This window comes from Dermacentor silvarum, chromosome 10 (genome assembly GCF_013339745.2).
Source record: "Dermacentor silvarum isolate Dsil-2018 chromosome 10, BIME_Dsil_1.4, whole genome shotgun sequence".
Taxonomy (NCBI): Eukaryota; Metazoa; Arthropoda; class Arachnida; order Ixodida; family Ixodidae; genus Dermacentor; species Dermacentor silvarum.
This window is the reverse complement of record NC_051163.1, coordinates 17347381-17491559: the sequence shown is the minus strand read 5'-3', so window position 1 is coordinate 17491559 and position 144179 is coordinate 17347381. Positions and strand designations below refer to the sequence as shown.

The following is a 144179-nucleotide window of genomic DNA, read 5'->3' as shown; positions in this document are numbered from 1 at the left end:
GCTCGGCGTACGCAGCAGATGCGTGGGCGCTCCTTAGGCGCTGTTTAGCCTGCCACTGCGGCGTACCGAGTCCCAGTTCGACCAGTTTGACCTTCGCTTAGCTTGAAGGTCAGATTTACGGATCCACGCGTTTTGTGGGTTGGTACCGGGAGTAGTAAACACCCTGCCGTAAAGATGTTGTTTGGCTATGTATTTTATTAAGGGGAAATCCGTATATGTCTCATCGATCAGTCGGCCTTCAAAGTCCTTGAGCGACGCGAAATCGTACACGATAATGACGACCCGGCATCGTGTCGTACCTATATGCAAACGCCCAAGCAACAATTTTGATGGCATGCGGGTCACTGTCGTCATCGTCTTCTATCAGTAAGCAAGCAATGCTCAGACAACAATTCTGATGGTTTGCGGGTCAAGCAAGCGATGCTCACGCAACAGTTTTGATGGTGCGCGGGTCACCGTCGTCATCGTGTTAAGATACAGTTAAGTCAGACACTCGGCCCCGAACCTTCAGTGGGGGTCGAAACCTCGACCTATTGTGGGAGTTAAGCCCACCACCTACGTTAAGGCGAAGGTAATATAGAATTCATTAAGGCACTCAAATTCACGACCTTTGGTGGGAGTCGCACCTTTGGTGTTAATTAGGGCGTGGTTAATTAAGGCACAGTTACTTAAGGTAGCGTCAGTTAAGGCACTCGAATCCGCCACCTTTGGTTGGAAAAAACAAGTAATAAGAAGTAACAACTCATTCGAATGAGAATGTCAAGTAATTAAATGAATGTCTCTTGAGCGCGCAGGCTTTCGCATTCACCCTCTTTGACATATGCTAAAGTGAATGTCAATCATGTATCTTCCATTCGCCCAGGACACGTCTCATCTAGTCTGGTGTGGTCGTGTAGCAATTGTTAATCTTAGGGACATTGAGAAGGACTTTCGGTATAGTATTCCGATAAAGCAAAAACAAAATGTATTCTGCAAACTGAGACATCATACCTTTTTGCAGTGTTTTGTTGTGATTCGTCGCATTCGCTGTGGGTTTTTGCACTGCTGTTTGTTAGGTAGTATGTTATATAACGGCGAATATCTCAGCAACCTTCGGTTTGCAGATTACATGCTCCTAATCAGCAACCATGGGGACGAAATACAACAAAAGGTTGAGCGCCTTAACCGATAAAGTGTAAGAGTGGGGTTGAAGATTAATATGCAGAAGACAATGTTTTTTAGCCTGGCAAGGGAACAAGAATTCAGGATCGCCAGTCAGCCTCTAGAGTCTGTAAAGGAGTATGTTTATCTCGGTGAATTGCTCACAGGGGACCCTGATCATGAGAAGGAAATTTACAGAAGAATAAAAATGGGTTGGAGTGCATACGGCAGGCACTGCCAAATACTGACTGGGAGCTTACCACTGTCGTTGAAAAGAAAAGTGTACAATCATTGCATTCTACCGGTGCTAACATGTGGGGCAGAAACTTAGAGATTAGCAAAGAAGCTCGAGAACAAGTTAAGTACCGCAGAAACAGCGATGGAACGAAAAATGTTAGGCTTTACGTTGGGAAACACGAGGAGAGTGGTGTGGATCGGTGATCAAACGGGTATAGCCGATATACTAATTGACATTGAGAAAAAAATGGAGCTGGGCAGGCCAAGTAGTGCGTAGGGTGGATAACCGGTGAACCATTAGAGTTATAGAATAGATACCAAGAGGAAGGAAGCGCAGTCGAGGACGGTAAAAAGCTAGGTGGGGAGATGAAGTTAGGAAATTTGCAGGCGGATGTTGGAATCAGCTAGCGCAAGACAGGGGTAATTGGAGATCGTAGGGAGAGGCCTTTGTCCTGCAGTGGACATAAATATAGGCTGTTGATGATTATGATGGTATATAACTGTTTGTTGGTTGATGAGGACGGACGGACGGATGGACGTACTTCGTTGAATGTTTATGTCGGTGGGTGATTAGGTGACTCTTTCTTTCTTTCTTGTTGTGTATGTTCAGAGATAGGTCTGTCTATCTATCTATCTATCTATCTATCTATCTATCTATCTATCTATCTATCTATCTATCTATCTATCTGTCTATCTATCTATCTATCTATCTATCTATCTATCTATCTATCTATCTATCTATCTATCTATCTATCTATCTATCTATCTATCTATCTATCTATCTATCTATCTATCTATTGATTGATTGATTTATTGATTGATTGATTGATCTATCTATTGATTGATCTATCTATCTATTTATCTATTGATTGATTGATTGATCTATCTATTGATTGATCTATCTATCTGTGAAAACTATGAAATGTCATTAGGCTGTCCGGGAAGCAACCGAGAGGCATCGGTTCCTCACCTAGTGGTGTGCCGGCGAGTCGTTATCGGCACGCAGACGCCCGCTATGACGGCCAAGTGTGGCCCGTCGCAGCGGCAGATGCCCCGCTTGCAGTGTCCGTGGCCCAGGCAAGGGGCGGAAGCGTTGCAGGGCCCGCCCTCGTGACCCGCTGGAGGAAACCGATGATGGACCGGTGGCCCTGCGGCTGCAAACATCAATGACGACCACATCGCTGCAGCGACAGTATACGGCAGTCATGAAGTCGCATTACAACACAATACAAACACTCGTGCCTTCAAAGGATGAACTTAGACAGGAGTGAGCATAACTCATTGAAAATATTACTAGGGGAAATTGAACGCTGGTGTGTAAACGCAGTTGCAAGCAAGGCGGTTCAAGTAAGCGTGAGAGCCATTGATATAGTACATGGACTTTGTGTAAACATGCTCATTTTGGCTTCAAATGGTTTCTCGGCTTCGCAGATTGATCGTTTTCACCGAAATGTTGCGTTATAACTGGAACAGTTCTCAATTATTATTCATTTGCGCAGAAACTCCTGGCATTTGCGCGTTTAAAATATATTATTGTTGAGAAATTAAAAAATAAATAACGTCGCAAGAACTTCTAATGCCATGAGCTGGAAGAATATCCACTTTAACGTATACTAACCATGGTTTCCATGGCTTAATTTGTGGTGTCTGAATGTTTAGATACTGTGGTTGGAGGTGGTGCTGTGTAGGGTGTCTCAATAGTACGGCGTCTCGTGCTGCTATAGAAGGACCCTTTTAACGCGATAGCGTTAAGGGCCCCGTGTCGCAGAAAATCCGTTGTCGGCATCGGCGTCCGTTGTCCGTTACAGAAACACCGTCCCGAACCAGGCAGGCCCTCCGCGTGGCGCATAGGCGTTACTGAACTAATTGAATTTCTCAAAGTAAAATGCGTCAGAAAATTCGTAAAGTGCGACTTACACACAACGTGCAGACATGATAGCGTCGGAAATTTGAATATACGAGAAAACATAATTGTGTTACGGCGGAAACACAAACAAGCGCCCCACTCGGCTTCTTGCAACACCATCCAGATGGCGCTCGCCTCCGCGCCACCGCGGCAGCGGCGGCGCCCGCCATGCGGGAAGAAAAATTAAGAACCAGAAAGCTCGCCTTCGTGCATAGCGTTCGCCGCCAGTGTTTGCAGGCAAACATTGTGGTTACGTAAGCTGCAGTTGCCGGGATGCGTGAGATGCATTCAGGGATCTTTAAATGCTATCGTGTTCCACTCTTAAAGGCGAAGCTTTGTTTTTTTTTTCCTCCGCTGCGTGGAGTGACGGTTGCGGAACGGTAACACGGCGCGCCTTTTGTGGAGATGCCAGACAAGTCTGTTTGAAGGGAAGTTTACCTGAAATCCGCTGTACATATACTTCAGAAAACATCATGAGAAAGTGACGAAAAAATACTATATCCACTAAATATAAAATTTTGCTGCTAAGCCCTGCAATATGTCAAGGCACTGCGAAACCTCGGTGCATGCCAAACATATTATTGTAAAAATACGAATCTTTATAAATTTTTCTGGGCCACAGCAAAGTTAAAAACAGCTCCTAATGGCTGCCAGTACAGTTATGCGTCGCTGCACTCGTGCTGGGACCGGAGAGGGTGCCTGTGAGCATGTATAATTAAACAACACGTACTATGTCACGTGACAGTGGTTCCTTTCCAGTCTTCATATTTCGCTGAAATATTTTGCATATGCATCACTACGTAACACTGCCTGATTGCGGCGAAGCTGACTTAAGGGAAATGGCCTAAGTGCAAAGCATATTTGAACTTTGCCCCACATGCACTTCTCGACGCATATCTCTATCTGAAGCGAACTGAGTTAGGCCTTAACTGCCTACGCACAAATGGCTTGGACTTAAATCTGACTTCGGCTACCTACCTGGCGCATAATGGCAATAACGATGAGGTTGTTCAGGAAGATGCGTTTTTTTTTTTCGCGGTGGTATTCGGGAAATTTTTCGGGAGATTTCTGGCCATATCAGTACAATAGGGAGCATTGGTCGGAATTCGGGAATGTCCCGGACAAATCGGGAGAGTTGGCAGGCACGCAAGGAAGAGCTACATGGTCGGAGCTTCTACACATGTGTTACGGCGCCAAGTAGTCCGGCATAGTTCGACGCTGCTTTCTGTTTAACTCTCGTGTTATAGCTTACTATTTGGGATATAACATTGAAGCAGAAATCAAATAAAAAAACATAAATTTACCATGTAGTTGTGCCTTATTTTAAATAAGTCGTGCCTTATGTTAAATATAGGTACTGCTGTAGATAAGGCATTCATTCTTTCTGTTCTCCAACCTCACTAAACGTGGTGATTGAGACTGCGGGACTATTTTCAGTAGGGCTGTAAGACGTGCGCTCCGTTTTCGTAGCTTTCCATTCATGTGCACAGGAAGTCGCGGTTAAAAAGTATGTCACTATTGGAACCATTTCCTTCGGCTTACCTTCAATTTCTACCGGCACCGGCGTACTGGGAGTTTTACTAGCCCGATGACCATCTGAAATAAAGAAAATAGTTGAAGTGGTGTCAACGGAAAGATTAGCGACATTGCTCGAAGGGGACCAAACGGGCAGATGACGGTGACTTCTCGATGTGCTAAATTTCGCCCAACAGCTATGAGATAAATCATGCTCGGTACATCGAGCTAAACAGTATTGCGTTAACGCAATGCTTAACGCAATACGCTAGTTAGTATAGTTCGATAAGAGGCCACATGCGAGCGGCAAGTGTTGATGACTTTTCTGCCATGGAATAGTTCAGGATACCGCGTTATGTAAGAAACACCGCTTCGTGCAAGCTTCGACTCAAGAGCTCTTATCTGAATACTTCAAGGAAGGGGTGAAATCGTTTTATGCAGCATCCAGTGCGCCAAATTTTACGAGGTGTTACATTTGAGAGAAAATGCTCGAATCTACATATCACACGGTTTTAACTTGGCCTACCAAATTTCTTTTAAGAATTGCTCAGGATAGTAAAATGTAGGATAAAAAAGAATTGAAGCATGCATTTTACTACTCAGTAACTCATAAACAGAAAAGTTACCAGAATTCTGTAAAATGCATCTACTGGGACATTGAAAACATTCGAATGTGATAAGTGTGTACACCTTTAAAATGTACGCATTTATGAATCGGGATTCTGCAAGACATTGGCTTTAGGGGCTTAACGGCAAAATTTGACGAATTCAGAAAGGGAACCCCTGAGGAATATCAGGTCGGCCACCATGCCTATCAGCGCTTTATTTATCAGTTTTCTTGCCTCCCTGATTTATTTAGCAGTTAAAAAGAAAAGAAAATTGCGTAAAATTGCTTTGTCTTAACAACGACACTAACAAAAATATTGTTGAGGTTTGATAGAAATTTGCCTCAGCCCAGTGAGTAAAATATTATTCGCTTGTCTGGAAATACTTACGAGCTGCTTGTGTTACGAAAACAGCTGAAACATAAAAGTCATGTAGAATTAGCACTGCCCTCTTGAAGAGTAGCTATAAAAAAAAAAAAAAAAAACTCTCGCCTGTGACATTTTCACTGTTTTCTCGAAGCATTACTTTACTCATCGTATTCATAAGAAATGTAGGATCTCCCGCTTAAGGGGACGCTAGCACAAACGCGTTAGAAACGTGCAGTACTCTCTAGTAAGGGGGAGCGGCCACAGCGTCTTACGCAGCCATTTACACATGCCGGAACGTGCACCGCGTTTGCCGACGCCATCACATGACTGCTGAGAGAGTATACCCCCCGTATTCATAAACGCTCCTCGACTTGAACTTGACTTGCCACCGCTTTGGGCAGCGCGTTCGAAACGCGTTGAAGGTAAGGCGGAGAGGCCACAGCGTCTTACACCAGCTTCTTACACGGGCCGTAACGCGCTAGCACAAACGCGTTAGAAACGCGCTAGAAACGCGGCCTTTCGTTAATGTTGGGTATTTATTGCCATCGTGGTGCGTGTGTCGTGTCCGCTTCGTGGCGTAGTGGGCTAACGCCGCGCGCTCGGAAGCGAGGGGTCCCTGGTTCGATTCCGCGCTACGGACACAACTTCGGAATTTTTTTTCTCATTTTTCTCAGACTGGTTACACACTACTAAACGTGTCTCGAGAGTGGTTTCGCAAACTTGTTAGTAACTCTAAATGCTAGAAGGCCCCCGCGCGTATACACCGTCTCATCAACTCACTGCAGTGCAGTGGAGGCTAATAAGGCTCGTGTTCAGCCAATTAGCTGCGAGAGCCAGCTGTGTGTTTGGAGAATTAAGGACGGCCCGCTCGTTGTGCACTTGTAATATTTCCGTCAAGCTTCTCATCCGCTATGCACCATGCGGAGGGCCTTCAGTGGAGAACGGAGTAAGCCTGGTCCCTGGTTCTGTTTTCTGATTTCTTCGACGGGTGGTTTCGAAAACACGCGGTGCCAAATATACAAAACGCTTTGCAGTTGTGGTACCAAAATTGCTGACTTCGTTGTCTAGTTCAACGTGTTCTCTTTATTCTGGGTACCTCTGCGGTACACGTTATGGCGTCTCCTCGCAAGGTACGAATCGCTGCAGAAGAAGCGAATCGTAGAGCTACGTGCGCGGCTACAACCAGGCTTGATCGGGCTCAGTAGACTGCTGTGCAGAGAGCATTACAAGCCGCAACTCGCCGTCGACGCCGGGCGGACAGTTCAGATCGTTCTCGTCAAAACGAGGCGAAGAGACTTTGCCGCGAAGACCCTGTTGTGTGTAGTGCCGAAATCGGAGCTACTCTTGAGCTGCTTCACCAGCTTACGTTGTGACTGTGCTGCGTGTGGCGTGCAGGCCTGTGACTTTTTTTCGGCATGAATTCTTACCTTCTTTCTGTGCTCATATCCTTGCTGATCAAATTTACTACAGACCACACATATACGCATACACACACACGCACACGCACACATGTATATATATATATATATATATATATATATATATAGTAAAGCAAAATAGATGCCACTATTTTCTGCATAACTTGTTATTTGGTTAGTTGGTTTATAATTGGTTAACCGATTGTAGCGCAAATGAAACAGACGCACGGAACATAAGAACGGTCACAACGGGTGTGACCAGACGTAAGTAGCTACAGGGATTGTCCGGTCTTGTGTTGCTTATGTCTGTTTCGTTTGTGCTACAACGCCTTCACCAAGAATTTTCTGCATCGTGCTGATTCGGCGCTCTGGCGAAGTGTTGGCCTTTTTAAATCCTTCTGAGCCTTTTCGCTTATACTCCTCAGCTTCGATGTACCTTTTATGCTGGATGTTAAGATAAATGTGGCTCTGACTCCGACTTTGGTAGACTGACGCTACAGCCATTGCTATCCAAGTTTGGCACGGAACTGTTGAGGCAGGATATAGAATGTGAGGCGCTGTCAGCTTGTTCACAAAACGACAAAGAAGCCGATAGTCGACGCACCGCCATGCTCCGGTCACTCAGCTAATAAGTGAAGTGGCGGCTGTCTTCCACTGTGAGAAAGAGCGTGGTGCGCACGCGGAGGAGCGTTCCCACTGAGCGGCTGCGAGCAAGTCGTTAGGATGCATTGGCTTGAGCAGAGCGCTCCGTAAACGCTCAGCTAAAATCTCAAGTGCCTTCAAAGCCGCACATGCGAAGTATCCGCTGCCGTCGGCAAAGGAGTCCGCTCAGCAACTCCCGCAAATCAAAACTTACTTCTACTACACAGTTTAGGCACTTCAGGGTACTCTTGGCAGTGAGCATACACATGTCAAGAAGCACAAAACAAAAACTAAAAGCTTTCGCATCAAACTGCGACTGAATGAACTTGCAATCAAATATTCAGGGGCCAGATTCGCAAAGCTTTTCTATCGTAAGTTCGCTTTGCCATTGGCTGGCAGCTTTCGCTAATGATATGTCTGGCATCCGGATTGGCTAAAACTCTTTCTTACGAAACATTCTAGCGTAAGAAGTTTTTGTGAATTCGGTCCCAGATCTCTAGCACGGGGCCGCCATTGTTGAAGGGAATGTCCAGGCAACTGACTGTCCTCTTGCGGGTGCTCCAGTTCCTGGTGCCTGCGAAAGTTCTGACTGTGCACTATGCAGGTTGACGTCACCTTCCGCATGTCGTCGTCCACGTATCTGGACGTATTCAGGCATGCCACATAGACCGATTCGATCGCGCTCTGCTAATGTGTGTTCCATTTAGCATTGGACCGACCTACACTTGCTAACTCATCAGTTGCAGCCTCAGGATATGCTTTGATGATTTACCATATTATTTACAATACTACGTGCATTGGGGATACTACGAGCATCTGTGTTCTCTACGGCGCGGTATTGATTTATTGATATATCTGATGGTACTGGAAATGTTGGCAATATCGTCACCGGTTTTCCCACAATTGGCGCTATAAAGTAAAGCTATTCCAAACTTTTCATTCCAAGTCAGCAATCAGCCCTCCACGATTGGTCAAAAAATTTCCGGGCCACCACCACTTCGCCTGTCTGTCACGCGATGTCACGACAGCCACGGTAGCTCCCCATCTAATATGACGTGTACACACTGATTATGCATGATTAGACCGAACGAAAGAAAAATAATTATTTCTGATTCGACGCCTTTTCACCATTAGCCCTCTGCTATGGGTCCAAAGCTATCGGGCTGCGCCTACTTCGCCTGTCCGTCATGCGACGTCACAAAACCACGAAAACTCACCACGTCAAAGTAACGCGTACGGGTTAAGGATGCATTAATATGCCGAACAAAGCTGATTTTTTTTTCTGAATAGCCGGAGACTGTCCCATACTGAAATAAATAGAAGATGGCTGCCCGCCGAATGCTCAAGCACTGTGTCTACTCGGAGCTGCCGGCGAGCATGGATTTAAATGCGTATTTTTTTTTTTTTTGGCAATATAACGTTCCCGAGCCTTTTCGGCACGTATACGACATCGCTCTGCCAAAGATTATTTGCTGAGGATCCCTTTTAGCGGCATTCTTAACCTTCCATTTCACGCCGCCGCGATTTTCAACCAACCACCGCAAGCTAAGTAAGAGAAAGCGGACCAATCGCAGGCGCCGGGACTACCCCCCTCATCCAGTTATTTATTTTCACTGCGCTGGCTCGGCCGCATCGAAACCCTCTCCACTTGAGCGTGCTCCTCGCCTCTCGTCAGCCAATTAGATAAGAAAAACCGCTTAATGTAGACAATGTTATTCCATTTGAAAGCAAACAGAAGTGACCTCCTATAAAGGAGGAGAGCGTTTGATTGGCCTTTTCAAGCAACGCTGTGGGTTACCGCCTGTTGCTTTCGTCGGTGGTTACGCAAGTTTGATGTCAGGAGATGGGAATATAACAGATTGGAATAGGTTCACGTTATAGGGCCCAATATTTCGTGGTCGAATGAATACTATACATAAATGACGTGAAGATGTGAGCAAATGTAACGATCGCCCACGCATACAAATAATTGTGAAGCCATGTAAGCTTGCACTCGGCGTCTGCCTGGCGCACAACATTTCGCTACACACAATTCGGGCTTTTACAGCCTTTTTAAAACGTTTATGTTTGTCTTTTTTATTTTTGTGTGATCAATCCTAACAGTCACAAGAGGCTTCAGAGAAGGTGACATGTACAAGCGCAATCATTAAGTGTAACATTTTACCATAAGTAAAATATCCCGTTATTAATCGTATGGTAGACAAATGTGAGACCTTATAACATGACAACGGATAGAAAAGAAGCAGATCACTGGTACAGCTTACGCCCAGATGAGAAAAGGTACACCATCAGGAAGACCAGCACCACGAGGACGAGTAAGCACGTGATCATCGGTAACCAGATGCCGTGCCTGTGCAAATTGTAAAGCAATGGCGAATTCAGAAACAATTATGGAGTTTACCTGCCAAAACACGATTTGATTATGAGGTACGCCGTAGTGGGGGACACCGGAAATTCCGACCACCTAAGTACTTTAACTTGCACCTAATGCACCACACACGGGCGTTGTGGCATTTCCTGCTATCGAAATGCGGCCGCCATGGCCAGTATTCGATCCCGCGACCTCGTGCTTGCAATGGCGAATTTGAACAGCAGCTTCGAAACAGTTCTGGCACAACATTTCTTGCTCTTTTCGGAGCATGCCTGTGTCAGTGACAGATACTGGGATTTCGCATTTGTTAAATTTACAGAGCCACCTTTCAAACTCGGAAAAAGTAAACGTAAGGGGACTGCGTGCAGGCAGTTTGACGTTTTCAGCTCGTATCGAGTGAGGTTTTCCGCATGATAAAAATTGCCACTGAAACGAGTACATCCCAACTTAGTTTAAAGCAACAGAACGCATGTGAAAATTTTGCGCTTGTTAAGTCGTATTATTTCCATGTTTTGATTTGTAATTGCCGAACCGCTTCCTACCGAAACATCATCCACGAAAGGACACCGAAATAACGGTTTATTTAAATAAATCAGGTCTCTTACAAGTTAAGTTCGAAAGCTATAGGTCACAAACGCATTTCATATATAGCATAACACAATAATAAACATTTTAACAAATAAACAAAGCACTTCTATTGTAATACGTATCTGGGTAGCACCACGTGTTGCAATTAGGAGAGAAAATAGGCCCTACTATCTTCTCATGCATGTTCGGTTGAGCTAGGGTCGAAAGGCCTAAGGTGAAGAAGGAACCACCCTTCAACAACTGCCTCGCATAACAAAATGAATGAAGGCAACTGCTTTACGCAGGAGTTACTACCTAATTCATTTATTTACTCCATTTTCAAGGCTCGTAAAGGCATCCTGTCGAACACTAGGCGGTTCAATATAAATTGCAGTGCAAATTTAGGAGAGGAAGAAAGAGCAGGACATGCATCACAGCATACGTGCTTACCCTGTGTTGCGCATGTCCAAGCAAAACTTTCTTTGTGCACTTTGTCAGACTTCGTTGAATCGTTCGACGCAGGACAGCACGTATATAACGATTTGGTTTGTACAGTATGTTGTACTGCACCTACAATTGTGCCGGTGAACGACGTTGCTCTCTATGAAATTACATTATTAACCAACAAAGAGTACCTAAATGTATTTAGTGCCCCAGAAAGAAATCTCTGTAGTTGAAGAAAAACTTCGTCCTGGTCCGGGAGATCGTAACTGCGACCAGCCTTTTTTCGGCGTGTTCGCTCTGGATCTGAGCAAACAGCCTCTTTTCTAGATCAAATGGTAGAGTCCGGCCATTTGCCCCAGAGCCCGAGAAAGGCATTGGTCCTCGTTTTGCTACCCAGAGCAGGGGTGCTATGCAGGATGCGCCGAGTTTCTCGTTCACCCGAGTTTTACCCGAGTTTGCTCGATGGCAGTCAGTGAACGGAGATAGCAAGGAACGTGCAATAACAGCAGGCAAAAAGAAATGTCGAGATAAAGCCGCGTATGACAACATGAGCGCACCCTGCGCGGCACAGTGCTGCCGGGCTTCAAGCACAGAGGACTGCGCAACAAAACGCGCCAGCGCCGCGTATTGTTGTCAACGTATTATCGCAATTTAGCAATACCGTCACTGTCCCGCTGTCTGTCTGCACACTTGCCGTGAGCCGCTTGCCACGCCTTTCTCGGGCGCGTCAAGGGCGTGCCTCCTTTTTCGGGCATTATCTTTCTATCCTCCGTCGAATGCGAACAGGGCACATGCGGTGCATTCTTGCACCTATACTTTCCCTCAATCGAATACTTTGAAATACAACAAATAAAATAACCAACATTTTACTTCTTAAAGTATCGGTTTTTTTTTGTTTTGAATGCTGTAAATTTGTGATGACAAACGGACATATAATGAATTATTAAATTTTGTACTTTTTTGCCGCGAGTGGCGACAGTGAGGCGAAAGCTTACAAGCGGATACATTCTAGAGGGTCACACGCACGAGGGAGTTCATGCGGTGAGCAGTCGCCAGGGGCGCTGCAGTGCTATGTTCAATAAAGTCAGTCATGACAACGATCTGCCCATTCCCTGTCTAATAGGGGAATGGCAACGCAGCGCTGCGGCATGGCTGTTCACCGCAGGTGCTTCACTGCGGCGGCTATTAAGGCCGCCGCTTTACCAACTGAAACGACACTTTAGCCATAGAGACAGGAGCAACGGCTGTCGCTGCAAAATGGCTGTGCGGTATTCTGGGTCCGTAGTGACGCAGCACAATGAAAATGCACCAGTTTATCTGCGTGCGCGAAGTCTCCGCGATGCATTGCGAACACGAGCGTGCTGCCCAGCGACACAGTTCGTCGCTTGTCACCGCTTGCCCATTGAAGGTGCCTCCGTGCGCATGTGCGCAGAATTTGAGTGTGTTGTTCACTCCAATGTGCTTGCCGATTGCCTCTGCTGCTGAGCTAACAGCGATCGCAGATGGATATCGTAACGACAGCGCAGCAATCGCATTTTGGTGGATGAGGGCTCTTGTGTGCAGTTAGGAAATTAGACTTCGAACGCAGGAAGGTGTTGCAATTGTTTAGTGTGCCGTGCTTGTGATGACAAAATGCCATTGCACTGGGTGTGTTTGCGCTGACCGCTGACCGTGTTTGCTGCACTATATCACTGACAGAGCAGCCATCTCAAATGACAGCTGCGATACGTAGTCGTTGGAAAACACTACGCACTGCTCAAGATCGTCGTCCACCACGGCGCATCGACGCCTTGCAAGCAGCTACAGTGACGTGCGGATAATTATTTGCTGTGCGCTACGTAGCCACAACGCAGGCAATGAACCGTGTTGTGGGGTCATCACAGCCCAAGAAGACATATGCATAAGGCAGCGAAAGTCGACGCTTTTTTTTATATAGTAGGTGCTGAGTACATCACCGATGACAGTGCGTTGAGCGTGTTTTATTTCGCCGGTCAAGATTGTTAATGCCTCTCAGTTCCGCACCACGTCGCTGTTGTCGAAAAATAAGTTGGGCGTGGCCCAACCGTGGTGGGCGCGCACAAGAGTTACATGCCTCGCTCGGGGCGTGACCTATGGTTTTGATTGACACGCGAACTCGGGCCAAACTCGTACATCGCGAAACCCCCCTCGAGTTAAACTCGGGAGCATGGCGGCGGCAGCAGCAGCCTGTGTCATCGCATCCAGCGGCGGCAAGCGTCAATATGACCATCTGGACCCGTTCAGCTACATGACCGACGTAGAGTTTCAGCGTCGTTTTTGCCTTTCCAAAACGTCAGTGCGCTGGCTGTGTGACGAGTTAGGCGAGCGCCCTTGTCTGCGGAGACTGCGTGGCGGGCATATTATGCTTTCCGAGCACAGACTGATGTGACTAGGCTGCGGAGGAAAAGTTCTTGCGATCGCTTCGGCTCTCTCCTGTTTCAAGCGCTGCTCGTCCACCGCGCCCTAGCCCCAGGCCAGGTCCGGCGTCGTCATCGGAGTACTGGGGCACCTATGAGCACCTGGGGTTCAACCCGGGCCAACCAACCTGCGTAGGCGAAGTGGTCACATTATATTGGAAGACTCAGAATGGAAGCCGGGCTGCCTTCCGATGCAACAGGTGCCGAAATCAGTTTTCGCAGTTACACGGTAAAGCTGCACTGCACGGTCAGAGAGGCGAAGGACGTTACTTCGCCAACACGGACCGCCTCGGCCATCCGAACGACCACCTCTCCAGGCGGCAAATGATTTGGCTCACGTACTGCGTGAGCAAAAGCGTAGACATATGGCTGTTGAAGGAGATGACCGGCGACTTGTTTCCTCTATAGGAGCACACCATCGCCGACAGGACGAACTACCCCCGTAAGGTCGCGAGGGACGAGCTGCTGGCGCGACCTCCATTTGGTACCCCGGGTAGATAGCGCAAATTGATGAGTGCCTTCTTCGCGGCGAGAAAAAGTATACAATCGAGGCCGCCTAATGACGGGCGACAACTTTCCGCCAGCCGCCAAAATTACGGTGGTGTTAAAGTTGGGGGCCCATGGGTCTTCGGCATGTTCTGCGCGACCAGAGGGGTGTTGCGACTTTCAAAGTCTACCGACGAAAGGCGGCGACGCTAGGCGCCATTATTGCAGCCAATGTTCAACCGGGGACCATTATTCATAGTGACGAATTGGCCGCATACAAATGTATCCCAAATTTAGTGGATGCTAACGGGGCTATGCCTCAATCCGCATTGGTAGACAGTCAACCAAAGCGTGCACTTTGTGGACCCCATCACGGGCGTTCACACGCAAAAAAAGAAAGTTATTGTCAAAAAGTGGAGCGCTCCCTCGTCAGCGATGGGTACAGGGTAACTGCACCGATGCTGGAGTCCCACCTGGGATGCATGTGGTGGCAGTCAACATCCACGTGCGCTGCAAATACCCTTTCGTGCGTTTGTTAGAAGCCACGGATCGCTCGGGCTAGCCACTACAAAGACTCTTTCCTGCGGTTGTTAGAAGCCATCGCTCGACGCTTGCCAGTATGGAGGTGTATCGCAAAGTAAAAGAAAATAAAGCGTAGTTTTCTGACCCTTGTATGTGTGCTTTCCGGCATTCCTGTGTGCTTACACGGTAAGCGCGCGGCAAACCACTTATGCGCTAGCCGACGCTCACTTCGTCTTGTAGCTGGATGCGCGCGCTACTCGCAGCTTTTCTTTAGCGCGAGCAACGAGCGATCTGTTAAAAGCCCAGTGTGAAAACCAGGCGCACACCAATCTCTGCTCGGAAATGGGAGCGCAAGCACGTAGCGAGCCGCACCAATCCAATCTAGAGCAAAGGAGCAACGAGCGATCTGTTGGAAACCCAGTGAGAAAAGCAAGCGCACACCAATCGGTGCTCGGAAATGCTAGAGCAAGCACGTATCGAGCCGTGCCAATCGAATCCAGAAAAAAAAGAGGGGGGCGAGCGTCCCCTCGTGGCATAACGCGAAACGTATTTAAATACAAATTAGTCTAATACACATTCCGTGTACATCGTGGAAACATTAAAATGCTTACAACCCACGTTAATGTGACTAATATTATTGTACTAAATGAATTTATTTTATAACTTGCTTGTGCCTGTATTGCACTCGGTGGAACGACAAACAAGTGAAAGAAGGCACGACCATGCACCGACCGTATGATCACGTGAGCCCCAGTTTGTCGACCGCCCATATGGCAACGCCCAAGGGATAATAGCCACCCAGAGTGAATCTAGATAAACCAATGAAATTGGAGGTGTGCCGATGGACAAACTTCGTCTTGTTACCATTTGTTCTTTGATCTTGGGGCGTCGCCAGAGCTCGTGAAGATCCCGAGTTTCGCCAAACTCGGGGCATCCTGCATAGCACCCCAGGACGGATTTTTCTTCAGCTGCAAAGAGCTTTTTCTGAGACATCCGTATGGGTTCATTTGGAATTCGCCGCGGTGGCTCAGTTAGTTAATGCGTTGCGCTGCTGAGCACGAAGTCGCGGGATCGAATCCTGGCCACGGCGGCTGCATTTCGATAGAGGCGAAATGCAAAAACGCCCATGTGCTTGCGTTGTAGTGCACGGTAAAGAACCCCACGTAGTCAAAATTAATCCGGAGCCCTCCACTACGGCGTGCCTCATAATGATAACTGGTTTTGGCAAGTAAAACCCCAGAAAAAAGTGTCGCAGTTTCGTCCGAAAGGCGAAGCATCGATTGCGATAGCAAATTAGTAGAGAGCTATTCGGAGTAGGGATAGCAGTGTTATCGGCTGCATAAACTTGGACACATTCGTTTACTAACTAAAATAACAAGCGTGAGCGCGCAAGCAAAGATGAATAAATCACACTCGATGACTGCAGACAACTACTGTCAAAACGCTGGCAGCAAGCGCAGCCGCCGCAGCGAGCGAAGGTTTGTGCGGTCTATCGCTTCAACGGAAACTGAGCGGCGAATGCACAGCGTATACAAAGGTCACAGCCGTGTGGAGATCGCTTTCAAGATACGGTGCGCGCGACAGCCCGCACCGGCGCAAAGTACAAGCGCAGTTGTTGGCCCAGTAGAAGCTGCCCCCCCTCTCTCCCGCGCTGCCTTCCCGCTTTCCTCCTTTTACGTGGGAGATTGAGTTGCAGTTCCCCTTGCGCCAGGTTGCAAGATACGCATTTGGTGCCACAGCACAGCGTTGCCCCCCCCCCTCCCATACCCCAACGGCCTTTCGCGCGACGGAAGTCGCGTTTGCTCTCCGCCGTGCGTCCGCTCTCCGTGACAGCGCGCGTCCCCCGCGCGCTTTCACTCGCACATACTGCGCGCGGCGCCGATTTTATCGCCCTTGGACTTTATACGGAACCTCACGGCGACGGCGACGCTGATGGCAAAAATCCGCTTGAAGTGTCCATAAATTGCTATCACAATAAAAAGAACAAGGTTTACTTTGCTGCTTCGTGTCACTCACACAGGCGGATGACAATTACTTTTCACCAATTTTCGTTGACGCATTTACTTGACCACTGCAGTAAGCGACCGCAATTTGTTCCCTACGAAACGTGACACGATAATCTTACTTCGAATCCTTGACCGAACTTTACTACCATATTGCTTTGCAATAACCACGTTTTGGAAGACAGAAATCTCTCTGAAAGATAAGCTGTGGCCGTGCATTCACTTCAGCAGTTCTTGAACACACACGAAAGCATTTTCTACTATGGACCCTGGGATGACAAGTCAATCTATACTCACGGGTGCAAACGTTCCGTTTCATCCGTGTCCTTCTCGCCTGCGTATGTCGTCGTGCCGGGGGCCCTGGCTTCCGAAGTTCGCCGGCTGTCCATATAAGTTGACCCCGCCTACGAAGCGGGCAATAGAACGTTTGAATATCGTTGTCCCGTGCAGTCACCCTGTACACATTTGTGTACGCTAATCGTTTTTGCCACTTCTATCCAGTGGCGACAAGGAAGATAACCGCGGACATTAGGCTTTGTGTAAATTGAACACTCCGGTCGCCTAATGTGCCTCAACTTCACTTCACAGTGCAGTGCAGTGTATCTGAATGCAGAGGTACAGGTCATTGACTATGCAAAAGTTAAAAAAAAAACAGACGTTTCGAATCCCGCACTGATTCCTTCATCACGCACTGAATGCACCGCTAAGGGGTCACAATGAGTCCTACCAGCGAACCCATGAGGGCTCAAGAACACCCCCGCTTTTACACGTCGAGTTCGTGAACGAAGTTAACTTCCCTATTCGCCGTGTAACCTAGCAACACGAATTTTCGTCGAAGCCTTAACCATAGTGTGTCTCTGCGTTTACTTTGATGAAGGCACTACGATATTAAGTTTCAAGAGATGTCCAATGTGCCACGTCCCGTCAGTAAAAAAGACAGCAATTTTTTGCTGTCTTGTGAAACTTACAGTCAATAATTAAATGACTTCTGCACAAGCGTTGAGATGGAGATTGAATACTTGCTATGAAGAAATGCAGCATTAGTGACTGCGCAATAAATGGATTTTAGTTACGCTTTAATTATGATGACTCGTAACAAAATACAGTCTCACCCTACCACTCATGTAAATTTGACGGGTCTATCGACAGCCTATCACAATTCATTAGTAAAGGGCCTAGGTTGAAAGGAACTCGGCAGCCACTACCGTATTCAGAAGTGAAATTACCCGGGGTTCCCTTAGCTCTCCATTCAGCAAGTCGTCTTCCTGCCATCTTACCGCGCGCTTCTTCTAGTGTACAGCTACGGCGCTGTAGTAACGGACGTCTGACAAATGACTACGAGCGCTCGCCAAGCATTGTATTCACAGAACTTCGCTCACGTAAAACAGTTTAATGATAAACCGGCGTTCCACCCATGATTGCGACCGGCTATCACCAACGATTAACAAGTACAAGACAGATTACTCAGGAAATGGCCACTCGTGGATGTGACGTATTACGCAGGATAACTTTTGGAAATGCGGGTCCCAGAAGTGTGCAGGTGGATGCGTTCTTGAGAACCTTAAGAGTACAAAACACAGACTCAAAACTAACGAAAAGAAGAACGGAAAGAAAACGACCTCCTGTGTATGTGTTCAGCAAGCCAGCCTTTTCATATTACGAATCTCTTTCGATTTTCTTATCTTTCTGCAGCTGTTGATCTTTCTTTCTTTCCGCATGGGTGTAGGACGCTTAGCCATGTTTCTGCATTAGGAACAAAAATACAGATTGTTATTTTACATTATATCTTTCGAAGACGAGTTGTCAAGAGTTCATCAATGTTCATTTATCAGTCGCAACCACCAAACCGCATCAAACACGAACGCTCTTTCTTTGTTTCTTTTTGCAGATAAATATAGAAGCAATGTGTATAAAGCAGTTTCCTGCTATTTCTGCGATTAAACGAATCGACTTGGTTCCTTCATAGTGATACGAAATATTTCATATTCATACGATGTATCTGATAACTTGAGACGCCTATTTAAAATGTTAAGGAGGCTTGGAATTCTGACGATGCACAATATCCCAGACATGAGATCACGAAAACGTCCTCGTTCCAGCATACATAAAGAACAAGCAAATAAAAGGGTCTGTAACGACGCAGACGTAAGCAACTCTACCTGTGTACATCATAATGGTTAGTCCGAATTAATGGATTTGTTATTTTTAGAAGATTCTGACTTTTATTGATTTGCCCCTTTTCCTGTGGCCTCAGGTGAGTCTCATGGCTGTAACTTTCTTGTTCGCAAGTGTAACACGCGGCTCTAATTACACTTTAATCCGAGTATGTGTGCCACCGTCTTGTGACCTTAATACCGGACCTTTCCTCAATGCAACCTATTAATAATGCATTTATGCGAATCAGAAAGCGGCACAAATGGTAGAAAGAAGCGTTAAATTGTCAACCAGTAACGTGACCTGCGGGAGGAAAAGTTTAATTACCTGAATAAAAAAAGACAAAAGCACTACAATCGATCTCTTCATGCTCCCAGCATGGAATCACCTGTCGGTCGTGGTGTGCGTATATCGTTTCACAAAGTACACACAAAGAAATCGAAGCTACAAAGTATTCGCTGCGTTGGATCTGTGGGTAATGTCGTCTGCTGTTAAGTACCAGGTCGCGGTTTGAAGTTCCGGTTGCGGCGGGTACATTCTGTAGGCAGCCGATGCCGAACACCCGTGTACCTATATTTAGGTAAGAGCTTAGAAAATACAGGGGGGCTCCTAATTAATATGGAAGCTACGATTTCGACGCAGCTTTGGAAAGTTAATCTGCGCAGTGGTAGTAAATAGGAGGTTACCGAAACAATGAACAGGACGCATAGCTATTACTGTACCTTTTGTATACGCGGTGTTTTTTTTTTTTTCGTTTTTTTTTTCAACGAAACCTACACTTCATTGCGTATATATAACGTTTTTTTTTTCTGTGCATTCCGCATTGTCCAACATCAACTCTTCTCTCTCAACCACGGACACAACTGATGTCCTATAATTTTTTTTGCATTGCACAGTGACATTTGTTGCTTTATACTTTCAGAACGAAACTAATATAGCTTCAACAGTGAACTTGCACCAGGCACGCCACATTTCAATGAAATTCCCGTTGCTGCAGCTCCTGGCTTCACAGGTGTAACGTCACAGAGTACAGCCTTTTACAAGCGCTTAACAAGCACTATATCCGCTGCAAGTGCTTGAAGCACTTTTGAAGGATTCCACAGAGAGTAAAGCGCTTGAACAGTGCTCTGCGACATGCATTTTAGTCCTCTCTCGGAAGCGCCGTGGTTCGAGATAGTTTCCTGTCTACGACAGGGGGGCGAGAGAGGTTCGTATCTGCTTTGTGAATACTGAGGCTCCTCTCGCGTGACGTGCGTTCATTGATAAGCTGTGACGAAGACGGGCAGAAAGGAGATGCGGGCTGTGCCCGATTCACTTGCAGTGCATGCTCTGAACTAACCGAAACGCGCTCTCTCGAAACGCTGATGCCGGCCGTACAGCTGGCGCAAACGCACTCCGCACCCCACCGTCACGTGACGATGGGTCACTCCAAAAACATGAAGCCCAATGATATCTTGTAAGCGGACCGCATGGCGTTAATGATCATTCGGCCACGCCACCCTCTCTACGCTGCCCAAGTCTTAGTTGCTGCTGTGACACATTAATGAAATGCTGGGTGTTTACGTGCGAAAACCACGTTCTGATTACGAGGCACGCCGTGATGGGGGGACGCCGGATTAATTTTTGAACACCTGCTGCCACTTAACGTGCATGAAATGTACGGTACATGAGCTTGTTTACATTCCATCCCCACCGAAATGTAGCCTCCGCGGACGGGATCGAACTCGCGACCTCATGCTCAGCCGTGCAACGCCATAACCACTGAGCTACCACGGTGGGTGGTTGCTACTTTAACCCGACAAATCCACCTTGCACAAGCGCGACACACGCGACAATGTGCACCATATAATATTGCCCGTCGTTTGGACCCAAGTTTGAGACCTAGTGGTCTATAGCTGGGAGGTTCTAAATGGTGCTCTCATAACCGGCCCACCGTGAGAGTCGATGCTCCACTGAGGGAACTCGCAGTGCTCCCGGACGTCGACCGGCCATACGAAGCTGCGGCGTCGCCTGATTCGGGGTTGGTTCCTTGGTTTTCTGCATCGGGCATCGGCGGCTCGTACGAAGCTGACACGGCAGCGGGCGCCGTGCTTGTTCCTCGTTCACGTGTGCTGTACATCAGCGGCATTGGCTGCTGCTGCCCCATAGCCGAGAACGTGTCCATCGTCGTTGAACGTTCGCTCAACGTCGTCGACGTGGAGCTCTCCATACTCGGAAATCTTCGAGCGGCCCCGGTTTCCTACGCGTTGTTTGGAAACGCTGCCCGCCCGACGACGGGCAATGATGACGATGACGGTGGTGATGATTTCAGAGGCCGTGGCTCATACCCACTGAGGGGGATCGACCAAGAATTGTGCGGCGTATGGCAAATGCATTATCGGTGGGTATATGAAAAAATGTGGTTGATCCCTCTTATATAGGAATCGGTATAGAACACGAAAGTGAAACGTGTCTTCACAGAAGTAGTGTAATGTTTATTGCACATTGATATATAATGTCTATTGGTGTTTTGTGGCTAAAGCGCCCTTAGACGTTGATGCACCCACGCTGACGCCTGGTGGCACGTCTCCTCCATCACGACTACCAACGTCGATGACCATGAGCAACCGTCGTGCATATGGAAGCTGCACTACGCTGCACACGCTAGCACAACGCGAAAGACGAAGCACGTAACTGACACACTAATACAACGCGCAAGACAAAGCACGTAACTGAATCGTCACCGAGTCAAATCAGCGCGTACAGCGCGTCGTAATTGCAGCCTCCGCGATCAACTTCAGAAACATTTTCAGAGCTAATTGCAAAGGCCACGCTCCGCTGTGCTGAGTACGGTGAACGCCACTACCAACGCCACCTAGGTGGCGTTGGTAGTGCTTCTTGATGCCAGCGTCCCTTCGAATGCTGGCATCGAGACGTCGTAGTGGTGAGACCACCGAAGCGTTCACTGTCGGTGCGCGTTAGTGTCATAATGCAGTACTTCTCTTTTCTGCTCGTAGGCGGCGGCACCGCCCCGAACAAGAGCGCGGGTACACGGAGGAGTGTTAGATATATAAGGCGCGTCTGTGTAGCTCTCTGCAAATGCGTTGTGGCGCAATGGGTTAAACGCTCGGCGATCTATCGTCGCGGACCGAGAGGTCGTGGGTTCGATTCCTAAATTTTGCATGTTTGTGGAACTTTTTCTTCTGGTTTCTTTCTTTGTATTATGTTCTATGACGTATTTCCGTGACGGAAATACGTCAGTGAAGTCTTGGTGGACCCCGGCATAAAACACTTTCGTGTTAATAATAAAAATACGTTAAGACCGGGAGAATAAAGAAAGTCGGGCAGAATACATCTCAGGATCACTGTCGACGTTAATTTGATTAGCATTGAAGCAATGTTAATAGACACACCGTATTGGCACCGCCGAAATGCGTTATGTATCAGTCGTGTACTGAAGCTGTACTCTCTCTCTCTCTCTCGTGCATCCTTCTTAGGGTGCCTCGAGAACAGTGGCTCGAAAGCCAGGCTTGGTAGGGCTCAACCACGAGTAGGGCTCAACCTCGTGCGCGCGAGGGACAAAGGGGGGCAGAAGCGCGCTCGTTCTGTCGCGCGCGAGGCACGGCGGGAGATTTGCGCGAGGCACGGGGCACGGGGGAGTTTGGGGAGATGGATATTTGATCCATGTGTACCTTCAGATGGAGCATATTTCTTTTCTTTTCATTTCGCAAGCCAGACTGCTTAAATACATATAGTTGTCCATGGGACATTATATTGTCTACTGCTTCTGTTTATGCTGCATTATGTTGCCTTCTTCCTCGGCTCCTGAAATATGCGCCAAAGTTGTTGCTCACCCATAGGCCGAAGCGCATATGTAATAATAAATTAATGTTCTAGACGTTGCCTGCACTAGTATGCTTGGGTCGCTAAAGGAGTGTAGTTTAACGAGCTTCAATTTCATCAAGACTACAGAAGCAGGCAGGAGATGACGTCCTCTTCATATCATCCAGAACGAACTTTACAGGTGGTTTTTCTAGGCACAATCGCCGAAGCATAGTTTTGGTACGTCTTGCAGGTTTTGAAACCACGTGATCAAAAGGAAATTCCAGCTGTGGATACACTTTAAAGGATTAAGAGTCTTACGCTGTCCGTAAACCATACCATTGCCGATGCACGAGATATTTCATGTTACTGTCCGCGAGATGCACAGTGAGTAGTGAGACGCACTGGTGCAAATGCGATAAGGCGATGTTCTGAATTCTTGCGCTGGTATTTTTGCAGTTATCTGTAACGACAGCAACCGCAAGTACACTGCGGGACGTTCAGTTCACCGTCTCGCCTTAAGTTTCTTCCTGCTACTTCTTAGCGAGGGATACGCTGCCTTGATTTGTCTATCCTTCTTAGGCGGGGTGCTCGTGCTCTTGTCCGACTATGCGTTTCTGCTCTACGATTTGTCATAATCTCTAAGAAAGGCTCTATGTTCGTTATCTCAAGTCCTTATGATTCTAGTGTTATTCGTGTGCAGATGGCGCAGACTCTGTATGAATTCTACCCCGCCTGCTTCAGCATCACCGCCACTACCACCACCATCTGTATGAATTCTCTGTGTAAAGATTGCGTAAAGAATATAGAAGAATGAGAACACATTATGAGTTTTTTCATAACGGTTGCTATCATTTTTCATCGCGTCGCCAAGCGCCTTCCCCTCCTCATCCGTCCATCGCAGTGTGCCTATTTCAATGGTTAGGAGAAACTAAGCACCAGATTAGTGGCCAATCATCCACTGTGGATATACGCTACGAACATGCAGGGCATCAACAACAACAATTTCGATGATCAAGCAGCGTCCTTCCCTCAGTGAAAGAAGAAGCGGAAGAACCACGAGGCTTGGTGAGCCGCGGACGAGAAAGGGACAAGCGACAGCATTATATGAATTAGAAGTCTCGTTAAAACGATCATCTATGAAAATTACGCGCGATGGATTCAGCGGCAAAGTGAGCGCCAGAGTGAGCGCACGCAAGGAGGGGTAAGCGTTGGTTTGTTTGCCGGGTCTCCGCTCACGTTTCGCTAAACAGTAGCAGCATGATCCCAAAAGAGAGCGTGAAGCAAGACCAAGGTGAACAGAATGAAAAGCAAGATGACGGATTCTCGTCCTCTGGTACAGAAGCTTGGAAGCCCGGGCAAAAGCCTCGCCCATCGGCGGGCGCACAAGTTGATCCTGCCACAGTTGCTACGCAGCCGAACACAGCAGTCGCAGCCAGCCAAGAGCCAGTCGGAAGCAGAGTCTCTGAAATGTCGATGGCGTCCGTGCCACTGGCGCTAGACGCATCCTCGTCGAGACAACGGCAATTCGAAGCCGTGATGCCATCCTCTGGTGGCTCAGAACCGCTTCCGGACGTCGTCAGTGATGCGTCTCAGACGCTGGACTCAGCGTACCCCTCGTACAGGTCCCTCACCCTCCAGTACTCGCCAAGCAGAAGGCAGCAGGCGCAGACCTCCATTCCGACGCTTGAGCTGGCTTCCGCCGACTCCTTTGTTGGTTCACCCAGCGCCGGGCAAGAAGCACCGGCACGACCACAGTCCCAGGAAACGCAGGTCCAGAGGTTTTGGTCTCTGTCCTCTGTCTTAAACTTCCTCTTTACCCCTGCGAATAAACTGGGCATGCAACTCGTCCGCAGTGCTGGTCAACCTGATGACAACCAGAGCTTTAAACATGAGGCTCGAGAGCCCACAATGTCTGCAACGACGGTTCCAGAGGCAGGCGGGAGGCTTCCTTCAAAGCAAGCGAACAATGAGGACGTGGTACACGTGGAATCGCGCACTTTGCTTGTTCCGTGGAGCCAGACGCCCCGAAGGCTCGATCAGATGCAAAGTATGTCCGAAGCCGCCGAAGGTTCGTTGCCACCATCAAGTCCCGTAAGTCCCTCCCCGCCCATGATGGGCTCTCAAGTACAGGACGCCTCTCCCGAGGCTTCCGAGTACGACGAAACGTTCGCCGCACCCCGCATCCCGTGGTTCACGCTCTTCGTCACGTGGCTTCAGGTGCGGGCGCACTGGAACTTCCTTCACAAGCACTACCCCGAACGGTGCGCCAGCGTCGACACCATCGTTGAAGAAGGCCACTGGGAACGGGCGTTGTTCGCCGCCTTCCATCATACGAACGCCGTACACCTCGTGTTCAACCTGATGTCGTTCTTCGCCAGTGGCCTCGTCCTCGAAGCAGCCCTGGGTACTGCGTACTTCGGCGCCGTCTTTGCGACGCTCGTATCTTTAGTGGGATTGGTGCACACCGCACTCATCCTGACCGTTTGCAAATACACGTCAGTGCTGCCGTTGCACGCAGCGTGCGCACACACGTTCGCAGGCGTTACTGTAGCCGCCGATATACTCACCCGGACGCACTTCGGGGGATCGACGATCCGCTACGGCAGCTACGAGTTCAAGTACCTGGAACGCTGGGCTCTGCTGGTTGAGATGTTGGTGTTGTATGGCATTTCGGTGGACAATCTACTACCTATGGCCAGTGGACTCTTGGTTGGCGGTTTCCTGGCTAAAACGAGGCTGGGAAGGTTTATTATAAGGTGAGATTGTGTTCTCCAAAAGCGCATATAGGTTAAGCGTTAATAGGTTCAAAGAATCTGAAGCGATATACAGAATTATGACGTTTTTCGTAGGCTCATTTTCACGGGTGAGTGCAAACGGTGGGTGTTCATCGCACTACAGGAATGGGTGTTTGCAACGTAATGTCACGAACGCCATTCTGGGGCATTACTTATAGCTTCCAGGGGCCTGTAGAGATAACTTATTCATTGTAAGAGGTGCACTTCACAGCATTTGTGTTCTTAAACAAGCATGGCGCAATGCCCTGGTAGCGATGCGCCATATAAAATAAACCTTAACGTCTAGTGTCATAGTGATCTGAAAAGAGACTAAAGTTTAGGCACTAGATACCGAACGTATTGCTTCAGCGCTTAATTGAGCTAGTGTTGTGACCAGTAGTAGGCATGTGTCAACTGCACATGCGCCCCAGAAAGTTTGCATAATCTATTTTTCTGCATGATACATTGCACGACACCGAAAAAGAAACTTCAGTTCCGTGCAAAAACAATAAATTTGAAATATGCTATGACATGTTGAACCGTTCCTAAATATTGCATCTGCACACAAATAGATACATTCACTCACCCAGTCACTGTACCTGCTGCCAATAGCCAAAGCACGTGATTTATCTATGATATTGTCAGATATGATTGTGAAATCGCACCTACAGTAGTGATTTCTATGCGCACCCACTGTAATTTACAAGTACAGCGGTAATATCGAATCAATCCCTCTATTCATACCACACATACATATATTTGCTTAATTGGGCACTAGTTCAGACATCTGCGGAAGTATTTCACAAACTAACTGTCATCTGTGGTCGCCTGCAGAGTCACTTTGTTTACGAGAGTTGCCTCCAAGAAATGACAAATCAAATACTAATGAGACATTTTCGACGACCCAGCTATATGAAGCCACATTTTGCACATCGACCCACGTTGAAGAGAAATCAAGAAGCACGGTTCAGGCTTAACGAGACTTGCGACTTCGACCGTTACTTTATCAATACGTACTGATGTCAGCATCCTTGTTCGCGTCGTGCACTGCCGCCTGCCTCATTGATCTTTTTGACTGCAGCACTAAGCGCGAATACAATAGACAAATACACGTGGAATAGATAAGAATGGCTGCTAGACCTTAGAATTGATCTTTGGCAACGACGTACATATAAATTGTTTCAAACGTAACTGTGGCTGCAACAGGCTTAGTTATTATAGTCCTGGCGAGGTATCTCGTTTCTTCGGCATGCCTGTCTGTATAACTTATTTGAAAACGCAGAGCTTAGTGTTCTTCGAGTTACCTGCGATAGCGATAAGATATCCGCAATGTATAAACTTCTAAGAACACTTGCCTTATACGAAACTTTGTGTCTCTGCAGCGTACGTCGTCCCCGGAGGTACGTTAACCTGCCTGTTCTCCAGTATGCACCCGTTACGTATCTCTTCTCTGGGTTCATCATTGCTGCCCACATGTATGGACCACCCTCCAACCACTCAGCCACGGCGCAGCCGACATTGACTTTCCAATATCCCATTTGGCAACTACCCATTCTCTCAGCATTGTACTTGCCGAACCTATTTCAACTGGTCTACGTCATCCTTTCCCTACTGACAGTAGGCGTGCAGCTGGAACGAGACCTTGGCCATTTAAGGTATGTGTTACCCGCCGTGGTGGCTTAGCGGCTGTGGCCTTGGACTGCTAAGATCGAGGTCACGTGATCAAATCCCAGCCATGTCGGCCGCATTTCTATGAAGGCGAAATGCAAAAACGCCCGTATACCATGCATTGGCTGTAGGTTAGAGAACGAACCCCAGATTTTTCAAAATTATTCCCGACTCCTCCACTGTACGGCGTGCCTCATATTTAAATCGTGGTTTTTGCGCGTGAAATCCGAGAATTAAAATAATTAAAGCATGTACAGGCAAATTATGCCACCAAATGTAATCATTTATTCTTTATCGACAGATATTTCTTGCTTTGCCTGAAGCCATTACAGGAGAGGGGTTACAAGCTCGAAAAAAGAAAAATAACTGCATCCTCATAGACACTGCACATTTGCTTACTTTACAGCAGATTCCACTAAGTGATACTTTTTACAGGAATGGCACACAGCTAGGTTGGTCCTGGCCTGAAATTCCCTGATATTGCACAGGGTATTAGAAGGCGGTGATACATAACTTGATGATTCTGAGTAACCGCCATTATCAATTACGGCTTACCTATAAATATTGGGTGTAGTTTTCTTATTTGCATTTTTTTCACTGCACAAGATTAGTTTCCAATCGAACTCTTTTACTTTCTTTGCTAATCCTCCCACACTTTGAGTATCGTAGCTCGGTGTTGGTGTCTTGCCGAATTGCTCCCTCGTCGGACAGCATTTTTTACTACCCTTTAAAGGTGTACTGGTTAATGGGCTTGTTTTCTTCGCAATTACTCAGTGATAAAAACAATTGATATTTAAGCATCTTCATTGCAACAAATATACGTAGTCAAAAGCCCAACGGCTTTAATGCAAGAAACAATTATACGCCTATTTTCTTAGGATTTGAAGTTTGGCGCCCCTGATCGGTCGGTCTTTCACCGAGTAAGTTTCACTTTACTGTTGCAATATCTCCAGGATCGGCCCGCTCTAGTCGGCGCGCCGACCCTGGATGCAGTCTCATACCGAAGGAGGCCGATCCCAGAGAGTGTACTGAGCGGTCACGTGGGTAACGTAGCGGGGGCCTGGCTGTCTTCTCTGGCAGGCAGGTAATCACTATGGTGAAAAATACTCTGCAGATTTTAATAGGTTGCGGATAATTTGATTAACCGCTTAACGAAAGGTTCGCTTCGAAGATTCCAACAAGCCGGTGGGATCTACACAATTTTTTGATAGTAGTAAAACGGTGGTATCTTGCATACCAACCCAAGACAAAAGTGGCGGCTCTGATGTTAATATTTTTAAATTTGTCCTTTAAGCATATCTGAGCCGGATCGCGAATGTTGCTTGCATGACAATATGACCGTTTGTTCTTCTATCCTTGATTTGACTTACCCTAAATGCGTAGCTCTTACACCTACACTCTCCCTCGCTTCACCGTTCACGGATGACTGTAGTAAAGAATAGACACCTTAACCATTATTATTTCAATGAGTTAATGTATCTTTCCCTCTGCTATACTCGGACAGTATGAGAAAACTCGATTATTTCAATTATTTTACAGTAAAATAAGTTTCGAAGCCACTGCCTGAGTCACAACACCTGCCTCTGGGACCTTTACGCGAACTTCTGTAGTACTCCTAAAGCTCTGAAGTCGTATGCACACGCACTCGATCATACGCGCACGCATGCGCGCACACACACACACACACACACACACACACACACACACACACACACACACACACACACACACACACACACACACACACACACACACACACACACACACACACACACACAACACACACACACACACACACACACACACACACACCCACACACACACACCACACACACACACACACACACACACACACACACACACACACACACACACACACCACACACACACACACACACACACACACACGCACGCACGCACGCACGCACGCACGCACGCACGCACGCACGCACGCACGCACGCACGCACGCACGCACGCACGCACGCACGCACGCACGCACGCACGCACATGCACATGCACATGCAAACACGCACGCGCACACACACACGCGCGCACGTTAAAGAACCCCAGGTGGTCAAAATTAATCCGCAGGCCTCCACTACGGCGTCCATCACAATCAGAACTGGTTTTGGCTCGTAAAACCCCAAAAAGAAGAAGAACACTCCCGAATACACGCCGCCACACACGCACGCACACACACACACACACACACCGATCATACGCTAAAGTTCTTCGTAAAAGCAAATGGGGATGTGATGTTGAACGTATCATTAGCGAAGGCAGGCTGCCGATGTCAAATATGAATTGCCAACGAAAATCCATATGAATTTGGCCCCTGAACCACAGCAGGGCTAGAGGTGCTGGTTCTCACAATGTCAATGTCCTGAATGTCCCAATGTCTAGTGCCGGCAATTTCATAGGTGGTTCCGGCACGCTACCTCATTACGGCTCTCGCAGCAGGCATATATATCGCAAAACAATTTGCCGAAGACGTGCTGCATGTTTTACTTCCAGAAATGTACCGTGCATTTCGCACGTTCACCTTAAAGGTCGAAATCAACTGCTTGTTCGACTTCGTTCAGCACCTGTAATTCACAAAAGAAAAGCAACTTGTTCGAACAATTCATTGAACGTCAGGTTTATCTGTGGTGGATTACGCAGCAACGGTGCAAAAATAAAATCATAAAAAGTATACGCTTAGCACGCATGACAAATCACTCAAGGATACGCATGACCATTTCAGGGGAGCATACTTACGCAGATATTCTGACAACGCGCATGGTTTACTCTTCGGTTACAATTCAGACGACGCATTTTCCGGGTACTTGCAAGACTGGCGTTAGGTAAAAGTACAGGTGATGTGCAAAACACAGCACGTTTAATTTTGGATATGGTGCAGTAGCTGCACATAATGGTTGTACCATCCCGTTTCTAAAGCACTCTTGCGATAAACTGGAAATAATTAGTGTACCCACGAGAGGCTTACAGCGCTAACTTTGCTGCAGCTTTCTGTTCCATGTCGCCGGGCTACTGTTGGCCGTGAACTTGACGCTCAATGGCTTGACCTGCGCGGCCTGGAAGCACGTCATCGTCCACCACACCGATCGACCGCAGCCGGCCGCGCATTCGGCGTCCTGCGGCTGTGGTCTTGTCGGTGTCCTGCTGGCCCTGAAGATCGTGCACAGTAACAGGAACAACGGCCGTCGCGACCGCTACCAGATGGCATCGTTTTCCATGCCTGTGCCCTTCTGGACTGGCATGTTTATAGAATTGGCGCACATGTGCTGGTACAGGCCCACCGGTTCTACCATCGGACACGTCATTGGCGTTCTTCTCGGCCTCGCAGTCGTCATCATCAAGAGCGAGCACTTCGCAAACTGCAGTCCAGGTGTCGGAAGTGCTTAGGCCGCCACTACATGCACCCCGAAAGAGCGCAGACGCAGTACCAGAGGCTCTAGGGAGCTATGCTTCAGGGATATGGCGTTCCCTGATTGGTTGTTGATTAGAAATTGCGTTTTGCTTAATACAATGAATGCACTCTGCGAATGACGAGTCGAACGCTTATGAATTCATAACGCAAGAGATGACAACAACGAAGCTTCCTGTCCAGTTGACTTCGTCATTATCCTCTAATATTTGTACCTTGATACAAGTTATGCGGTTGCTACTGTTTATTGAGTGCCGTGCTTAAGCCATGGTTTGACCGTAAACATGGTTACCTTATTTGAACTTCCGAGGCATTACCACCACTGTTCATTTTCGTTATCCAGAGAAAGAAGACTCAGTTTCGCCCTATAGGCGAAACATCAATTGCGATAGGAAATTAGTAGAGAGCTGTACGTAGTAAGGACAGTACTTTTATCGGATGTATAGACTTGGACACAATCGCTTATAATTGAATTAACAAGCATGGTGTCAGCGCGCACAAGCAAACATGAATAGATCACACTCGATGACCGCACACAACCAGTGTCAAAACGCGGGCGTGAGCAAGCGCACCAACAACAGCGAGCGAAGGTTCGCGCGGAAAATGCTCTCTCTGGAAGAAAAATATTTCCAGAGAGAACAAGGCAATAAAATCCGGCGAAATAAAACAAACATTTTATTAAATATGAAATGTCAGCAACTGCTGCTGAAAAATGCACCCTTGATGCAGCGATTTCTCGTGCGGATCCACAGACTAGAGCGTCCCACCCGGCCAACCGCACTGCCCTTAGTCATCCCTAATCTTTAGGAGATCCTGCATGAACAATGTCACATACTTTCAAGCGGTCTGCAATGGCCAACCAGCAGTCATAGTTGAGGGCGTCGATCTGCGTGCCCTCTCCCGGCCAACACTCGATGACGCGACTGACCACGTTGTTGATCAGGAAGTAGTTGCACCGAATGAAGCGCCGGGCCGACGTCACAGCCGCGATCACCTCCTCTCTGCTCATGCCCGACGTAGCCATCACACGTGGTACGAGCACCGCCTTTCTCTCGTACGCCTCGAACGCCTCCGCGAAGGGCTTCGTACGGTTCCGCTCCAGAACAAAGCGCACGGCCCGGTGAAGCCAGGTCACGTTCTTCTGCAAGGCGACCTCCATGTCTCGAGTCGCACAGTCGAATATGTACCTGGACCGAACCGAAAAGGACACGAGGGTCGGGTTCTGCACGAGACCCCGAGCCATCGCGGCCATGCAATCGGCGTCCACTTCGCCCGAGCACACCAGCTCCACGTCACACAGGAATCTGTTGGTGGCCAGCACGTACGCAAACTCGACGGCGGCCGACGGCTTCATGTCGTCGCAGCAGACGACGCACAGCTGTGCGACGGTGCGATTGACGTCCAGGCCCACCGAGGCCCTGACCGCAGACCCCTGGCTCTCGGAGTCGTGTATCCTGAGCTCGACGATCGACGTGTTCCTCCTCAGGGCCTCTCGAAGGCTGTCGACGTGTCCGGGCCGGGCACGCCAGAGACTCACCGACAGGCTTCGCACGAAACGGGAGCGCGACAGGGCCCGGCACAGCATCGCGAAGTACGCTTCGCTCAGACGCCCCGCGTTGAGCTGCAAGTCGCTGGGGCACAGCCAGCGCTGGCCCAGGACGGTGCACAGGTATTGGGCATCCGCGTTCATCCATGGCAGTTGCACGCGCGCGTAGAGGTCATTTTGGCCCAGTTGGTCGGAGAGCATCCACCTGATAAAAGAAAAAAAAATGTATACCATGCTGGTTCGTAGCGGGCAGCAATTATTTCTTGCGCACTATCGCGAGTGTGCCGAGGCATGTCATATCTCGAAATAAAAGGATGGGAATCCAACGCGTAACAACGTCTGTGCCTTCGAGGCCAGTGCAACCTCTAGAAGTGTCGAAGCAGGGCGTCGTAAGCGGCAGTGCAAAAAGATGTATGAGCGCCCATTTCAGAGACGCGATGTAAGCTGAAGCGTATCGTATAGCTTCCCTCAAAAGTTACTAGAAGAAACTGTGGCCCTACTGTCTATGGGAGCTACAAGTGTGTTGGTTCAGCGATTACGGCGATGATTGTTAGTACATTGATTTGCCCAAACTGCGACTTCTATGTTTCACATGGTATCGTGAACTTCTGAACTGGTCGTATTCAAGAAAATATTTTGTTACACGTGCAACAATTCGCCATATAATTATACACGTGTGCAGATAGCTATTGTGTTTACGCATTTAGAAAACAAAACTGATTGCTTGGAAGTTGAGAAAAGTGAAGCGCTTAGGTAACGCCACAACAACGTCTGTAGCCAACAAGCATGAAGATACCCGCTGTGGTGGCTTAGTGACAATGGCGTTTCGCTGCTACTAACGAGGTCGGCAGGTTGGATTCACAGCCGGCTCCGCCGCACTTTGATGGTGACGAAAGTGTGAAGACGCTCGTGCACCCCAGGTGGACAACATTAATCCGGAGTCCGCCACTACTGCATGCATCATAATCAGATCGTGGGTTTTATCAAGTAGAACCCGAGAGTTTAATTAGGCATGGAGATTAGACAAATCCATGTACTAGCCATAATTCCCGTGGATGTATCGCAGCACCAGTATTCCTTGCAGTAACTTTTGTAGGAAACTATAAAGTGCACAACCCGAGAGGGGTCTGTTAGTATTGCCTGGAGGCCATGCTTTATGAAGGATAACAAGGTCGCACGCGTACTATCTTTCATGGGCTAGGAAAACGAAGCGAATGACGGCAGTGAAGCGGAACTGTATCGGGCACACTTTAGTATACGCTTATAAGAAAGAACAAAGGACCGAAGTACTCATGCTACTAGTGCACAAAACTGTTATTGTTTAAGCCGGCTGTATGAATATGACTGCGTAGGAGACGAGTGTCATGAAACAATCGCACCTGCTGTACTCATTTACGTGAAGGCGACAATAACGCGTCGTACCCCGCTGGTCATTACAATAATGTAAGCTTATAATAACGTAGGTATTACACTAATGCAAAATGAAGGGGTTTTCTTCATCAGGAATTTGTATCTATAAACTGTAAACGGAGAAAATCATTTTCTTGGCATTCGCTGTACCGATTGGCCAGGTTTGTTGCACTTCAAGAAAACGTTAGAATCTATACCCACTACAGGTAGTACATTTTTTTTCAAACGTTTTTATAAAAATGATTTAAAATCATAATTTCATAAACTCAAGTAGCATATGTGTACAACGCCAATTGAACAATGAGAGACAATGTGACAATTACGTAAATTCCATTTATTGAGACGTGATAAGCGGGAAAATTTTATGTATTATGCACGGTTCTGAAGTATACCACCTATTTGTGCGTTGGACACTCGCAAAAGCCTTGCAAGCATTCTAACAATTTCACGTAAGCTCCATACGTGAATATCACATCTGTCCGTTTTAGAGGCTCAAGCATATACAGTGTACACAACTGTTATATTTGCGTTTAGCGTAGTTAGGGATTTCTCAACATTATGCTGCAACTTTTTTTACACCTACATAAACGCTGCAGACATATATATATATAAACGCAAAAAAAGGTTCAAACAAACAGCACCTCCACTGATTTAAAAAAATGTTTTTTGTTACACAATGAAACCCTAAAATTCTGTATATAAGCCCTATATATATACCGAATTGTAGGGTTTCATTCTTTAACAAACGTCAATTTTTTTTTCATATCAGTGGAGGTGCGGTTTGTTTGAACCTTTTTTTGCATTTTTACGTGCATTTCAGTACAGAAATCGAAGTTTGCACCGAGGTATACATTCTAAAAATGCGATACACTACGGTATAGAGACCGTCAACTGCCGTTTGAAGGCGTTCGTAAACGTGTTCGCGCATGTTTTCTAGAACACGCCTTATCTTTTAACGAAGGAGAGCAGACTGCAAACGTTTCGCTTTTTCTCTCTCACCCAAGAGCAATGCGCTAGCAGTTTGCGTGGATTGGCTAAGGGCCTCTTCAACCAAGTTAGGCTGCCCACTCCCTACAGCCACGTCGCCGTAGAACATCAGCACTGTCCACATGAACCAATGCGCTCGAAGTGATGCGATGTGATAGTGCCACCTTTATCGAAACGTGGCTTGTCTGATCCACAGGTGCGGAAGCGACACACACACACGTCAACTAGCGCGCAACGTTACCTTTCTCCTAGGTCTCTTAGTTGTGGATAGATGCGCTAGCCGAATACGCAATGGATATTGTACATATGCAATGACTCCTTGTCACGTCATTGTACATTGAACTTTCTCCATAACATTTCATTATGAAAACTAAGTTCCCGCAAAGTGTCCACCTTATCGGCGCTAACCCCCACTTGATTCCTTCGTGCCTATAGCTAGGCTTTAAGTTTTATTGCTAAAGCGGTGTGCTAATTAGATACAGCGGAGCGCAAGCATGTGAGTTGTGTCCCAGGGCGCTATACAAACACTGCAACGTGCGTAAAGACAAAATACTTTCGTTTTCCTCTCACCTCTGTTTCTCCGTGGCAGCCACGAAGTCGACTTGCAACAAGTTCAACGTCTTGTTCTTCTCAAGGGCTCTCAGGAGAGTTTGCATCTGCGGGAAGGTCATGACGACGTCGTACACCATCAGCTGCCTCAGCGTGGCGTTCACTTCGAGAGCGCCGGCTACCACTTCAATGGCCGCGGTGTCGAACTCGCAGGCCCTGAAAGTGAGCGAGTGCAGTCCCGCGAAGGAAGAGAGCACGCACCGGAGCAGCGATCTGACAGTCGGGCCGGTCACACACTCGCACTTGCTGATTTCCAGCTGTCTCAGCACCGTGCTCCCTTTCAGAGCCCGCAGGGTGCTCGTGAAGACGTGCGTGTAAGCGTGGTAGCAGAAATCCGACAGCGCGGACCCGCTCCTCTGTGCCCGGTCGGCGACGGTGGCCAAGAGCTCCTCGTTGTGCGGGTCTTCGGTGGGCTCGAATATGGTGTTCATCGCTTCCCTCAAGCACAATTTCTCGAGACACTCGGCTGACTGAAGCAGGTTGTTCAAGTACTTCAGCCCTTGCAAGTCCAGGTGGGTGTTGAACGTGAGCTCTTTCAGGTTCCGGCATCTGGAAATGGCGTCGGTGAGAATGTTGGAAGCGCCGCTCGGTATGAAGGTCCTGGTCACGGTGATCATTCTCACGGTGGCCGCGTTCGCCACCAGCAGTCCGCCCAGTCCTATGGACAGCGGGTCGCCCACGGTGGCTTCGTCCAAAATGAGGGCCTCGAGTTGCACCACGCGACCCAGCGAGTCCATGAGAGAGCTGGTTTCGAACGCGCCGACTCCTCCGATGATGACTTGGCGCACGTTCGGAGGAATTTCGTACAAGGAGGGGGGCACGGTCGATCGGTCTAGCTCCATCTCGCCTTGGCCGAACTTCACGGCGACGATGCACCGGTGTTTCCTCGGCAGCCAAGCCACGAAGTAAGCCGTGTTGTGGGGACTGTTCATATTCTTGGGCTTCTCGTTTCCCGGCCGCGTGCGTAGGCACAGGTACCCGGGTATATCCTCCACAATTTGAAGTCTCAGCGGAGCGAGGACGACGTTCCACTTGGCCAGTTCGTCGCACAGCCAGCAGATCCCCTCCGTGGCCGGGTACGCCGAGCACTCTCGCTCGAAGTCGAGCCTCCAGAGAGCCTCGTACCAAGACTGCTCGTCAGCCATCTTCAGCGAAGTCGTCCCAGGTTATCTCCGGTGTCCTGCGTTTTGTTGACCAGCCGTGCGTAAAATATGTAAGGGCAGGAACCATGAGGCAGAAATGCCGTAACCCGTCTCTGCACAGTTAGTACAAGTGGTTTAGCTTACCCGTAAACGCATTGACCTTTGCGGGATACCGGGTTACCTGAGAAGCAAACGTGACAGCCGGGTTGGTAGCGCTACCTTGTGACGCAGCAGAGTTAAACCAGGAAGGACACCGACCTATTATTCCTGTCATCAACTGTATTATATTTATAGCTGCTTCTGAAGGGTAAGCAGTGACGCAGTTCTGAAGGGTAAGCAGAGCATCATGTGGCCTTTCGATTTGTCTTCAACAAGCACGTCCACGTAGCAGAACGAACTTGCCTAACGCGTTGTGGTTGAAAAAATCGTCCCAAGGTGTCGCTGCCAGCGTTGTTGTTGTAAGGTCCTTAGATAACACGTTTCAAGGTAGCGTTCTTCTTTCATCTAGCCACCGTCCTTCTCCTAACCGCACTCTCCCGTCATTGCCCATGCGCGATTGACTTAGTGCGGTCACATGGCAAGGAGAAGCCTCCAAAGTTTGTTCGTTTTTTCCCTAAGCGTGGTTTACGCCAACGTATGCATCTTAGCCAATCAAAAAGCCATGTGCGTAATTTAAATAATGATGGTGAAGAGCTAACGGGCACTGATTATCTTTTTTTTTTTACAAAAATAAGAACGGATGGGTCGTTGTGGGAAACATATGAGTACATAAACTTTCGTAATGATAATAAAATACTCGAGCGATAGTTCTACTATTCCAGGTACAAGCCCAGAAAACGCCTGGTTCCGTAAGTCTGACCTTCTAGCTCAGCCAAGGTTAAACTGGGACTTTGCTTGCCACTACCGGCAGCTGCTGCGTACGCCGCGTGGGCGCGCATATCTCGAAAGCGATGTGCGATGTGGACAAAGTGCGCGGTCGCGCGGTCCTCATCTTCAAAGCGATCTGCGTTGTGTACAAAGTGCGCCGAGTGCTGGTAGCTTCATATGCGCTCTGCTTTCGACGCTTAGTTCGCGTTGAAGCGAGCCGCTGCATGAAGGTCAATTCGCTCGCTGCTGCAGCCGCGCTGAGCAGTGTCTGTGTGTTGTCTTGCGGTGCAATTGTAGATTCAGTAGTTGCCGACGGCTCCGAGCAGTGTCTGTGTCCTTTCAGAAAGCAAGCAAAACCATGCTATCGCTCGACAAATTTCGTTTAACCGCGTTCAACCAGGGCAGATTTTTTCTAGATCATGTGACAACGGATGAAATACTAACTGCTATGCTCAGTCTAAAAAATAGCAGATGCCAAGAAGTTGGCGACATTCAGATAAAGCCTGTAAAATATGTTGCACATATCATAGCGCCAACGATTGCACATACTTTCAACCTTTGTTTAGGTTCATCGGCATTTGCAGAAAAAATGCAGATTGCAAAAGTATCCGTTTTACTTAATGGAGATATAAATGATTTAGGCCATTATAGACCTGTGTCTGCACTCTGCTTTCTCCCAAGCATTCGAGAAAATTTTGTACTCAAGATTTATTAAATGTATAGATAAATGCAATTAGCTCACATCATGTCAATTCGGGTTCCGAAAAAAAAAACACAAATCTAGTGAACAGGTGCTTTTGGAACAAAAAGAATATATTCTGTCACAATTTGAAGACAGATCGAGTTATTGTGATTGGAATATTCGTCGACTTGTCAAAAGCGTTTGATCTTGTAAATCATTAGTTACTTCTAGAGGAGCTATGGTACTACGGAATCCGCGGACAAGCTGCAAAATGAATCCCAGTCCCAGTCTAATCATATGTGTGCTAATGAAAAAAAGACAAAAGCAGTAATTTTTCGGCCTAGAGGAGGAGGGGAGCGTGAAGGTGTAAACGGCGCTACCTCGAAACTTACTTAATGACTATGTCCATGCAGTCCGCGTCTGCGTAAACCGGTATTCCGACAAGGAGCTTTACGTGTCACAGGCATCGACGCCATAAATATGCTGAGCGGCCCGCGAACGTCGTCGGCTAGCGACCAAACTGATAAAGAAATCCTCGCTCAGTGTAAATCCATGGAGCTCCCAGCACCACCCAGACACCGTCCGACAAAAATCAGTCTATCACACGCACTACACGCCGAACTGAATTCGTCCTGCCCTAAATGTGTTTCTCAAGGAAATCGTCTGCACCGGTGAACGGCCAGGCACCCCGCTGCGCTAGTCGCGTTGCTATGAATCGACGCCACCCAACTTCGCCCAGCCTGGCCCAGCTTGGCGTTTGCGAGCAGGTGCCGCGTTCCGAGCCATTTCTTGCTATTTTTCGCTGGCTATCCACTTATCCTTAAGCACGAACACAGCGCAACATGAGCCATCGTTAGCAATTCTATATAACATCTTTTAGCGCAGCCTTTCAACGGAAGGACGATCGGGGTATCACGGAGCGAACTTATAAGAGGCGTAGCTGGTCCATCTTCAACTCACCCTGAGCGTGTCTTCCCGAGACGCCAGCAGACGCGCGATCGACGCGCAGTCAGCTTGGCTGCGAAGCTGTGGACGCCCTGTCGCGGCCCGCTAAATCGACTCGCCAGCGGAGCAAGGGCGCAGCATTTTTATCCACTATGGTTCAACCTCCCGCTACCAACATGACCATTCTTGGCACGCGCACTCGTGTTTTCGCCGGAGAGATGTGTGCAATTGTTAGAAAACGACGCCAGAACAGGGCGCATTTCGCATACCACATGCCCGCCTTTCATGTGGTGGTCGTCTACGATCGGAGACTCATCTCGTCGAGTCGTTTCGAACCAGCGGACATTATCAGCCCTACTTCTAAAACATTCACTCTAAACGGCTGCGTTGAACCGAGAACGCCAAACAACCGTCACTATCACATGGCCAATCAGGGTAGTTCGAGAGCCCTGACCCTTTGTGACCTATCGTGCACCACAGCAGCTAGCACCCGCAAAGGGCGGTTAAGAGGCATTGAAAGCGGTGCTTTAAAAAATAGTGTCTGATTTCTGTGGCATCGCCCGAAAGGAAGAACTTAGCCGTAATAATATACAAGAAGATGGGAACACCTTACCTTTGTCGTTGCTCCTAGCAGGCCTGTCCTCGGTGCTTGCCACTCGTGCGGCGAAGGTCTCGTGACCGTCGACGTGGCTACCTCTCGCGTGCAATTTTGCGTGCGCACATGTGATAATGATGATGATAGGGGTCCTCTTTAAAGGCGATCAGCCTGTGCATTCTGCAACAAGCAACGACTGATTGCTGGAAGAAGTTACCGGTTACGAACGCAAAAAAAAAAGTAACAAACAGCGTTCGTGTCGTCGTGCATGCGTGTTCGCGATTGTCAGGCTATTGTCATCTGTTCGAAACACACCGTCGCTTCCCAAGTATAGAATACTCACCAGAATTGCAGTGCTCATTTTTAATAAACCCGTGGTTTAGCAACAGGTCTGGGCACACTGAGAACGAGTTCATTGCTGGTGGGCCGCCGTACCTCCGAAGTGCAGTGGTCTGACCGAAACTGCCAGTATAGCCAAGTTACTACTGAATCCGCCGTATTTTCTCAGTGATTATGGTGTTGGGCTGCTGAGCACGAGGTCGCAAGCTCTAATCTCGGCCACGGCGGTCACATTTCGATGGGGGCGAAGTGCAGAAAACACCCGTGTACTTAGATTTAGGTGCACGTTAAAGATCCCCAGGTGGTCCAGATTAATCCGGAGTGCCCCCACTACGGCGTGTCTCATAATCAGATGGTGCTTTTGGCACGTAAAACCCCATACATTATTGTTATATTAGCCAAGTTACTTGTTCGGAAACAAAGTGGCTTCGTGACACATATTGCAGGCAAAAACGAGCAGACATTTTCCTTTGGTGTCCGCTGGCAGCATTATTTTCCATAGTATTTCTCGAAAGGTTTGTCTTATGTAATAATATTTCAATGCAGAAGGGTGGCCGGCTGGGCTGGTTGGTTATCATCATCATCAGCCTATATTTATGTCCACTACAGGACGAAGGCCTCTCCCTACGATCTCCATGATCCTCTCAGGGCTGCTTGGTAATGAAGCGCAAATAAAGACGCACACTGCGCTGGTCGTGTCTGACTTTTAGCGTGTGATCTTGTTCGCGCTTCGATACTGTTGAAGACAGCCGCGTCTCACAGACCACAGTGGTTTGATTGAATGAAACTTGGTTTATTAAGTGAAAAAGAAAAGGGAGGGTGCTCACAGAGAGCAACGCAGAGGCTCACGTTTGTCGCACAGGAACTCGCACATAGCGTCCGTCGAACACGCACACGGTATCTCGCGCTCACACTCGCACAGCCTCGTCCTCGCACGATCGAACGCGCGCTCGCACTGCCACAGAATCACACAACACAATTGACGCGTCTCGGCCGCAGATCGTGGTGTACGAGATAGGGGGCGCTAGCTAACAGCTTGTGAAATAGCTAACGTCTCGGCCGTCCTGAAATCTTAACGTCCTCGTTAAGGTAATTGCTGTCACACACACACGCACAAATAACACTAGCTGTCTTGTGGCATGCAGTCGCGTAGTCTAGCAGGTACTACTCTTTGCCTGCGTGGGCGTGTAACTGCAAAAGGCTCGTCGCAGTGATTCTGGTCAAGGTGGTGCTTGGATGATGATGATGACGATGATGATGATGATGATGTCCTCAGCACATGGCTCGTACCCACTTCGGGGGATTCGCCAAGAATTGAGCACCTGAACTTTTGGATTCATCTGACGCTTCGTCGTCGTCTAAATGAGACGTTTTACTTGTCGACGACCACGCCTTAAATTGCGAAATATGCGCCGTCGTTGCGTATCTCTTTCCAGAGTTCTTGTTGAGCTCTGCCACTCTGTACGTGTCGGCAGGCAACACTTCAGTTATTACCAAGGGGCCTCTGTACTTGGGTTGTGTTTTAGGTGGATTTCCCGTGTGTTGGGGCGCTGTCTTCGAAAATACCACTTCGCCCACATCATAAATCCTTGCAGGATAATGCCGGGTGTCGTATGCCTGTGTACTTCTTGCTTGTTGTTCTAGCAAGTGCTGTCATATACCGTTTCTCTGAGCTCACTCGGGTCCTTCCAAGCGCCTTCACTGTCCATTTCCTCCTCTTGCAGGGCTAACCCATAAAAGACGGGTTTGTAACCATGAAGCATTTCATAAGGGGTCTTTCCCGAGCTCTTACTCACAGCGTTGTTTAAGCTACATTCAACATACTTGAGGTTAGCATCCCAATCCCGGTGCTCTGGGTCTTTCATTGCTGTGGTGATGACGGGCAATACAGTACGATTCACTCCACAAATACAATGCACAAGTTTGAATAAAGCAGGATTATTATGCAACAAAATAAGCTATATGAGAATTTAAATAATTCTGAACTGGAGCGTAACACCTTACCATCTCTTTTAAAGCATTCTGATAAGCACAAAACACTTCGAGCACAGACGACTAAATCGGTCGCTTCTGGACCAACGTTCACTTCACAGCGTCGTATCGGTTGTCGTTCAGTTGGCACAGGCGCCTCTTTCTCGTCGGACTCGTCGTCCTCGTCGGACTCCTCTTTCTTTGCTACTTTCCTCCGCTTGGCAGGAGTGCTGGTCTTCTTTGCAGGCCGCTTTCGAGATGCCTTCCCCTTCTCTGCCTTGGGAGTTCGTCTTTCGTAGGGTGCCTACATCCTGACAGCCTACTTCTGGCCTTTTCTTTGGTTGCTGGCCTTCCGTGTCTACGTTTTAGCTAAGGACAGCCTTTATTACAGTTCCGTGTACAACTGGCAATGGTGGCTCCTTCGTGACTTCTTGCTTTATATGTGTCACACGACATGCAATGCTTCAAATAAAAGGAAAACGCAATTAGTTTATTAAAGATGATGCAGGTTTCTTGTGCACACTGACGAAAAACTAAATTAAAGAAATTTAATAGATCACGTGCCAACCTTCTCTGCCTTGGCGGTAAATAGCAGTCAAAAGTTTGGTGTTGTCACCACCCTAGAGCGGCGTTGCATGTAGGCTCCCGAGTCTTTCGTTTCTTGGTCTGGCGCTTGCCAGCGGAAGCCGATGTCATAGACTTTCTCTTGCTCGCCGCTCTATGGTCACGCGCTGAACCAAAAAACTCTTGCCTTTCACGCTCGATCCTCTCGAATTCCTGAATGTCGTGCAGGATGTCGTCGTCATCTTCATTACTTTTTCCGAGCAACATCGTGCTGAGTTGTTTCGAATGTAGTCCTGTGATTACCTGCTCACGAGTGTCCCAAAAATCCAAATTCGCCTCCCTGCACAACCGCACCTTGGCGTGCAAATAGGCCACCGAGCTTTCGTTGCGCTGTTGCACACGCTCGTGCATTTTGCGCCAGCGTTCCGCCGCACGCGTCTGGCTCACAAAGGTTCGGCGAAAACGCTCTTCAAGATCGCCCCAAGTTTTGATTTCGGATCTCCTCGAACGCAGCCAGTCTCTCGCCGGTCCGGTCAAACGGGACTTTGCGGTCTCAAGCACGAAAGACTCAGGCCAGCTGTGCGGCGTCGCAGATGTACGGAGATTTTCAATCCAATCCTTTGCTGAGGGTGCGCCCTCGCAACCGTTAAAGCTTGTTATGTTGTTGCTTAGGTCGGGCATCACTTGGAACGCAGTGATTCCACCGGGCGTTCCCGCGGACATGGGCTGTGGCGTCGCTGACGGAGTCAAGCGTTCCAGCAAAGTCCTTAAGACGCGGTCCTTTTCCACAAGGGCGTTCAATAGTTCGCGCACGGTAACACCATCACTTTGACTGGTACCCATGGAAGAAACTGCCTCACGCACAGTCTCACCAGTACAACGCCTCCTATTTAGGAGGCGTTGACCAGTAACACCACTCTCGTTGTCGCTGTCGGTTGGGGCGTCTCCACTCCAAACTTCCCTTACATTCATGGTGCCGCTCAGTTAGTTAGGCCTAGTAATCCCGCTTCTGAGGTGTTGAAGACAGCCGCGTCTCACAGGCCACAGTGGTTTGATTGAATGAAACTTGGTTTATTAAGTGAAAAAGAAATGGCAGGGTGCTCACAGAGAGCAACGCAGGGGCTCACGTTTGTCGCACAGGAACTCGCACATAGCGTCCGTCGAATACGCACACGGTATCTCGCGCTCATACTCGCACATACAGTGTACTAGAATAGGGGTACACTGTACTCGCACAGCTTCGTCCTCGCGCGATCGAACGCGCGCTCGCACTGCCACAGAATCACACAACACAATAGACGCGTCTCGGCCGCAGATCGTGGTGTACGAGGTAGGGGGTGCTAGCTAACAGCTTGTGAAATAACAAACAATAGCAAGAAAATTAACCTTAACTTTCGAGGAGGTATATTCACGCCAGTGGAGTATAACGATTCTGTTTTTGTCACATTGAGCATTACTTGACTGTTTTTAGAGCGCAGCTCTCCTGTGGCGAGCGATGATGATGATGATAAGTGGTTCTTGAGGGAAAGGGAAAGGTTGGCGCTATCCCTTTCCCTCAAGAACCACTTATCATCATCATCATCGCTCGCCACAGGAGAGCTGCGCTCTAAAAACAGTCAAGTAATACTCAATGTGACAAAAACAGAATCGTTATACTCCACTGGCGTGAATATACCTGTGGCGAGCGTCGTCTACGGTGTAACCGAGCGAACAAGCACAAGGGGAGGAAAAACGCGGGAAGGAGAACGAAGAGGAGGGTGCCGCGCAACGAGGAGATGGAAAGCGGAGGAGGGTATGGCGGATTGGTGAGGAGGAAAGCGAAGTGCCGGCGGCGGCCAGGCATGCGGCCAGCGCGGAAACAAAGCGCTGGCCTGGGCTTCGGAAGACTGCGCATGCGCGAATTCGCCTGCGGCGCCGCCGCCGCTAGAGAATGCGCTCAACGTGAGTACCGCGTTCCCGTGTTCACGCTTTCTTTCTGAAGAATGAGCGACACAACCGGTGGAAATGCTTCGTCTGCCGCTGCTGATAAACAGCAGCCCGTGCAGGAGCTCCACGCCGCCGCCGAGAACACCCTGTCGTTCAGAATCAAATTGCCATGATATATCGCGAATTCAAAGCACCTAAACAGCTGCGCTCGAAATTCGCGTTAAGGAGCATCGTAATCGTCGATGAATTTTGAACAGTGAAGCTGTTTAAGCCAGCCGTAATGTGTGGTTCGTGTTTTATATCAAGAAGCTGCCGCGCCGTAGCCATGGCAACCAGGGGGGCGAGATCATAACGGGACACTCGTCGAGCAGCGTCGGAAGTCTTTACCACCTTCTCGCCTCGCAACGTCTTTATATAAATACGCATTTGGTGGCGCAGCTAAACGTCGCCTCCCCTACCTCCCTCCCTCCCTCCCTCCCGTCCCCTTACGGCCTTTCGCGCGACGCAAGAAGTGGCGTTTGCTCTAAGCCGTGCGTTCGCTCTCCGTGAAAGCGCGCGTCCATCGCGCTTTCACTCGCACATACAGCATACGGCGCGCAGCGACGATTTCATCGCTGTTGGACTCTACACGGAACCTCACGGCGACGGCGACGGCAGAAATACGCTTAAAGTGTCCGTATAATTGCTATCCCAACAAAGAGAGAGAGAGAGAGGTTTATTTGAAGAAAGGCAGAGAGGTCGGCTTGAGCGTTAGTTTGCTCTGGCCTGCTACTCTACACTGGGGAAGGGGGGAGGGGATAAAAAGAGCGATGAATGATGATGATAAGATTAGGAGGTGCATATGTACATGTCCATCCCGTTGAGGTCATACTATAGCCGTGCATGGAGTCCGGTGGCTTGAAGGAAGGCTATAGTCGCTTCGATGACCACAGCTGCGCTGTTGGCGTCAGGCCAAGGACCTAAGACAATCTCGTCAGACATTGGTCTTTTAGTCACTCGCTGAATGCTTGCACTAGGCCGCGCAAAGCTCAAGAGCACGGTGTAAGATCAACCAGATAATGTAGCAACGGCGCGCGTCCGTCGGCTGGGTGACGGCAGCGGATACCTATCAGCGGGTAGACACAACTTCAGTTAAAACGAAGGCGAAAGCTTGCGAGGGCAAGGAAAGCTCGGATACCACAAGCAGCCAGAGAACAGCGTCTGCAAGCGGCGTCGCGTCGCCGTGTATGCTTCGTCAAGGTGATGCCAACGCCTCCTTCTCCCCCACGCTGTCCCCTCATCATGATGACCTACTTTCGCGCGTCATTCAATCATTTCAGATTTCCCGCCAAGCACCAGAAGCCGAGAAGTGGCCCGACCTAAAGAGTATGTGTATATATTACACCGAGCTCAAGACACAGCGAAGCTGGCCGATTGATTGCGTCTCTCGGTTGTAGCTAAGTTGAAATTGGCTATGTCGAGGTTTAAACTTGGTTGTAGCTAGGCCTACACTCGTGTACGTCATCTGTGCTAGTACCGGAAAGGCTGCGGTAGCACTGGAAAGCTGCGCGGCGGTAGCGCGATGGGGCGGGGGAGCGTGATGTCATACCAGCTGTGGCGGCGACGATAGCGCGGCGGTGGCGTGATGGCGCAACGCACCAGTTCAATACTACCGCAGCCTTTCCAGTACTAGCACAGATGACGTACACGAGTGTAGGCCTAGCTACAACCAAGTTTAAACCTCGACATAGGCAAGTGCACCCTAGCTACAACCAAGAGACGCAATGAATCGGTCAGCTTCGCTGTGTCTTGAGCTTTGCGCGGCCTTTCGCCTTTTATTTCTTAATAGTTATCTAGATACTCCGGCAGCTATAAGGCAGCAGCGACTTTAGAACCAAGCGCACTGGATTCGTGGGTATAAACGAATATTTATGTGCGCCTGAGCGCACTTGGGCTTCACGACAGTAACCAATTCTTCGGCAACAGACAACTGAAGTGTGAATCTGTAAACAAGGTTGCCGCGCACTTTTGTACACTTGTCACCTCAAGTTGCTTTCTTGCCCCTACAATGCTTTCGGGGCAATTATATCCGCAGGAGGGCTTCCACCATATATACATAGAAGCTGCGGATAAACGTGATTTAAATTGAAACGCCAGCAAAATTGAGGGCTTTCTGAAGGAAATGTTGCGATAACTTGGGTCATCGCAAGCGGTATTCGTATACTGGTACTCATTTAAATACATCTTTACTATCACCAACCACCTAAGCATCGGTAACAGTTACACAAAACTATGTATACCACGCACGATCGCCGACAGTGAACGATCGAGATAAAACGACAGCCTCGGAAGTGTATCTACAAATAGCTATGCGAGTCCTCTGCGTCGGCGTAGTGATGTGCAGTGGTTAGCGTGTTCTCACGCGATGTACCTGGGTTGGATTCCCAGTGTTTCCATGTTTGTGTAATGTAATATGCTGTGTGTTATCAATTTCCTATAATGAGGTTCTATGCTATACGTTATGAAACAGCGTGCAAAACCGATCCGGGCACTACCTGTCTATAAATAAATGTTTTTTTCATAAAAAATACCCATTCAACCGCGCAATTTTGGGCCGCATAATATTTGAGCCGGTTATTAAGCCGGACAGATTCGATCTAAAATACGTCATAAAAATTTGGGGTTATGCATGCCGTCTTCCAAGCGGCCTGATCTACTTTCCACGTCAGATGCGCTGTTTTAAGCCGGCATTGAAAAAGAGCGTAGTTTACATTAAGCGTGTAAGAAAGCGTAAATGCGTTTCCCCGTGATCAGACGATCTCCGCGTCAGGCTTTCAAGCGTTCTGTTCAGCAGCCATCTTGCTTGGACGGCAAAGTAGCCTACATCGTTTTTGACTTCGATGCTGTCTTCGCGAAACTGTCTCTTTTTCCGGCTTCGCCAGGATTCGATTGAGACTTAGGATGGCCGCTGTCCACTTAGCAGTATATTTAGCCATCTACATCGAGTATTAGAAGAAGGAAGTACTGGAAGAAGACGGAGCTGAACAAAATCGACACACTAATCAGAACAGGATTGAAAAAGGTCCTAAGCCTCCCTAGAAACACTAGCATGGAACGACTCCTCCAATTGGGGCTACACAACAGGGCAACAGAACTCTTTGAAGCACAGCGAAACGCCCAAATTAGTCGGCTCTCACTCACAAAGGCGGGCATCGAGATATTACTAGAAGCAGACATACAGCCCCTCTTCATGCCACCAGAGAAGTCGCAACTATGCACAAATGCCAAGAGGTCAATAACCGTTGATGCAATCCCAAGAAACATACACCCGACCCACAACGAAGGGCGGAGAAAAGCGAGAGTGAAGGCAATCCTTGGCAACATTAATCGTAACGAAACGCAAGTCCTCTTCGTTGACGCGGCCAGATATTGGAATCGAGGCGCATACGCGGTCTCTGTGGTGGACGCCCATGGATCGCTCGTCAACGCAACCACGGTGGTTACCAACTTCACTCACGAAGCAGAAGAAATGGCCATCGCGGTGGCCCTTCGGAGCTGCAAAGAAGCCTCCGTCATTTACTCGGACTCAAGAACAGCCATTAGAACCTTCTCGGCGGCCCTCGTCTCTAGGAAAGCAGCTACGGTGGTCAACAAAATCTTCCAAAAAACGGGAGGAGATAACCTCATGTCCCCACACATCACATGGTTCCCGGCCCACATGGGCAACATTTCCGGACCTCCTGACTGTAATCCGAACGAGCGGGCACACCAACTGGCGCGAGAACTCGCATTCCGCGTCTGCGGTCCGCCCCCTCGCTTCAACCCAGCCTGGAGGGATTTAGACAACAAAGACCCGCTTGTATCATACCACGAAATCACTTCAAATCATAGGTTAGCACGCAGAATGTTTCCTCCTCCTCACCAAAACCTTAAAAAAGCACAGGCCGTCACTTACAGACAGTTGCAGACTAGGACATGCATCACACCAACAACACTAAGCAGGATCAATCGTGACTTTCCTACTGCATGCCCACACTGCGGCCACGAATACAACAACTTCGAACGCATGCTCTGGCTGTGCCCTGCCAACGCGGGCACGGACTTTCCTGACCAGTCCTCCTGGGACTCAGCGCTCAGAAGTACAGAGCTCATCGCTCAGCTCAAGGCTGTCCAGAGGGCCCGGGCCGTTGCCGAAGGACTATGTCTACCGGCCCCGACCTGGGTGGAGCCACCGGATCGATTGGCGGGGCCTCCGGCCCCGCTTTAATTCTTTCTCCTCAGGACCTCAATAAAGTTCGTACTTACTCACTCGAGTATTAGAACATAGCCAGAGTTTCGCCTTTCGGCAATCATCCTCAGGAAAAGAGCAAAAAGCAAGAAAGCCAAGCCAGTAACGCTGAGTGGTAGCGATAGTCAACGGCATTCGCAAAAACTTACCAGGACTCGGGTGGGAGGGAAACGTATCGATGGCATGTAGCAATTAGTATATAGAAGTGACAGAGGGGGAACGTTCTTGTTCGGCTTCATTTACCATTTTGAAACATAAGGTGCTGTGTTGGATGAATAAATTGTTTCATCCGAACTGTCATGATTCTAAACTTCCAGAAAATTAGCTAATGGTGCTCCGCCTCACATATCAAGTAACAGAATGTTGCAAGATTTGCACTGTGACGTCACTTCGTGTAAATGGAGAATAGCGTGACTCTTCTTTTTGGGATCGTCATGAGACGACGAGGAAGAAGAAGAAACGGGCGCTTGGCTCCGTAGTGGTCAAAGAATCCACGTCTACGCAAAACGAACCGATCGACAAAAGATGTCATCAGAAAGCATTCTTGTCGACGATAGCACCTCGTTCCTGAACGAAGACGGCCACAATATCGTCTGCACGACCTGGAGAACCAATGCGGAACCGAGGTACGTTGGCATGTACAGCAGCGGCATTCTACGCACATGGCAATGATAGAATTAGCGCCCGCCGTGGTAGACCAGTGGCCATAACGTTGCACTGCTGAGCTCTGAGCTCCCAGCCGCGGCGTCCGCATTCCCATGGGGGTGGTATACGAAACGATCGTGGGATCTGCACTGGGTGCGCGTTTCACAACCACAGGTGATGAAAGTTATTTTGGAGCCTCTCCACTACGGCGTGCCTCATAATCAGATCATGGATTTGGTATGTAACACCCCAGATTATTTTAACAGTGAAGCTGTTCTTAGTCGACCCTTCGCCGTCTGTCCGGCGTCACGCAGGTCCCGTGACCAGGAGAGGAGGGGAGGCGTGCTGGGGGAGGAGGCGACCAATGAGAGGCCGCGCTGGGCGCAATGAGGAGAGGCGATAAGAGGTGTTTCTGTGCGGCGCGCCCAACGGGGATAACGCGGAACGCGTAGAGATGCCCGCATTCGCGCCGAACGCGTGCGGTGTCCGTGACTGCAACCGATGCCTCTGGCGACGACTCGGCAGGTTTCGACCAGATGACTGGACACTCGTTGAGTAGTGTCGGAAGTCGCTGCCTGCGCTGCGCGGCTGAGCGCGAGGTCACGGTATAGAATCCCGGCCGCGGTGGTCCTATTTCAATGGAGGCGAAATGCAAAAACGCCCGTTTGCTTGCGGTTGTAGTGCACGGTAAAGAACCGCAAGTGGTGAAAACTAATCCGGAGCCCTCCACTACGGCGTGCCTCATAATCAGAACTGGTTTTGGCACGTTAAAAATCCAGAAAGAAGATGAAGGAAATAGCTGCCTCTTCTCGCCTCGCAATGGTTCAATATAATACAACTACCTGTTGTAGATCTGTGTTTACTTATGTTGACGCAATTGCATCACGTGCAACACATGCACATGTAACACTCGTTACACTCGTGTAACTAACACAGCTTCGCTGTTATACCATCTTCACGGAGTGGAAGGGGCGATGATCGTTTTTTTTTGTTTTGTTTTGTTTTTTATAGCAGTAGCTGCATGCTCCTGCCCGACTAGAAGTCCGGCAGAAGTATGTTGGTAGTTTCCACGTGAGCGTAATATGTAGTTTTCTTGTCAGCGTTCTCAAAATTTAGGCTAGTCAGGCCACTGATAGGCTTGCCCAATAAGCCTCACATCACTCTTCTGCGATTCCTACGCAGCACGACGTAAACTAAGCAAAGGAGTTTTGCCAATACACTTTTCATCATCCTCATCAGCCTATATTTTATGTCCACTGCAGGATGAAGGCCTCTCCCTGCGATCTCCAATTACCCCTGTCTTGGGCTAGCGTATTCCAACTTGCGCCTGCAAATTTCCTAACTTCATCACCCCATCTGATTTTCTGCCGACCTCGACTGCGCTTCCCTTCTCTTGGTATCCATTCTGTAACCCTAATGGTCCACCGGTTATCAACCCTACGCATTACATGGCCTGCCCAGCTCCATTTCTTCGGCTTAATGTCAACTAGAATATCGGCTATCCCCGTTTGTTCTCTGATCCACACCGCTCTCTTCCTGTCCCTTAACGTTAGTCCTAAGATTTTTTGTTCCATCGCTCTTTGTGTGGTCCTTAACTTGTTCTAGAGCTTCCCTGTTAACCTCCAAGTTTCGGCCCCATATGTTTGCACAGGTAGAATGCAATGATTGTACACTTTTCTTTTAGACGACAGTGGTAAGCTCCCAGTAAGGATTTGGCAATGGCTGCCGTATGCACTCGAACCCAATTTTATTCTTCTGTGAATTTCTTTCTCTTGATCAGGGTCCCCTGTGAGTAATTGACCTAGGTAAACGTACTCGTTTAAAGACTCTAGAGGGGGACTGGCGATCCTGAATTCTTGTTCCCTTGCCAGGCTATTGAGCATTATCTTTGTCTTCATCATATTCATCTTCAACCCAATTCTTACACTTTCTCGATTAAGGTCCTCAATCATTTGCTGTAATTCGTCTTTATTGTTGCTGAGTAGGACAATGCCATCTGCAAACCGAAGGTTGCTGAGATATTCGGTGCGTGGTGGCGTGGAGCAGAGGTAGAATACGCGGCTTCAAATCTGAAAGTCGTAAGTTCGAATCCTACTCCATTCCACTACATTTTCAGGCATGGAATGGTGCCTGACTCCAGCAAGAAAAAAATATATTGCCGAGAGCTAGTCCTGCTATTCTAGTTCAGGTGAAACCAAACTATGAAGCCCACTAAGCTTCATCAAAGTCACTCCCTCACTAGAACAGGAATTGGCCTCCCTGGTGCAGTATTCGGCCACTACCTCCCTCATGACTGCGACAATTAACTTTCCATCAACAGATCTTTAAAGTGCACCAATCATACTGGCAATGCAGATTGCTATAAGAGAGACCTTTATCCTTGTGGTACATTAGACAGGCCAGTTCACCACCGTAGTTTAACAGAATAACTTGGGCTTGTTTACCTTTATGCGTGCACTGCACCGGTCAGTTAAGTTTAGCTTAATGTTTTCCGGTAAGTGTCACGGCTTTTCACAACAAATGAGGTAGACTGTTCGACTGTTTGAAGCGATGAAGTCACTACCGGCAGATAATTTCTGGCCTTATATTCGTCATCATCAGAGAAGCGAGTGCTGATGATTCAAGTGACACTTTACTTTCGGCATAACGCTGACTTATTACTGTTGTGACACTGTTGTGCGCTATGCGCTACGATGATGTCGGGCATTTCCGCAAAGCTAGATCTGCACCCGTGCATTTCACGTGACCGCCAACGCCACCCTGCCGAAATACACCCTCGACGATCCTAGAGCTGATGCTGTGAGTGAAAACTATATTTAATGATTATAAAAAAATATAAACGCTTAAGATAGAGAAAAAAATGAGACTGATAGTTAAAAACAAACTTTACTTGATGAATGCCACTCGGTGACAACAAAATCGAAATTGTATTCAGTACAATGCTCCAATAGAGGGAGGTATGTTGTTCGTTTTTGTTGGACGATTGTCGTCACAGTCACTCTAGGCTGTAGAGATGCTCTCATTGGCAGGCTTGCTACAGAAGTGTAGTAGACGGTGTGACATGGTTACCATATACTGTAGCAATGGCTACTCCAGGGACATAGCTTCGGGTGGTATGTATGCATTCTCTAAGTATAGAAAGTGAAGCTGAACAGGGAAGAAAACGTGATACAAAATGTAATTTCCACTCTAAAAGAACTGAGTGTTGGGCTAGTTGTTTTTACACAGTAGCTGAACAAGTAAATCAGTGCAATAAAAGGCACAGACACAAGAGCGGGGGACAAGAAAGGGCGCTTGTCTTTGTCTCCCTTTCTTGTGTCTGTGACTTTATTGCGCTAATTTATTTGTTCGGTAATTTCAACGAATACGCTCAACGTAACCACTTAAATCAAAAACAAAAATTTTAAACCAGGGATTCTGGTGATGTGTTCTCGACAACTCGACGTCACGTTGTTTGTGCCACCAGCTAAAGGCGCAGTAAATGGTGCCGCAGCAACCTTTGTCAGCGTGTTACGTGGTCGTGCCATTTTTGTGACGGTGTCGTAGGCATCGTTCACGACGACATCAATCGCAATATCGGGAATTACCTTCCTTGATTGTCCCAGGGCACTGCTCTTCGTAGCACACGGTTTTGGTGACTACTCTCAGGACCAAGGATACAAGACCCTCGCCTACGCCATGGTCGGACTGGGCTTCTACGTGTTTTCCCACGACCATGGCAAGTGACGTGCTGCATCGGCGTATGCCCGTGGCGTTAGTGCATAGTTTAGTGAAACAACACAGCTCGCAATGTATGTCTTTTGCTTTTAATGCATTTATAGACGTGAGCAATCTAAGAGAGATTTAACTGATCTAGTTTTCAACTAAGGATTACCCATGATGTGCGAATTCGAATGGCTCGATCTCAAATAGACACCACAGCGAAGCACTGATTCAGTTTAGAGTGATGGCACATTCTTTCACAACTCTAATTACGTTCATATCCTTACAAATGAATCATTATTACGAGAGAAAATGTATGTCAAAGTTCCGTTTCTGAAAATTTTCGCCGGAACCGCAACGCGGGTGTGTCAGCGTGACGTCGCAGATTTCAAAGTATTGCTCTTTTTGTATTTTGGTCGCGGTGCACAACTAAAAGTTCCTTCGACTTATTAACTTCAGTCTTTCGCTCTCATGGAATACAAGGTAGTCCAACATTACCGATAAGAAATCAACTATGCCCGTGCAGACAGCGTCCAAATCTATGACGTCACGGCGTGCTAGTGCGGGAACTTCACGGCGGTGTCGCCACCAGACCTTCGTTTTTGCATCTTTTGTTGCTTACTCATGGCGACCTTTCTTGTAGAAGGATTAATTTTTTGTAGAAGGATAATACAGTTCAAATTATTTTCTTTTTGACGTCCCTTTAATATGCAACACGTAGTTGCCCCATCTAGCATTTGGCCACATTGAGTACTTGTATGGGGGTCATGTGGGCTTAGTCACTAGAGCCTGCTGAAAGCAGTTTGGGTGTTATTGATACGAGGACTATTTATACGAGTATATATAGCACTCCGGGGCAATGTCACCTTTGCAGTCGGTCTCGGTAAAAGTGAGGGACCCCGGGCTACAATCAGGAGTTTCGACGTCTACGTGGAAGACATTCTCACCCACATCGACATGGAACGGGCCAAGTTTCCCGGCAAACCCGTCTACCTATTCGGACACTCCATGGTGAGCATGTCGGAGCGTGAATACGATGCAAAAGTGAAGCTTTTCGTGCAGACCTGTTTTAATCGATGAGCAAGCACGCCCACGATGGAGAAATAAAATTAAGGAGCTCGGAGAGTAAGTTGCACAAAAAGCGTCTATTATATTCCAATGAAGCTGCGTGCAAGGCGTTTTATTGCTTTATTTATGCAATCTAAAAAGAGGGAGGAAACGAGAACCAAGTAACGCATTTTAAATTGAGATGAATGTAGCAGACACCCATACGGCATTTTGACAAGATGATTAGGTGCACCCTTCTACGCATACCCATCAAATTTACCTGATAGCATTGCACTGAACGACTTAGGTGTGATTATGTATTGAGTGTCTTTTCTGCTCTGTGAAAACGTTCCAAACAAATTTCCTAGTGTTTCTACGTATTGTATTTTCTCTAGTGTTTGTTGTTCTTGTTTTTGCATTTATAGTGAGGCACTCAGCAACTCCTGCAATACGGTATAGAATCGCTTGCCTAGACGCCAACTTTGACCATATTTGAAAGAGCGAATGACATAATGTAGATAACTCATTATCCGAAGTTAACAGTTGGTGACTTCATCACATCGTTAAGCCCACCAGTATTCTCAATGGGTAATTCGTCTCCTAGTTCAGTACACGAAGCCCCACTACACCATACGGACGACCAGACACTAACCAGCAGTGATAATGACCAGCTCTAACTCTGAATGTCACCACAAAGTGAACTGATCGCAGAGATTGTCGAGAAAATACATTCGGGTTGAAATCTAAACAACCTCACTAAAACGTTTCGTATGAACTTCTATCATTCTATGTTTTCAGTACGACTCTTATGGAAATTAAACGAAATTTGTTTGGCATCTATATAGATCCGGTAAGATTATGCGGAAAGCATATGTAATTATTATAATGGCACATGGAACGTTTCCGTTGAGAACCGCTACTCGTGCGACTAATACGGCATCTACATGTGCAGCCTGACACATACGGGGTAATAATTTTTATGTTTCATGGAATTTCTAAAAGTTGCCCGTTGTAGATGACAAAATTCTATTCCTTGAGCTGGATTGTTCAGAGCAGCAGACATTACTTCCACGAGAAATCTAAATACATATTCAAATAATTAACAATAAAATACGAATTAGCTTCTCAATTATTTGCTTTATGGCTCAAATTGCAATTTACTCATTGTAGACGGTGCATTTATCAGGCGTAACCACTTGGAATGATTTTCCAGAAGGACAGAAGTTTGGATATGCGCCATCAGACTCGCCGTAAAAATGCACAGTTGGTCCACTTACTTTTTTTAACAAAACGCTATTTTATGCATTGAAGCCCAAAACTAACTGGAACACCCATGTATTTCGTCCCACATTTTGGGAGACAATATATCGAAACTGGTGCAAGCCTGGAAATTCACTTCAAGTGGATGCATCGTCTTGCAAACTCACCGGCAGCAATTCGCAAATTGCAATATGTGCAGTAAAGTAATTAATTAGGAAAATAATTATTCAATTCTTGTTAATTAATTCAATATGCGTTTCAATTTCTCGTGATAGTAATTTCCGCCTCTTCGAATAATCCACCTCGACGACAAGAATTATGCTATCTGCAACATGCGATCTTTAAAAAAATTCCGTAGGACTTAAAAAAAAAAGATCACCCTGTATTATAACCCGACGCGCTACGGGGTGTCCTACGGGATGTCCTAAAATGTCCAGTCCGCACACTTCACTGTCCTCTGCTGTCCAGGGCGGTCTGCTGGTCATCCTGGTGGCTCAGCGGAGGCCTGGTGCTTTCGCGGGCATGGTTTTGATGTCACCCCTACTCGGCGTAAACAAGCCGTATTACACGCGGTTCACGGTAAGCTTAAAATAAGCTGACTGCGAAACATGAAAGTTCTGGTGCTGTCATAGAAGCTCTTGGAGCTTTTAGGAAACCCGGGACGTCCTCTTAGATCATCTCTCACATTTCTCTCTCTCTCTCTTTCTCGGCATTGCATTCTCTAGTCACTGCAATAAGCGTGATTGGCCATCGCATCCTATAGTAAACCACTACACGGCACTTTAGGGGATTGGCAGCCGGTACATGCAATAAGTGCCAGAAAATGGCCAGCTGCCCTTACCGGGTTTATAGCCCACAGTAATGCGTGCCCAGCGAAGGGAAATGTGGTGCCCGATTAGCTCTTAAAATTATAATCAGACATCTAATAGTTGTGGCACCGAGTTTAACATTTAACCATCTAGTTTGTTAGCCGGTGGCCAGGCATCGCTGCCCGGTAACTTGCCGTGCGATAGATGCATACTGCCAGCACACTGACTTCCTACGCCCTGCATCGGGCATGCACACGCAGCAGATATCAAGCATTCACACATTATACATGGCATTATATTGCAGATGATGATACGCTTTCATATCACACATGGGACAATTGCATATGCATGTACGTTACGTAAACTAAATCGCTTTATTGTTATTTCTTTCTTCTTTTTCAACACGGAAGCTGTTTACTTTTCTGGCAGATGAAAAGCAGCCACATTCAAACAATGCAGAAGATACGCAAGCAGACGGCAACTTGAACTGATTCAAGATGGGGAACAATGAGAAGCCCCCGGGCTGAGGCTTCCCTTGTTAATTATGAATAGCAAAAGATCGAGCAAGAACACTGGCCACAATGAGGCGAACACAGGACGGGCACGCATCGAGGTGCCTCGAGGCACTTGTATGGAAAATCAATCGTTTTTCTTTAGAAAGATAAAACAAAATTAACCAACAGAAAAAACGACGAGCGAGGAGCAACAAACAGGACAGAGCGCCCGTCCTTTTTTATTGCACTGAAGTTTGTCTTAGCGTTCGGAAACGTAGATTTTGTTGTGACGTCACTTGCTGTGGGTTTTTTAACTCGAATAGTCAGCCGTGGAGTCGAGATTGCGTTGTTGGCCATGCACGGAACATTGTGGTAGACGATGCCTTTCCTTACCTAATGTCAGTTGTAACTTGCGCCCGTCTGCTGGCCACCTTACAGTGTTTTGTGTTTCTGCACACTCTGTCATTATTCGTAGCTAATCTTTACCAACAAACTACGATTCTTGTTTGGCATCTTGTAGGCCATCTGTCAACAAGCCACTACCAGTATTTCCGTTACCCTGTAACGCACCTGAAGGCATCCTCACGCTTTAGAAGTTACGAAAACTATTGCTTCCTGTTATTGCGATAGCAATTATATGGACACACGAGGTGCATTTCTGCCGAAGTCGTCGTCGCCGTGATGTTCCGTATAAAGTCGAAGGGCGGTAACTTCGTCGCCGCGCGCCGTATGCTGCATGTGCGCGTGAAAGCGTGCGAGGGTGAGCCCACGATGGTGGCTCAATCTCACGCGCGCAAGGGAGAAAAGTGGGGAGGAAGCGCGCCGTCTTCCGTGGTGCGAAAGGCACCAGGTGGAGGGGAGGGAGGGGGGCGGGGGCCTTCTACTTCGGCGGCGGCAGCGTATGGCGCGGCCGCGTGCGGCTACGCGAGCCCTATTTTGAAAGCGATATCCGATGGGCACAGAGTGCGCCGACGGCTGATAGCTTCCTCTGTTCTCGCCGCTCAGTTTACGTTGAAGCGAGAGGCGGCACGAAGGTCAATTCGCTTGCTGCTTCTGCCGCGCTTTCTGACTCCACTGTTTTGACGGCGAGTGTGTGCTGTCATCGAGTGAGACGTGTTCATGTTTGCTTGTGTGCACGTGACACTATGCTTGTTAATGTAGGTAGTAAGCGAAGGTTTACAAGATTATACGACCGATAAAACTACTATCTTTACTTCGTATAGATGTCTACTAATTTGCTGTCGCAATCGATGCTTCGCCTCTCGGGCGAAACTGCGACTTTTTTGCACGGTTTGGTGATCAGACGTACTTGGCTCGCTTGCTGGTCTGTGTCGTGCCTTGCCTCCCCACGGTCACGGCAAGCGCCGAGCTGTCCTGCAGAGACGCCACTGTCGTCAGCCGTATGAACAACGACCCGTTGAACTACGTCGGAAGTGTCCGCCTCCGATGGGTGGTCGCCATGATAGACGCGATAGAGGTAAGCAATCAAGCCGCTGTGCAAATTGGCATATACACCAAGTTTAAGGAGTCACTATATATTAGGTTCAATGAAGTGCCTACATGGAATGCACATTATGGGGTCGAAGAAAAGGAGGGCTGACGCAGTCGTACCCGCCGCGGTGGCTTAGCGGCAATGGTGTTGCGCTGCTGAGCACGAGGTCGCGGGATCGAATCCCAGACCGCGGCTGCCGCATTTCGATGGGGGCGAAATGCAAAAAACGCCCTGTGCATTGGGGGCACGTTCAAGATCCCCTGATGGTCAAAATTAAGCCGGAATCCCTCACTATGGCGTGCCTCATAATGAAATCGTGGTTTTGGCACGTAGAATCCCAGAATTCATTTATTGACGCAGTCGTATTTGACTGGACTGACATGAAATCGGTTTCATGTCAACGCAGGAAAGAACAAAGTGTGCGAACGCGCCCGTTTACCGGCTTGGGCTCGGCTTGACTCGACAGGATAGCCAGGCTGTCTTCTGTGTAGCCAGTGACCGTCTGAAATTTTAATTAGATTTGAAATATTTGCTGCAAGCTAGCCAGAAATATCTCACTCGTCCGCAAACGCATTTCTGGCGACGTCATTACTGTGACGTGCTCTGTCGGCCTTTTTAGGTAAATGAGTGGATTAAAGGGCAATCGCTTCTATAATTCAAACCCGCTGGATGTTAAGAATCTGCGTGATTCAGGTGGGTGAACCTTTTAACGCTAATGACTGCCACCGGTCTGTGAGAGACACCGCAGTGGGGTGGGCTGCAACATAATTTTAACAGCCTCAATTTCAGTAACGGATGCATACATGTAAGTACAAGAACGCCTTTGCATTTCTCCTCCGTGACTGCGGTTGACATGGCTGGAAATCAAAATGACGACTTAGAGCATCACAGGGGAACGCCTTACCTACGTATTAAGGAATGCGCCTTAACTTGAAGTCCATGCTTGATTTGGTCAAGATAACGCCTTATGTGAATGCGCCCAAGGAAAGGGTAATGAGAATCTTTGGCACTTTCACTACAGGCGTTACCCTGACCAAGTCAAGCTAGTTAAGGCGAATTCCTGAATGCGGGGATTAGCCACTGACCCACCACAGTGAGCCATAGTGCAAAATGTATTTGCCGGCTTAAAACCGTACAGGCTGATTGTTACTATTCGCAAAATAAATGCCTTGTCCAGATGTTTGTTTATAGCGATTACAAATGATAGTTTCTGCAATCGCAAACCGGAGCGAATAATAATTCAACTGCTACAGAAGCATGCTTGGTCAGATCAGTTAATACCATGAAATGTGAAACTTCTTACAATCTTTTTCATTAGATTTTTTCCCCGAACAATTATCGTCAAAAATCTTGCGTATATCCGCGTCCATTATATAAATCTGTGCTCAATACTTTCTTGTCAGGATCGTTATGTCTCCTGATATACGCTTGCCATTCGTGACCTAAAGGTACCGGTGGCGAAGCGTTAATGATAGAAAAAAACGTGCAAGATAGATGGCGATTACTGTTGGGAAACAATGCGATATTTTGGAGATAGATAGCACAAAGCCTGTTCACTTCGATCCATGACGAAATGCTGCCCTGCCCGACTGCCATAGAATCTAATGGGGATGCTCCCGAATAAGCCACAGTGATTTTAACGTCACTGCTTTTGTCATGCCGGGCTTGACAGTGGAAATTTCGGTCCAAGTACCATGACATCATAAAACGTGTGCACAGGCCTAACTATAGGAGGCGTTGGCCAGGAACGCTGTCGCTCGTAGACGCCGGCCCGCCTGGCGCTTGTCTCGTGTAATCTTTCGAAACTGAAACTATCTGCGAAAGTTATCCCCTAGGAATACCGCCCCAAGATATCCTTGGTGCAAATTTGATGCAAGAACTGGTGCAAGTTTTTCTTAGCATGTGGTTCTAACATGTACACTTCATGCGCATCACAGCCAGCACGACGTCTCTGTATCTGACTTGTGAACGCATGCGTGCTCAGATAAAATAAAAGCCATTGTGTTGAAGCTTTTATGCACGCTACCTAAGCTTAATTGTGAGCCTTCTTCAGTTCTCCTTCATGTTACTGCGGTCTTCGATCTTTCACAGGCCGCCCATGCTCACGTGAGTGCCGTGGAACTGCCGTTCCTTCTACAGTACGGAACAGGCGATAAGGTATGCGACCCTCAAGCCTCGGGAGACTTCTTCGAAAAGGCCCCGAGCCGGGACAAAAGCCAGAAAGTGAGCAATCTTGTACCCACATTTACCTAGGTACTGATGACCATATTCCATAAAATCTCCATCCTTATGGCCGTATTGTAATGTATGGGACCTTACGCGAACGGCAGGCGTTGGCTGATTCTCTGGTCACACTCGCCTACCGACCGCTAACTGAAACACATCCTACAGAGACCATGGTCAGGCTTGAGAATCAGTTGCACAGCCATCCATGCATTCATTGCACGCAGTCTTGCGCGGCTCGAGACTTGATTCGCGGAAGCGATGAACCTATATGTCTAGTGACTGGATTTATTCAAACTTTGTGTCCTCGGTGTCGTTTTCTTATCGACCTTATTTGCATCCCTTTTCATTTCCCCTGGCGCGAAGAAGCAGGCTAGAGAAGTCTGCCTGAGACAGATCTCTCTGTCGTCTCCTATATAATTTTGTCTATGGATTCGATAAGATACGATTTTCTCAGATTATTGGGTCGGAAGGCAATGAAGCATGCATGCATATAACTCGTGCATCAGAAAGACCACAAATGTGCTTGAGAAGAACTTGAGTTTCACCTAGTTGGTGTTTACTGCAGGACATGGTGACCGCTAATCAAGGACAAACACCGCCCATGTCATCGTTTTGCGTTTCTCTTTCTCTGTCTTTGTCCTTGATTAGCGGTCAACATCTCATGCACAAATGTACACATTTCACCTTGGCTCCAAAAGCACAAACCACTACTTAGGATTAATATGCTCGCTTGCATGCGCACCAAGTGACAATAGTTACTGAAACAGCGGAGTTCTAGTGAAACAAATTTTGAGCATTTCATGTACTAAACATACACTTGGTTGTATGGCTGGGGTTCCTAGGTCACATTGCAATGGAGCTGCTTAGCGCAGTCATCGACTAGGACCTGCTTAGTCTCACAAGTGTGGCAAGTAGGATGCGTTGGCAAAGTTGAAAGGTGACGGATAAACAGCCCAAAACAGACGTGAACTAAGAAATTGACGTAACAGGCATTGTTGTTTTCAGGAGCAAACATGTGTAACATACACGTCTTATCCCTGCGAACTCGCATAGGCAGACCTAATTCCCCCCCCCCCCCCCCGAAAAAAAAACACTAAAAATTACTTAAAAATTAGCGCGCTCAGCTATACCATTGCAATGCCTTAATTTTTTATTTTTACATTTTTAATAAAGAAAGCGTTGTGACGTGCGACGTTCGACGGTGTCGTTCTTCATCTGCAGGCAGATGACCCAAAAAAAGGCAGATATTCCTCGCCTGACAAGGGGCAATGTGTTTTGTTTCCTAATAACAGCCTCATTGATCTCTTTGTCATTATCCACTTTGTATCACATGTTACAATTGGAAACATGTATGCAGCAATAATGAAGTAATATAGACTGACCAGGCATCCATCCCACAGTTCCCAGAAATCCGAAGATATGCGTGAAAACGTATCGGAGTTAAGTCAGTTTCGTTGTGTAGCACGCGTGGGGTACTCTTGGAAATTACTAACTGGAACGCGATCTGATTTTCCATCATATTTTCCGGAAAGATATTCCAAAATCGACGAGTGCTAGTCATTGATTTCTGTGGAGCAGATGTGATTCCACTTAGGCCCAGCTTCAATTCCGGAATCGAAACATGCATGCGCCCTAATGTTTATATTTACAAGGTCAATAAGAAAAAATTTTGCAATTTGCTATCTGAAGCTTGGCATTTGTAGCACAAGTCCGCGTTTTAAATCATTCCAGCTGATGAGGCAGAATTGCTATGCCTGCAATGAGAAATTTTATTGTTAATGAATTGTAACATGAGTAGGTAGTTTTAGAAATTTAGGACTCAAAGCTTCAGGGTACGCTGTGGCACCGCATAGCATGCAGAGATCAATAAGCGAGTAAAAAAGAACGTGAAAGGCGCACAAACTAACTCGATTTTTTAAGTGCACCACGTGGCTTAGGGATGCTATTTCGAGAACTCTATAATATGCTAAGATTTAATCATTTCATTCATACTGCTCTGTGTCTATCAACCCTTTAAAGCTTGATGCGTTTCTGGTAAGCGATAATCGATTACGGTAAATAACGTATCGGTCAGTTCCATCCTGTTGTTCTCGAAATCATTTTCGCGTTAGTTAGCGTTGATTCTCTCGCAACTCGGTCATTCCTATGACGTCACAGCTTCATTTCATCCCCATCGCAGATATACGAGGACGCGTACCACACCCTCCTTGAGGAACCTGATGGCGTCGCTCAGCAAGTCCTCAAAGACATCATCGACTGGCTGTGCGCCAGACTGCCTCCTCGAACGTCGACCTCGAGTCAGCCGGGCACGTCTGGCCAACAGGACAGCGCAATGCAAGTGTCGAAGGCCGCCACGACGTCCAATCCATGAACGGTCGCGCTTTATTTTATTTTCAATGGTTTCTTAAGCTTTCCTTGTGCGCTCACTCCTAAGATTGTTGCGGACGATAACATGCGTAATTCTGACTGTGTCGGAGTGTATTAATTGCAAAATTTCTACGTAGACAAAGTGACTGCATCTGTTTATTGCTGCATTCTGAAGAGCGCTTCTTCTTCTCTGGTGTCCTCTGACCACTGGCGATGGGAATAGCTGCACTCTTCCGGTCTGCTGTCGTTGCCCTTACGCTGGTAGCATGCATGGTGGCACATTTCTGACAGATGCCTTTTCGATTCGACCGCTTGCCCCATTTTAATAGATGATCATCAACAAGTACTTGTTGCTTAGCTGTTTTAAAAAAGCAGTGCGAACCAGTGAATGGAGCCTTTCAGTCCAGCACCTTTCTCACTAATGTCATGGTGACCCAGAGTCGATCTCTGGTATGTGTTGTGTTGTGGATCGCTGTGTTGTGGTGATAATGAAAGTGCCTCATCATTGTCATCTTGTATTTCTGTCGCTGCATCTCGTTCTTGAGATAATGTTTGAAACAATCCAGTCGACTAATTGCCCAGCTCTCGATCAGCCGGGAGCCAAGGAATAGAACCGAATGCAGCAAAGTGTGGTCTGCACCCTGGGCAATGTAGGAACTATTCACATCTCAATATGGACGTTTCGCCTACAAATAAGCACAAGACACTGGCAAAACGAAAGCGATATAAGCAGCCTTACCTTGAGATGAGTATATTCATTGAGCCATTGCACACATCCTAAGTTGGTACAATGATACTATTACACTCCTTCTGTGTGGGTGAACGAAAGAGTGAACCAGCACTGGATTGAAAAGTCACGCGAAGGTAACTAGTTGAAAGAAATTAAATCAGATAAGGTAGGAAAGTGGACGAAGCATTAGTCGTAGCGCTCTGAAGATTTTTTGCAGGAAAAGGCTGCGGGAGTAGTGGAGGACTATGAGCGTACGTTTGAGGTATAGTCTATCAGAAACGACCATATGAAGCCGCAGATAATAAGGCCGACTAAACCATGGGTAAAATGAGCTTCCCAATGCTTTCCTGGACCTGCATATCTGTTCAATTCATAAAGTTTTGACTAACACAAAATCGGTGCTCCTAGTTACTCCCCCCCCCCCCCCCCCCCACACACACACACACACGCACACATTCTTCTCGTTCATTGCATAGCGAGAGTCCTCGACTCCGGCAGGTTTGATGCCATCAGGTAGCACGCTTGGGTTTATTGGTTGGCTCCGTGCTCCTAAAGTTCACGTATTACGTGACGTCAGCAGTCAAAAGGGTGTGCCACAACCAACCGCCAAAGCCAAATCAAAATTCTATCTCGAATGCTAAATCAAATACTAAATCAATGCCGTCATTGTATCAGCCGATGCATTCTTTTTGAATGATTGTCTTCAGGCGGTGTTTGTTTCGTGCTACAAAGAAAACAAAGTGAAGGTGGAGGGAGAAAGAAAGAAGTGGGCAAAAGTAAACCGGAAAGAACTGATGTCATGTCCACAGCATTAATGTGTCCGTGATTCTTTCAGATGCCTTTTACCGCGAAACGTTACATGTTTCTTTCATTCTGTCTTTGCTATGCGTAGTTTTAATCTCTCTCAGTGTGGTCAATGTGAGTCAGCTCTTGAGGCCACAACAACCAGGACCTTTAAAAGTATAGCTCCACTAAAGGATACAGGGATTGGGTTACCGACCCTATAGAGTTGTAGTGCGTTAGATCGCGTTTTCCCGCGCACGTTCGCCTTTTTTTTCTGTCTTTTTTTAATCCAGTCTCTCATTTTATGATCTTGCCCTATGCACTATACTATGCGGAGCTACCCCTTTTGACTGCTCATTGTAGCCAGCCGGTATTTACACCGGCTAATCACCTTTTCTCCTGTATCAGGAATTAAGAGCCCCACCGTGGTGTTCCCACTGTGAACCCTGGTTTACCCCCTCGCTTCTGGGTACGTGACATTTCTATCAGCCATTAACAACGACCGGTTGGTCGGAAGCTCGCACCCAAGACTCCTCCACAAAGTTTGTTGCACGAGGTTTTTAACTTGTTGTTACAGGTGCTCTTGCTTAATAAAATTACTTCCATTTTTTTACAAGCCAATGCGGCCTAATTACACAACTTCGCGGATGACCTTGGCGTGTGACAGAATGGCCACTATGCCAATGTGCCGCGGTTCCATTATTCACCTCGTTAAAGAGCCCGAACGTCAATTATCAAAGCAAGATTTCCAAACTTACCGTTTGTTGCTTCCGCGACAAGTTTTCGCCGATCATTAGTCCGCATGCAGTGAACTTCCCGGATCGTTTATGACAGGTCATTTCAGGCGTTTCCTTGCATTTGCAGGCGTTTTTACATACAATCGATCAGCCGCAAGGGTTGGTACTGCTTTCTGAGAAACGATTAATGGCTGTCTTTGAGGCACACGAACTGATGTCGCTCGTTCGTCAATTTGCACGTACAGCGTCTGTACGCTCCACGTGAAGTTATACAGTTATTAAGCAACTACTATACAAAAAAGAAAAACAAACGCATGAGAAGAAAACATTTAGCACAAGGCCTACTCCGACTTTCATATTTACGGAAATTCAAAAATCGCCTCACTAGGCGACCCCTGCAAATATTTGAATAATTCTTTTTGCATGAAGATAATTAAATTTCTTGATTAAAACGCATTTAGGCTAGTTGCTGTGTATTCATTAGTAATTAACTGATTCGGTCTTATCCCTATGGTCCGTTCACGTTCTATTGTGACCCTCTATTGAAGTAAATTAAAGACTATACTGGGAGCAGCTCTATTTATTTACGTTCGCAATCTTGTTTAAATTAGCGCACATTCGTAGAATAAAAATCACAGCATATCCACGGGTAAATGATGATGAGTGGGGCGAAGCTCCGGAGGGAATCATCGGTAAACCGTGAAACTCTTCCGTGAAATTCGCCCAGTGCATCATACAAAGAGTGTGAAACACCGTGTATATATTAAACATCAAACTTTTATTGTGCTGTTGGTTTACATGGTTATCACCGCTTTGTGATCGGTGAAATGCAGAGAAAGTGGTTCTTGTATGGGTGTTAACGTAAAGTTGGCAAACACTACACCGGTGCAAGTTCCCCTGATGGTGGTTGGTTTCGGGTGGTCTAACGATATGCATCTGAGTCCATATCTGATTGCCATGTGTTGCATCAACCAGTCCTTACTTCTGTCTGCAACGTCGACGTTGAAATCGCCGACGGCCTCCCGTTCTAGCACTGCGGGGTTTTCCCGGCGTCGCCGAGCAGCCTGTCGACACGCTTCGGCCTCTCGTTCTCGCACGGCCGGATTCTGTCTGCGAGCGCGCGCTGCCGCCGCCTTGTCTTCCATCCGGCCACTCCGAGCGAAAGAGAAAGCGCGCCAAGAGCGAGCGCCTTTTCTTATTATTAGTGATATTATTTCCAAGGACATATGCACACAACGCCATCTATTGAGCAATTCATAAACTAGAGGTAGCAGCCTGACGACACGCTTCGGCGTCTCTTTCACGTACTAAGGTGTACGGACACACAACGCCATCTATTGAGCAATTCATAAACTAGAGGTGGCTACATACTACTACTACAGAGGAGGGAACGACCCACACCCTAAGAAACTTCGCCCCTAAAAACATCTGTGTAGGGGAGCTACACATAATAAACTTATGTAATCCGTAAATAGCATGTACCACATCATCTAAAGTGCACGAACCTAGCATATTCATATTGACCAAGAAAGGTTAGGGGAAAAAAACGAGTGATTGATTTGTGGCTAAGTTTTCCTTTTGGCTAGCTGATCCAGATTTCACAACGTGTATAAAATTTTAAGTATGAAGTTTCTTGTGTAGGAACTCGCCTTTTAACATTTTTTAAGTTAAATTTAAATATTTTTATTCGCTGCATTTCAATTCTGCAGCTATTTTTCTTCCGGGTCACCTTCGACGATGATGAGCGCGTTTGTCTTGCCTAAAAATGTCTAGTCTGGTGGTAATTTGCAGTTTTAATGTCCTCTAGTGTTCGATATTTCGCAGACCAGTGCTTCCTAGTAAACCTCATTTTTGGCGGATTTGGTTCGAGCTAAATTTATATCTTTCTTCGGCTCTTTTACCGAATGCTGAAGAGCCTATTCGTGCATCCTTGGGCGCAGTTGCATGCACGCATGTTTGTTGACCTTGATTTCGCTCCCCTAGTGATCAATTTCACACGATTCCTGGGCCCCATAGTTTAGGTTCTTGTCAGTTCCACCAGTTTTTCGCCAACTTACAGTATCGATATTCAACACCGTACGGCAGCGACACTTCGTGCATCACGCAGCACTCAGCGTTTGGTAAACACCGTAACACACAGCTCCGCCCACTATTCCTCTATTTGCATGTCCGCGGTTTATCTAGTGACCCAGACGTGCAAAGTCCTTGCGGCACAAAGAAAGAAAGAAAAGAATGTGCAAACTTTTAACACTCAGCTTCGGTAGTTTTTCACGCTTTTCCACAGTGTAAATAAAAAGTACGGTATGTCTTAGCCTTCAACTCATAGTGTGCTGTGGCAGTGTTGTGTGGCAGAAATATGTCTTGGGATATCAAAAATTGCAGTGAACCCTGTGTAGTATTGATGCTGAATATAAATGTGTGGCGCGGAAGAGCGTTCTATGAAAGCTAAATGAACGAAATTTCTTAGGCGCCTGTAACGCTGAGAAGTATATTAAGTTCCATGCTTTGTCATTGGAAGCAGATTTAATCTTTAAGCTTGTTTTCTTATCTTCCGGACGTTGGCTCATTTGACAAACTTTAAAAACTCACTAAACATTAGATTGCCCTAACTTCATTTTCAATTCATTTTTATTTTACATCCGATGCATCGAACTTAATTTTACATTGAGATGCAAAGTAGTGAGTGAGAGAGAGAGTGTGAGTGAGTGAGTGAGTGAGTGAGTGAGTGAGTGAGTGAGTGAGTGAGTGAGTGAGTGAGTGAGTGAGTGAGTGAGTGAGTGAGTGAGTGAGTGAGTGAGTGAGTGAGTGAGTGAGTGAGTGAGTGAGTGAGTGAGTGCGCGTGTGTGCGCGCGCGTGTGCGTGTGGCGCATTACGAAATATTCGATAGTAGATATATATTCAGTGCATCCACATGTCCCGCTCGGAGCCACACTTCGCGCGAAATCCTTGTTTGTAACCCGCCGTGGTGACGCAGTGGCTCTGGCGGTGCGCTGTAAAATGAAGCGAGCGGGATGAAATCCCGGTCGCTTCATCAATGCGGCGGCCGCATTTCGGTGTGCATGTTAAAGAACCCCAGGTGGTCGTAAAATCCCGAATTTTTAAAATTAATCCTGGCTTGAAAGGCAATTTCAGCGTGGTGCCTCTTCACATTGCTAAAGGGTGTACCTATGTATTTCTGAGCCACCTATTTTCTTCCTAGGCGTGAAAATAAATTTGTTTTGAATAATGCACCACAACACACGAACGCTGCCAGTGTTTTACTGTCCTGGAGTATTTTGATTAGGTATAAAAACTTACGGAACACAATTTCCGCAACTCTTCTCCGGTGTTCTGGGCGGATGAATAACTCGCCAGCCGGCTCATCTTATTCCTGCTGCAATCCCACACGATGCTACCATCCCTCATTACTCGCTTCCTGGCTGATTTGTCTGTTAATTCACTTGCTCACTTAGTTATTCGCTCACGCAGCTAATCAGTTACTGAAACACTCGTTCGCTTACTTCCTTACTTACGCTTTCTCTTGATAGCTTTCCCACCACTTTTCAGGCACTGTACCACGTGCTCGCTCACTTGTTCACCGTTTACACTTACTCACTCACACGCTTGCTTAGCTAAACTTAGTCAGCAGGTTAATCACTAACTCAGCTTATTTCTCGTACGACTGGGAAGCACCTCAGTCAGTATTCATGGTGAAGCTAATTGAGTGAAGGCCTGGACATAGATTACAATAAAAATTGGAAGCTCTACTCGAAGGGCGAATCGCAGAAAGCGATGACAAAGTTTAGTGTTGCGCTCGAGCACCTCGCATAGGTGTTCAAACGATACGGGGGCATGGTACATATTGCCACAAGTTTGCTCCTAACCATGTCTTCCACGACGGTAGCCAGCGAGCCACTCTGTCAAAAGAGCGTCTGCTACGTCCCGCGCGCCTGCTTGGTTTCGTGGGGTGACGCAATGTGCGCCGCTCGTGTACGCGCACGAGACAGTGGCGCGGACCATCACTGGAGAAGAGGAAGGAGTGCGTTCGGCGCAGAGACGCTCGTGTGGAACGTTCTTGAAATCTCTTCGTGTACATAGTTAGTTTCAGAGTACAGGTTTGCGCTTAATAAACCAGGCATTGTATTTTACTCCTCGAAATACCGTTACAATATAACGGCCACTGCGTAGCAGAAGCAACACCCTGGCAGCTACCAGGCGTCTCACAACGCCGGCGTGATAACTAGCGCCGCCCGCGGCGTTGTAGGCGTCACACCTGTATGGTGCTGTAGGCGAGACTACGGTGGACGAGACCGATGCAAAACAATCGGGGTTTTGTCAGCGCCCAGTGGAATGATCAGATGGTTTTAGCTGGACGTTTGCTGTTCGTTCCGCTGACACCAGTGTATTACATCATTGTGTAGTATACGCAAACATTTTAGCACGCACACTAGTGTGTGTCCGCATAATGTTGCCAGCAGCGTCAGACGGAACGCTTACCTGTGTTCAGCGCAGAGAAAATAGAGAAGTAGCCTGAGGGCGCGTCCACTTCATTAGGTCGATATTTTCATTGCGATAGCAATTATATGGACACTTCAACCGGATTTCTATCGTCGACCTCGCCGTCGCCGTGAGGTTCCGTACAAAGTCCAAGGGCGATAAAATCGTCGCCGCGCGCCGTATGCCCGAGCGAAAGCGTGCGGGGGACGCGCGCTATCACGGAGAGCGAACGCACGGTGGAAATCAAACGCGACCGTCGCGCGAAAGGCCGTGGGGGTATGGGAGGGAGGGAGGTGGGACGATGCTGTGCTCCGGCACCAAAGGCGTATCTTGCAACCGGGCACAAGGGAAACTTGCCACTGAATCTCCCACCCGACAGCAAGAAAGCGGGAAGGCAGCGCGGAGGGGGGGGGGGGGGAGGGGGCGGGGCGCAGCTTCTACTCTGCCAGCAACCGCGCTTGTACTTTGCCCAGTTCTGTCGGTTGCCCGCACCGTCTCTTATCTCCACACGGCTCTGACCTTTGTATGCGCTGTGCATTCGCCGCTCAATTTCCATTGAGGCGATAGACCGCACGAACCTTCGCCCGCTGCGGCGGCTGCGCTTGCTGCCAGCGTTCTGACAGTCGTTGTCTGGGGTCATTCGGTGTGATCTATTCATGTTTGTTTGTGCCCGCTGGCACCACGCTTGTTAATTCAGTTAGTAACAGTCGAGTCACATTTTCCAACGCACGCTACACATGCAATGCTGCCCGGATCGGCAGTGCAGCGCTACAGGTGTCCCTTCGCACGCACTGCCCACGGGAAGCGCTTCTCATCAACAGCACCGTTTCACACGCGCCTTGTCGTGGTCATCGAGTCTCTCTTCATGTCAGTCTACTTACGCCGCAGCACACCTGCTTACTTACTAAGCTCATGTTTACTACAATTCATATTGCTATCAAAGCCGCTCACCTTACTTCGTATGACATTGCTGTGTTGCTATCGCATTCATTGCTTCGCCCTTTGGGCGAAACTGTGACATTTTTTTCCACCAAATGCATTGGGTGTTGCTGGCGTCTCTGTAAACCTAACCTACCGAGTGCGCGCCCTTCATTTGCCGTCGATATCCTGACAGCCTGGCGTGAGCGACGGCGAAAGCTTGCCTCTACTGTGTAAATCTATTGTCGCAATAAAACGTTTCTTGTCTCTCTTCTCTCTCTCTCATTCTCTCATTTGTTCATTAATTCAAGCTTCCAATAAATAACAGGCCAGATCTCACACTCGGTACTCGGTTAATTCCTATCATTATCCATCATTCACTCGCTCAGTTACTTCCTCAATCTATCACTGAACCACTTGTTTATTCACTCGACGCGAGAATTCGAGACTGCCACTGCTTTTCTTCGCAATCAAGACCGAGGAATTCTGGTCGATGTCAACTTTATATACTCACGGTAACATATTTCTCATTCGCTCTCTCGTTAATATTGTGGATTGCTAGAAAAAGAAAATACGCGAACGAGCAAGGGAAGCATGGACTACGCGTGCGCAAATTCTCAACTGCTATTTTTGTTGAAAGGTATGGTGATTTATAATGGAACCACCAGTACTAACTTGCCTAGCTATCACTAATTGTGCGGCCCTCTTTCGAAAGTTTCTGTAACGTTTCGAAACACCAACTTCAGGAGATCTCTGAACGCTGATGTAGCATACGAGTCATAGGCGCGCATCTTTAATGAGCTAACAAATGAATCGTTCCGATATAGCCCTGCTTCTACATCTACTCCATCGAAAGCACGCGCTCTGTTTACAGTGCCTTGTGCACACTTTATTCGTCCTGTTTGCAAATCAATAGCGTCTTCAAGACAGGCTAATGATTTACGTTAATCGAGCGTTGTGAAGTCTGCGAAGGTGCTTACATTTCAGTGCGATCAATAATTTCAATAATTTCGCCAAGCGCACTGTGGTGAAAAGGAGGTGGTCAGGATCCTTTGAGTCCATTCGCACGAAAACACAGTTAAAGACCGGAATAAACAGTGCGTTGACCGCCGAATCGATCGAAACCAGACTGACCTAAAGGTTAGACCACGTTTCATTCAAGCGGTCAATCACAAGCTTCTCGTGAAAAGCGGCTCGGGTATATGGTAGTCTCGATACGAATGGCTGTCTGGAAGTTCCAAACCCGTCTTCTATAATTGCTTTGGCATCCCTACGTTTTTATTACCTATCTCGATCTGGTGCTTTCAAGGACAGTTGGGACGTCAGATTTCGAAATGCAATTAGCTATGTTTGTCTCCTCTTCCATGGAACTGTATTACTTGCCAAGCTCTGAATCGAACGCTACTGCAAACAAGGTTAGGAGACAGGCCTAATTTCAACATATAGATACATCAGCCAATGTCACGCAGACACTGGCCGCACATTATCCACGTCGAAAACTCACTTTGTCAACCTCTCTTACGAAACGAGAACAAGTGAGCTACGTTAGCAATGCCGTCACCCGGCTAGCAGACTTTTCTGTTGCTTAGTTTATTTTGCGATCAATTCTAATATCGGTTATGTTTATTCTACCGGACTCAGAAGTTGTGAAATCGCACCTCGAAGAATAATGAGACATGTCGCCAAAGATAAAAATAAAATTGAAACACTTCGTCAGCTATCGCCGATAAACCTTTTCCTGCCTGAAAAAGTGCCTGTCTAGGTATCTCCTACAGCTCGTACGCAAGTAATTTATACGTGCGGCATCCAATTTGCCCGCAGTGGGATCAGGCAGCGTTATCGATTGCAAACAACTCGGTTAACTGAGTAGCGTTATTGACAGTACGATAAACCACTGCTGACCACTTACGCATCGCCAGCTTACCGCGATTGTGAGCCAGCGATCGATCCAAATGTCAATTTATGTGACCCTCTTGCGTTGAATTTAATGAGAGATCTTATTGTCTCGGCAAAACGAATCTTGGTACGTTGCGCAAAGTGCTGTGTTAGTAATGGCCGAGAACTGTTTGCGTCGGTCTCGTTGGGGATAACGAAAGTACAGCCGCCCATGGGGAAGGGCGCAACTGCCTCAACTAGCATCATCATCAGCCTAATCTCAAGTTCACTAAAGGACGAAGGCCTCTCTCCCTGCGATCTCTAATTACCTTCACAAGGCGCCATGCGTGTGTGTGTGTGTTCTCTCTTCGTCTGTCGTCATTTTCGCGCCGTCACTTCGGATATAATTACCCTGTCTTGTGCCTGAGTGCCGCAACCAGCTGGTCGGTAAAGTTATACCCATTTTCAAGTCCGGTGTTAAAAGTGCTGTTCACAATTGCCGCCCAATATCACTAAGTAGTGTTCCGGTAAGGTACTAGAGCACATACTATTTTCAAGTGTAGCTAATCACTTTCAAAGCAACAACTTCTTCTTTAAAGATCAGCATGGTTTTAGAAAAGGGCGGTCGTGTGAGACGCAGCTAATCGAAGTCACTGCAGATATTTTTCTAAGCACCGATGCGTGCGCTCAGATTGATTTCGTATTCGTTCATTTCGCGAAGTACAGCGATCTCGTAGTTAAACTTTCATGCTTAAATAGTGATTCTCAAACAGTATCCTTGATAAAGGAATTCCTGGTCATTCGTAAGCAATTCAGAATCGTCGATAACTACACCTCGTTGGTGATGTAACATCTGGCTTAACCACAGGAAAGCGTCCTCGGTCCAATGCATATTTATAATTTATATTAATGAACTGCCATCTGAAATAGCACGATCCATCCGCTTGTTCGCAGATGACTGCGTAATTTATCGTCAAAACTTCGCATCCTCCTATCACGTCACTCTTCAACGATACCTTCGCCGTAATACCAACTGGGGCTCTTCTTGGAAAATGACTCTAAACACTGATAACTGCAAAGTAATAACATTCACCCGCAAAAGATTTTTTCTGCTTTTCATCACTCACTCGATAATAGCTCTGTTACACACACCAACGCTTACGAGTACCGTGACATTCTCCTTACACCTAACCTGTCATAGTCCGCGCACGTGAAAAAATAACAGCTAAAGCCTCGCGCACGCACGGCTATCTTAAACGTAACCTTAGTGGTACTACTCCACTCACTACACAACTCGCATATCAAATGAGACATTTGTTAGCGCTCAACTCGAATTGGCAGCCCCTATCTGGTCACCTCATCAAGCTTTACCTAATCGCGACCCTCGAGTGAGTTCAAAACGGCGCTGCACGTTTTATTGCCAGAGATTATCACCGCAGCTATAGCGCGACCAGCATTAAGTTGTCTTCGTCCCTGTCATCTCTTAATTCCTTTAGAATAATAGAATTAATTTGCTTGTTTCACACAATAATCCACAGCATGAACCCGCCCACCCTGCGTTCACTCGTCTACCTTGTACGTCTCGGCGTCTGCATAATCACCTCAGCTACCAGCGGATATTTGGCGGAACCGTTTCATTCGATTCATCCGCTTTGCCACGTTCAGTTAAGGATAAGAATGACCGCTCACAGGACATTGCTGACATTTTTGAACCTGCATCCTTCAGAACAGACTTGTATATTATTTCCGTAATGGGTCACCCCTAACCGTACTGTTCAACTAATTTTACCTCTGGCGAAGTTGTATACGTTCCTTTTGTTTTTATTGTTTATTTATATTGAAGTCTATGACTTGTTTATTCGCCTTTACCAACTCGCATTGTCTATCTGTATATATAGTGATACCATACGAAGCCAACAAACAATGTCACCAAGGACAGCATAGGGGAAATTATCTGTACGTTCTAATTGAATGAAAGATACGATAAACGAACGGAAATGAAAGTGGATGAAGAAACAACTGCCCGAACGTGGGATACGAACCCACGTTTTCGCATTACACATGCGATGCTCTTACCAATTGAGCTAACGCGGCGTCGTTTTCCCGTCCACTTCTTAGGGTATTTGTGTCTGTCTGCTAGAACTAGCCCTGCGAGTGTTAGGCAGCGCCACCACTCACCGTCTTGGCAGAGGATATGGAAGATCAGATCCTTTCTGCCGGAGTCGTCACGTCTGCGTGGAAGGCTTTCTTTTTCTTTCTTTTTTTTGTGAGGGTAACTGGTCAATAAATCCACGCAGGCTACTTGAAGGCATCAAAGCTGCTAGATTCGAGACCCTCGCTATGTAATGATCGAGAAAAAAGGTAACCGTGGGGCCCGATTTCGATTACTAATATCATATGAAGCCAAAAAACAATGACACCAAGGACAGCACAGAAGACAGCACAGACACAAATGCCCTAGAATGTGGATGGCAAAACGGCGCCGCGGTAGCTCAATCGGTAAGAGCATCGCATGCGTAATGCGAAGACGTGAGTTCGAATTCCACCTACAGGCAATGTTTTTTCATCCCCTTACATTTCCATTTATTTATCATTTCATTAATTCAGTCAGGAACGGCGGATAATTCCTTGTCACCGGTATGATGACAACGAAAACTCGAAAAGGTGCAAGTGTAGCACAGGATCCTTTGCCCGGCAAGACGCTCCCTTCTGAACAGATAATTTTTGCTCGTTTTCCGCCTTGGATCGACCAACTCGTCCAAACATACTGCGCTTGAAAGATTAGCCGCACCCGCTACGGCATTCTCACGAGGCCGAATTACTAGAGCAGTGCTTTGTGTGCGAGCTGCAGGGGACAATACCGACTAGGGCATGCTATCTATTTCCATCTTTCCTTATTTCTACGCTCAGCTGTGCAATGCCCAACCTTCTATTCTTACTCCTTTAACTTTTTCGTCTTCTCCTCTCTCTCTCCCGCTCTCTCTCTCTTTCGCTGAAATCGACCCGCCGCGGACTCCGTGATTCGCGATTCGATTGGCGCGAGTACTATATACGTACGCGGTTGCTCGGGCAGTTCATGAACTGACGGAAGCTACCGACTGCGTGGGCCGCCGCCAGGTTGAAAGTGGCGCTCGTGTCGCTTTCGGTCCTCCCCCCTCTCTCTCTCTTTATCTTCTCTCTCTCTCTCATGTGCGCGAAATTGGCTCGGGGTTCCGAAGAGCGCGCTTCGCATTCGGCCCTGCGACGGTTGGCCCGTTCGTGACGCCGAACTTCGGCTCAAGGCCGGACTTCTGGCGATCGAAAGTTTTCCTCTTCTGAAGTTCGCCGGCTGCACTGGCTTGAGTTCAAAGGCTACTATTTCACGTGACTTGCAAAACAGTCCTCGGCAATACGCCTATATCTGGCTTTCAACTTCTTTGACTCGATACGTCCAGTCGCATCGGCAGGAGTTGCAGGGACCGAACTACGCACGCCAGATGTCGGATTCAGTTGTTCAGGGCTGTTTCATCCTTTTGGCGTCACATTTATGCAGCGCTAGTGCAAACTTCGGCAAAGGTGAGTCCAACTAACCAGTTGGTGTTATGTATATCTTCTTCTTTACTGAACTGAGAAGTTCAGTTATCATTGATTTGTTTGCATTTGTTTTGTTCATACGCGAAATCTAGAATAGTAGTAAGACCTGCTGACACCTTATTTTACATGTAGCTAAACATGTAGCGCAGAATAGATAGTAACTCTAAACTATATTTCAAGAAATCCACGGAAACGGAAGCATACGCAGGATCAGGTAATACCTGTATGCGCAAGAAAACTACAGCACACTTGTGCGTCCTTGCAGAATCCAAACCCGATTTCCAGTGAAGCTGTTTCTTTTTGAGCTAGTTACAACAAGAGCTTCATTAACCATGGGACGTATTCTGCGACGATCACTTTCGGTGATAGTCTCGCCTCGGCGATAATATCGCCGTGAGGCGCGCGCTGATTGGCTGGCTGAGCAAAATCGGATCAGCTGATTGGGCTAGTTGAGCGTTACTTCACGCGAAGGGGATAGTATCGCCGAAGTGATCATCGCAGAATACCTCCCCAGGTAATCGATCAAACCACATGCTTTAAAACCTTGCCCATATATCACTAGCCCGTTTGAAACCTTGCCCACTTATAACACTTTCGAGCACTTGTTAAATAATTTTTTTACAAATGCGGTGATTCTTTCGCACACATTTTACCTCGCGACATCATTTCCCATAGCATTCCCCATTTTCAGTAAACTTGATCTCGATGGCATTCATAGTTCTAATAGGGTAGCGGGGTAAGTCCTGCGTTGTTCGTTAAACACACTTGTAAAGCTACGGGCCGCTTGCATAGGTAATTTACTGCTAAGGCAGTAATTGGTGCGCAAACATTGAACTTTGTCTACACATCACCCATAAGCTGCCCCTAAGTTTAAACATATATGGACTCGTTGCCTGGTTTAGTTCACCAAAGACACCTCGTAAACCGACTATAGGAACCTCGAATAGGAACGCATCAATTTAGATAAAGGTTCAGTAATTATTTGCAACGCTTATAATTCGACCAGGAACGTTAAAGTTCCGCAACACATTACACTCAACATGAACCCCATTTCCACCAAATATGAGCTAACGAAGATATGACCAGGATATAAACTAGGATTTGGCAATTTTCATTTAACTCTTAATTTGCAAACACACTTAAAAACTTGCTGCGTATTGCTCCCAACATTTTTTTTACATTTCTTCAAAATAAATATAAATTTCATGAGTTATGTAGTAGTCCTATGTTTGTTTTATTTTATTTATTAGTTATTTCTTATTTATTTATTTTGGGGGGAGGCGGGGGGGGGGGTTAAATAAAACTGGAAAACACGCATATAACGTTTTGGGGCGCTTCTAGTCGCAATAAGAGCTTCGCTCTAACGAAAGAAACAAACAAAAAGAACTGCGACGACCGTTTTAGTTGTAGGAACTAACAGAAAAAATGGAAAAATGCGTCATACTGGCGCTTGCATATACGACGCTTGCAATCACTTATATGCGCTTGTATATCGTGACTTGAAGATACCCGGATTATTCTGAACAGCCACCGCCCTAACACGCGTGAGCTCATGAAAGCTTACTGCGTAAAGCAAAAGTCAAAAGTGTCAGCCAGCCGGTGATACTGCTACTTAAGAACAATGTACTGTTTGCCGATGATGCTCTTTCCTAAAAATTGGGCTGATTGTTTGTTGCATCGCACATATGTTTTGGTTTTGCGCGTGCGTCAATAATTTTCTGCACGGATAGCGGTACAGAAACTTATTTGCGAAATTGCTCCTCGTCCACTCAAGGCCAATCCATCCATGTCTCTTCTGTGCTGGCTTTATATATATATATATATATATATATATATATATATATATATATATATATATAAAGTTCGCTGTTGCAGTGTGAAATCCCCGAAGGAAAGAAAACTTCTGCACAATTAACAACTCTAAAATATGGACCCCGAATTGTCGAGGAACACGTGCATATGTGTAACCGTGTGTCGTGACGTGTGTAGATTTCCTTCGCCTTTTAATTAAAAATCGATTGATACTGAATGCAGAACCTGGGTACCCGCCACTACAGGCTTCGACGTGCTTTCATCACGCATAACAAGAACTGTAGCTTTAACGAGCAGATACGAAGTTCCTGGTTTATGTACTGAATCAACCATTAACTCCGCTGTTCCGGATTTGCAGCGTGGTTTGATGCACGGCAGCGCGAACGACCAGTTTTACGCCTTGTTCCCTACCATGTGACCAGAGTCTTCACCTCGAAAAAAGAAAGAAAACGGGGACAAATTGCTTTATCATTGAGCTCAATTAGTATGTTTGGGTATATATATTTAAAAATGAATGCTTGGCGTGTGTTGTACACTTTTAGTTAACGACACTTATTGATTTTCAGTGCCTTCAGACACACACGATCGCGTGCAGTAATGCAGTTTTCGATGCGTTCGCTTTTATTAATTTGCTTTATCTCGCTGGCCCTGAAAAAAAAAAAAAGGTAAAGGTTCAGGCCCCTTTACCTTTCCAAACTTGCTTACCATATTGAATGCGGATCAGTAATTCCCTGTGCAGAAGTCAGGGTTGTCGACTCGCCATAACGTGTGCTTGTGACGGGGGTTTCTCGAAAAGAAGGAAAAGTGACAAATAAACATCCGCGTCTATTCCAAAAGTAAGTAGAAGTGCAACAAAAGCATGGTCTGTTTTTCTGAATGTTATGACAGTTCAACATGTTTGGGTTGGCTGGTTGGTTAAGGCGAAGTTAGCCTGGTTAATTAGAGGTTATCCTATAGAGCGAGGTTAGCCTGGCCGTCTGGACCGGCAATCGCTCCGCCTGTGCTTACGCATTACTACCGACATTTAAGTTCCGTGTCGCGTGGATAGGCTAGCAACAAGCACGATAGCTCCTTACGCGCTGTCCTCGGTCCTTCAGTGAACTTTATCTGCAATAAAAAAAGGACCCTTGATTTAAAGTTCTCATGCAAAGGTATCCTTCTTTCTGGAGTTTTACGTGCCAAAACCAGTTCTGATTATGAGGCACGCCGTAGTGAAGGGCTCCGGATTAATTTTGACCACCTGGGCTTCTTTAACCTGCACTGCACCGCAAGCACACGGGCGTTTTTGCATCTCGCCTCCATCGAAATGCGACCGCCGCGGCCGGGATTTGACTCCGCGACCTCGTGCTCAGCAGCGCAACGCCTTAGCAAACTGAGCCACCGCGGCGGGTGCAAATGTCTCCTATCGGCACTGAAGCGCTGGAAGGACCAAACAACGTGTTCCGCACCACCAATTTCTTTGCGTTCTGTGCATAACATTCGAACTGCCTTGAGACACCATTTGGGAGTTAGCAATGGGCCTAATGACTGCTCGCTGATCACTGGGCAAGAAGCAGTGTTTCGTCTACAGTTCAGGCAGTTTGGCGCTGAAATCACAGCGATCGATCTGGGTTATGCAACCGTGCCTTGTGCGCATCTTTGTCACATTTCATTGAATCAGAAGCAGTTATTTGCACCCTATATATATAATGCTGCGAAACAGTTATTTCAGTGACCAAGAGCAAGCCTGTCATGGCTGAAGGGACGAAGAGGACGTCATTATAACCTGGCACGGGCTGTTCGTTCTGGGCAGAGCTACATGCATATGAGCTTGTAAATATACCTGTATATAGTCCTTCGCGTGCATTTTTATACGTAACATATTTGGCGGCCGGTTGAGGTCCCTGTCCTTGCCACGGAGTTCCGCAGCGGACGCTCACTCGAGGTTTTCACCATGGCCAACCTCGTCAACCTCTACAACGACCACCCTACCTGTATACTACAACGACAGATTGCCGGTTGTTCACGAGCTGTTCGGCTGTTCAAAGGCACGGGCTGTTCGTTCTGGGCAGAGCTACATGCATATGCGCTTGTAAATATACCCGTATACAGTCATTCCCGCGCATCTGTATACTTATATATATACAGGGTGTCCCAACTATCATGCACCAAGATTTAAACATATGTAAATTGCACGTAGCTGAACAGAACCAAGATAATGTTGTTTGCCGTCGCTTGGAGATACTCAGATTATTTTTTTTGCATTCCACCTAATTACGCAATTATAGTCCTAATTAATAAACCAACTTCGCAAATATTATAATTAGATTTAAAGTGTCAATGAGAAAATTGCAGAGCAATATAAAAAAAGAAAAGCTCCCGATACAGCTTTCTGCTGCTTAATACGTGCTACATAAAAGTGTTTTTCCGACCGTGAAAGAAGCCCGCGAATACACGCAAAATTGCAGTGCAACTGGCCGCTTGAGGTACTTTGCATGTGTTCGCGGCCTTCTTTCACGGTCGGAAAAACACTTTTATGTAGCAAGTATTCAGCAGCAGAAAGCGGAGCCTCCGATCTGAAATTTTCTCTTAAAGGGAAGAAAAATTGGCAGTTTTGCCTGAGAGCGAACGGTGGCGTGATGGGGAGCTCCGCCAGGGGAGCTGCAGGCGTTACACTTCAATGGATGCACGGCATGAGACCGAATGAAGGCCGTCGGCGTTTGTCAGTGCCGAAAGAGTGGATTAAATATTTATCTTGACGTTTAATGTCCGTTCCGCTCAGACTATATAGCGTACGCACCACAGCGTGATATGCACACATTTGCTCAGCACGAACGGTAATGTTCGCCCGGTAGTATAAGCGTCAGCATATACAGACGTCCTGCTCTTGCGCCGTTGATTGGTTCAATAGGTTTGCGACTACAGCCGTGCGACTGAGAAATCGAGCAGTGAGCGACTGACCCAAAACAGTCGCTTTTGACCAAAGCGACCGTTTGTGCTGTTTGTGATTATCTTGGTCGTGCTACCTCTGCGAGTCACCGGTATGAATGAGTCCTTGCCTTCCACGCGTGGGCCGCGCATGCGCTGTCGATAGCAGGGCAGCACGACAGCGCTGCCTCTAGTGTCCATGTTATTACTATCGCAGTGCAATTCGTAACGTTCCGCGTAGATCAAACCCACGAACGACGTCCAACACACTTGACGAATCAGGACTTGTTGCTGGGCTAGTTGGTTCATCTTATTCCGTAGTGTTTAGACGCAACCAAGGACGGAAAAAAGTCAGGACAGGAAAGAGCGTCACTTGCAACTAATTTATTGAAAGCAGACAAGAGTCAAATTTATAGGAGAAGATGGCCTTGTGCGCACGTACATTTGCGCACATAACTCAAAGTTTGCATCGTTACCCAATCATATGGTGCAGAAACTGGCGTTCAGTGGTGCGTAAAGCCACAGACGTATCGCTGACGACGCTAAAGACGGGGACGAAACAGCTACAACAACCTGGGCGCCACCTACCAGCTGATCTTTATTCGCAGGTGCACACACGATTTATATGCGCATCCTGCTTTCCTGGTGAACGTAATCGCCGTGACACAAAATAACAACAGTAATTGAAGGCTGGCACGCGTTTCAACTCGAACCGAGAGAGCCATCCAAGAACATCAATTATTTTTCTTCAAGAGACGAGGAAGCCTTGCTGACGCACTGTCACCTTTACGTTTGATATGCTGGGTCTCCATAACTTCACTTTCCGTTTTGTCTCCTCCTCACCCGAATAACTGTCTTACAAAAAGAAAAAAAATTGAAAAGAGCCACATTCATTACAGTGCGTTGCCATTAAACTGCCGTATCCATTCTTCACGTTTATTTTGGGCTGCCGTGGGCGAAATAGAAAAGCTGTCCTATCAAAATGCTGCCGGCACTGACGGTAATCGAACCCGCGACAACGTACGGAGCAAGAGAAAGTTGTAGCCACTGATGCATCCACGATGCTTCCCGGTATTTTACTTCGAGCGCACAGCGACTTTACAGCCTGAAATGTCTGCTCGCATTGGAAGTGGGAACAAATAAGTTATGTTTGAAGAGCTACGGGTATTTCGTTGGTGCATTCTTATCGCTCGTTATCTCCGCATCAGTATACGATTTGATTCACAGACGCACTTTTTGGATCTGAACGCCAATCCAACAAATTGGCTCATAAGATGTGCTGCGAAAATAACCAAAAGGACATACGCACTTTTGAGTACGGTGAAGCGCGAAAGACGCGACAAAGTGAGGCCAGACAGACGGCTCCAGAAGTCGTAAAAGCGTGATTCAGCTAAGACTCGCAACTTGCTGTCCATTTCCTGCTCATAGACTCCGAGCGCAAAATACACTTTGTCCCATCTTTCGCGTTTCACCGTACTCAAATATGCATCACCAACTGCCTCAAAATTCCACTCTTCTGAAAAACATATGCGCTGTTGGTACCTATAGGTGGCGCGAAGCTTCCAATGTTTTATGGTGTGGTGCACACAATGACCACATACACGGAGACACATATGCTCAATGGCTCAGGAAGGAGGTAACCCAAATATTAAATATTAACGAAGATCAAAGAGGCTGTTGAAATTAAGACGTATTACATTAAGATGGATGTGGGCTTTAAATATGCGCATAAGCCGGTATTACATACACAAGCTATTCAGTCTTCATTTGTTGTTTTAGTATACAGAACAGAAGTGCTGTCACTGGCACCACATTGTAGGTCGAAATTCCGTACTATATAGGCAGTAGCAGGAAACACGAAGACGACACGCAAAAACCGGAAGATGAGGCACCGAAAGTTCCGCTTTGAAAAACGCGATTGAATGAAGACTTACAACTTTACTCCCCACTTACACAGCGATCCAGCACATCGAGAGAATCGATGCCACCCGTAAGTCGTTAAATAAAAGCGTGGTTCAGCTAAGGTTCGTAACTTGCTGTCCATTTCTTGCTCGTACGTAGGCTCCGAGCGCAAGAAAAAAAAAATACAATATCGGTGTGCCAAAATAGTCCAGTAATTAGGAGTTACATTAACAGGTGCAGGGATCTGAGCATTAGCCAAGCGTATGCGGCACACTCGTATAGCAGTTCTTTGTCCACAGTTTACCCTGAAGTAGCTTATCGATCTCCTGGTAACCATGGTGCGTAATTGCTTTTCTTTTCTCGAGTTCGGTTTCAACTGCGTAGAACGAAGAAAATCTGTACGAACGCAAGGTCAACGGCCAGAGAAGCGTAGCATACTAAGTTTGGTAATCTTAATCAGTCACATCTTTTCAAAAAAACATGAGCAGGCTCATTATGCTAATGCCATCGCAGACCTGTACTGCTTCCTGTGCGGCGAGATTCGGCCTAAGCTCTTCACTTGGCCCTCAACTAATCACTGCGGGTCCTGTGCAACGACACAAGAAGCGTCGCTCGACGTTGAAACATAATTAGTCACTGCAGCGCTATTCTGCCGAGTGCCTAATTGCCTTGGGGACAAAAAGATAAAGTTGGCGGAGAAATCCTGCTTAGCCTGTCGTAAAATAGCACTTTCGAGTTTCTTCTTGTTGTTTTTTTCCGAGGAAGCAGCAGTGTCGGCCTCATTTCGTTATGTCCAGAGGCGCACAAAAGTACGCGGACAGCGCGAAGAGGAACAAGACTAATTTTATTTCTTCATTCAAGAAATTTATCCAGGCTCGAACCAAATGCTAGAAACAACAGTGGACTTTGCTTTGTAATTAAGTGCAATCAACTTATAAAGGTGTTACTATTGTAACCATTGGATGTGACCATTAACTGCTATAAGAGATAGCTAAAATCTCTTGCTGTACCTGGACTCACCTGAAACCTTCCACACACACACACACAAAAACAAAACAAAAAATTTCTGCAATCTCGTAAGGGAGACAACGCGTTGGCGCTGTTTTGATACGATTCAGATAGAAACAGCTTCCTTGTTACAATGGCTCATTCAAGTGAGTATGTGTGTGTATCAATATATCATCACTGAAGAAGCCGCCTAGTAAACACCTAACTGAGAAATAGTTCGGCCAAGAGCTGTAAGAAATTGTGGGGTAGGCGTTAAGCTCTAGAATTCACACCCACATACTCTGAGATCAGAAATCTGTGTCTCATACTGTCGCTTAACGTGCGAACATTGGCTGTCCTTCGAGCTTCAATAAATCGTTCGCCAACATACATCACGCGTTCAGAATATTAGAAAAATCTTACCCGAAGTCTTGAGCCCACATTGACATCGTTCGCTTAGCGAAATTTTGTCGTGTCATTTCAGTTAAGATCCTCTTTGCCCGTCAAACAATTATTCCAAAACCAAACTTTTATTGTTGCTATTCGGTACTCGCATCTCCGAATACAATTTATTTCTGCGAGCTGTTAATGCGAAAGCATGCAGATGTTGCTAAATACACTTGTCGTTATAAGCGATGCATCTTTATATGTGATTCTCCTATGGCCTGCACTGTTGCGTACAAGTGCAGCCTCCAAATTGAGGTTCACAAGCTTCTGTTAGGTGCTTTTCTAAGCTCAGAGGCTCTTTCTCGCAGCATAAAAAGAAAAGTTACTGCTCTATACTTAACCTCACTGTGTAGTAGTTCCTGGGCTACGCCGAGACCTCATTTTCTGTTTCCTGGGCATACACAAAAGCGTTCTGGAGTTTCGGTATACTGAAGTAAAAAATAAATAAAAGAAAGTGTGATCTAGGTCATATTTTGCCTCCTTGTGCTGCTACTGCTAGGGATCGGGGAGAGGTAAGCGAATGTACGCTCTCCGCGTTCTGGTGAACTTTTCCTCGAGCTAATGAGAGATTTGTAAAGCCACTATTCCATTCCAAAAAACTCCCTAACATGTGAATATTGCGGTGTTGCATGCAGTTATAAAACATGTCACTTTGGTTGTTGCTGTTGTAGTAGTCATTGTTGCTTCACTGTGTTTCGTGGCAGCCCATTTCTAAACAAGGAATACGCCGTTCCAGAAGCAAGAGCAAGTGCAAAGTGCGCTGCGTATTACGTTTAGCACGCCGTGACCTGTTTGATAATAACAAACTACAAGGCGAAACAGGACATAAAGCCGTAAATAGCAAATAAATAAAGCTACGAAAGCCAGGAACGTGACGGCAACTTCTTGCGCCTGAACAAAAGCTTTAAATCACCGCGAAGGCATTTCCTCGGTCATACAGTTTCTTCGCAGAATTAAGCAAATACTGCAGTCAGGCAAATGTGACTCCAGTAATGTAGTGGAAAAGGTGACATTGCAAAAAACGACATGGCACATTTCCCGGCATCCCGCGTTAACTTGTTATTTTTGTTAAGGTATTGCACCCTGTCGCAATTTAAAAAAGGAGTAAATTTTTGCAAACGGGTAAAAGAAAGTCACACACTAGTTCGTTGCGTGTATTTTTTTCCCTCCTTTACTTTATACACACGTACTCAGCTTCAATGGGTGTATACCGTGTGCTTGTTTATGCACTGCACATACATTCTTGTTATCCTTTTGTTTATTACTTTTCTCCTGTAACTACAGAAGGTTGAGTCGGGCTAAGTTATCGCGAGCAAACTGTTTGTTATCCTTTATGCATTACGTTTAACGTCTTCTTTCTCTAATGGCGTTGTGGGGTGAAAGTATATTGTGGCGCTAGTGGCCTCGTCACCCGTAGTGGTGTCGTAGTGCCTTTGGCCTTGCGCTGCCAAGCACGAAGTCGAGAGATCAAATCCTGGCCGCGGTAGCCGCATTTCGATGGGGGCCAAATGCAAGAACGCGCGTGAACAGTGCATTGGGTGCACGTTAAGGAACCGCAGTTAGTCAGAATTAATCCGCAGTCCCTCACCATGGCGTGCCTCATGATCAGACCGTGGGTTAGGCACGTAATAGCCCAGAATTCAATTACTTGCTTATTGGCCTGATGAGGCGACCGTTGATGTCGCCTTTCTTCTCCTACAACATGACAACCGTGTAGTGCCATCCAAACAAATAAATATATAAAATGGAGGAAAAGTCACAGTCTCTCCGGCGAACACCGGATCGCTGCTCTATTTCTTGTATTTCTTCTTTTTTCTTTTTCTTGACACGCTGTACACAGCGGCTCACTCTTAAAACGAAAACATGCGTCTGCACAGCGCGTGCTATTTTTTTCCTATTGTAAGTGTACACTCGCCGAGCCTTGCAGCAGACAGCTGTGGCTTGGTTGCATTTGCAGCTTTCTTTGCAAACCAGTGCGGTTCATTGACGAGTTTCAGCCGGCACTTGCTGTTAGAGAGCCAGCAAAAGCTGGCTCTCTGACATTGCACTGCTCCCTTTAACCGTGGATCGTACTATATAACACCGTCATGTTGCATGCGACACCCATGTCTATGCTCGGTGAAGCTACCCCCAATGTCAATTTAAACGATTCTCACGTGTCGTCGACAGAAGACATCGCAACTGAAGGCGACGAAGGGAACACTTAGGTTTTTAAACGAAACGGGCTTGGACAAGCGGTTGTGACAGTGATATCACGTACCACGCAAGAGTGACGGACTGCGACTGACGAAGAGTGTGCTGTGCTCTCTCTCTCTCTTCTCCCCATCTTTCATCCCCCTCATCCCGCTCTCATGTGTAGGGTAGCAAACCGGTTGTGCTGAACTGGTTAACCTCTCTGCCTTTCCTTCTCTACTCTTTCCTTCCTTCCTTGCTTCCCTTCAGCCATCCCTCCACGCTCATCGCTTTATATTGCTATCGCATTTATGTGGTATACACAGGGCGTCATGAATGTTGCTCTTGATAAAATTATCATCAATTGATACGAGTATGACAGACGCTGTGGCCGCAATGAACAAACCTGTATGGCATGCCGCGGTAGCTATGGTGGTTCGCTGCTGAAGCACGAGGGCGCGGTTTCGATCCCGTGTATGGGATCGAGCAAATTATTTATATGCCGTTAAACGCGCAGATATGTATAAGTTAAATGATATAATACATGCCCATTAACAGATCCAGAACCTCCCCTGAGAAATGCCTACACGTCTTGACACCTGACTTAGTCTTGGTATTATATAGCACGCACAAGCAATGTATGCGCTTATAAAATTGCGCGTGCATTGAGAGTCCTGCCATCTGTCTCTATCTGGTTGAGTGAATATCCTTTGCCCCCTCGCCTACGGTGGACATTACCCTAGATCCGCCCCTGGTTCAAGCCTAGCCGTGGCTAAACTAAGGCCATATTCACATACACAAAGTTCGATTTCATAGACACGAACCATTCTGTCTACGGAAAAGCTCTTCTACACCACATAAGACATTTTGCCTAACACTCTTGTAGAACACATTCCTGTATGTTCGGTTGCACGCGTAGCTTTCACAATGTTCCGATACAATTAAGACAAGGCACTTCGATACAGAACTGCGTGAGCATGCACAGCTTAGCGTGACGCTTTCGTTGTTGTAGGCGTCTCCCATTTCTCTGCTGTCGTCGACCACGATGCATGCCTTGCGAAAGAAGCGAAGTGTTTCCGCAAGCGCTCCGATGCCGTGAGTAATGGTAATGTAGCGTGCGTCCCTGGAAATGCGGACACGGGCAGCTCCTGACATATGTTCGAGAAGTTTTGTCGTGGTATGCTGGCATTTTCTTTTGTCACTGGTGCATTCGATCGTCTGCCAAGCTGTAAAACAGCGATGGTTCTCATTTTTGTTTAAGTAATTTGGCAATTAACTTTTACGTGATTTCAATACTTTCGCTCACAGAATACAAGGTATGAAAGAGAAATGGTATAAAAAATTGACTAGGTATGAGGAGGTGACGGAAGGCTGACAGCGCATGTTTATAGGAAAATATGGGAAATCTGTAAACGGTATGTATGCGCAGAGACATGCATCGCCTTTCAGTTTGAATGGTTTGTACGATTTCGATATAACTGCCACATTTCCTCTATATTATGGAAGAAAGCGACTAGTATAACTACCAACACCGATAATTATTCATTAAGCTATAGCCTGCCGGCTAATATTAGGTATTAAAGTTACTAATGCGTGCTGGAGTAGTTGGAAGTCGGTTCCCATGGAAGTGGGCGACCTTGCACAAGACAAGTAAAGGAATCGTGCACAATATGGGAACGCCAGTAGTGTTGTCACTGTGACGTTTTTGTTGCTGTTGCTGCTGGTACTGCTTCTTCTTCTCCTTCTTCATTTTATTGTTTTTATTCTCTCTTTTTCAACTGTTTCCGCTTTTCACTCTTTCCCTTCATCTTCTTTTCTTCTTTTTTTTTGTCTATTTTTCTCATTCGGTTGCTCTTTCTCTTCTATCTCTCCTTATCCTTAGTTTCCCTATTTTTCCTTCGGTTGTTTCTTCTTCCTTTGCTTCTTCTTCTTTTTGTTTGTTTATTCTATTGAATGTAGAAAAAATATAGATATCTAGAAAAAAAATCAAGCTAAAAGAAAATGGCAATATGCTCCAGACCCATGAACGCAGCATTTCGTTTACTGAGCTGATATCTCGCACAAAAGACCACGAAAAGGACATGGACTTAGAAGAAGGCATTTGTTCAACCGTGTCCACCTCACTGTCTTTTGTCCGAAATATCAGTCTAGGAAACGGAATGATGCCGTGCCAACTAGCCCCATTTTAAGACTTATTTAACACGAACACAAGTCTCAAAAACACAGGTAGTGCCGCCACTACGAATCGCGAATGTCGTCGTCGTCTTCGCTTTTGTGATTGTTGTTGCCGCGACCGCCGACGGTGCTTGTACCCGCAGTTACACTATTTGTGTCCTTGTGACTTGTGTTTGTGTAGCGCTTATCAAGACTTTCTTTATTGTTTATCATTTCCTTTTTAGTCTTGTCTGAAGAATGTATTTAGGATTTCGGGGTTTCAGGCTCTAAAGAGACCTACCTTACCATTTTATTGGATTCTAATCTAAAAGAAAAGACATGCACACGCGGAAAAAAGGAATCGCAAATGTCATACATTCATACTCGGAACGATTACAAAACAAACAGTGCCTTCTGAATGGCTCGTTTCGGGAAAGAGCGCCACGCGTACACACGTGAGCTCGGAAGAGCACAGAGAAGTTGGATATTACCATAATATGCAAGGAACGGCGCCGCGAAACCTGAAGCACGTGCCACACCTTGCGAAGTGCGAACGCCCGGAAGGATGGAAATTAAGATCCGAGATGCAGATACGCATCCGCGTGAGCAAACGCTGACGCGGAAGGCCGGGAAATTGAGTGCTTCGCAGCAACTAGCATACACTTCTCGGTGCGTAAACGAATAACGTTCAAAAAATGCAGCAATGCAGTGAGGGCGGCTACAGTTGGTTGGTTTATTGGACATTCTCAGTCTCCTGCTTCCAGAGAGCAGGTGGCAGGAATCTTGATTTAAAATTAAATTACGAGGCTTGTAACGTCCCTAAAGCTGGATTCACCCGTCGGAGCAAATTCTGCGAACAAGCATGACGTTGCTGACACGCAGCAAATTGCGCCGCCAGCAACTTACCTGCGTCACACTTGTTGTACGGCGGGATAGGACGACACTGAGCCACGTACGAGTAATGTTGCGCGGAGTTTGGTCCATCGTGCGCATCCAGCTTAAACGGAACTGTCGGTAATGAGGGACGTTGTGGTGGGGTGGCTCCGGATGAAGTCGCTCTTCAACGAACGCATCTGACGCCAATTTGGGTAACTAGGCATGTGCCACAAGGAATGTGCCGCTCACCAATGACGATCGTAGGCATAGGCATAGGCATCTGAAAGAGCATAGGCATCGCGCGGTGGTCGCAATGCTTACGCATTCATCCAGATAGGGATAACCAAGCGCCCCTTCAATATTTACAATCGCTTTATTTGAACGATATCAAGCCAGCAGACAATGAAGCCAGACACAGCATAGTATATAGACACAGTTTTTATTGAACTGTACAGTTCTTTACATATTAAGATAAACTTTGTGGTGAACACAATGTTCTCAATGAAGGAAAAGCCCCCAAGTACAGGGATAAGAAGAAAATTCGACATTACACCTCATGGAAGCCGAACCCACAACTGCATTCGGCTCGCTATTTCAAACGGGCATCGTTATTTAACACGAGCAAACTTTCGGATAAAGAAACTGCCAATGAATCTTGAAATAAGGCTAGTACGCTAGTAAAAATGTGAGCAGATCGCGATAGACATATGTTCTTTTTATTGCGATAGCAATTATATGGACACTTCAACCGGATTTCTGCCGTCGGCGTCGCCGTCGCCGTCGCCGTGAGGTTCCGTATAGATAAAATCTTCGCCGTGCGCCGTATGCCCGAGCGGAAGCGTGCGGGGACGCGCGCTATCACAGAGAGCGAACGCACTCAATCTCCCACGCGCAAGCAAGGAAGCAGGAAGCCAGCGCCGGAGGGAGCGGGGAGGGGGGGGGGCGCACTTATACTCTGCCAACAACCGCGCTCGTCGCTCGCCCGCACCGTCTCTTATCTCCACACGGCTCTGACCTTTGTATGCACTGTGCATTCGCCGCTCAGTTTCCGTTGAAGCGATAGACCGCACGTACCTTCGCCCGCTGCGGCGTATGCGCTTGCTGCCAGCGTTTTGACAGTCGTTGTCTGCAGTCATTCAGTGTGATCTATTCATGTTTGTTTGTGCGCGCTCACAACACGCTTGTTCATTCAGTAAGTAATAGTCGGGCCACATTTTCCAACGCACGCTACACATGCAGTGTTGCCCGTGCAGGGCTACAGGTGTGTCCCTTCGCACGCGCTGCCCACGGGAAGCGCTTCTCATCAACACCACCGTTTCACACGCGCCGTCTCGTGGTCATCGAGTCTCTCTTCATGTCGGTCTACTTGCGCCGCAGCACACCTGCTTACTAAATCAGCTCATGTTTACTACAGTTCATATTGCTACCAAAGCCGCTCACCTTACTTCGTATGACATTGCTGTGTTGCTATCGCATTCATTGCTTCGCCCTTAGGGCGAAACTGTGACATTTTTTTTGTTGTGATAGCAATTATATGGACGCTCCAGACAAATTTTAACCGTAGGCGTCGCCATCACTGTGATGTTTCATATATATTTATGCATATGTATGCTATACGTTTATCTATGCCGTATGTGCCCCAGGTATACGCTACAGTAAAACCACTGGTGGCGCTCCTAACTCTTTTCTTATCTTCATTGCCTTCTTCTTTTCGTTATCTTCATTAAGCATCAAATATTGGTACGTATAGTGGTCATACTTACCAGGGGACAACAATATGGCACAATGACTTCGCATAATCGTGCAGTGAAAGAAATTATCTAATGATAAACCGGAACACATACAAAACAACAACGAAGTTACTACGCGACATGTAATTTATCGGCAATTTCAAGAGTATTTATAGTCCTACTTTGGAGAAGCACAGGTTGTACCGCCGAGCACTCATGTTTTTGGATAAATATTCAAATATGTGTCAATAAATTTCTATAGCTATCTGTCTGCGAGAAAGTACGCCATGAAGTAGAACACAAATGTTAATACCCCAATGTATTGAACGAAACCACAGTTTATCTAATTTTTGCATTAAACTGTGAAGCACACGCAGCATAATCGACCACGGCACTTGCTGACCATTTATGCTAGCAAATTGGTAGTGTAAATTTAGTAACGCAAGAAGTGTTGTGCTTTAATATTTCCTAAACACGCCAAGCGCCTTGCCATGCGCTTTACATTGCTCATCGATTCGAGCGTGTCGATGCTAAGTACTCATCGTCATTTCGCATGTGTGTGTTTATTCACTCAATTTATGTAATTTATGCATATTCATTTGAAAATCAAATCTGGAAAAGCCGTTGGTAAAGGTTGTGAAGACCACCATTGTGGTGGATAAGCATATACATTCCGTGAGATTGCGCGTTTCAATGGATGAAAGTAAACAAAGTTTTGCGTATGGCCGTTAGTTGTAAAGCATTGAATTAACCGATTCGCTAAAGCTTCCCTTCACTTCACATACTTTCCAACATGTGCCCTGGCTCTGCAAATTTTTGTTTTATTGCGATAGCAATTATATGGACACTCAAAAGCAGATTTCTGCCGTCGGCGTCGCCGTCGCCGTTGCCGTCGCCGTCGCCGTGAGGTTCCGTATGACGTCAATGGAGATGAAATCGTCGCCGCGCGCCGCCGAACGCTGTATGTGCGAGTGAAAGGGCGCGAGGGACGCGCTCTTTCATGGGGAGTGAACGCACGGCGGAGAACAAACGCGCGTTCTGCGCCGTGCTTCCTCAAGGGCTGCAGAAGTAGGCGTCTCTTTCCTCCTTTACAATCACCATATATGTAGAGCAAACGCGCCTTCTTCTCACGCACGAAAGGTCGCGGGGGGGGGGGGGGGGGGGGGAGGGAAGGGAGGCGACGTTTAGCTGCGGCACCAAGTGCCTATTTATATCAGAGGCTCCGGCAACAGTCACCAACGCCGCAGGCATTTTGAGCGAACGCGGGCAAAACGCCGACGGCGTCGACAACAGTTCTGCGCGTTGCCGGGTCTGCTGCATGTCCAAGTTTATACAGCTGATAAAGCTAATATCATTACTCCGTATAGCTCTCTCCAAATTTGCTATCGCAATTGATGCTTCGCCTTTCAGGTGAAACTGCGACAACTTTTTTCATTTGTAAATTTCTCAAGGCTACGGCAGTGGCACTGCCGACTAATTGCCGTGGTTAAAAACGATCGATTTTATAGATGTATGACCATGATGATGATGATAAAATGTATTTATTGAAGGATGGCTCGAAGGCCTATTATGTACATAAAATTAATTTTTCAGTGCTATTCACAACCCTTTCTGAAGTACGACAATTCTACAGAGTCAGCTGTTAATATTTCCCTCAAAGCCGTGCAAGTCCTTATGGCCAGGCTAACCAGAAGCGCTAAATGTATAAGAGCACCTATGGTTTGCGATAGTTTCTCATCCTTTTTCTGGAAGCGAAAACTGTCATTGAGTACGCAATAAAAAAAAAAACGAAAATCACGTTCATTTTTTCACTCCACGAGAAAGCTCAGTCAGCAAGTTTATTAGCAAATTTATTAGCAAGTGAAATGTAAAAACAAATCCTCGCTATGTCATTATTTCACTGCTCGAATTGCCCACAGAAATTATCCAATTAAATTGCATACATACATCGTGCTAATGGTCGGCAGTTAGGCTGCTTCTATTTGTTAACTCCGCTGATTTCGAGCTCATTTTACGCTGCTAATTAATTACGCAGATGCTAATTAATTAAGCCGAATTTGTCGGCTCGAATTGCAACTCATTTAGTCCAATCGACTTGCAATTAAATGATCATGGCAATGGTCATCTGGAAGGCTGTTTCCACATTCACTGCTGGTAAGCTAACCACACATTCTCATTTGTTTTTAATTACAAATAATTTTTTTCTCTCCTCATGACTGCACTGATTTAATGCTCATATAAACTTCTGTTCTTGGGTTGATCGCTTACATTTTTTTGTATTTTTTTGCACAATTTCTTGCCATTCGATCAAAGCAGGTTTGTCTGCGAACTACTCCTGGCCTCTGAAGAGTAGTGATAAACGTGACCATGTCGTTTGCAAACACAGTTGGGCTATTAACTCAACCTACTGCTAAATGAATCATTACCATGGAATTACGGCGTTCATTTTTTTAGCTTTTTTATTATGTTTTCCTTTTTATATAGGAATAGTGCTTTTGACTATCTCAACTGCGGCTTTCGGCAAGACTACATTTTGGTGACGTACGGCAGCTAATACAGTACGGCCAACGACAATAGCAACAAAACGATTCGGCGGCATAGAAGCCGCTATAGTAAACAGAAATCCCCGGCCCAGATACTGAGGCCCTAATGATTTGCAATGAGGTCATCCTAGAAGAAAAAAGAAATAGTCACCACGAAGAGTTTCCGCAACCGGACATTTGAATCATGTAGACGTCTATGTGTAATTGCCTTTCTATACAGACACGGTACCCGTATTGTGCGGCTATTTCTTTAACGCTCGATGCCGGGTCGGTTCGAATTTGAATGAAGGATGCGCTTGCAATAAAACGGTATGGAATCACCCTTTCTTATAGTGTTCCGTGCAGTGTCAACAAACTTTACATCATATACTTTGTATACTTACGACTGTCCTGTGTGCATAATACGTTACACTTTTAAAGGCAACTACAAATTACCATTTCGGATCTGCTAATCTTCAATACTTTTTTCACACGAAAGCCTGAGCGCAAATTTTTCGCCATTAGAGCTCCACCTAACGCGTCACATCAAGCGCATTTTCTTTTCTCCTGTGAAATTTAGGATGCTTTCACATTTCTTTGGTTTGAATACTTATGAGATGTTCCCTTTAGCACTGGAGAGTACTGTACGCTTTCAAATGTTTGTTTTCCAGCCCATCTTTCCAGAACAAAAAAAAAAAAAACCGTTGGCGTTCATTCTACATATAATCTTGATGCGGTAGGGCGAGGTAAATATCGCTTATATTGTGAAATTCCTCACAAATTACGATGTCTTCCCCGCAATTTGACGCATAAAATTTACTACCATATATTTACAGGCTGATCGAGGACCTTAATCGAGAAAGTGCAGGGGTGGGGTTGAACATTAATATGCAGAAGACAAAGGAAATGTTTAATAGCCTGGCAAGGGAACAAGAATTCATGATCGCCAGTCAGCCTCTAGAGTCTGTAGAGGAGTACGTTTATCTAGGTCAATTGCTCACAGGGGACCCTTATCATGAGAAGGAAATTTACACAAGAATAAAATTGGGCCGGAGTGCATACGGTAGGCATTGCCAAATCCTGACTGGGAGCTTACCACTGTCGTCGAAACGAAAAGTGTACAATCATTGCATTCTACGGGTGCTAAAATATGGGGCAGAAACTTGGAGGTTAACAAAGAAGCTCGAGAACAAGTTAAGGACCACGCTAAGAGTGACGTTGAGAGACAGGAAGAGAGAGGTGTCGATCAAAGAGCAAACGGGGATAACCGATATTCTAGTTGACATTAAGAGAAAAAAAATGGAGCTGGGCAGGCCATGTAATGCGTAGGATGGATAACCGGTGGACCATTAGAATTACGGAATGATTACCACAGGAAGAGAAGCGCAGTCGAGGACGGCAGAAGACTAGGTGGGGTGATGAAGTTAGGAAATTTGCAGGCGCATATTGGAATCAGCGCAAGACGATGATTACGATGATCATGATGATGGTTAACAACGTGTTATCCTTTTTTATCCGCATAACATTTTCAGGTAGATTTCTGGGAGAGGCGGAAACAGGTCACTTCTAAAACAGTGGTTTCTATGATGGGCTTCCGGCTCCCGAAACACTTCGGCTGCGCGCAGCTAGCAAAAGCATAGCCTTAGAGATCCGTTTCTCTTGTCCAGAAAGACCCGTCACTAGAACGTGGATATGTGCGCCACCTATTAACTATATGAGAAATTGAAAGAACTGTATGGCTAGTTCAAAAGGTTAACTAAATACCCCTTTTTAATTATTCATTTTGGAGCACGTCGTAATTGCGAAATTGAAGCCGAGCAGTCTAAGTTGGCTGGATATGCCTTTATGTACTCCCTCCTGCTTAAGCCCTCTTTCGGGCCTGCAGTATTCCGTAAATAAAATAAAAAATAAGTTAACGTTTCACCATTTCCACAGAGTCCTTATCGTGAAATACTAAAAAATTAGTAGTGAATTTTTGTCCTCCACTATATACGTACACATTGCGAATTGTCGGGCAAGTAATGCTCTCCTTTTCAGATAATCAGCCTCAACAGGACGAATTGCGCTTTATGCTCCATGCAATTATTTGAGAATTGTATTCGAAGTAAAATGCGCACGCACGCGTGCACGCACACACAATGTTATGTGGCTGCACTGCTGTGTCAATCAATAGCGCATGATAAAAAAAAACACACACACTCGAAATCGATTAATCGGTAAGAGAATAAGTACATACCGCTATTTAAGTAGCCGAATTTCATTACTGTTGACCCTATGATGTTCGAAATGCAATGGCCGCAAATGGCACCACTTTTACAACCTCACGAATGTATGCACCGACCATTAAAAAACATGCACACCCCAAATGGCGTTTGTTTATGTTTCTTTGTTGCTTTTCGTCGACGAAGAGTCGCATGGCATACGAAGATTGAGCCTTGACAGCATGCGACGTCGTTCTCCTGAGAAGAAGACACTGTTCTTTGCTGGAGCATCTCAGGCAGTTTTGCGACCCGCCATCTTTCTTTGAATTAATATATTTTATGGAAATGCCTTCGGGTGGCGTAAAATAAACAAGACTACGCTGTTTTGATTGTGGAGACGACAGAAGCGAGCGAGAGAGAGAGAGATATAAACAGAGGAATAAGTCAAATAAGCTGCGTTAGAAACACTGCATTAACGGGCAGATTACCGTCGTTACTTTCTGACAGAAAAAAAAAATCATATCAACACGGGGTCATCTTTACTGGTCACACAATACATGTCCAGCTCTTCTCTGTGTTGTTTTGCTCAGCACAAAGTATATTAGGTATTATAGGAGAAGCTTGGCACTATGTGTATTTGGAGAGAAGGAAAGTTTAAGCGAAATGAACGACTTCTGCGCGCTTGACGAGTGAGCGCTGTGCTTGTTTATGGTCAGATTAACAGCAAGGGGTTAATAACCGAAACACGTCCCCAGACAATGGTGACGAAGTAATTAGGCAGAGAAACGTAGGAGCTCAACTGTTCTTGCGCATACATCTTTTTCTTCTTTTGTACTTAGGGTGAATAACACGTATTGTGTATTCCACGCCTTAATTAGGGTTTGCAGGGCGTGCGCTGCAACTCAGCTTGCAACATATGGTGAAGGAAAGTTGAAAGGGTGTTGACATTTTCCTCACAGCTGGCGTCTGACGAGAATGTTTCCGGGAAAGCACCACGATGCAGAAACACGCATTCTGCTTCACATCGTCAAAGGCACAAAACGAACAAGATCGCGTTGCACGCCATCAATCGAACTTGTGCCCACCTTGTTCCTTCGTAAAAAAATAATAAAGACGAGTGTGTGTCTTCAAAGGTCGTACCTTAAATTACTACAACAGATGTCAATGGTAATTAGCATGTACTATCACAGTCACCATCGGACAGGCACCATCGGACGAAAGACGAGCCGAAAGACGAGCCGAAAGACGAAAGACAGACTAAGATGCCTCTCTGAATACGGGGGTAACTGTCTATTTGGTGAACTTGTGCCAAGAAAAACAAGTAATACTCAAAGCACTGCGACAGCGGCGGGAACAGTCGTCGGTCGTTGAAATATAATGTACGGCTGAAGTGTGTCGGGGCTACTTGTACATACATGATTCATCGTTCATCCCAGCTTGACCACTGATGCTCACATACGTTCCAGAACACCACTGTTCGATTCACCCACGCAGTCTGTTTAGACAAGATTATTTCACTGTAGAATCAGACCCGCCGCGGTGGCTTAGCGGCTATGGTGTTGCGCTGCTAAGCACGAGGTCGCGGGTTCGATTCGCCAGCGCATTTCGATGCGGGCGAAATGTTGAAACGCCCGTGTGCAGTGCATTCGGGGCACGTTAAAGACCCCTGGTGGTCAAAAGTAATCCGGAGTCCCCCGATACGGCGTGCTTCATAATCAGATCGTGGTTATAGCACGTAAAATTTCAGTATTCAATTCACTGTAGAATCGGCGCCAACATTTGGGGAAGTTCTGACACGTGAAGGTGCGTCCAGTGATATATAATATTGTGGTAGTTGTTAACTGGTGAAAAATGGTCACCTGAAAAAGATGAGCAATGTAACGCGCGTCAATGTGTGTTCTTCAAAAATAACATTTTATTCCGAAGTCAATGCTTGTGTCCGTATCGTTTTTAAAAGGCGAAAGCCTTAGGTATATATGTTGGCGGTGCCCTTGGCGTGCCCTTGATAGTGACCTTGGCGAACCTGCGCCGTGACGAAATATGATCGGACTGACGTCACATTTCTCAGGGGGGTTTCTGTAAATAAAGTAAACAAGTGGCTTTGAAAATAAAATTCCGTACGTTTCGGTCTGGGTGGGAATCAAACCCGGGCCTCTGGGGTACGAGACGAGCATGCTTCCCTGAAGCTGCTTTATGGTTCTGGCGTACTAAAGGTGTGCCTAGTGCGTGCATGATTGCACACGTCACGTCGCAGCCATCTCACTGACTAAAGGTGTGGCCAAGTGCGTGCACTAACATGCTGCGCTTTAGGTAGTGCGGTAAGTGTTCAAATGTGGCGTTCAGGAGGACTGCCTTATAAGGCGTCCTTCTGGTGGATAGTGCCCCACGCGTACTTCACATTGCGGCTCGTTCTGTCTTGCAAGAAATCTAGCCCCGATTGTATAACTTAATGGATTGTCAAAGGTGCAGCAGGCTTTCGGCATCTTGTGTCACAAGAGCATAACACCTGCCGAACTTTGTCTCCTTTCGTCCGCTTGTGTGCTCTGTACTGGTGTTACTATATATGCTGAAATCAGTAATATTTTGTGCCCCCCCCCCTCCCTACATAATTTTAATTGCAGGTTGCTGCACCGTGTTCGGCTGTGAACAGCTAAGTAGCAGAAATTCTTCACACCACCGTTCACAATTCTGCGTTCGTTAAAAAAAAAAAATTGACGTTTTTAGGAAATGGGGACACATAGTGATTGTCGCGAACCTTTACAATTCCTATTTAAATAAATAAATAAATAAATAAATAAATAAATAAATAAATAAATAAATAAATAAATAAATAAATAAATAAATAAATAAATAAATATTTTGTCTGTGACCACATGCGTGCTAACAAGATGCATCTGGCTAATCAAGTTTCATTAACTTTATCATGAACCAACGAGAGAGCGAGAAAAAGCAAAGAAAGGACAGGTAGGGAGGTCAACTAGACCAGCATCCGGTTCGCTACCCTACATTGGGAGTAAGGGCAAGGGGAATGAAAAGACTAAATGAGAGGAAAAGGAGCACCTGTGCGTACGCAGTTGGACGCACACCCGGACTAAAATCGGTCTCGGAGGTCGGTGTTCTTCAAAAATTGCAGTAGTGCACAATTAGCTTTCTGCGCCGTCAACAGAAGTGGAGGTCCAAGACGCTTGCTTTCAGAAAATGATGTAGTGTACAGTCGGCTTAGTGCCGTCTGCAAGGACATGCGCTCGACCTCGTATTGAGGGCAAGTGCAGAACAGGTGTTCTATAGTTTTCTACAGACCCATAGGTGTCACACGTTGCTGTATCGCTCATTCCAAGACGCACAGAATACGCGTTCATAAATGCCGCGCCAAGACTTAGGCACTAGAGCAGTGTGATCTCCACGCGGGAGAGGCTACTTTACACTTGAAGCCGTAACAAAGGGTTCAGGGTACAGTCAACCACAAAATTTTACGAACCCTGGGATCTCAGAAAACACTGAATTCCCGTGCAGCCTGCAGCAGTAGCCAGTAAAACTGTATACGACAATGTTGTTAGCATATTCTAGGCGAGGCCCGAAATCCAAATACCTGGCGGCATTGTGAGGCGGTGGATATATTCAGCTTTTTCTCAGATTTCATGGTCCGTAATATTTTGTGGTTGACTGTACGTAGGATGTGAGAACTCCAGCAAGCTTGTGTCGTTGTGCGAGCAAGCAAACGAAGTTATCTCCCAGTGTCCGTCCTCGCCAGTGGAATTGAACTGGCTTGTCTTCGTGGGCATACTGGGTGGCAATACCCACGCCTCTTGATACAATGCCGCGCCCACCACGGCAATCTCAACAGTGTCGCTGCGTTTCAACTCCCGCAACTGAGAAAAAAAAAGTATGAACAATGACACCGGGCTTTACGAAGTTACTTCATTTCCGCTTCGGCATACAGTGGGCGTGTTCGCGGAAAAGTGTGCACGCGATCGACGAAACCGAGTAAGTTGGCACGCAATGGTCCCGCCTCAAAATGCGAAATCACGACTGTTCGCGTGTACGGCTCGCTTACATTAAACGCAGTACGCTACCACGTATCCGGGTCCTCTGTTGGGGACCACGTGTCGCGTGCGCACCGGTACTCCATCGGTACTTGCCGGCTGCAGTGAGGTCTATCGTTCCTCTCTTCTAGATTATCTACAGCGCCGGCGATTTCGTTTTGCGAAAGCACGAAGTGGCGTTCGGAGTTTCTCTGTGACTAGAAGAGTTTCGGTTTGTTTGGTATATTTAGGGAATAAAAGTTTGGTAATATAACTTCTCATTAGGTTTTATTTTTTGACTGTAGATGAATGAGTTCATGTTACACAACTAAAATATGCCCTCTGAGCTAAAATACAAGTGTACGGTAGGTGTGTTATAGTGGGGAATCGGAGCAGCTATCTGAGCTGAAATACGTGTGTACGGTAGGTGTGTTATAGTGGGGAATCGGAGCAGCTATTTATGCTTAGCTTGTTGTCCATAGGGCAAACAACCATCACGAAACGGCCCACGTTTTTCATCAATGCTTATGCCCGTGTTCTAAAACGCCCATGAGAAGCTTCTCAGCTGGTATAGCATAAAATAGTTAGTTTTGTGATCCATAGAGGACACGACAATCAGCATACTACCTACGTGTTTCGCCCTTGTGGTCCTTCGCAGCTGTCTAGAGACGTGGGAGCAGTGCGCTTCTCTAAGCCTTACGCCGGGGCACGGAGCTCCGTATGCCTCCCATTGGCCGGGTCGCATTGGGTCATAATTACTTCAGGCCTATAGTCAGCGCCTATTTCTACCCTGGCGGTGAATGACGGACGCTTCCGATACCCTTGGCGCCATCTACTGGAGAATGGTGGAAAGATATAGTTGCTTCTGAGGTGCGCTACCAGGTGGACAGGGATCCGCTAATTCGTGGTCGTAGTCATGTGCCTGGCGCAGCTTCCACTTCCTCACGATTCTGCCTGATGACAAGCGGAGCCGGGACAGGCGCCACGTGGCCGGCAAGGTTCTTTATCAGCGTGCGTCCTCGTATGATAACGCAATAACTCACCCCGCGACAAGAAAAAAGAAAGAAAGAAAGAACCGCGTGCTATTGCGTGGTGTCGTCGCGTCATCGGAAAGGAGGATCTGCGCAATGTACATAGCTATAATCGTGATTGGCGACGCCCGGTCCAGCTCGCAGCGCATGCTCAGAAGTATTCGTTACAGCTTCACCCGGTAGGCGGCGCCAATGTTCTTCGAAGCGTGCTTTTGACAGTCGTGACGGGGGCTGCGCATATTTAAAAACTACGCTTTGAAACACGGGGCTCATCGCGAGCTTGTCAGCTAGTATAATGACAAAACCTCAGGTTCTTTTACCACAGTGATAGGGTACGAAGCTTACGGCCGTCTGTTTTGCTTGCAGACGACGTCTCGAAAGTACAGCTAAGCCTGAACATCATGGAAGGCGAGCAGACGTCACTTCCTTGCCCCATCGACATGTCGTCACGTGAACCTCTGTCCGCCGTCTGGTTCCATGTCAGCGCAGTGGCGTCTCGCAATTCAAATGCGCCGAACGGCACGATGAAAGAACCGAAGAAAGTGTACGCGCTGGAAGCGCCTGTCTCATCGCAAAGGGTGCTGGCAGGAAGCGTCACCCTTGTCGATGGCAGCCACTGGAAGCAGCCCCGGTGGAAACACCGGGCGTTCTTTTCACTGCTCAGCGAGCCACCGGCGCTGCGACTCAACCGTCTGGAGCGGGCCGACACCGGAAGTTACGTGTGCAATGTCACGTACCGCGACGACAACGCCAGCGTTATTACCGTCACCGAGGCCCAATTCACACTGTTCGTCGCCGGTGAGTGGCCATTTTTTTTTCTTCCCTAGAATATGAAATCCTTATGTTTCTGTTGTTGTTTAGCGGTTGTTGCTTTCTTAAAGAGGAGTCTTTCCAGCTGTTATTTTCTAGAAGAACTATGAATTGGGTTAGTTGGTGTGCATTCATTTTTCTTGCGTGTCACTTCATGTCTGCTTCATATCCAGCGTTCGTTTCGTCCCTGTTGCGTCCTACAGTACTAAGCGCAAGAAAAATGAATGTTAGTTTCTATATGTCGACTTGATGTGGATGTGGGAAAACAGGTTGAAACAATAAGGTGACAAACGAGAGAACAAAGTTTAATGTAAAACTTCCGCAGGCAAAATAAGTTTTCGATGCCTACTAATCGTTTTGAAGATTTTCACCCAACGAAACATAACAGGAGCAACGAGTGAATAATTGTTTATGCTCTAATTCATTTTTGTTAGGGAAGCCCTAAAAACGACGAGATGCAGAACTTTCTTGAATAATTGCTGCGTCATAACAAGTTTATGTTTCCAGATTAGCTTACATAAGAATATAAACAGAAGCCAAAGGTAGACTGTTGAAAAGTGTACAGGCATACTGCTTAATATTGCTACGGACCGGTAATGATGATGTCCGATGACGAAGAGGCCTGTGATGCGAAGACGACGACGACGATTGGAGGCTAGCGCGGGCTGTTGCCTTTTGGCCAAGTGCAGCGTATTGATTTGTCAATATACTTGTCTTCCCACGTAAGAATATTTTTATGCCATCTGTCACGTAATACTGGCATTACTTGTAGAAACTGATCGCAGGTTTCTCTATAATGTGTATGCAGAAGATCTTGCTCATAGCGCTATTTCTTGTCCTATGTATTATGTTAATACATCGCGTCTCTTCCTGACCGTTGCAGTCGCCGATCAAGAACATTGCCGCGCGTTTTATTATGGTCATTTATTGAACAGCTACTACAGACGCAAGATCAATCCCCAGCCGAATGGCACGGTTCCCTATCCGCGTGCTAATGTTTTTCACTGACGGTTTGACCTCGTTCGAAAGCGACCAAATCGAATCTCGGTGGTCGATAGTATTTGATAAATTGGTGGGAGCACGTCAACGTAGCCCGCATATAGACCTTTTTCCAGCGTGCTTAGATTTAATGCGCTCGGCATAGGCTGCAGTTTTGTCACGGGGACTATATATGAGGGCTTACAGATAAAAAGGAAAGAAAACACTAACAGGTATTCATTTTAATGTAATCTGAAATAAGAATTATGATGGTTGCCGGTGCCTCATTGTCAACGCAGTGCTAAAATATTGGCGGAATTTCCGTGCTCAATTTCTTATTATTTCTAATTTTGTAATCCGAAGACTAAATCGACAAGACCGATTTGTCTAGGTATGCAGTCTCAATGTTCTGGTGGGAATTCGAATAACCGTTGTGATGGGCATGCCATTGATGTGTGAAGTTCTGGAACAGTTGTAGTTTTGCTTCGTGTTGTCTAAATAAAGAATACGATACATATCATGTGATCATGCGTGACCTACAGGCCTCCTGAATTGTACAAGTCTGTGTGACAACGAACTTTATTCTGAGAAAGATACTCCTTTTACCAGGCTTTTTTATTAGAACGATTTACCCTCAAGCATATTAAAAAAGCGACAAAGAAAAAAGAAACGTGGATAGCTTGCACTAGTGGTGCAAGGGTGGAGTAAACAGCGGAGCTGGTGATCGACCTAGCTTCTTCCAGGTTTTCCTAGGCTTGGCTAAGTTTTGCTAGGAAATGCTAAGTGCTGGTAGGCATGGTATTCCGAATCGGCTCGCCACCGACGCGCAGATTCTCAAATGACCGCGCGATGTGCTTCAAGATGAGCGGCTTCTTCTTCGGGTGTCTGGATCTTCTTTGGTCGTCCCATGTCAAGGCTACATGTACTCGCCACAGACTCAACGAGAGTTCCGAGCTTTCATCTCCCGGTGACGTCACGACTAAACTCCGCTCCGCACTTGCCGGGGCGTGGCTGGTCAAAACCTGCCGAGCCACCACCAGAGGCGCCGGCTGCAGCCACGGACACAATGCGCGTTCGGCGCGAAGGCGGGGAAACGCGAACGGCATCGGCAGCAGCTCTGTGCGTTGCCTCGTTGGTGCTGCTACAATTTCTTTCTCTTTTTCTCTCGCTCTCATTTTCTCTTTCTCTCTCCCGGGCATAGCGCGTGCCACGCGCATGCTCTCCTATGTCAAGGCAACATGTGCACGGCACGGAGAGGAGGCGAAGCACACGCCGGCTCCGCGAGGTGGCTGCTAGGCAACGCGCGGTGACGTCATCGTTCAGCGAGTTTTTTTTTTTTTTTTTTTTGTACGCGCTCCACAGACTGACGGTCGGCTTAAACAGATCCGGTGTTAAAACGTACAGCTCGGTCCACTCTTAGAGGGAACAAGCGAGCGCGTGGCTAGCGGTCCGCGGAGCGCTAACTGCTGGCGAGATTTCGAAACACGCAGCATGCGCATAGATTCATTCGGGCGGTGCGTGGCCTGCGTCGTCTGCTACTTCTCCGCCCTAGCGCTAGCAAGCGCTGGCCCATCCGGCTTTCTTTCTTTTTTTTTTTCGCACTGTGAAGCACTGATACCAACCCTGCCTCCCGCTTGTTGAATAGGCGGACATAATATGGTGGGATGGGCAAACTTGGTATGCTTGCTGCATCGGGCTTCAATTGTTTTGTCTCTTATGAAAAGTGGCCAGTTGCTGCGAGCAGTACGGGAGAAACATACGACTAGCTTATGGGTTAGCATTGACACAAGGTTGCGGAAGTGACAGGCTTCGTTATCACTTTTGCACAATTCCACAGTTATACGGGTTGCTCCACAACCAATATTCGGGTAAATTTTCTCAGCTGTGAGCAGCGCTTGGCCCTATTTCCCTTGCACACGAGTGCGTTCTTTTTGCGTTTTACAGAGCATGGGCTTGTGCTAACAAACTACCAGCTTTGCATCCTTTTAAAGTCGTGTGACTAGTTTTGTCCCCATATATACGCTCTGTCGCAAAAATATAATCAATAAATGTTCTCCACGTTTACTTTCATGTATCGTTCTACCTTACGTCATTGCGCGCACGTGTGGGTGTAACACAATAATTTTAATAAAACTGCATGTCCAATCGACATAACAAATATGCTAACTATGGAGCTTCTGTGGACGTTGCTTCAATGAATAATTAAGAGCCGAGTCGAGTTAAAACTCGTGAGAGACTGCAGCGACAAACAAAACTTTATTATTTTTTTTTCTGCTTGCTGATTACCCGATGAGCAGCAGGCAGAGTGGCGGCTAGATAAATCCCACCCGCGGAAAAACGGATGCGCTCTCGAGCGCTTGTCGAGCGCAGGGGCGGAGAAGTATAGCAGACGAAGGGGGGCACGCGCCGCCCTTACGACTCTATGCGCAAGCGCCGCGATTACAAATCTCGCCGCCAGCTAGCGCCCCGCGGGCTGCCGGCCTTGCCGGCCACGCGCTCGCGTGTTCCCTCTAAGAGTGGACCGAGCTGTACAGCTATGCACTGTGTTGCAAGTGCGACAACGTCTTCGCTAGCTTATCTGCCCCAGAACGTGTGTAGTCTCTTGCATGATCAGACTGAAGTGTGGTCTTTCGTAGCATCTTGAACCTTATGGCATGCTCGTTAGGGAATGGCCAAAGCAGGCGCCCATCATTAGCCGTCTATCATCAGTTACAGGAGCCGAGCACTAAGGAAACCCTCCTCACACGTATGTTGTTGGTGCCCATGGACCCAAGTGATGGCTGGTTCCAGGACAGACTTTCCTGAAGCTAAAACGAGAGAGTTCCTTTGCCCGATTAAGGTCATGGTTCGGAAGCTGGCATATGGCAGCTTATATTGTAAAGGTTCGTAAAGAGCGAGAAAGCTTTGAAGAGAGGGAATGTGTGTCAAAAGAGCTATATTCATCAGCAATTTAAGCTCATGAAGACCATTCCCGTTCTCGAAAAGTTGACTCTGTGGTAAGGGATCCCTTTTTCGACCAGTCAATCAATTCAACTATGTTCCCGTGACGGACCTTAATGGACCTTTTTTGACCACAAAATAAATAATTTACAACACTGTGGGCGATTCTGTAGCCTAAGGATACTTTGTAAATTATAACACATGACGCTCTACGAGAGAAAACGATAATATAGTTGAAATTTTTGTCGAGACCTACAAGCCTTTTTTTGTTATTGTTGTTCGTTCTGCGTTTTATGTAAGATGCCTCGCCCCGCAGCGGATTCTTTGATGAACTTAAGATTTTATCAGAGATCATTTGATATGAGTACCTTAGTGAGAGATGGGGATGTAAGCCTTGCGAAATGGCTTCAGTGCTACTGCAAATAAATTTCAGAGTAAACGCTTCTGATGCAATAGTACAATGCCTGAGATAAGGCCAAACTATTGTTTCCTTATGTTATTCTCCATGCGCCATGGTGTCAGATAATCATGTTATTCTCAGTAAACCACTTGCTCGTTCACTTCTGTACTCGATTCTTTGCTTGCTCTTCGAATCAATCTATACTTCTATTGATCATTCAGCAGTACACCTAAATGGCTCGTCAGTTAACTGACACACCGTCGTTTAATCTGATAAAACAATACAATTAATTTTCTCCGTCACGCTTACTTGAGAGCAAATGATAGCTGCAATGTGGGCTCGTTTATGTGGCACCGTTTATGTGGAATCGTTTATGTGGAATCGTTTATGTGGAATCGTTTATGTGGAATCGTTTATGTGGCATCGTTTATGTGGCATCGTTTATGTGGCATCGTGAGGTACTCCAGTGTTGCAAGCAAGAAGATGGACACAAAACATATAGGAGTATGCACAGAGACGCAACTGACTTCCACCAACAGTTTTTTTTTTTTCGGGAACCAATCTCATTTATACCATCCGCCATCCAGGTAACAACCACGTGCAGACAAGAATGAAAACATAAGTGAAAGATCGTTAGAAATTATGCTTATCAAGACTTGGGAGCGGCGCATGCGCACTGAGGAAAACCTAACTCCTCCTCTGACAGAGCTATAGTGGAGGTTTGCTCGTACACGGTGCCCAAAAAGTGCGCAATATATTCAACCTCGATTGTCAAACGCGGCAGCTCGCACTTACTTTTTGCCCACAATCACAGCATCATAGCTTCTCTAGTAGTTCTGTCCGAGAAGTTTGATTTTCTACTCATGGCACATATCTCAACTCTCGTTTCTAGGGGTTTGTTCCTTTATGCTTTCACAGATAAACGCACAGGGCTGTGCCGCGTTTGGAGAATGGTATAAGCGCAACTAGTTTCCGAAAATAGACCATTGTTGGAAGTTAGCGCCGTGTGCATGTATTTGTGTCTTGTAGTCCCTGTTTCTGCTCGCACTTCTACACTCACGGACAACTTTTGGTGACTTTGAAAAGAAAGCTACGGGAGTTGAGCAACTGCACTTTTATCACTGCGGCAAGTAGTCCTTTCAAACTCAACATTCCTTTGTGACGCCTTCCAGGAAGCGGCGCCGTCTGTGCTCGAGCAATAAAAAAAAATAATAATAAAAAAAAAACGCCCGAGGGCTCGTGCCGATGGAGGAGTTAGGTTTACTGCAATTCTCGAATAACTTCTATAACTCACTGACAAATTAGCGCCTTACAGTTTACCTAAATCTTTAAAATCAAAGCGCTCTTCAAGATTTGTATCAGGATGCCCTAAGTTGTTTATTTAAACGTGGGACTCTATCGAGCGACGCTATCACACATGCACTGCGACTCAGTAGCTGTGACTGCATAGCTGCGGAGGGATGTCCGCGTGTATAGAATACGTTACGAGCAAAGGCAGGAAGCGTGTAATGATGCTAGCTAGAGTCCTTCTACAGTGGTACGCAAGAAATGAAAAAAGAAGCAAGAATCGAGAGAGGAAGTAGACAACGTACAAAGAATTTATAACCTAGATAAACTAGCCAGCCATAACACAATTGTCTCTACAGTCATGCTGCCAGATGTTCATCCACGCGCACGCATTTCTTACTCTTCCTCGCAAAGTAGAATTAATACGCACCGTTGTGTAGGTTGCATAAACATCGTGATCCCCAATTCAACACTAGCTCTACGAACAGTTCCTCCATCACCTCTCGCACTAGCTCCCCCCCCCTCCCACTCCTCCTTCCATAACCCTTTTCCCTCATATTTCTCCATGCGCATTCCGCTCGCTTTCTCCCAAGCTAAACTTGGCAGCTGGCCCTGCGCAATATAAACCGAAACTCCGGTAACACGTCTCCCTCGAACGTCGAGCAATATCTCTCTGCGTTGCCTCCGACTGCGTCCGTGAAAGGTGTTGCGCAGGATATTGAATACGGAGCAATAATTCTATCAACATGAAAGATGTTGGCACGGCTACGGTCCTAACGCTCTCGCTTAGCGTTTCCTAACGCTAGCCATCTTGTCACCGCCGCGCCCCGCCGTGCCGACGAATGATATCGTTCCAGACAAATAAAACAACAAAAATGTGCACCGACGCAAGAACGAAATACAATCTCGGTGCATTCGTGTTGGTTCCTGCGAAATCTCTTATGAAGTGGAAGACGGGGCAATCTCCTTGTGTCACGGCCGTGGTGATTTATTCCGCCGTCATATATGCATTTATCCTATCACAGCCACCTACGCATCGATACTGAATTCGAACGGATTCTTTGCGCCATTGATGCTAAGTTAGAGCACATGTCATGATTGAGCTGTCCGATCTTTCTAGTTCCTGTATTTTTTAAATATTTTTTTAACGCGGAATTCATTTAGGTTTACAAGTATGGCTTTTTGGGCTAGTTGGTTATATATATCAGAGGTGGTCATAGCGTTAGAAGACACGGACAAGAACGAGAGAACAGGACGAGCGCTAACTTTCAACTGGGTGTTTATTTCGAAAAGGAACCGTATTTGTAGGCCCGCGTACAGAAAAGGCCCAATCATCGCACATAAAAACCGGCCGCATCCAGGAACGCAAATTCATTCGTAGTCAGACCAACTGAAGGGGAGCTCATGCAGCTATCGCCGGCCCTCGCTATCAGAGTGGCTTCAACAACCTCTCGCGTAACTTTTCTATAATTTCTATAATTTCTACATTTCTGCGGGAAAGTTTACATTGGGCAGTCTGGGAGGTGCCTGAATGATGGGTTAAGAGAACACAAACAAAAATGGAACCGACACCGAGATGGTCATGTTTCTGTGCGTTGCAGTGATTGTGGGTGCAAACCCTTGTTCAAGAAGTGTTCCGTTTTGTATAGAAATGTAGATAAAGTTACGCGAGAGGTTGTTCAAACCACTCTGATAGCGAGGACCGGTGATAGCTGTATCAGCTTCTCCTTCAGTTGCTCTGACTACGAATGAATTTGCGTTCCTGGATGCAGCCGGTTTTCATGTGCGATGACTGGGCCTTTTCTGTATGCGGGCCTACAAATACGGTTCCTCTTCGAAATAAACACTCAGTTGAAAGTTAGCGCTCGTCCTGTTCTCTCGTGCTTGTCCGTATCTTCTAGCGCTATGACGACCTCTGATTCATTTAGGGCTAGGCCTCCCGCAGGCTTTTGGTGTCAGAACGGAACAAAAACCACGTAATGGAAAACTAAATGTCTATTCCCACACTTATTATTATTATTATTATTATTATTATTATTATTATTATTATTATTATTATTATTATTATTATTATTATTATTATTATTATTATTATTATTTACGTGGCGTTTTGTTGTATGTACACTTCTTTTCGTAATTGTTCTTTTTATACGCTGTATTTTTTTATTATATTCCCCTGCAGGTTTATTGATTTGTTTGTTTTTGGTTTTGAAGGTATGCGTGCGTCAGCACTCAGACAGGGTTGTTCTAGGCACGGTGAATGATTGATTGGTTGTTAATTTCAGTGTTCCTGTAGCGCTGACTATCCTCAGCTTCTACGGTCACATCGTCTCGCTCAGAAATTAAACAAGCGTAATTATTTTAAGTTTGTGAAATCTCCCATTACAGTGATGATAGCGTTTCTCGGTGAAACAAACCAGCATGCGCGGAATTGTGTTGTGTGGCACAGACAATTCGTTGAGCTGCTCTCAGCATTAAAGACAGAAACAAGATAGAGAGAGAGAGTCTTTAGAAATATGCAGAGATCAAACTACCAAGCTTCTTAGCTGAGACATTTATTTCGGTTCAGCGGACCTTGCGTTTTGTTGTATGTACACTTTTCTTTTCCTAATTGTCATTTTTCTTCACTGTTTTCTCTTTTTTTTGTTTAATTACATTCCCCTGCAGGTTTCTTGATTTTTTTTTTTTCGGTCAAAACATCCCTATACCAGTTTACGAACTCAGATCGCGCGGCTCCTGCACAAGTTGCTGTGTTCTCCTGTAAAGCGTGCACCACCGCTTTAGTGGTAAGAGTGCGGCGTAGCCAGCCGCAATTATCTGAAGGGAAGACACTTGGCAGAATGAATGAATGAATGAATTGGTGGTGATAGCTTATTCTAAGTGAAGGGCGTGGCAGAACCATTTAAAAGGCGATAAGTAAGAAAATGCGAGGGGGAAAGGGATGGTGACCTGTCTAACAGGTGATGGCAAATCAAGGCACAGAGACGTTTGCGAGTCTCTACTTGGACGAGTGAGCTATACTTGCACCGGGTCGGTATTACCGCTGCACTCTTCTAGCAGCTGATGTGAATCCAGGTCAATTTAACAGTAGATGGCGCATGTGCGGCCTCACTGGTGTGTTGCAGGAGGGGCCGTCAAACACAGGCATGTGTATGAAACGAAATTCAATTTAAGCGGAGTGGGTAATCAAAGATTGATAAAATGGACATGCGCGTTGTACTTGTGTTCGATCAGCGCAGCCACATATTGTAGTTTCACACAAGTGAAGCAAGCGACAGACATGTACAAATGTTCGAAATATCACTGTGGATAGAAAGGCGGTTGTCTATACTACTTATTAATGCCATTTTTGTTGTTTGGCGGCGTCTAATACTTTGCCATTCTGTAAATCTAATGGTCCACCGGTTATCCATCCTACGTATTACATGGCCTGCCCAGCTCCATTTTTTCCTCTTAGTGTCAGCTAGAATATCGGCTATGCCCGTTTGCTCCCTGGTCCACACCACTCTCTTCCGGTCTCTTAACGTTAGGCCTAACATGTTTGGTTCCATCGCTCTTTGTGTGGTCCTTAAATTGTTACAGAATTAGCGTTACGTTAGAGTTACATTAGAGTACCATTAGTGTTACAGAATGGATACCAACAGAAGGCAAGCGCAGTCGAGACGGCAGAAAACTAGGTGGCGTGATGAAGTTAGGAAATTTGCAGGCGCAAGTTGGAGTCAGCTAGCGCAAGACAGGGGTAATTGGAGATCGCAGGGAGAGGCCTTCGTCCTGTGGTAGACATAAATATAGGCTGATGATGATGATTATTATTATTAATACTTTGCCTGGCACCATATTAGCGCAAGGAAATTGCACTTCAGCCATTGTCATCACTGAGAGTGGATTCAGGTGGCACATGAGTCGGCTCGCTTACTGGCGTCTCAGCACGATACGACACTGAGCCACGTTTTATGAGCTAGCGCAGCACACGAAGTTCTTTACTGCAATTTGAAAACTTCTGATGCTGACGCCAATCCTTTGAGCCTTTATTTATTGGTAACGCTATAAAAGGTCTTCGCAATATTATTGCGATAACAATTATGTGGACACTCCAAGCGCATTTCTGCCGTCGCCGTGATGTTCCGTATAAAATGCAAAAACGATAGCATAGTTGCCGCGCGCCGTACGCTGTATATGCGAGTGAAAGCTTGCGAGGGTCAGCCGATAATCACGGCTCAATCTCGCGTGCTCGAGGGAGGGAGAAAGTGCGCCGTCTTCTTTCGCACGGGGGGGAGGGGGTTTGACTCCGGTGGCTGCTGCTTACGGCACGCCCGCGCGGGCGCCGTATCTGTAACGCGGACAAAGAGCGCGCCCGCGAGGGCCTCATCTTCAAAGCAATCGGCGATATAGTCAAAGTACGCCGAGTGCTGGTAGCTTCGTATGAGCTGCGCTTTCGACGTTTAGTTCGCGTTGAAGCGAGAGACAGCGCGAAGGTCAATTCACTAGCTGCTGCTGCACTTCCTCACTCCAGCGTTCCGATAGCGAGCTTCCACGGTCATCCAGCGAGATGTGTTTGTTTAGCTGTGCAAGCGGGACACCACTTTATATATAGCCGATAAAACTATTATCCTTTCTTCGTATAGCTGTCTACTAATTTGGTATGGTAATCAATGCTTCGCCTTCCGGGCGAGACTTAAACTTTTTTTCTTTCTTTCTTTCGCCTTACTTCTTCCTTTACTTTTTCTGCATCGCGGTCGCGACACCACCTGCCATTCCTTCCTCACAACTTCCGTCGCCTGAAACAGGACGAAGTGCCACTTTTGCGTGCTCATGTAGCTGTGGTTTCTAAGCGTACTTTTGACTACTACTTTGTAATGGATGTACTACGGTGACTTTCGTTCCTTCCCAAGGGTGTGCGTGATTGAAGTATTTTGCAGGCTTGCTTTTCAGCAACATTTAAAGTATGGCTTGCACGCCCGACGTTTTGCACTTATTAGATCAATCCTGAAGGTGGGCTGTGCTGTGGTGTGTTCTGTTGTATTGTGTTGCTGCTGTGCTATGCATGCCGAAAGACAGCTGCTGTTTTCAATCACTACATTAGATACAAGTCAGTTAAAATATCAGGTGCTCTAATGAGCACCTGATACGTATCACATGCCACACACGCACCGGACGACGCCACGGCCACAAATTACCGCACGAGCACTTTTCTATTCCGTATCATTCGCAAGGACATTTGCGCCTTTTCAGGAGTCACTTACGCACACATCACATATGAAATAATTTTAACTTTTTTTATGGCGAATCGTAAGGGTGAAATGCATTTTCTATTACTACGCCTATAACTAGTCACTCGTCCTTCTCCTAATCATGGGCACCGCTACGATTCCGCGCTAATGCGAGCGCGTTAACACGGCGTTCTTGCTGTCGTGACAGCACACGCAGCATTACGCGAGGACGTTTGATGAAGTTGCTGTCGATAGCAGGCCGGGTATATATAATGTTGCCTGGTGGCTAATTAAGCCCTGCGTCGTGGGCAAGCGACGCGGCGCCCTTATAACGCAATCGATCTCTCGTGGCGGTGACATTCAGGGCCGATGCGCTGCACACGCTTTCCTGTTGCATTCGCCATCTTAGCTGATGTTGTACTCGAGCACCAAATCCCACTTTCTTGCTCAAGAACTTTATCAATGCTGCATCATTTCCTATAGACTGAAAGAGAGCCGACTTTTCAGCCGTCAATACTTTCTGCGCAAGCAAGCTTACCTGCAGTCGCGTGATCACACATCATCTCTTTTTGTTCCAAAAAGACTATTTATTTTAAAGGTAGGCCTGTAGAAAATATTCATAACATGCCGTTATGAGAGCGCCATACTGGACGGGTAAACAAAACTTAGATGACAAATCCTAACGATCAATTTGCTGAAAAACACATTGAACATCAAATGAACTTTATTTGTCTCGGAAAACAATCGAAAGAAAATTGCATGTTCTTAAGATAAAAGTGACCAAGAACAGCAACAAGTCTTATTCTAATGGCCAAGACAAACCAACGCGTTCAAGCAGCCTTTGAAGCATTCATCCACAGATAGTTGAACACCATTATCCTACAGGGGCGTTCCATTTTCCAAAATAATTTCAATTCGATGCTTAGGCATTCCATCCCAACTATTCACTTGCCATAATAAACGGACGTGTGCTAGTGCGCGAAGTAGAATTAGCTGCACCAGCTCCTACATGCATTTTTCGGACCTACGAAACGGCCTGCGGACGTGGTTTGCGCCATGTCGGCCTTAATCTTAACCAGCCGCCAGACTTGCACCACTCTTTCGGTGCTTCGCGCGAACACTTCATTACGCCACCATTTGGTACCCTAGTGCAATTGCTCTGCAGAGGTGTATGCTGGTTCAACTCGTTCCTTATACGAGGTACTTTCATTTCGCTGGCAAGAAGCCTACTTTGAACATGCGAAGTCCGCGAACGCTTACAAAGCAACATTAAAAAAAATTAGTGCTTATAGACATGAAAATAAGAGCGGCATAGGAAGTACGCTGTCGCGAAGGGCTCCGAAATAATTTTAAATACCTACGGTTCTTTCACGTTCGCCGAAAGCACGGTATATGCGCACTTTTACATTGCACCTCACTCCCAACAAAGTGTTCGATATTGTTACAGAGGCACACGTTTTGCGCTTCAGGCTGTTCGCCGAACGGTCCGTTCTAATTATAAAGCTCATCTGATCGCCAGTGCTATGCCGATCGCTAATTCGTCGTGGCGTCCGTTGCAAACAAGCCTTACCGAGGCGCTTCCGAAGCTCGCACCTCTCGATGCCAGAAACAACGCAATTTGTTTCACGCTGTACTTCCTGCATCCATGACATACTCCGAACATCTGGGTAAGCTATCGAAATACGAAGCCAAAAAAAAAAAAACTTAGGGCCAAATAACTGCTTCCGCGTTCGATAAACTAGTGCGATAGCCTCGTGTAGAAGTTAGAGCTTTATACGTCGACGTAAAGCATTGCTAACGAATGTTTCCATTCTTAGGATTCAGGGTTAAAGCAAAGAGGCAAAAAGAAGTACGCGAGGGCGACATATTTATCCTTCTGTCTTCAACAGGCACGTCACTAATGCCAGCATAGATTTCGCATCAGAGGCGGCCTCCATCGTGTTTTTTTATAGGAAATAGATTATCAAAAACGTCAGTAAAAGAAAAAGAAAATAACGTTCAGTATACCGCCGGAGAGCAGTGCGAACATTCTCTTACTACAATGAAATCTCTGCTGAGTGCACACCTGCGCTTAATATTTATTTTTTGTCACTTTAAAAGTAGTCGCAGGTACAATCGGTGACATCGTCCTTTTCTAAAGAAATCCATGCCGTACTACAGGGGAGAATGGGTGCAACGTGTGGCATCGCTGCTTGGTCTCCATGACAATGTACTTGGAACAATATTTATCCGACGTCAGTGTATCTGCTACGCTTATTTACAAAGCGGAGCGAAAAACAAGCATCCTTACAAATGGTTCGTTTCATAGATGTGCCTACCGCTACGCGAAATGTAATGATTTATGAGGAGAGATAAGCATTATGATGAGATGTTTATGCACCGAGAAGTACGCCACATATGTATGCACATTTAACAAACTTTGCTTACTGAACTGTAGTGGACGTCTACATAATGAGAAGCTATCATGATTTGTAGAGAACGGTTGTATGAATAATGTACATGTTCTGCAGCGAATGGTACTGCCGAGCTTCTATGCTGTAGTGTTTATGGGCACATAACGTACGACAGAATGTTTGTGATGGCAAGATACTCGGATATAGTGAAATCAAACTAAAACTCTATGGGGCATACCCAGTGGCCCCAGTGCACATATCCAAGGCGCATATGTATGTATATATTTATGTATATATATGTATATATATATATATATATATATATATATATATAGTTGACCCTGTGGGACATAATTTTAGACGGAACTATCACCTGGATCGTCACACTTAAACATCCAAACACAGCGCCCGCCAGCCTGCAAAATGTGGCTTCACTTGGAGAAGAATGCTTCGCAATAATATTCTGTCCCTCTTGCTTCTGGAGGATTTCGGAGGAATGACGAAGCTGCGGCACACACCCAGTGGCACATACCGAATGGTTAAAACGAATGGTTAAATGAGATAAAAGCAAGTAATTCAAAGCATCCCTTGAACATAATGCGGTATTTCATTAAGAGATTGGTGTGCTTTCCAGATTCCTATGATCCAAGCCGATATGTTCAAGTTTTACATAGCAATTTACTTTTTATTACGCCTAATTTTTATATATATATATATATATATATATATATATATATATATATATATATATATATATATATATATATATATATATATACAGAAGCCCGCGAACACGCGCAAAATTGGGGCGTGACTGGCTGATCGAGGCACCCTGCGTGTATTCGCTGACTTCATTCACGGTCGGAAAAGCACTATTATGTAGCACGTATTGAGCAACATAAAGCTGTATGGGGAGTTTTTCATGTTTCTCTACAATTTTCTCATTGACGCTTTAACAGAATTATAATATTTGAGAGGTTGACTAATTAATTAATACTACTTATGTTACTAGGCGTAATGCAAAAAATGGGACCAGCTTCACATTAGTGTGTGCAAACAGCTACGCTGTCTATCCCACCTAGCTTTATCTCGGATCGGCTAAGTCGTAGGCCCCTATCGTTTTTTTCCACGTTTCTGGCTGCACACACGCTTTTGCTCGGTAACGCGAGCTCGTAACTCTGAATCTTCTGAAAATCGCCGACGTTTCGCCGCCGCTTCACCGGCGTAATATTCGGGGTTAGTCCTAAGTCGTCTCATCCGCTCTCGCGCCGCGCTTCCTCTTTTTCTGGAGTAACGCACTTTTTTGGTCGCCCCATCTTCACGGCGATGTGCTCGGCGTGGAGACGCAGGGCATTCTGTCGCCGCCGCGGTGACGCGAAGCCATTATCAGGATCAGTGCAGTGACGTCACGGCTTAGCTCCGCCTCTGCTGTGGCAAAGCTCGGCACGGCTACGCGAGGGACTCGGGTGATGATGTCATGGCTCGGCAAAGCTGGGGCGAAGCGATCCGACGTGCCCGGTGACGTCACGACTTAGCGCCACCTCTGCAGTTGAGGCGAGGCTCGGCGCAGCTGCGCGACGCGTTGTTAGGCGACGCATGGTGATGTCATCGCTCGGCGAAGGTTTTTCTGCGCACGACCGACGGACCAACGTCGAGCTTAAACAGCTTCGCTGTTAAAAATAATCAGAGTATCTCCAGACGACGGCAAAGATTACCTTGGTTCTGTGCAGCTACGTGACATTTGCACATTTGAGAGTGCAGCACTTAGGCGCCCGTTTCTGCGGCGAGCGTCTGTGTTCCCGGCGTAACCGAGCGAACGAGCAAAGGAAAAGATGAGAGCGAACGCCGCGTTCAGCGGGCGATGAAAAAAAATGTCAGTTTCGCCCTAAGGGCGAAGCAATGAATGCGATAGCAACACAGCAATGTCATACGAAGTAAGGTGAGCGGCTTTGGTAGCAATATGAATTGTAGTAAACATGAGCTGATTAAGTAAGCAGGTGTGCTGCGGCGTAAGTAGACCGACATGAAGAGAGACTCGATGACCACGAGAAGGCGCGTGTGAAACGGTGGTGTTGATGAGAAGCGCTTCCCGTGGGCAGCGCGTGCGAAGGGACACACCTGTAGCGCTGCACTGCCGATCCGGGCAGCATTGCATGTGTAGCGTGCGTTGGAAAATGTGGCCCGACTATTACTAACTGAATGAACAAGCGTGGTGTGAGCGCGCACAAACAAACATGAATAGATCCCACTGAATGACTGCAGACAACGACTGTCAAAACGCTGGCAGCAAGCGCAAACGCCGCAGCGTCGAATGTACGTGCGGTCTATCGCTTCAACGGAAACTGAGCGGCGAATGCACGGCGCATAAGGTCAGAGCCGTGGGGAGATAAGAGACGGTGCGGGCGGAGCGACGAGCGCGGTTGTTGGCAGAGGAGAAGTGCGCTCCCCCCCCCCCCCCCCCCCCGCTCCCTCCGGCGCTGGCTTCCCGCTTCCTTGCTTGCGAGTGGGAGATTGAGTGCGTTCGCCGCTCTCCGTGACAGCGCGTGTCCCCGCACGCTTCCGCTCGGGCATACGGCGCGCGGCGAAGATTTTATCTATAGGGAACCTCACGGCGACGGCGACGCCGACGGCAGAAATTCGGTTGAAGTGTCCATATAATTGCTATCGCAATAAAAGCGGCGAGAGGGCCTAGAGCGCGAGGACGGAAGAGTAGGGTGCAGCGGAAATATGAAGCGGAAAGCGGAGGAGGATGTGGCGAAAGAGTGGGGAGGAGAGTGGAGTGCCGGCGGCGACCGGGCATGCGGCCAGCGCAGAAGCAAATCGCTGGGGTGTGCTTCAGACCCACCGCGCATGCGCTACCTCGCCTGCGGCTCCGCCGTCGCTTGAAAATGCGCTCCGCCTGCTTTCTGAACAGTGAGCGACGCAACCGGTGGAAATGCTTCGTCTGCCGCTGCTGCTAAACGAGTTGCCCGAGCAGAGGCTCAGCGCCGCCGCCGAGAGCACCCTGTCGTTCAGAATCCAATCCTTTGCCACAATACATCGCGAATTCAAAACACCTAAGCAGTGGTGCTCAAAATTCGCATGAGGGAGTATCGTAACCGCGTGTAAAAATATTTTTAGAAGTTTGGTGCAAGTTACGTGGGACACCCTGTGTGTATATGTATGTATATGCACAATGCACTTACTGCCTACAAAAGTATACGCTGACGAAAGTGACAGTATTAAAATTATTTAAATAGTGAAGTGTTAAGGGGCACGACGCCGTGGTGGACGGCTCGGGATGTATTTTGACCGCCTAGTGCTATTTAACGTACGCGTAAGGCACGGCATACGAGCGTTCGTGCTCTTATGTTTAGGCGCTGGTTCAAGAACACCATTCAGGCGGTCAAAATTAACCCGGAGCACCCCACTACGGCGTGCCTCGTAATCAGATCGGTGTTTTGGCACGTAAAACCCCGGAATTTTATTTTATTATACTCAGGGCATAACATGGTTGACCCTGTCGCAGTCATCTCACTACACAACTGCATGTATTCAGTGAGCAATATGCGTGGCGCTTTCCTCACAAGTGCCTTCCTATCCTCTTTATTTATCCTCTGACTATCCTCTTTATTTCTTTATTTCAATTAGTAAGAACACGTAATTTCCCCTATGTTGTCCTTGGTGTCTGTTTGCTGGCTTATAATATTCCTATCTTCGAAGCACTTCAGAGAGGCATGCAGCCCACAACAGCGCTTGGACTAGTCTGCTTATTAAGTGCCCGTCACCGTTAGGATGACCACGGGTGCAACAGCTTCCTCTATTAGAGGAAGTACCCGATTCTCGCGAGATTGCCCAGCTACTGGGTGTTTGTGTCATCTCTCGTGGATCCCGAAGCCACCAGTTTTGCATATACGGACTCGCTCTGCGATATGTTCTTGCTACGGGAGCCCTATCTGGACTGCGCCTAGCGTGGACATGAAACAGATCTCCATATTGATCTTGGAGCTCTGGCTGGTCGCTAGTTCTCGGCTCCTCTCCCTCTTATTGATCGCTTCACCAGCAGGAGAGCAGTCACTTCCTAGAACAGCCGTTGCAGGCGTGTTCGTGTACACAAGCTGCGCATAGGGACGTCCCGGATAAAAGGTGACATTGACGTCAATTATTGAAGAATTTTCGAAGCTGAACTGTGACGTTCTCGGGAATTGAAACGTATACTTTCTCACCAAACTAGAATGAAAAGTAAGCGATACGTGATTGGCGTGGGCCCGAAAATAATTTTACAGCTGAATTACGATTGCAAAGGGCACACCAAATTATCCTATTTCAGGACTGATTACAGCTGAATTTTAAAACGAAGGCATCTGCAATAATTCATTTCCGTTAGAGATCTGCTAAGACGTCACATAAAACACCCTTTTACTTTCTCCTTTTTTTTCTGTCAAGTAGATACGTTCACCTTCTCTTGGTTCGAATACTATATACAGGGTGTTTCACCGAACACTTTCAGAAGTTTTTAAAGGTTGCCTGCGGCAGATAGCACAATTCTAGTTCATGAACTGGTGTACTCGAAGAGGCGGACATTACTTGCACAAACATTTAATTGCATAATCGACTAACTAACAAAAAACACTAGTTCAGTTTCTAAGTAATTACCTTGTGGCCCATATTGCAATTTACAAATTCTATCCGTGAAGTTCGCAAGGCGGATCCACTTGGAACGAATTCTCTGGATGACACCAGTTTCGAGATATTAATTCCCGAAGTTTGCGGAGAAATGCATTCACGTTCCAGTAAACAAATCGTCGTTCTATGCATTCAAGCACTAAAGTAACCTGAATGTGCAGTGCATTTCTCCGCAAACTTCAGGAATTAATATATCGAAACTGGTGTCATCCTGAGAATTCGTTCCAAGTGGATCAACCTTGGGAAATGCACGGGTAGGCGTGGCCAAGGCGATAGTATCGCGGAAGTGAATCGTCGCAGAATACGTCCCCTGATCCCGACGTCCAAAAGAACACTCACTATGGTTCGGCAGTTTGCAGATTCTGTAGCCTCGGGTGTAAGTGTGAGTGGTGAGGAGTTCAGATTTCTTTTCTGCTAGTTTCCGACCAAGAAGCGGTCTCAAGTGCACTGGATATTCCGGCGACGGCAGATGCTCGACAACTGCCTTAACTGTGGCCTGAATTGCGTTCAATAAGGAATAAGATGCTCAGAAAGGCCGTATCAAAGCGAGACTCACCGGACAACTACAATCATTGGGTGATAGTCACGTGTTTAGAGATATTGCTGCAGTTTTTGCGCGATGTTTCCTTCTCACAATATGCTTCCCGCCCAGTCCTCCGAAAAAAAAGCAGTAAAAAAAAAAAAAGAAAACGCGATGATCTCTTCTGCACGACGACCAGGTAATGACACTTTTCGGAACGGTGTGAATGGACATTATCGTAAACCGAAATAATCCATTACAATTACTCCTGTCAAGCATTCATGTTTTAAAATAGAAAAGATCATAGCTAACTGGTGTTTCGAATGTGCGTCATTCTGGCTAATTGCGCCCACGTGTGGCGTTCTAATTTCGGAAGCCACAACGCACGCCGTGCCGAAGTCGTAAAAGCAAGAAGGCGAAAACCAACGCTGCACCTCGTTTTGAGTCACGCTTCACTGCATGTAGCGTTCCGCTTCCGCAAAACGCAACAATCCGGTTATTGGAGAATTCTCAGTTCCACAGGCGGAGCTGTCAAATGGCTTTACGAAAGAACTGATTTTACCCCGTTTCAGCGGTAAAAGTTAACATGTCGCGTGCATACAAAGTTGCGAAACTTTATTGCGTCCAACGTTTGCGTCCAGCGTCAGCTTAAAATCCTGATCGCAGCTTAAATGTTAACAACCATGGCAGCAGAGTGTTTGCGCTGGTATGCTTTATGGGGTAGCCGGGACGAATGTGGTCGGTGAAGCCTTGCTGAAACTTTCGACGTGTGCACAGTCCTGGTAATTAGAATCAGAATACCGTATTTTCGCGCGTATAACCCGCCTTTGCATATAACCCGCACCCCTAACTTGGAACTCCACAAAAAAATTTTAAAAATAACCTTACCTATAACCCGCACGCTTATCCGAAAAAAAAATGAGTACTGGGAAGTTACAACTACGTGCATTCATCGTTTCGTTTTCAAAATAAATTTACTTGAAAACGACCGCCGCAACGTTGCCAGTGCTGTCGTCCGATTCACTGCTGCCATCCGAGGCTTCATCGCGGCTCTCTATAGCGTAATCGTATTCGGAACCTTCTAAGACGTTGCTTAAGGCACGTGAGCTTTTGCGCACCATATCGGCCCGGATCGCCCCCTCTCCCCCCGCCCCCCTCCCAGGCATCTACGATCCACTGGCACAGCAGTGCAATACCTGGCCTTCAAACGCGTCCTGTCGGTGTGAGGCACGTGGGCCTTGAACGGCCTATTTCGACATAGGTCGAGTGGTTGGAGCATGGATGTCATGCAACCAGGTATTATGACAAGGTTTGTGCCGTTGTCAGCGAGGCGAGGTTTCACCGCGCCAGTGCAGTGGCCTCGGAAGGACTCCATCATCAGCATCGACCAGCGTGCCAACAATGAGACTGGTCTTTTTTTTTTTTTTTTCTCAAATTGTTCGAACCCAGTCACTGGCGAGGTAACTGTTCATCCTCGAATTGGCTTCCGCCCGCACAACAATTCCTGGGGGCAATGGTGTACTTGGCAGAGTTTTTGGGTTTGAATATCAACATACGGGCGCAGTTTGGTGCCGTCGGCCGAAGCACACATCACTGTGCAGCCAAGCTTGGTGTCTCCGCCAGTGAGCACGCTAACAGATTTTGAACCTTTTCTTTTTTTTTTTTCCAGAGTCGTGTCCATCGGCATCTCTAAATATGCTGGAGTTCGGTGAGCATTTCCTACCTGTGATAGCAAATAAATGTGTGCTCTTTCCTAGGTTCGATGACGTAACGTTGAAATTTGAGCAGTTTCTCCTCGTAAGCTTCGGTAAGCCGCTGGCACATGGTAGTTCGCCGCCGCCGCATCGAAAATCCATGCCTGGCCATAAAGCGCCGCAACACCATCCACGGCTCGCACGAAACCCGGCTCAGCTTCAGGGCTTCACCTGCACTATCTCTGTCGACTCCTTCACTCCTCAATGAATTTGGCAAGCTACGTCTCGAACGGGGGGTACGCGCCAGTATTCGGACCGCGGAACGCTCGCCTGCCCTTGTTCGCAGTTTCGAGAGACTCATTTTTTTTTCTACCGCCGGTCGCGAATCCAGGACTCAACGAAGTCATGATTTCTCGCAGCAGTTCTGTTGCCGATTTTTGTAGCGTTAGCTACACTGGCCTAGCCAAGCCCGTTTCGCGCGGCCCACCAAGAGCCGTGCTGCGCATGCGCAAGGATCAGTGATGTCACACGGCTTGCGCACGGGAGCCACCGGAGCCGGCACCTCTCGCGCACTCCGCCGCCGCCACGCGCGACTCACCGCCGCCGGTTTGCGCATTCCAGAGGAGTGACGTCGTAGCCGTGGTAGACGCACTGGCGCCGGCGCGTGCTCGCTGCGCAGTCGCCGTCTGATACTGCGCTGGAGCCGCTGCGCTTCTGATTGGCGTTTGTGTGTGTCATTGGAGCAGCAGTAAGCATGACAATCAAGCTAATCCTTGACAATCTAGACAACCAGGAAAGCTAAGAATAATCAGCTGAACCTTTGCTAACGTACGTATATCCTGGCATAGCCGAGCTAAGCCACTGCAACATTTTTTTTTTCAGCAGCGGCTGCAATCTTTAGTTTCTCTTTCACTGTGAAAGATTGCCGCCGAGACGCACTCATGATGCCTAAACAAGGCTGGCTAACTGTGCAAACTGGGCGTCCAAGAAAGGGCACCTGACTCGTGCAAAAAGGGTCTTACCAGACTATGGATGTGGATCTGGCTATGTTATGAACTGTGTTGGCCTCTTATTTACTTAACACACGTCAATGTCGATAGGGATGCGGACACTGCATGGCAGGACGCGCGTTGCCGTGAAGCCGACCTCGCCCCCCCCCCCCCCTCCCTTCACGAATATTCGCAGATAACCCGCACCCCACTTTTTAAAGCAATTTCTTTCAATTTTTGGTGCTGGTTATATGTGATAAAATACAGTACATTTAGTCCTGTAGATATTCGCACGAAAATGCAAAACACTTACGCAAAGAAAGGTCCCGCAGTTCTAAACTGAATTTGGACTTCGTGTGCATGATAAAAGAAAAGTAAATCAACAGTGACGCGCAACACTTGTAAATGTGAATATTAATTATTGTCAGCAAAAGAAAAGAAAGGGATCACATTGCAAGGTATGATTGAGCATGAATGAATTATTGCAATAGTAAATTATAAGAGAAACATTAAGCCCAAATTGTCATTACAGATAATCATCGGTGTTCCAGCAGGACAAAAAAAAAGAAAAAAGAATCAAGACACGCGACATATCTGATATACTGCGCACATAAATAATAAATAGAACGTTGGGGAAGATTAAAATTAGTTAGGAGTAGCTACATATGCAAATTTACGTTTGTTTCATGTGTGTGCCTGCTTGAATAATGTGAAATAATCATAGCGTATTCCATATAGCGATAACATTAAAGAATATGCCGATTGTGTGCGGTATTTGGTCCGTGTCTACAGGAAAATGAATGTAATGTCTGCAAGTCTTGCAAGCAGAACTGCTCAATGATAAAAATGCAAGAACAGTAATGCGTATTTATTTAGACAGCTGTTTATGCATTTCCACTTGATTTCGTGGCCCGACGGCATGCACGTTGTAGCTCTGCCGTCAACGCGGCAAGCTCTGCCGCGTTGACGGCAGAGCTGCAACGAGAATAACGGCGACAACTACGAAGTTAAAAGGGACTCTTCCGTGCAAATTAATTTCCTGCTGGTAAAGATATATGAACATTCCATTACGTATGTAAAATAAAGAACACAGAATGACACAGAGCACCCAAAGGTGGCACAGCACCAATTCATTCTGGAAGGCTTTTGACTGATGAATTGCGTTTTGAAAAAAAAAAAAGAAGAAATACACATTGAGAAAGTCTGTTCACTGCATTCAATTCTCACACGTTTAAACAATGGTAAGTTTGTTGTAAAGCGCAGTCTCGTTTCATTAAGTCTAGACATTGCTGTGTTCTCATGTAAAATGCATTAGGGGCACAGCCTCCGTTGTGCACCCCTTTCCGAAAGTATAGGGGACTATCCCAACACTCTAGGAGGAGGGCATAGCCCTGGCAGCACACCGATTTCTTTATTGAAATACGTTAGAAACGCAGAAACGTTGCTTCGGTTTGTTCCTTTGTCACTGCTTGCTCACACTGCTTCCATCACTGTCGTTGTGTAAAGGCGAAGGGATTGCCCCGCGTTGCCAGCTGTGCCTGGCAGCGGCCGGCGAAGTCGGTACGCTACGCCGGCAACGCCAGGATCGACGAAAATTTACCCCCTCTATAGTTCGGTGCATGGAACGCAACTCGCAGCAGCGCGGTGATCAGCTGCTCAATGCCCGCGCACAACGTTCAGCGCCCATGCTCAAGTGCGTGGCTATGGGCGCTTTTTCGTTTGACGATGGCGTAAACTATATCAGCACAATCTCTTCAATGCGCTCGAAACGTAAGCCAGCATGCGGCCTGCGAACCAAGACGGCGCGGGATGCGCTCTGTGTCTGGCAGCTCTGGCGCGAGATATGATACGCTCTATCCCTGCGCTAGCCACGCCAACCCGCGCAGAATGCGGCCAGTGAAGCTGGCTGCGCAGTGGCGCTAGACTGTAGAGCGTGCGCTTTGCGCCGGCGTAGCCAAACTGCGCCGTGCGTGGCGTGGACGCCGGACTACATCCGCGCCTTAAAAGCCGATTGGTACGTCACCATCTTTGACTTTTTGTTATACTGTTTCATACGTTAAAGGTGTTGCAACTGTGGGCCGCGTTATACGCTGTACCCATATAATCACTGAATGTATTGCCCAAGATCGTTTATCGTAGTAACCTGAATAAGTAGTGCGGTTAACCTACGTCGGTCCTCATCGATTAGTACGTTTTCGCTTAACGCGCAGCGGCTATTCCTCCGTAGATAACAGCTATAAGCACAAGCCCTTGTTTACAGCCGACAGCCCTCAAAGCAGGTCGAACGTCGATAAATGCTCATCGCGACCTGTATTGTTTGATGTTGGCTTTTCTGATGCCGCGGAAAGTAAGCGTATGTCCAGATCGATGTCGTTCTTCTTTCTTTTCTTACAGAATATATTATTGCAGAAATAAGCAAAGCAAATACTCTAACCAGTCTAGTTATGCCTTGAATTGTGACAGTAACATCGACATAGGCTGGCTTCTAAACAAAAGATTACGGTATGCACTCGGAACGTATTGCAACGTGCCTGTAGTCATAATGGAAATCTGAGCCCGGAATAGTTTTGGTGATTTGATGGTGCAGTCGTATGTTTGCGCATAAAGGAAGAGCAGTGGTCGGATAGCTTCCATAGTGATAATGATCGGAAAGAGAAACATCACTGTGTAATGTGTCTTGCGCTCTTAAGGACATACCTGCAACTTCCTGACGAGATGGCGTGATTTGTCATTGTTGACAGCAGGCTGTCATGGTTACGTGGGCCCTATTGTTTTATTCCTGTCCAAACGGAATCGTATAGCCCGCAGACGAAAACGGAAATTTTGATGTTGAGTTGCGTTAAAAGTTAAGTATGTATGGTAACGAGGCGTCTGTGACTTCCGGGACTTTCTTTTGGGACGTTAGGGCGTAAGTGCAACAGGCCAAGTTGAAAATGGTCGCCGACGATTACGATACTGCCTAATGTAAAATCTGAATGCAGCTCTGTACGTGTTTTCATTTCGCAATATGTCGAGGCAAAGAATTTGAGAGAGACACGTAGCAGAGTCGGCGATCATCGAAAATCTGGTCTTCGAGTCAAGCGCGTCGGCTTTTATATATGACTCGTCAAAGGTTCCAGTGTAATCGCTGGTGCGCGCGTGGCTTCCAGAAAGTACTACACTATTTGCGTCGCGGATACAATCAGATTACAAAAAAACCTTTGGTGACAACAGCCAGCGGATAGTGCTGTCGATAACGTTCGAGAAACTTCTGATACATGGAGGCTCGTCGCGCGTCGATGGATAACGTTTAACACTTGTGAGCCGGTCAAAAGCAGTGACCGAAGAAAGATAAACAAGTTTTCGGTGAACAGACGACGGCGCGCCGTACTTGGGCGTCATCTCGTCGCGGTCGTCACCGCAGAGCGTCTTGAGCGGCACTACTCTTTGCTTCTCACGCTTTCGCCATACCCTCCTCCTCCTCCGTTTTCCTCCTCATGCTACCACTGCACCCTCCTCATCGCGCCCTCTTCGCTCTCGCCGCTTTTTTCATCCCCCGCTGTGCTCCGCGTTCGCTCTTTGATCCGCTGCGCTCGTTCGCTCGGTTACGCCGGGAATGCCGACGTTCGACGCAGAAACGGGTGCCTAAAAGCTGCGCTCTAAACCGGCGATGATTCATATGTGCATCGATTCTGACGCAACATGCGTCGAAGTTACACCCCAGGAGGCTGCCGGAGCGGCTGCAGGAGCAAGAGAAAGTCTGCAAAGCACAGCTTTCGAGCGAACAAATGTAACAGGGAGCGACAACTTCTATTTATGTGATTAACACTATTAGAACAATGACATTCCTTGTTTCAACATTATTGATCAGTTCAAGTTTTTATTGTTCTGTGAACCACTGTCTGGTTTTGATTTCTGTATAAGACATATGCCCGATGTTTTAGTCCGATGAATTTCCTTTCACTACATCTTCAGCATATCATTAAAGCTTGCCTCTCCCTCCGTCCTGCTCACTATGCTTAATGTATTCAAGCTTGCTGGTTGCATAAGCATCATATTAACAAACCTTATGCAACGTAAGCTAGAAGGGACGTTTGGTTGGCGTCAAAGAGGCTGTGGTGGCTTTGAAGTACAGTGCTTACACAGACGCATAAACATATCTCGCTATGTTTCTTGTGCAAGATTTGTCTGGTATTGACTGTGCACCGCGCGTTAGAACCAAAGCGAAGAGTGCGTAAGAAATGCCGCTGAAAAAAAAATCGAAGTTATGAGGCAGAATATTCGCCAAGTTTCGGTATAGAGCAATTCTTAATGTGTCAGTGGTCGTACTCCAGCTAGCCCATGGTTATTGCTTTCTTAGCTACGGCCAATGTATTGTACGATCATGAATAGGGTCCGCAATTCAACAGCTTTGTCAGTTTTATCACCTGTAGGGAAGAAGAGAGACGCTAGTAGATTCAGCGCTACTGGCTCTAAACGCTAGTGGGTTCGAGCGCTCTCGCTCAGCAACGGCTCTCGTGCTGGGAAGCTGTGACTGCCCTGCCCGTCGACGTTGCGCTGCTCCGAGCTCTTCGAAATAAACACCTTTAGACACCTATTAATCTGATATCACGTTCAATTTAAAGCTTGTCGTTCCGAAAAAGATTAACTAAAGTTTCTTGGCCTTCATTTAATCAGTGGTTCACTTCGTACTAATCTGTCAGTATCTACCAGAATAACCTGTCACTTCTGGCGGATACTCGGGCGTTCCCAACGAAGCTTCCCTCAGAAAAAAAAAGAGAAATGAAAGTCCCCTTCTCTCATTATTTCAGTTATAACTTTTTTTTTTTGCTTTCTCTCAGTTCCCCAAGAACCACCTGTCCTGATGGACTCAAGGGGCGTCATTTTAAACTCAACGGCGGGACCATACTCGGAGGGTGACATCATACGCTTGACATGTTCTGTGTCAGCCAGTAAGTGCTAACCCTTTGACTTTCCGTCTCAAAGGTTAAGCGATGCTTACTTTGCCAAAGGGTCATGCGAGTCTCGCACGCTTACAGCATTACAAATGCAGTGATACTTCGCTCAGGTACTTCCATACCATCGTCTTTGTTCAGAATGTGACCCAATTTAAGTTTTCCTGACACCAATTGCTTAGGGTCTGACCGGTGCGCTGCAATATTTTGAGCATAAACTCCATGCCAGTACACTTCTATGAGATATTATGCGAGTTTCAGAGGTAACACCATTTCACGGCAATTAGTTCTGACCTCACATTTATGATTACAGAAACAGCAACAAAGAATTTGAAGGCTTAATGAGCTAATCCCGCTTAAAATGTTTATGGAATTCCTTCAGCAACATCCTTCATTTTTTACATGTTCCAAAAGAAGTAAATGACAACGTACGTAACGACAGTGTGCAATGGTGCGCAAATTGTAGTACCTTTCAGCACTTTCACGATGTCCCTTACATGGCGATGATGAAAATCGAACGTACATTTTTTTTCAGTTGAAGTGTAGCATTTCAGAAAAAAATATCGTAACTTTAATCACTAATGCCTCACATGAACAGAAGCCGCCGAAGAGAACTAGCTTGCAATTCTACACGATGCCGTACTTCAAGGTAACAATACGCCCAAAGACTTTGTTGGCGGATTAAATTATTTCTGTGCGTTTTTATTTGAGCATTACAGATGGAAACCATAAAATCGCATTAATTGGAGCGTTAGTTCAATACGAACGGCAGTTATCAACGTGACGTGATCTTATTCAGGAGCAGCGACACGTTATGACTGGTTCTGCATAACTGTTGAATCTCTTCTAATGCTCACTGCGCTATATTTGTTGACATGTCTAATGAAACAAGTACGAAAAGCTCAGTGCTTGGGAAAGTGATTTCACGTCCACTCAGCGTCACAGATGTGCGAGTGATCCGCGTGGTTCGACGTGCATTGTAGGCTTGCGATTGTTTTCGCAGCCGACCACAAGGTGACGCTAGCTTGGCGGCGCGACGGTGAACCACTGGACTCGCCACTGGGTACCGTGTCAACACCTGGAGGCCGAAGGATGATTGTCCTGACACTGGGTCCTCTGCGTCGAGAGCACCTGTTTGCCAACATCAGCTGCCTGGCAACGAGCGACGTCTCAATGCCCGCCGAGAGTTGGGTGCTCTTGGACATGTATCGTAAGTACGTGTGACTGCCGAAAGCAATTCGTGTGATGCGCACAATTCAGCCGCTTTCTAAATATTTAGCCTCGTGAAACTGTTACATATTACACGAGTACCACCTGAGATAATTGGTCATTCAAAGAGCTTTAGATGGTGTTTGTTCGTTAAGGTAGGGATCATGCAACTTGTATTATTTATTTATATTATTTATTAATTAATAAGTAATATAAATAAATAATACAAGTTGCATGATAACAACATAGCTCACATAACAATTTGGCTCATTACGACCTACGAATGTCGCTTTGCATGTATTACGCACACAATATATTAGAAAGGCGATACACTAAGCAGGTAAGCTTGATCAGCGCCGGGAATCAGTCTCCCGGTGCTGTTATAAGGCGAACGTACTTCTCCCACATGCTTACAATGATAGAAACACTTTGTATTTTCATAAGTTCCACAGCTGTCTTTTTAAGTGGTTCAGTTAACAGTGAGCATCAGTGCACTATTTCATCGTAACTTGCGCGAGATAGACAAAGGGTCATAACAAGGGATGTGCCGAACAAAGCCCTAGCCTCTCGTTGAAATAATTTTCCTTTGTATGCTCTAGTTTAAATGAACAACACGAAAGTAGGACGAAGTCCGGGTAGATTGGTTGTGGGAAACATGCTACGAACTCAAACGGCACGCAAATAACACATTCGACTGCCTCTTCGTGTATCTCTTTCAAGATTGGGCAAAACTATTATTTTTTATAATTTCAGTGCTTTGTGTTTTGCACCACTAAGGCTAAAACCATCAAAGGAGGCAGCGCCGCTATCACGTGTCTCTTGCTCAAGAATTTTGTAAAGTTTGTTGCCTCCTTCATTTCTTTCGCACCGTTATTTGTCTTGTTCGACACGTTCACTTACAATGTTGTAATCGTTTACAAAACACGACAAAGCAAACTTTCACTGTTTAGCCCTTATAGTGCATCTTTCTACATGTTATCTTAGAACTTTCGTACGGCATTGACTGACTGTTAATTCCACGGACGAAACTGTTGACATACGAACGACACATACGTCATAACGGCTCACAAACCCTGCCTATATTCGTACTCTTACGCCGGTCTTTTCAGTGTCTCCTACAAAGGTTGCTTTGTGGAGCTGGTCTTACGACGAGAGAACGGCCTCCGGTTGGTACATGGTAGCTCCGGCTATGGCTACGACCACGTCTTCAAGCGAGCCTTCGTCTCCATTATCGGCTCGGCCGGTTGACGCAGCCTATTCCTACGGCCTAGAGGCTTCTGTTCCGTTATCTACGAAGAATTCGCAAGGGGATCTGACACCGGACTTCTACGCACCTCGTAGCTTCGAGTGCGCGGTGACCGGCAGCCGTCCACACGCCAACGTCACGTGGCTCCTGGATGGTCGCCCATTGGACGAGCACCTCAGCACCACTCGCACTGACGGCAACGTAACGACAAGCGTGCTTCTTCCTGCCGCCTCTAAAACACGCGGGAAAGCTGCTCGAGTGTCGTGCTACCAACGATCGTCTGCGGCGTGGCCGTGCCATTTTAAGTCGCTACTTGGCCGTTAATCTATCCGGTGAGTGAGACATGAGATTTCTAATTAGACTAAAACAGCGTTACTCAGTGCCAGAAATTTATACAATTTCTTTCAAGCATCCTTTCTTCTTTGTTTCGTGCCACCAGTAGGTCTGTAATCAATTGCTTCTTTGTGCATTTTAAAAATTTGCTATAATTTCTGTATTATTGCCACAGAAGTTTACGAGTGCAGTATAAATTCCGCACCATTTCCTTAGAAACTGTTCTGAAAACATAATTTTGTAGCGCGTATTTTTATTTTTTTCCCAAAAGGAAAGGAGTAGTATTACCCAGTTCATTGTCGGTTGCTGCGTGCAGGTCCTTCGTTTTCTGCCAATCTTTGGGAAATTACGAGTCACGCCTAATGTTTTGGCCCGTTCTACATTGTTTTTCGTTCCGTTATTGTTTAATGCTTTCAGCGTTGATAGGAGGTTAGCCCATCGTTCCTTTTACGACCACTTCTCTTTCCTATGTGGAAATACTGATGCAGATAAACCGGAAGTTAACCTCAAGCTAGGAGCCGGGCTCAACGCCAGCCATATTACTGAGGGCACCGACGTCTACATGGAGTGTGCAGTCCTGGCAGCGTCTAAAGTCAGCGACGTCACCTGGCGCCACCAGGGGCGTGACCTGGCACCCGCTCCGGCTGAAGGCACGCTGATAACGTCGCGATACCTCGTCATCCAGCGCGTCACCCCGAGTCACGCTGGAAGCTACACGTGTAGGATCTCCAAAACAGGGGACGACTACGTCGAAAGCGCACCGTTCCATCTTCGTGTTCAATGTAAGCACTCGCATGGTGAATCAAGCCATTTGTGTGTCGTTCGCGTTTCAACGTGATTTTGCGGTTGGGCGTGCCATCCGTTTAAGAGTGAGCCATTCGGACAAGAGCGTGAGGGTATGGAAAGGAAACAAATATCTTGTATGACAGATTGTGTGTGTGTGCTTATAAATGTGCAGATGCAGATTGTGCGTTCTACTCAACGTAAGTTTTGCTGCGAACGACCTTTCTATGCGTCCAGAATATATTGTGTTTGCGTTTAATATGGTATGTTGTATGCGTGGCGTTGTGCTGCTTAGGCACTAGGTAGAAGGTTCGATTCCCGACCGCGGTGGCCGTATACCATTATAAAAGCTGCACAATAGTGGTAGGAGGACAGAAAGGAAAAATGAACGAACACAAGCGCCGTGTTCGTTCGTTAGTTCTTTCAATCCTACGTCCTCTATTCCGTTGAGTTTATAATGAATTACCAACTAGCCCAGTCACACGCATGGCCACATACCGGTGGGCGCAGAACGCAAAAAACGTTCATGTGCTTACATTTCGGTACACGTCAAAGAACCGCAGGTTGTCAAAATCATTCCGGATACCTAAACTACGGCGGGTCACTTAGCCTGTGCGCTGCTTTGAATCTTTAAGCCGCACAGTTGGGTTGGATTGGTTATAATACGAGTATGCAAGAGATGTGGAGAGAGGGCATTATTCATAAGGTTAGGTAAGGAAGCATGTCGTTAGAAACAACTGCACTTTATTTCTACGCAAGTTTCATCTTTTTGCAATTTCAGACTCGCCGAGATGTGATCCAGACGCAGAGCAGACGATACAAGTGGAAAGAAACGCGACCATCAACGTTACCTGCAACGTTCGGGCTAACCCTCGTGATGGCCTGCGCTATTTTTGGCTCATCGAAAACGCCAGCAAAGTTCCGGAGCGCGTGAAGCACGATCTACAGACAGTGGACAAAAAACACGTTCCGAATCCGCAAGTGACGAAATCAAATCACCTGGAAATCATCGCCAACGCTTCGCTATTCAACGCTGCCCTCGCATGCTGGTCCGAGAACTCCGTAGGAATACAGAGAAGGCGATGCCGCTTCAAGTTCGTGCCTCTAGGTATAAAGTGACTTTTTCTTTTATTCATTGAATACATTGTCAGAATACTCTTGATGTACGTCTTCAACAGCATCAACATTCTGAAATCGATACAAGAGCTCGACGTTTGCGATTGATTTTATTGGTTCAATATGATTCTGTGTCGACAGATGTTTTCTTTAGAATAGCGTTGCGATGGCGGAACCAAAAATTTAAAAAATAAACATAAAGAAAAACAGATGCATGTTAGGAACCTGACGCAGCCAAAGTAAATTCGGGCAACCCACTACGATGTCTATCACAGGTGGCTGTGCAGGTTTCGTAGGTAAAAATCATTAGTTAATAGGAGAGCGCGCTGCGGTATGTATTCTATAATATTTTACAAAGTAATTTCTAAAGCGAAGGGATGACAATGAGGAACAAGCACACGCCACTTTTTTTCGATTGTGCGTGTTTGAGCCAGTCAGACCTGTACGAACCCATTATCACGTCCCTAAAAAGCGGCCACAAGATCGACGAAGCGCAAATTAACAGCGCGGCGAAGAAACGTGGGCAATAAAGCCTTTCTTTATTGTACTGTGTTCGAGCGTGCGTACATGAGCGTGTCAGACCTTGAAAAACCCCGTATTACGCCCACAACACGCGACCACAAGTTGTAAAAAGCGCAGATATGGCCTACTTAAGTAGCCCGTACCACTACTGACAGCGCGACAGGGAAACTTGGAACAACACCATTTTCTTCTCAACTGCTGTTCGCGCAGCCTTCTTTCGTTGTTAATTATAGTCAGGATAGGTAGATTTATGAAAGAGATACCAACTAAGCCCCAACCTTCGTGCTTGCAGGCGAAGCCTCGTCGTCCGGCATCATGTGCGTCGTGGGTAATTACACGGATACGTCATTTTCGCTGGTCTGCTCTACGCCTGTTAAAGAGAACGAGACGACGTCAGGACAGTACCGGCGAGTTTTGGTGGAGGTGTTTGACTCCGAGAGGAGGAACCACTCCGAACGGAGCTTCTGGAGCGCCGATTGGAGCGCTCCAATGTTCGTCACTGGACTGCGGCCTTCTACGGATTACTTGGTCGTGGTTCGAATGACTCCTGAAGCCAGCTACCGGACTTACGTCCGCACGCTTAGTCCGGCCCAGACGCTGAAGGAACGTGAAGGTGAGATGTTTTAACGGTCATCTCACTAGCTCGCGTTCATGTCTTTGTGCGCAGTAGATATCCCTTCCCCAACCCCCTTCTAGTTGACAGCGATCATTCAAGGACATACTGCGCACACAATGTGGTGAACTAGAAAGTCTACCACAGTAAACTCTACGCAGCCATCCACGCGTAAAGACATTTCGTGACATCAGTAAGCAGTTATATGCTACCGAAATCGCCGGTCTGCTACAAAGAGAACACACGAACGAAATGCTTCGGAAATCCGCACCTTCGATTTGTAACTAAGGACCTGAATCAAGATTTGAAAGAAAAAAAATTCAATTTCTTCAGCAGCATAGCACCGTACGAAAGAAATGAAACCGCGCTAGCTCTATTGTGAAAATTATGGCGAAGATCGCAGCAGACAGGGACAAGACAGATAACGAGCAGCTAGAAGCATCCACGTAGCGTTTGCCACATTTCGCCTCGAATGCATATTGCCAGCTTAGATTTTCTGCACTTTCTTTGAAGCCATGAAATGAACGGCATGCGTAAAAAGACTTTTTATCGTTGTTTAGTAGCTTAATTTGGCCTAACGGCAAGAAAACATTCTTTAGGGGGCGCCAGTTCTGGAGTTACAATAATAACTTTCACGTCTTCAATGCTTAACTGTGCTGCGACTATAGAGCAAGAAAAGTTTGTACTGGAAAAGCTTGTACTGTGCTGGATGTAAACATCTACAACGTAGCTAGTAATTATCGCGGAATAGTTGTGATTATATATGTACTCTGCCAAGTTATAAGGATATATTTTAAACAAGTCCTAAAGCATATAGCTTCGGGCTTTTTTCTTTCGAATTATTATTCCTCTTTTAACACGGGCGCGTCTCTGCTTGGCTGCAGCGATCAGAAATCTCCCCGTATTCACACAGAAACAAAATTCCTTCGGCAACACAAGAAAAGACGTACACTCTTTGTTAAAAGTATACGGGACATGATGCCGGCGACCATCTGGCTGACTGCAGGCTGTTTATAGCAGTTGCGGTATGCCATAACTTCCAACACATGGAAAATGTAAAAAAAAAATACCCTCGTTCTCGCTTTCCAGTGGTGTTGGGTGTCAGGAGCGCCACTGTAATCGCATTGCACAGGTGAACAAAATACGCGGACTAGCCTGTACATCTTCGACAAAGACTGCACGTACCCAGGCAGCTGCCATTGCGCGGCCAATATCTGATTCGTTGGGCCATGGCGGGATCATGACACGAAGCAAACAAAAACACCACTTTGTCCTGTCCTAACAGATAAGTTGTTCGTATTCAACAAGGTTATTAGTGAAAAATACGGGTGTTTTTTTTATACTGTACAGAATTCTTAAAAATTGCCTGTGTCAGATAGCGTATTTGCAATCCTTAAGTTGGACATTGTTCGCACGATAAATCGAAATGCATAATCGACTAATTAACCAAAGCTTACTAATTAACTGTTTCATTACTTACTTCACGGTAAATATTAAAATTGCCGAATTGTAACCGGTGAGTTTGCAAGGCATATCCACTTCAAACCAATTCTGAGGCTCGCATGGGTTTTGAGTTATACACCTTCAAGGTTTCAGTAATAATGCATAATTGTTCTATTTACTTTTTTTAACAAAACATTTTTTTTGCCTTGAGCACAAAAGTAACTGGAACGCCGATGTATTTGGTCGCACACTTTTGGGATAAATATCTCGAAACTGGTGACATCCTGAAAATTAGTTCCAAGTAGATAGGCCTTGCGAGCTCGCTGGCTGCAATCCGCAACTTGCAGTATGTGCCTCAAAGTAATAATTTAAATTGTTAATTAGTATTTTTGTTCATTAGTTAACTATTAATTTGATTTCCTGTGAGAACAACACCCGGCTTCTTGAGTAATCTATCTCAATGACTAGAATTATGTTGTATGCCTCAGGTGATTTAAAAAAAATTCTGTATGGTCTAAAATAAAACAACCGGTGTATATATTCCTAACCCACGGTTGACGTGCAGTTAATATGTAGATTGTCTAAGCTAAGTGTTGTTTTGGACAAGCTGGTGACCCGCGATAACCAATGAAAGCGCGAGCAAAAATCAAAAGAAACAAAAATGACGGAACGAGCGCTGTCCTATCGTTTTCTTTGTCTTTGACTTGCTCGCGCTATTATTCTGTCTCCGAGGTAAGCTCATAAGCTTACGTCACCATGTCTCCTCGTGCGCGACAGTCGCATTTTTTCTAAATTTGTATACTACGACTTCATCTAAGGGAGATGGTAACTGGGTACCATATAGTACCGTAACTCTAATGGTCACCTATCCGCGCTTTCACCTGGAGGGGGTGCGGTTATTTTTTGCGAAATAATTCATCGGGACAAACGACTGAATCCACGTTACACCTTGGCTAGCTGATTTCATTGAAGGAGAGATTAACCTGCGAATTCTTCGTGTGCAATGAACGGGACTGGTTCGTACACATTCTACTGTCTCCCGCTCTTTATGGCATACCAGTAAAAGATTCTGACAAAAAAAATACGAGTTGGTATCGCTGTACACGTTGTGCGTGTATACATTGCGATAAGTCAAGGATTTGTGACAGATGAAGATTAAGCTTGTACGGGAAGCACAGAAGCTACAAAGAAATGATACGAACACGTACGTGGCAACGAAAAAATAAAAAGGTGCACGAGGCCAACATAGCAGCCTTGTACTTGCTTTGATTCTTCCACGAGTCCGAACGCTGTTTTGTTGTTGTCGTTGTTTACCTTCTTTTGCAGTAAATTTCTGGTCTTTATTCATTTGTAACTTAAAATTATGGTTAAGCTGTTACATGTCCTTCGCTTATCACATTGTCTTATCTTATCTCTTATCGCTTATCACTTTCGTCATTTAAGACAAAAGTAGGAATGAAACAGTTATGTAGTCTGAAAGTAGGGAGAGCTGGGCGAGTTGATGTAGTAACATAATTATAAAACAGCGCCAGGCACGCAGACAGAAGAAACAACAGGACGGTTCGGAGCCTATCAACTGTAGTTTATTCAAGAAAAGCGAAATATAAACCTTTCAAAAAACGCCACCTGGCGGACATAAAACAAACTGCACGTGAAAACAAAAAGTAGAAAACATGAAAAGGGGTAAAAAGGGCATGGGTTCTGGCAGTACAAACAGGAAACAGAAGCGTACCGGCCTATTGTCTCGTTCCGCTGTCTACGTCTCCGGCACTGCTTTATAATTTTGTTGTAGTCTGCGATTTGTTCCTTCAATAAAGAAAAATATGAAAGAAGCTACTATAATTATTGTGGGTTATTTAATATGCTTATTTATAGTGTAATAAATAGTTCGAGATAATATGATTGAATTTTATTTAAATAGCTGACCAAAAAAAAAAAGGAAGAGCTTCGCCTGCGCATTTTTCTTTTAGTAGGCTTCACTGCAACATACAATGTGGGAAAGCCAGCTTGCAAAGACCAAGCTTACATCGATCCCCTTAACGTCGGCTTCCCTTTTAAACACAAATGTATTGCTTGCAATAAATTTTTCTATAGCAATATAAGCCATTTTATATAAAAATGAATGCCCTGGGACCTTTATTATTTTTGTTTGCTGTTGCCCCGAGGCGCGCGCGTGTCCAAAACGCATTAGGCAGGCTAAGTCCCAATTTGACCTTGGCTGAGCTTGAAGGTCATATTTACGGAACCAGGCGTTTTCTGGGTTTTTACTCGGAGTAGTAGAGCTATTCCTCGAAAAAACACATCTTACTTCACACTATTCTGCTAGCGTTTCATGTATGTGCTTACAAATTTGGCAACTCCTTTGCAGACGCGAAGAGGACTGCACAGCACGACCAATGGAGTCCAACACTGCGATTCGTGCTGATCACCTGCGCACTGGTGTCATTGTCGGTGGCATTCTTCGCCATCTGTATCGTGCACGCCTACAAGAAACGCTGGAAGAAGTCACGACGAGCGACATGCCAAGACAGTGTCAACATCAGGCCAGGCAGCAGGGATTCAATGTACATTCGTGACCAGACGTCGCACGTCGCTACAGCTGAACATTGTTGACAATAATGACGGGGAACTTGGCAAATCAGGGTTCAGATGCACAATGTATAGCTCAAAATCCAGAAATGTCTAATATAAAATACGGTTCCCTTCGAGAGCAGAAAAGTGTGTGGCCGATTGCTTTGATTTTGGCTCACGAGGTTTATTGTTCCAAAGAAACAGAGGCCCTGTAATATCACGCGCATAGGTCGGCAAAATAAACAGAACTCAACCATACTCACTCACAAAATATATATAGGTTCAATCTGGCTCAGAATCGCCGAAATCACTCAACTGGTCTCACTCGGAGTCAGACTCGCCAGAAATCCGACACACGAAGCCTACTCGGACTCAAACTGACCAAAAGCAGACTTGGATGATTAGTTCAGACATAAACTCACTATACATTTAACTCATCAGGCTCACTCGGACTCGAACTCTCCTAAATCAGACCTAGCGAGACTCGCTGTTGCTCCAGAGAAACTTGAGTTTGGCCTCATGAACAGCCTATATTTATGTTCACTGCAGGAGGAAGGCCTCTCCCTGCGATCTCTAATCACTCCTGTCCTTTGCAAGCTGATTCCAACTTGCACCTGCAAATTTCCTAACTTCATCACCCCACCTAGTTTTCTGCTGTCCTCGACTGCGCTTCTCTTCTCTTGGTATCCATTCTGTAATCCTAATGGCCCACCGGTTATCCATCCTACGCATTACATGGCCTGCCCAGTTCCATTTCTTCCGCTTAATGTCAACCAGAATGTCGTCTATCCTCGTTTGCTCTCTGATCCACACCGCTCTCCTCCTGTCTCTTAACATTAGGCCTAACAAGTTTCGTTCCATCGCTCTTTGTGCGGTCCTTAACTTGGTCTCGAGCTTCTTTCCTAACCTCCAAGTTTCTGCCCCATATGTTAGCACCGGTAGAATGCAATGAGTTTGGCCTAGTTGGTGTTTACTGCATGTCATGTTGTGCCATGTTGACCGCTGATAAAAGACGAGGACAGGGAAAGAAAAGCACGAAATGACGACACGGGAGGTGTTTGCTCGCTCACTTACCAAAAGCAGACTTACCCGGGCGCGCTCACACTCGGACTCACAGGTCGGTGAGAGTCTGAGTGAATCTGAGTGAGTCGACTCATGAGTTAGTTCGCCGTATGTGATAGGGTCCACGCATATTGCAAGTGGCATTTTAAGGTAATTGCTGGCAGGGAAGCAGAAGAGAAAATATTGCTTTCATCAGCCTGAAGCGAACAGCAGACACAGGCATTTATGGCATGTCTGCGATCCGCAGGCTTTAACACTACACAGAACGACATTGAACTACAGTGTCAAGGTGTCTGCAAAAGCACCAGTAAGCTCCCGCCGCTTTCGCCACCTGCGTATGTACGAACAGATTAATAAAGATGTGAAGGGCCAGTCAACCAGTGGTGCATTTGTCTTCATTGCGCTGCGCTGTGAACAGGTTGTACAGTTGTACCCGAGTATAGGCATTTCCATACTCGCATCATTACAAAATATAACCGGAACAATAACTTGAATACACTGACGACAGCAAATGAAAAGGACTGTAAATATTTTTGCACTATATTTAAAGTTTCGTGCTGCTTAAACTTCTAGGGGTAGTTGATTCCAAATTTGTGTCCCGCGAAATTCAATTATTCGCTTTCCATATAAATTACAGCATGTAGGTAAATTAAAATTGCCGTTTGATGCATGTCTCCCACTGAAGACACATTGGTCTATAAGCCGTCTTCAAGACGTCTTGACAAGATAAACAACACGTCTTGAAAACCATTTTAAACGTTTACAAGACGTCTTGGAGAGGTTCTGGCAAGATATTAAACACTTCAGGACATCTTACCAAGATTTTGTCGGATGTCTTAAAACGTCTTGTAGCCGTCTCTAAGACCGTCTAATGCACCGCCACATTTCGGATATCAGACGTTATACAAGACATCTTGTAGACGTCTTAATGACGGTTAGAAGACGTCCTGCAAGACATCTTGGGAGCGTTTTGAAAACGGCTGCAAAATGTTCTGCTGGTCGCTTTGAGGATGTCTTGAAAACGTCCTAAAATGCTTTAACCATCTACTGGTAAACTAAGGCATGGCCTTTCCTAGTCGCCCGTATTTACTAATTAAGCCCTAAGTTTTGTTTTACAGTATTTATAGTATTCACAAAAGATAGTCACAATGAAAATAAACTTAGACTAAAGTGCAGAGGACGTGAAATTTGAACACGACATAGGTTATTTCAACACAAAATGTATTCCACAAGGTTACCAAGTCTTCACTTCGAGGAAAAAAAGTGAAGAAACAAATAAGCAATAAACATGGTGGCTGTGAATATATACATACTAAAGTACAACGGACATGACCTCTCCAAACTTTAGTTCAACACCTAATCTATTGTCAGCTAGGGGAAGCACTAGCACAAAGATGGCATTTTAAATAGTCTCTTGAAGCTAAAATTAGGTCATATTGCAATCCAGATGGTCTCTCTCCTTCCGATGTCAACTATCCAACGAAACGTTGCTTAGCTTCATTGATATGGCTAGAAACGGCATACACTACCCATTACAAGTCAGAGCAAGCTCATCTGAGTGTAATTTTGGTGAATATGAGTCAAAGCAAGCTCGGCATGTAGATTTTTGGTGAATATGACTCAGTGCAAGCTCGCCTGAATAGAATTTTGATGAATATAAGTCAGAGCAAGCTCAGTTGTGTATAATTTTGGTGAATATGAATCAGAGCAAGCTCGGCCAAGTATAATTTTGGTGAATATGAGTCGGAGAAAGCTCGGATAAGTAGAATTTTGGTGAATATGACTCTGAGCAAGCTCGACTGAGTAATACATGTAAGTGCAGACTCATTAGCAACATTGCCTCCATCTTGATGGGCAATACCTATGCCTCGTGATGAGTCTGCACACTTTATGTGCTGTGTACATCCCACACTTGAAAAGATGCTATCATTCACACGAAGGAATGCAACCGACTGACTTCACTGCACAATTTTGATCTGCTTTTGTTTAATGAGTTATATGGAGTACAACTATTCTTTATAAATGAGTACAACTCCCATAAGGAGTACAACTACTCCTTATAAAAACAAGGTGTTTGCCTGCTTTTCGCATTATTGCATGTGTTTTGCAGGAAGTAGAGACAGAGAAGCAAGAAAAGGCAAGGATGTTTATGGCGAAGTAGTTTATTAGAGTACTGCGATATGTTACAACCAGCATAAACAAAAATAATTCGATGCACATGAAGTAAGCGAAATATGCAATTACCTTTTAATGTGAGGGTTAATACAGATGCAGTAAGGATACAAAGTCTGCAACACACACAAGGTCTATTGGGTTTTGTGCAGGAGAAAAATTCTACCTCAGAAAAATGAGAAAAAAACTGTTTAAATATTCCTTCGAAAACAAACTGACAATACTGCTTATTCCCAGTCAAAGCGTTAAATATGCTATTGTAGAACATTCATTACGATATATACTTTGCACGTTCGCTTCGCGAGCTTGATAAGCAGTCGCGTCTCGAAGCGGAAGTAACAGAACCTTGAAATGAGACCATTCATTGGGGAAAATGTGCATGAAAGCCCAAACCAACCGACTGCAACTAAATGGTCACGCGTATAGCGTGACCTATTGACCGTAGCATTTGTCCGTAGTTGCATATTCTTTAAATTGTTCCGTCCGTAAAAGCATACCGCGCTAAAACTGTGGCGTTTTCGTATATCGCGAGTTGTCTCTACAACCAGAGAATTAGGACGACATCCGAAGGCCATGCCTTCCCGTGAGGGACACCTCGTAGTATTTACCAACTCGCAGTGCCTGTGAATAACGGAAAATCACGCAAAAGTACGTACTATCAGCACCCGAAGCCAAACTAAAAAACAGCGTCGCGAGATTAGCAATGTAGCGTGTCAACAAACGCATGGAAATCACAGAACCGAATATGACCTACGAGTTTTTATCTGCACTGTTCGCGTGTCGGGGCTGATGGTACGTACCGATTGCGCAATCCACGGCTCCACTCAATTGTTTCCACTGTTCGAGGCTTGTTGAGCCAACATTTATAGACAAAAAAGTATCTATAAACGTTGTGTTGAGCGACAGACGCCATTTTCCAAAACAGACCGCGAAATTTTGTTAGCACGGAGAAAGGAAACTCCGGAAACGCGCTCAAGTAGAACGCCCGCACTGAAATGCGCAATGCTTGCAGCGTTAGCTCCGGATACATAGAAATGGTGAAATCGACATTCTCAGCAATGGCTACACCTATTTCGATGACGTTTTTTGCATTTAAAATAAAATATAAAATCAAGTATGTGCTGGAAGCAGGTGTTGATTTAATGTCGGCGCTGTCTTTCAAAAGAGTGTAGAAAATTGCTAAGTATCAAGTTTACAACTCCGCGACATAGCAATACTAAACGATATCGCAATTTTGTAAAATGCACGTAATAACACATCCAAAGCAGACAAAATAGACTAAGTATACGCGGCTCTTGAAAGATACCACTAACTATCGAATGTGATTATTTTTGTTGCAGAGCTCTTTTAAACGTTGTGATAAGTGCACGTGGACTACAAACTTATTTCTAACGCAAATTTGCCCGCTTTAGGCGCTCTAATCAAGGTAGACGCTTACATAAGCACCCCCCCCCCCCCCCCCCCGCCATGCATCCACTGTATATGGCTGTACTGAGCTGCTGACCAACCCTGCTCAGTCCTGGTAACTGCAATATCGGTCTTGGTGCAGAGTTACGAGTTTGTTACGTTCGCGCTTCTATTGTGAAAAATATTCCAAGTACATATACAAAGCAAGGTCATTCAAAACATTTCAAATACGTCGCAAATACACGTCGCAGTATTAAAATTTCTGGAAACGCCTACTATAATATGTGATGCACTTCTAAAATCGCCGTGCCGTGGTTGCAAATAATTGGGCAAAACGAACGCGTCTAGATGAAATTCATGATATGCTGCTCTCCGCCCAAAGTGCGCATCATTATTTATAGCGCCAATTTTAGCTATAGCTTTTGAGCGTATATAGGTATTTAATTTGAAAAAGCGTTGAAATGAATGACTCAGTTTCACAACTTCGGAGTTCACGACGGTGAAAAGCGTTATAAGTAATTTATGAACTTCGGATGCACTCTAGCTTTTTTACTACTTGACTGAAGAGATGACAGCGGAATTGTGATGCAGCTCAATGTGCAGATTTCGGTAGGAGTGAAAAACTGCCAAGTAACGCGCTAGCGTGGAGGTTGAACTAGCACCTTGCGAAAAACGTCGATTGTGACAGCCTGCAGAAAACCGCACAGGTAGAAACCCGAGTTACAGCGCGCGATCTTCTGCCACAAAAATATATCGTTGGGCTCATCGATTCATCTATCTGAAACTAACGCTCACACTAAATTTACGCAGCATGCTCGGCGTAGGCACACGTTTTCAGTTACCCGCCGCGGTAGCTAAGTGGCTATAGCATCGCGCTGCTGAGCTCGAGATCGCGGTTATCGGATAGGAGTGAAACGCAACAACGATCGTGTACTTATAATGATGTGTATCTTAAAGCTGCCAGGTGGTCAAAATTAATCCGGAGTCTCCACCTACGGTCAGCTTGATAGTTTAGGCACGTACAATCCTTGGATTTATTTTTGACTTTTTTTGTTTTCTTATTTGACTGTGGTTAGAGGCCTTAGGTCTTGTAATGTATGCTGACTTCAATCTAGCACAATTGTTTACGTTTGCTTCATGTTTTTTTTCTTCGTGAATACGTATAGACAAAGGCGAACGTATTTCTGGACATACAGTACAACGACACATGTGCAGCTAATGAAATGTACAGCTTACAAGATGTTAAAATGACAGACCAAAGGAAAGGCAGTGCATGTACATGTTTTTAAGTACCGGCTGTGTGGCCGGTATGAGTGCTAGACTATCCAACAACCGTATAAAGCAGCAGAAAGAACCGAAATGCACATTTTATACATATATCGGATAAGGATCCGCTCAGATGTCTTCGAGACGTTTTTACAAAACGTTTTCTAGCCGTCTTAGCAGGATGATAGCTTAAAACAGCTTAACAAGATGCCTTCTAGACGTCTTTCGCAGGACGTCCTCAAGACCTACATAAGATGACGTTCTGTAGCCGTCCTAGCAAGATGATAGCTTAGAACTGCTGAACAAGATGCCTTCCAGGCGTCTTTCGCAGGACGTCCTCAAGACGTACATAAAATGACGTTTTGTAGACGTCTTGAATAGTTGTAGACGTTCTAGTTCATTTAGGCTGGTCCAAGACGGCTACAAAACGTCTAGTGTTCAGTGGGCACGTGTAACACTACCAAAATTGTTGCTCGTTTGCTGATACACAAGCGGAGGGCACGCGGATGCATAATGTGTCATAGCGATTTTTTGCTGTGTACAACGTCGACCAGAAGATAAATGTAGTTGGAAGTGGCTTTTGCTTGCTCGCTATAAGATGTCGCGTACCCACTGCGGGGAATTGGACAAGCAGCCAGCGGCTATACGGAGAAGGGGAGATTAAACTTGGACGGAAAGTATATATATCGGGACAGCAGTGTAGTGATTTGTGCTAGTTGGTATGAAATAATTAGCGCTTGTCGTCGTCTGTCACGTTGTGTACTCGTCCTTTGGTTGGCGCTATAGCTTTCGCAAAATATCAAGGTAAAGTGCATATATTACGAAAAATTAATCTGATTAATCTGGAAGTTGCTGCTCACGGCTTGTCCTGCCTTTTTCGTCGTCCTCTTATTCTACTCGTGGTTACCTTCTTAACCTGGGTTACCAAAGGAGGCCCAAGCCCACACAACTGTTGCTGCAGTTCTTCGGCAATGATGCAACCAAGGACGGCTGGCGGATATGTGCCAAATGCTGGAGCAGCATAAATCACTGAATTTTTACGTTAGTCTCTCTGTCCGTATTTGTGTTTCGAATTGATAATCTAATGGTCATTTAATGCGTGATAATCTGACGATCAGTTATGGTAACACCACCCGATTCCTGGCCTATCACCGACAGTGGGTTTGTGCCAGTTTTGAATAAATAAAATCCGCATCGTCATCAGGGCGGCATCGCGAAGCCTAGCAGTCAGGCTGGCTGGCTGTTCTTTAGGCGTACTAGCCCCAGGTGACCGACGGCGGCACAGTTGGCCGCAACATGCCCACGCGAGGGCAGTCGCTGAAGAATAACGACGAGCAACGCGAAGCCGACTCCCTGCCTGAAGACGGCGCCGGTCCTTCGA

General features: G+C 46.5%; 5 protein-coding genes across 6 annotated transcripts in view; 3 read left to right on the top strand and 2 right to left on the bottom strand.

Annotated features, from left to right (window-relative positions):
• LOC125940580 (mucin-4-like) overlaps nt 1-21077 on the bottom strand; it is a 25663-nt gene extending 4586 nt beyond the window's left edge. For both annotated transcript variants that reach the window (XM_049656917.1, XM_049656918.1), the window contains exons 1-6: nt 20748-21077; nt 16958-17064; nt 10097-10182; nt 5794-5817; nt 4826-4879; nt 2348-2531 (exon numbers count right to left, since the gene is read on the bottom strand). In XM_049656917.1, the coding sequence (XP_049512874.1) occupies nt 2348-2531; nt 4826-4879; nt 5794-5817; nt 10097-10182; nt 16958-17064; nt 20748-21023 (731 nt within the window). In that variant the 5' untranslated portion in view covers nt 21024-21077. The remainder of the gene's footprint in view (nt 1-2347; nt 2532-4825; nt 4880-5793; nt 5818-10096; nt 10183-16957; nt 17065-20747) is intronic.
• Nucleotides 21078-31150: 10073 nt separating this feature from the next.
• Nucleotides 31151-39415, bottom strand: LOC119465754 (uncharacterized). Its single transcript, XM_037726221.2, has 3 exons — nt 39290-39415; nt 35002-36220; nt 31151-32239 (listed from the first exon to the last, which is right to left on the bottom strand). Exons 2-3 carry the CDS (start codon nt 36183-36185, stop codon nt 31285-31287), a joined length of 2139 nt encoding a protein of 712 aa, XP_037582149.1. The 5' UTR covers nt 36186-36220; nt 39290-39415; the 3' UTR covers nt 31151-31284.
• A 14157-nt stretch (nt 39416-53572) lies between these two features.
• On the top strand, nt 53573-62643 carry LOC119466660 (monoglyceride lipase). The gene is made up of 5 exons (XM_049657545.1): nt 53573-53696; nt 55461-55571; nt 57599-57772; nt 59879-60010; nt 62193-62643. Exons 1-5 carry the CDS (start codon nt 53643-53645, stop codon nt 62382-62384), a joined length of 663 nt encoding a protein of 220 aa, XP_049513502.1. The 5' UTR covers nt 53573-53642; the 3' UTR covers nt 62385-62643.
• Nucleotides 62644-75244: 12601 nt separating this feature from the next.
• LOC119466659 (uncharacterized) lies at nt 75245-129512 on the top strand. The gene is made up of 5 exons (XM_049657481.1): nt 75245-75454; nt 100602-101033; nt 126942-127052; nt 128059-128265; nt 129388-129512. Exons 1-5 carry the CDS (start codon nt 75376-75378, stop codon nt 129510-129512), a joined length of 954 nt encoding a protein of 317 aa, XP_049513438.1. The 5' UTR covers nt 75245-75375.
• A 34-nt stretch (nt 129513-129546) lies between these two features.
• On the top strand, nt 129547-138323 carry LOC119465953 (uncharacterized). The gene is made up of 5 exons (XM_037726434.2): nt 129547-129842; nt 130332-130625; nt 131408-131734; nt 132557-132877; nt 136689-138323. Exons 2-5 carry the CDS (start codon nt 130406-130408, stop codon nt 136931-136933), a joined length of 1113 nt encoding a protein of 370 aa, XP_037582362.1. The 5' UTR covers nt 129547-129842; nt 130332-130405; the 3' UTR covers nt 136934-138323.
• Nucleotides 138324-144179: the final 5856 nt, after the last annotated feature.

Bases quoted from the DNA above. Each gene is read 5' to 3' on its own strand.
- LOC119465754 (XM_037726221.2), bottom strand. From the start codon at position 36,185: ATGGCTGACGAGCAGTCTTGGTACGAGGCTCTCTGGAGGCTCGACTTC. The intron at 32,240-35,001 runs GTGAGAGGAAAA...TTCTTTTATCAG, and splicing joins GCTGCCACGGAGAAACAGAG to GTGGATGCTCTCCGACCAAC.
- LOC119466660 (XM_049657545.1), top strand. From the start codon at position 53,643: ATGGAACGGGCCAAGTTTCCCGGCAAACCCGTCTACCTATTCGGACAC. The intron at 53,697-55,460 runs GTGAGCATGTCG...TCTGCTGTCCAG, and splicing joins ACCTATTCGGACACTCCATG to GGCGGTCTGCTGGTCATCCT. The intron at 55,572-57,598 runs GTAAGCTTAAAA...TTTGGTGATCAG, and splicing joins CGTATTACACGCGGTTCACG to ACGTACTTGGCTCGCTTGCT.
- LOC119466659 (XM_049657481.1), top strand. From the start codon at position 75,376: ATGTCGGATTCAGTTGTTCAGGGCTGTTTCATCCTTTTGGCGTCACAT. The intron at 75,455-100,601 runs GTGAGTCCAACT...TTTTGCTTGCAG, and splicing joins TAGTGCAAACTTCGGCAAAG to ACGACGTCTCGAAAGTACAG. The intron at 127,053-128,058 runs GTAAGTGCTAAC...TTGTTTTCGCAG, and splicing joins GACATGTTCTGTGTCAGCCA to CCGACCACAAGGTGACGCTA.
- LOC119465953 (XM_037726434.2), top strand. From the start codon at position 130,406: ATGGAGTGTGCAGTCCTGGCAGCGTCTAAAGTCAGCGACGTCACCTGG. The intron at 131,735-132,556 runs GTATAAAGTGAC...TCGTGCTTGCAG, and splicing joins CTTCAAGTTCGTGCCTCTAG to GCGAAGCCTCGTCGTCCGGC. The intron at 132,878-136,688 runs GTGAGATGTTTT...ACTCCTTTGCAG, and splicing joins GACGCTGAAGGAACGTGAAG to ACGCGAAGAGGACTGCACAG.